This window comes from Eulemur rufifrons, chromosome 28 (assembly GCF_041146395.1).
Source record: "Eulemur rufifrons isolate Redbay chromosome 28, OSU_ERuf_1, whole genome shotgun sequence".
In the NCBI taxonomy this organism is placed as follows: Eukaryota; Metazoa; Chordata; class Mammalia; order Primates; family Lemuridae; genus Eulemur; species Eulemur rufifrons.
Window position 1 is genome coordinate 59,237,219 of NC_091010.1, and position 134,080 is coordinate 59,371,298.

The window sequence follows — 134,080 nt, forward strand, 5'->3', positions numbered from 1 at the left end:
TTAAAGAAGTACTTCAAGAGGCTTGTGGCTCATTTTTCAGAAAGAGTCCTTCTTAGAAGTGGAAATACTCCAGTTTGGAAGAGCAAACCAGATTGTCAGACGGAGAGAAGCTGAGTACCCAGTACCCGTTCTTCCCGGAATAAAGGGACTGTTTGGAGAGAGCTGTAGGGTCCAAGAAAGTGAATATGCATATTTTGTAGTCTGTGCGTTGAAGAGCCCAGTGGCTCAGACTGACACATGATCAGAGATCCAGACAGGGCACGGGTAAGGAGAGAGGAAGGGGATATAATACGAGGGGTGCAGAGGAAAAGGAAAGAGGACGTTCTGAGTTTGAAAGACTCTTTTCCTCCTATCCCAGAGAGAGAGCAGATGAATTAAAACAGTAAAACAAAGATTGAACCTCAAAATATTATTTTAAATAACTATAAAACATCTTTTTCTGGAATAATCTTTTTTTAAAAAAAAGTATTTTCATATTTGGTCATTTTCAGGAGAAAAATTCTTGCAATCAAAGTTGTTTAAGTTGAAGCTCACATACACTCACTTATTTCCCACCCACTTTTTCTGAGAGCTAATTCATGTCCCAAATACTGCTTCACTGGTTTTAATGGGAGTTCAAGAAAAAAAAAATTGAGTCTGTTTATTTCTATAGATTCTTGGTAACTGACTTCCTGGGCCTTTTTCTCTACCACCCAATAATTCCCAGTTTTTTGACCAGCACTTAACCAGAACATTTACTTTCAGAGAAACTTCAGCAGAGGCCAAATTCTTTGTAGACTAGAGGACGCTGAATTAGCAAAATGGGAGGTGGGGAGATCTAAGCAGTCAAGAGAGAAGACTTGGAATGACAGATGGAAGAGTTTCCAAATTCCTCCAGTTCTCCCCAAATGCAAAAATGAAAAGGTCACGTTGGCTGACATGCTGTAAATTAAACCATATTGTTTCTAGAAAGTATAATGCCGTATAAATTTTTAAATCCTGTGTTCTCATGGGGATGACTTGGGGAGTCTGGACAGAAGGGGTTCATAGTATATGTCAACAAATCAAAACCAAGTGTGTAGGCTTCATTTCAGCTTGTTCCAGGCTGTATCTTACAGAACCAGGAATAAAGCTGGAAATACAACTTCCTTCCACCATCCAATGCCATCTCATATATTAATCCTGGCACATCACAGGCTCTGCTAAAAAGTGAATGCTTTTTTTTTTTAATTTGGCAATTATCAATATAGGAAACTGACCATATGCAACAGCTTACTTACAGTGATTTCCAGTTTCTATAAGGACAAAACCTTTAGTTATAATCTCAGTCACCAAAACACTGTGCTCCAGAGAAAATCCACACTATGGCAGGCATCTGGTGCTTTATCCATCTCTCAACACCTGATGCATTAGGGAAGTTTCATAACTGTGGAAGGGAGGGCAATGAAACTATGTCTATTATTCTATGGGATATAATTAGGAAGCACCTTGTAATTTGTAAATCCCATGTGAAGTGACTACCTAATATAACAATTGTTAATTACTCAGCTCTTTGGATTATCCAATGTTGTCAATGACATATTGTTTTTATTGGTTTGAACCATATGAAATTGCGAACACTTGACCATTTTTGATCTCTCAGATGACAGGTGCATATGGTTCAATCTAATATTCCAATTATCATATCAGCAGTAGTAGGTTAAACCATATGATTTTGCAGATCAAGTGCTATTGACTACCAACAACTTGATACAGTTCAACTATAGTAATATCTACTTATTTAGCGATTATATAATTACTTGCCATTATATAGTAAAAACAGCTACCGCTATCTATTGAGTATGTCCTGTGTGCACACACTTTGTTAAGTAGTTTATACACGTTATTTCATTTAATCTTATGAGGCAGGTTCTAATATTATCCCTCAAATAATACAAACATTCCAAGAAATAATAAGACATTAAGGTGTTAATCACTTTCATCTCATGAGATCAGCTTCTCATTAGGCCTAGTGGCATGTTTTTAAGGACATAAGGATTGAAGGTTGAGGCTACACCTTACAAGGTAACGAGTTCAGTAAGGCAGGGGCTTGGAGCCCACGTCCCAATTCCAGGTGACCTTTTGTGGAACACACTCTGGATTTCATATATGATTCCCAATCACAGTTAGACACTAGTGTGTACATTAGCGGGGAGACAAGTCACACGCGCACACACCCCTGAAAATAGAGAGGACCTCTGCAGGCAGATGGTGCACTGAAAGCTGGGGGGACGGTATGACCCATCGTGCCCAGCAAAGGACCGATTCACACCTGCTGTCCCAGCATAATCACTGGAAGTCCCCCACATCGCCCTCAACAGCAGGGCCAGAACTAGGGGAATAAGGTAAGTAAGGTACTTGCCTTGGGTGCAAAATTTAAGGGGCACCCAAAAACTCAGTAGTCAAAATAAATCATATTTTAAGGCAATATTTTAAAAAAATCAAAATTAATGCAAAAAAAATCTATGATTTAAAAAATGGTTCATATTTAAATAAAAGCAAGGTCAGTATTAATGATTTTTCATTTTGCCTCAGGCTCCTCCCATAGAGCTCCCCATGGCACTGCCCAGAGCATCCCGGTTTGAACAATAAATTACATGGTCACCCTAATTTAGAGTACTTCATAAAATAATAGTGAGAACTTACATAGCCATTGCTAGATGCCAAGCACTATTGTAGGTGGTTTACCTATATTAACTATGACATGAGGTAAAGACTGCCATGAGCCCAATTTACACCTAAGAAAACTGAGGCTTGGAAGGTTGGAGTAGTTCGTGCAAAGTCCAAAAACTAGGAGTAGAGGGGCTGAGGTTTGAATCCAGGTGGCTTGGTTCCAAAGTCCCTAACCATGACACTATGCCACATGTCTGAGAAAGAGCTCAATGAATGTCGCTGCTTGTAATGTTATTGAAAATAAGAATAAAGAAAAAGAGGACAGATCTGGGAAAGGGAGATGGGAGGATAGGGAACAGCTTTACCTATTTCTCAATTTGGACTACGTACAGCCCAGAATCCAGCTGTTTGCCAGCTGTAGTGTAACTTTCTTGGGCCTCAGTTTCCTGTCAAATGAAAAGATTAGACCTGCTGATCTCTAAGGTCTCTTTCAACTCCAAATGATAGTCTTTTCTTCTATGAATCCTCATCACTATATAGCATTTCCTTGGCACTCGCGAGTCTTCCAGAGTACTTCTTCCCCCTCCCTTTTCCTTCCATGTTCAGCTTCCTCTGTGCTCAACCTCCCACCTCCCTCCATATGGTTTTTCCCTGATGATCTCATCCACTTTCAGGGCTTCAGCTCTCACCTCCCTGTGGCTGACTTCCAAATCTTTATCTTCACTCTGTCCTCTTTCCCAAAGTCTAGACCTGCATTTCCAGCTGTCTGCTGCACTCTTCTAAATCTCACACAGGAAACTTTAAGTCATGATGTCCAGAATCTAATTCATCCCCTCATCACCCAGGCTCAACCCCTTTCCTTGTCCCCTGTGTGCCCCACTTAGGCAGCTGCTGAGCCTGACAATGTCACCCCTGCCTTCGGCCATGCCTCCTTTATTGCTCCATTTCTTTCCATTCCAACTGCCCCTTCCCACTCAGCTCCTCACTGCCTTCCTCCTGGCGCCCTCCCTCCAAACTGTCCCAGTTCTCATTGCGGGGATGACCGTCCTAGATTCTAACTAGGATCCTGGCTCTCCTACCTGAGAACATTCAGTGCTTCCCAGTGTCGGCAGAGGAAAGTCCAAATTCTGTTTGGATCCAAACCTGCTTTTGCAGTCTCACCTTCCCCTTCTCTGCTCCACATATCTGATGTGCCATATGCATGGGACTGCTCACTGCAATGCTTTTGTGTATGTGTCTGTTTTCCTACCTGTTGCTTATGTTATTCCATTTGCTTGATATTCTTCCTTGGATCCCGTTACCCATCCTTCAAGATCCAACTCAAATGCCCCTCCACATCCCTCCCTCCAGTGTCTGTCACATCATCACATAGCAGGTGCACAATAATAATGCAAGCCCTGAATGGATCAATGTAATTTTTTAAAATTACCATGTCTACAAAATAAAGTTATTGACCTATACTTTTGAGTGAGTGAAAGGACAGAATCCAGATTACCATTCTCTCTCCCCAAGGGGAGTTATCCTCGCTGAAGAGTGTTCCTTCTTTGCAGGCAGCACTTCTTCAGGGACAAGCCAAAATCCTATATCCAGCCCAAGAACATCCATTTTAACAGCCTGAGAACATCTTATCTCTTGTAAAGCATCTAAGGTCTTTCTTCCTCTTTTCGATGAAGTTTCCAGGATTCTTGGGTGGCAACTCTTTGACCTTCTTTTTCCCTTGGGCATGCTAAACTTAGATGTTCTTTGTAAGGGTTCATTACTCAGATTACTCAGCTATTTCAAACCCAGACCTGTAGGGAAGAAGGTTTTTAAAAAATACTATCTCTGTGTGTTTGTGTGGAGGATGGTATATTTGGTGAGGGCAGAGAAAGGTTTTGAAAGTAATCATAGGCTGCTCTTACGATTACTAACTGAAAACACGGGTGATACTTAAAAATAACCAATGATAACTTTCCACACTATATTTATATTTGGGCTAAGATCAAACACAAGAAATGAGCTACAAAGACAAGTAAACATGAGCTGATTGCGAAAGGTCATTGATTCTTAATCTAACAGCTAAGAGGCAACATTTAAAAAAATGCATTTCCTGCTTGAGTTTGTCCTTGAACTAACAACTGATTATGGAATTTTAATTTAATATTACAACATATGTTGCCTTTCTGAATTTAAAAATCCATGACAACGCCAAAATCTTTTCAAGTTCTGCAGAAGGATAGTCTCACCAAAATAAGGTCATCAGAGGTAGTATTTATAATAAATTTACAATTTCTGAAAAAATAGAATCAATATATACAATTAATATTGCAAATAAACGTCAAAATGATATACTTCCCACCATATAAATGAACTCTGTTTCACACATAAATGTGCTTTGTGGCAATGGTTCAAAATTCTTTTTCTTCAACAGTAAGCAGATTGAATGAAATAAAAAATGATGTGCCAGGACTTAAAGGTACAAATGGTACAAATTTCAAATTATTGATTGCTGACTATGCTTACAGACATCAAACAATACTTTTTCAGGCAGCTATAATAGTCCATTTCAATGGAGACATGATATATTACAGGAAAATTGAAAATGTGGGGACAATTTGACTGGTCAATGGTCATTTTAAATTATTAAGGTTTTGGAATTTTTTTTTTTTAGGTTATAGAAAAAACAATGCAAACTAAATGGAATCTCATTAACTGCAAACCTTTTTTACCAAGCGCCTTTATTGTAGTTTGAAAAGTACCAAGATGTTCAGTCAGAATATAAACTCACTTTACGTTAGAAGAAGTGCACATTTGGGCAGAATCAATGGGCAGTGACATCTCTTAATGGAAATCCGAGCAGGCCAGAGGGATCACTCTTGAGGGATCTAGAATGTATTTATGTAGGCAAGAAATTTTCTCGGGGACTAACTTCTGATGTATACGTGAGACATGTGCTCTGATAGAGTGTGAATCTGAGCCCTCTCAACCTGCCCACTCCTTTAAAATCATTGTTAGGTAACATCTTCCCAAAAGTAACGGCTGAGTATAACATTGAAATTCAGTCAATGGTCCTGCATCATTGCCCTTGAAGTGCTCTTTCCGTAACCTGCAAATGAGATGCAGATTTGTGCACTAGAAAAGATCTATTGGTCAGAACTTTTCCAGTTGCAAGCAACAGAAACCAAACTCAAACTAGCTCAGGCAAAAAAGATAATTTATTGTTGCAGCTTATCAAAAAGTTCAAGTAAGGCTGGATCCAGAGGTTCAGGTGATGTTATCAGGAATGTGTCTGTTACTCTCCACCCCGCAGCTGTTCTTCCTCTGTGATGGATTAATTCCTAAACTGGCTGGAACCATGTGGAAGACCCCTGATGGTCAGGGCTGCTGGGAGCTAGTGCAGGTCTAGAGGAAATCTTTTTCAGGCATTTCCAGCAGGAGTTAACTGGTTTGGAAAAGCTTTACAACTGACTTTGTATTGATCTGTCCACACTGGGGCCCGGAGCACTCTTCTGGACCTCTTGCCCAGTGATAGGTACTCTCTTCCCGCATCCCCCGCCCCCAACACACATGCTCCCAACTCTGTCCCCTCCTTGGCCCAGCTCACAGGCTTTCATGGTTCTGCATTGATGACTTCACAAGGCAACAGTCTCCAACTGTCTCTGTCTCCCTCTTATCTCTCTGTCTGTCTCTCTCCCACTGCCCCTCCCAATTCATAGCAAATTTCGAAGCAAGGCACCCATTGTCCCTGCTTAGACCAATCACTATGCCTGGTGAGTTGGAATATTCTGATGAATCTAGGACATATTCATCCCCATGGGAAGTGGAGCCTACCTTGATAGACAGCCTCGCTAATCACGCACACAACTGGGGTGAGGGAAGCAGTCCCCAAAGGAAATGTTCTACCATATACCAACAAGAAACAGACTCCACCTCAACTACTGAAACCGTTGTCAGGATTTGTTGTTTTATGTGATTTTCCCTGAATCTAGATTTCTGACTTAGCTGAGAGGCATAAACCAGTCAAAATAAATCAAATCTAGAAACCCTAACTAGGAGCTAAATAGGGATAGAAGACTTGTTTCTTCCCCTCACTGTGGCATTAGATCCATCCTCTCCCATAATGTATTGCTCACGCTTGTATATGTGCACGTAGGTCTCAACATGTGGACACGGCGCCCAGCCGGGGAGTAGCAAAGCTGGTGGTTATGCAGGAAAAGAGGGGTGGCATCAGCGTGGGGAAATTTCTCTTCCCTTGGAATTTGGCTAACGTGGTGAATATGCCAATTCTGATGCAAACTTGCTCGGATAGGGATGTATTGAGCCCCTCTTAAGTACCATGTTTATGGGGACATATTGGTGAATTAAAAAAAAAAAAATTCCCTGCCTTCAGAAAATTCAGCTATTAGAGGAGTACAGAAAAGCAAATAGCTAACTATAACATAGTGTGATTCCTGCTATGAGAATGGTATAACAAAGTGTTAAAGAAGTAAACAGGAAGAGTGATTACTTTTGCCCGGGTTGAAGGGAATGGGCACCATCAGGAAAGGGGGGATTGAGGGATGTCAGTGTAAGTTTCCCACAGGAGGTGACATCTGACCTGAAGAACGAGAGGGAGTGTGACAACTTAGAAGGAGGAGAACAGCATTTCAAGCAGGGGAAACAGTAACAGGAGGGAGGGGGGACATCAATCCAGTGTCTCCTTTATAGTCGCTCGCCAAGTTTCCAAGACCAACACAAGGAGGAGGATTGAAGCAATTATTGAGAAAACTGTCTCAATCTTTCCTTTTCTTCTGGCTGTGGAAACTTGGCCATTGCTGCATTTTTTTTTATAAGAGAAAGAGTCTTGATTCCAGAGACCACACAATGTTAAGTGATGGAAAAATTATTTTTTAAGCAGAACAGAGAAAAACTACAGCACCTGAATTCAACTGGGAAAACTAAATTTTTATAAGAAAGGAGAATAAAAACCTTCTTCTCTTTCTCTGTCTTTGTTTCTCTCTCAATCCACTCTTCCATTTTCTTTTTTTTTTTTTATGGGAATTGGGGAGTTTCACTTTAGATAGCAAATCTATTGAGCAAGAACCATATGTACATATGCATTTGATGCCTTGTAAAAGCTTAATAAATGCTTGTAGTAGGATGATCATAATAATGCAAACAATTTTGCAAGAATATGCTAACACTGAAATCGAACCAAAGTGTAGCTCCAGGAATTGATTCCCATGCCCTCTCCTCCATTATCCTATCTAACCAAATGTCTGGGTGGCTTCTTAGCATTCAACACTTCCTTTGAAGATTAAATAGCATTAAATTTTTGCCTTGCAAGGAAAGAGATTATGAATTTATATGAAAACAAGACTTCGATAAAAAAGCATACAGAAATCTGAAGGAAGGGGAGAAATTTTGGCCCCAGGAGAGAGAAAGTGAAATGGCTGGTTGGTAGAGTAGTCAGAACACACACAACATTTACATATTAAGTTCACTGCCTTATATGGGCACAGTTAGTGGCACCGCAAAACAATTACAATAGTAACATCAAAGATCACCGATCACAGATCACCATAACACATATAATAATGAAAAAGTTTGAAATATTGTGAGAATTACTAATATGTGACACAGAGACATGAAGTAAGCACATAGACTTGTTCAATGCAGGGTTGCCACAAATTGTCAATTTGTAAAAAACACGGTATCTGTGAAGCGCAATAAAGCAAAGTACAATAAAACAAGGTATGCCTGTACAAAACAATTGCCCCAGCATTGGTACTAACCACAGAGCAGGCATTATACCAAGAATGTAATCTAATACCATCTACTTCATCTGTTTGTCCCTTCATCAAAATGTTGACATTAACATGATTCGAGGACTGTTATTGTGACATCGATCCATGTCGTATACCAGCAGAGGTCCAAGGGATTACCTTCAGTACTTTTGACCATCCCGTTAGTTGCAAAGAGGAAAAAGAAGGGCATTGGACTCCCTTCCCTGAAAACCTTGGCCATTTGGCACTACAAGAGTTTGACTGTAGAGAGAAAAGGAGGAAGTCTTAATGTGATGTTAACACTGAGCCCAAAAGGCCATGACACAAGCCTTTTCCCTACCCACTGGCAGAACTGCTTTTTGTATCTGAAAATACACTTCAGATACAACACGTCACTTTATGGGCATTAAGTCTTAGAATTTGCTAATATTTAACATTTGCCTTGTGCTGCATATTCTTTTTTTAAGAAAGAAGTAAATATAAGCTTCTCGCTGAACAGAAGAATGCCTAACAGTGGAGTTATCTGTCGTTCAAAAATGAATATGAACATTCCCTTTATGTTACACATAAGAAATAGATATATAATTCAGTGCTGCATGTCTCTAAAATATATTTGCCTATTGGTCTCTTAACTTGGAATTGATCTATTCCAAATGAGCTAAAATATGAATTTATGTGAAAAATGGAAGTCATGACAGAATTTTAGGTAAGTTATATAGTAAACAAAACTTTTTGTACCTTATTTTTGTAGTTAACTATATCCCAGTATTACTAATTTATATCATTTAATATATAAGAAATAAAGTATGACTGATTATAGATATAAAATTGAAATATATACTTGGAAGGAAGTTCTTAAGGCACATTGTGTGCAGAATTTTCCATGATTTCCTGGAGAACATTTAGGAGATTTAAAAAAAAAAAGAATTTCCCATGACATTGTTTACACACTTGCCTTGTAAATTAACTTTTAGCTGGGTATGTACACTAAAGGGATGTGTTGACCGTCTGATTTATTGAAACGGCTAACAGTTGCAAGATATAGGTCCTTGTGGTTGCCTGTCATTCCGAATGATGATTAAGTATGTAGAGAGAGACAATTTAGAAAAAGAACAACATGAAGTTGGAGTAACAGGAATGGGCCACACCATGATTTATATTCATAATGTAATTTGAGAAAAAAATATTTGACCGGAAAATCATAATAGATATGTGGATATGTTTGATTTTGGAAAAATCACATAAATATGGCTATGCACAGTGAGTAAAAACCACGATTCTTATTCATAATTAAATACTGGTTTCTTAGGTCAATTTTCACATGACATTATAATGGTCTTTGGCTATGATTACACTAAGTTCTTACCTTCCTTAAAAAGTGTGAAGTTTAGGGAATTTTTTTAGACAGTCAAAGAAGCTGTATACTTTACGGCTCCTCAGTTAAGAGAAAGTCAATTGGAAGTGGGGGCTTTTGTATCTAGAACTAGCTCTGTCATTTACACATTTGAGCAAATTAGAACCTTAGTTTCCTGATCTATAAAATAATGACATACACACATGTCCTGTCCCCATGGTGACCAACAGTTTGCTAGAATGCTGGTAACTTTTGGAGCTCCTGGTCGGAGGGGAATAGAGTGGCCTGTAACCCAGGCCTCAGTAGCTGCCTAAACACAAATCTATACCAGGGTTTGAAACACAAATTGTGTTTCAAAGAACATCACTGATCCTAGCATGGTTTAGTAAGCTTTAGGAAAAAAGGGCTTTATGGCCAAATAAATTTGGGAGCATTGTATTAAACTAAATGAATCAGGTTTCTTTATCGCAGGATGTCTCAGAACCTTTAATAAACTAATGTGCATTGTAAGTCTCCAGGGGGACTAGAAAATGTAGTTTCCCATCTTATTTTCATATGCAGTCATCGTTTTTGTTTTTTAAAGAAAGCATGTAAAATTCTTGAGGAATATTAGGAGTTCCTTAAGACACAGCTTGGAAAATATTTCTTTATGTAATTTTTCTCAAGTTCAGATATTTTAGGCTGGTACATTTTTAATAACAGGATAGTAAAGAACCAAAAGTACTCAATAAATGCTCTTTTGGGGAGGATTTCTTGGAAGTTTACATCCTCCACTAGAAGATCTTGGGGTTGTCTTTGCTGGTAATGAATTAATTATGGCTTGTCAGTAATTTTTAAAAGAACATTTCCCAATCCCTAAAGATTGCTATAGAACATAGAACAACATGCAACATGAAAATTAGACATAAGTATGATCTTTTGGGAACCCACTTGAACAATTTAGAGACAATGAGAATTTCTTTTTTATGGATTAAAACAAAATTGTTAACTGCAGAGCATAAGTAGGGTCAGACAGATATACTGCTCCTGAGAATGTGCTGATTGCGTTTTGTATTTTATGGTAGCTGAAGAGTTTGAGCTGCTTGCTAATGAGATCAAGCACCATTACATATATTACTGGCACCCTTGGAAGCTACAGATCTATTCTGAAACATCTTTAGGCTACATTTGTTCAAAGCATTGTCTTCCTGTTAAATGAATTCACCTGCACATTAATTTTTCTCTATAATAAACTACTGATAGTCTAAAGAAATATTTCTATGTCTCTCTTTGTCTGAATTTGGAAGCTATGCATTTTCTTTGAGTTCCATCTCTTCTGAAAACTAGTTGTTGACAAATATAACTGTCATGATGATTGTAGGACTGAATTATCCTATTGATTTCTTAATTTGTTGCTTGAATTGTAATGCCCCCAAATAAGAGCAGTCTCTAAATATTTTGTCATCTTACACGGTTTGAAAGACAAATTGGTCTTAAACTGAACGGTTGCTGAAATTCTTTGCTAGAATTGAAGTTTTAACATGAAGGTCTATATCTGAGAGAATGTAGGTGGCAGGGATTTCTCTTTTTGAGGAAAGTGTTTCTAACCCAGGTAGCATAATTTTAGAGTCAAATCTGAAATAAAAAATAGAAGATAAAGGAAATGAATTTCCAAGCCAAAAATAAAAAATAAAAAGAGCTGGAATATGTATTAAAAAGAGTACAAGTAGTACAAATATCTCTTCAAGATACTGATTTCATTTCCTTTGGATATTTACCCAGAAATGGGATTGATGATCATATGGTAGCTCTATTTTTAATTTTTTGAGGAACCTCCATGCTGTTTTCCATAATGGGGGTATCAATTTTCAATTGTGCATGGCAGCATTATTCACAATAGTCAAGATATGGAGACAATCTAAGTATCCATTTGACAGATGAATGGATAAAGAAATGTGATATGTATACACAATGGAATATTATTCAGTCTTTAAAAAGAGGAAATCCTATCATTTGTGTCAATATGGATGAACTGGAGGACATTATGCTAAATGAAATAAGCCAGACACAGAAAAAACAAACACTACATGATCTCACTTATATGTAGAATCTAAAAAAGTGAAACTCACAAAAGCAGAGAGTAGAAGGATGGTTGCTAGGGCTGAGAAAGTGGGAAATGGGAGATGTTGGTCAAAGGGTACAAAGTTTCAGTTATACAGGATGAATAAGTCCTGGAGATCTAATGTACAGCATGGTGACTATAGTTAACAATATTGTGTTGTACACTTGATATTTGCTTAGAGGGTAGATCTTAAGTATTCTTACCACAACAAAAAGGTAACTATGCAAAGTGACAAATACGTTAATTAGCTTGATTGTGGTAATCATTTCATAATGTATATGTATATCAAAACATCACATTGTTCACCTTACATATATACAATTTTTATTTGTCAAACATACCTCAATAAAGCTGGAGAAAAAGAGTGCAGGATTCCATTTCAGATTTGTCATGAAGCCTTGGGTAAATCAGCCAGCCATTCAGGTGTTAATTTCCGTATTTACGAAATGAAGGAAACAGACATCAGTAATCTGTAAGATAAAACATTTTTCATTAGAAATTTGATATGGAAGGAGAGGACAAAAAGGAAAAATATGGACTCTAGGAACTAACTATAGAATTCTTTCCACATGTTAAATGTGAAGAAAATGTAATACTATTAGGACCCGTATTTTCTTTATTCTTTGGTTAGCATTTCACATGTAAATTAGCAAAGGCTATTGCTTTGAGGGGAAAACAGCATCTGCAAATTTGACTCAATTTTCTGCCTAGAATTTAGCACGTCGTTGTTGTATCCCTAGAATATCGTTCCTTTTTGCGACTTCTCATTTGAAAGGCTTTCACTTACTATGCCTATAAGCTATGATATTAAGGCGCAATGCCAGTAAAGTTTCAGGGAAAAGAGTGAGAAAATTATTTAAAAGGACTACTTTTTTGATAATGGCAGTGTTTTGACAGTTTTTGACAGGCAATTTGCAATAATGCAACCTCCTGGATTACAGCCAACCTCTGAAATGGGCTGTAATTTAGAACGATGGCAGCTTCTATGACCTCTGTATTGGAGAGTCACCGGAATTAAAAAAGAAAAAAAAAATTCTCCAAACAGTTTAAGTCTATATTTGAAAACCGAGTTTAAATGCTCTGAAGTGTAGCCATTTTATTTAATGAAAGGATTTTCTTGTCCTACGTACAACTCCACATGCTTATCCTAAAGCCAGGAAGATTTTCTGCCTTTTTGTGTGTGGCTAAACTCTTCTCAGATTTCACTCCCAATATGGACATTCTAACGAGCTAGTGGTGGGTAAGTCTCTGCCTTCTCCCCACTGGATGAAATTAGACACACTCAAGCACTGTCATCCTGCAGAAGATGGAAGGTTCTGGGCTGTCACAACTTTCTCCTATCACACAAATGTGCTGTCTCTGGTTCTGGGTTTGGTCCTTAAGGCTCCTTTGAAAAATCGGTTCTATTATTCCTTTAATTCTGAGAGTTAAATGATTTTTAAAGAGTTGTGTAACTTAAATATGAGCCGGGCGTGCAGTGTAGGATTTTTAACGGAACTGCAATTCTCCAAACATACCAATATATTCCAAAATTGCCAGTTGCAGGCCATAAAATATTTACATTACAGAGTAAATAATGTATGTTTAGTAAGAAATGATAAAATATTTACAGTTTTTCTAAAGATACTGTATGGGCTTTTTTTCCTCTGCCACAGCCGTTTTTCTTAAAGTAGGCAAAATAGGCAACTTCAAGAGCTCCGAGAACAACGTGGAAGCATCTATGGAGGAAAAGAATGTTCTGAGGTGGTAAGTGGAAAAGTCTCCATAAGGAAAAGAAACACCAGCCGTTACCAGATATCAAGATACATATTTCATGTGTTTAAAGGTCTAGGAAGGCATTATTAGCCTCCATAACAGTTTTGGTATCCTTACCATTAAAGTGAAGAGTTGCTGGCCTCGGTTCACGTGATACAGTCATCTGCCAAAGCTCTCCTGTGGGAGTGTTGTGAACCTCAGAGGATGGTATGACCTCCCAAGCTTCCAAACAAATACATTTTAAAAACCTCTCTCACACCCTCATTGACCCTGAACATGATACAGAGAACACAATCAGTGTTACTAAATCCTCACTGCATGTGTTTAAGAAAGAGGCCAGAAAAGGTCTTAACAGGTTTCTCACAGAATCACCTGAGAGAGTCTTACAAAGAGAGATGTCCAGGCTCTCACTCTCAGAAATTCTGACAGGCTAAGTCTACTGCAGGGCCTGGTAATCTTTGCTTTTGAAAAGCTTTCCAAGTGATGATCATCTGAGTTAGGGAACTGTTGTAGGCTGAATAATGCCCCCCAAATATACCCATGCCCTAGTCCCTGGAACCTATAAATGGCAAAATACCTTCTATGGCAAAAGGGAGGTTGCAGACGCGATTACTTTAAGAACCTTGGGATGAGGAGATTATCCTGGATTATCTGGATGGGCCTTAAGCATAATCAAAGTGTCCTTATAAAAAGAGAGGCAGAAGCAGATTTGATGACAGCAGAAGGCAAAGTGAGGATGGAAGCAAGATCCTATGTGGTTGGCATTGAAGATGGAGGAAGAGGCCATGAGCCAATGAATGTAGGCAAGTGGGCTCTAGAAGGGGGAAAAGGCAAGGAAAGAGATTCTCTCCTCGAGCCCCCAGAAGGAAACAGCCCTGCTGACATCTTGACTTTAGCCCCATGAAACTGATTTTGGACTTCTGACCTTTACAACTGTAAGAGAACAAATATGTGTTGTCTTAAGCCACTAAGTGTGTAATAGTTTGTGGCAGTAACAACAGGAAACTAATACATGGACCGTTGCACCAAACCACTCCAATTTTAATAGCCCTTTATTGCTAAAGCCAGAGTTTTAAGACCCTAGAATTTAACTTATTCCCAACTATGGAGGGACTCAAGAGCTGCCTTGCCTCTAGAAAAATTTTCTGCCCCGTCCTCCCATCTGTGCTGAGCACTGGCCCCCACAGTCACCCTCCCTTGGGAATGCCGTAACTGCCAGCAGAGGCAAGGCAGCGGCAAGGGAGAATGGCCAGTAACTGCATCCCTCAAGTTTGAAAGTCAAGCACAAGAATTCAGCATGCCCCTCCTGCGTGCTCAGCATTCTGCCAGCCACTGTGGGGAATTCAGAGACTCGGGAGAGGTCACTCCCCACTCTCCTGCTGAGTACAGATGTTGCACAGTGATTGCAAGCACTTAGGTTGCATTTCCGGGAATGTCAATGCTGAGGCTTCCCTGGTTACAAAGGCTACTGTCTCATCTTGGGACAGGACAAATGCATCATCACAGTTTAAAGGAAGATGATGTCAAAGCATGGGCTTACCAGTTATACTCTGATCAGAACTGGAAATCGAGTCATTTTCCTGTAGTTTTTGGCTTTCAGTAAGCTGACGGATGTATTCACAGTGCTTGTATTCCAAGGTGGGTGAGTGTGTGTGTGTGGAGTGGGGGAAGGTGAGGAGGAAACTCTATATTTTATCAGTACTTGTTCCTATCAGAACTCCCCACAGTGAAAAAAAGAAGATGGCAGCTGCATAGAGCTGGGATAGCATCTCGTTTCTATGACAACAGTGTCTGCTCTGCTCCCAAACTCCATCTGGTATTTTCAAGCCTAACAGCCAGGTAGCATGTAAATGCCTAATGGAAAAAAAGGCATCAATAGAGATTCTTCGGATCAGGCTCAAATGAACATTGCAACACCATGCCCTTTCTAAGAAAAACAGTGAATTACTTTGCCGGCAATAGGGCATTATGAAGACAGACTGCAAAGTACATGGAACATGCTCAACTCTATTTTATGGACTAAACAAGCACAACATGCACTTAAAATTAAAGTAGCTGTCGGGGCTGCCATGGGGGGCTTTTTCCTAAAGGCAAGCTCACAACACTCTCATGGGATGATCCTTTCCTTTCTCCCTTGCCCCCTTTCCCATCCTGCTTTGTGGAGTTGTGTGTGTTTAAGGGAATATGGATGCAGCAGCTCTTACCTGCCTCACTGACCTTCCCTCTAGATTTTATCCTTGCTGATTACTGTTCCCTGGTAGCTCTGCAGAATTTATGAGAAGCTGAATTTCAGTTCTTCTCCTCTTTCCCCTGGCTCGCAGCAAAGCATGCTTTTAAAACAGCATAATACAACACAGCTGGTCTCCACCATCTCCTACCCTCCATTTTAAGCACAAGCTGGTGAAAGCACCTCTTTTTTCTTCCCTAACAATACCACCATTAAAAACATAATATCGTTACAAAGTTATAATTTATCTAAAATACAGTACAACATGACTTTATAGATAGGTTGCCATGCCATATTTGGGACACACTTATACTAAAAAATTATTCTTTGTTTATATGACATTCAAATTGAACTGGAGGTCAGTATTTTTATTCGCTAAACCTGGCAACCCTATTTATAGACAGGAATATAGGCCTTTAAATTCATCTGATCACTTAGGATTTGATACAGTATATCAAAATGCCAATACACTGAATTGAGTATTGGTTTTTGGAATTTTCTAATTATTAAAATGAACACTTAAATGTTTATTGTTTACACCAAAAACTGTTGTCTATTCTTACCCTTTGCATCCATTCATTTTCCTCTGTTCATTTGACACAGAGTTATTGGGCAATTGCCAATTGCCTGACACTCTTCCAGGGGCGCGCCCAGGACCAACAGCCCTCCCTCAGAGAGCTAATATTTGACTGTGTCTTCTGGATTTTATTTCAGGACATTTTCTCCCATTGTATACAAGCCACTGTTTAATATACAAAGATGCATCAGATATGGCTTCTGCCCTCCAAGAGCTGAAGAACTATACTACATTGGCTGTCCCTTCACAGCTTAAAATTTCCTCCAAACCTCATCAAACCAATCCCATGGGCATGAAATCCATGGGCATTAAATTGCTGAGGACATTCAAATTTTTATTATTTTATTTGCCCATTTTTCACATTATTTTCAGCATCCAATATTAGAAGACCGTTGACCTTGAAAGGGTAGGGAGTGCAACCTCACCATCAGTTTCTGGAGTCTCTCCTTGTCCTCACTGGGATCTGCCCATTGGAGAGTTCCTCCTCTGTCCTTGTCTCCTGAATCCTAACAGGTGATTTGGATTTACAAGTGATATTTGCATTCTTTCTCCTTCCTTTTTTCTGTATTGCTCCAACTCTTTCCTCTTTTTAACTATTTCATCTATTTGATACTGCTAACTATTAAATCGGAGAAGGGAATTAAAGATTTGCAGCGTTCCAGAAAGTTCTCAGAGCATGGACCTATTTTAAGTTTTTTCTATATGACTCAGATTCTTTCCTCTCATATCTCACCTTTAGACTGAGACATACTTCTATGAGGATTCTATGTAGCTTCTTGTATATACTCAGGTATGATATTTAAGATATCTAACCACTGTGGTAGGCAGAATAATGGTCTTCAAAGATATCTGCATCTTAATCCCTGAAATCTCCCTGAAACCTGTGGATATGTCACCTTATATGGCAAAAGGAACTTTGCAGATGTGATTAAATTAAGGCTCTGGGGATGGGGAGTTTATCGTGGGTTATCTGGGTGGGCCCAGTGGAATAGCAGGGGTTTTTATAAGAGTCAGGCAGGAGTGTCAGAGCAGGAGAGGTTTGAGGATGCTACATCGCTGGCTTGGAGAAGAAAAATGAGGCCAGGAACCAAGGGATGCAGACGACTGTTACAAGCTGGAAAGGGTAAGCAAAGGAATTGTCTTCCAGAGCCTCTGGAAGGTGCTATGGGTACTTTGATTTTAGCCCTCTAAGACCTATTTCAGACTTTGTACCTCCCGAACTATAAGATCACAAATTTCCATTATTTTAAGCCATTACATTTGTGGTGATTTGCACAGCAGCCATAAGACACAAACACACACAGGCCCAGGCAGTGAGCAATCAGAACTAACACTGAGCACAGCACGGTCCTTGAGATCTTTTGCTAAGCCAGGTGTTAACCAGTTAGATGCTGGATTGTGGGTAGATCTGCAGGGCTGTGGAAGTGGGATAGCCCAGGTGGTGGGGTTGGCACTGGAGGGCACTGATTATTTACCAAGCAATGCAGGAGTATTTCAATATATTTACAGTCAGGCTGGGTGAACCAGTGAATTTCTACTGTGTACACACTTATGTACAACTAAATCTAGAAGATGTAGAGTGAATTCTGGCATGAATCCTGAGTCTTTCTTCCCTAAGTCCTTGATATTAACCATTAGCCAAAGTGGCCAAGTCAGTGATCCTAACAAATTTCTAGATTCTTTTCTATGTGTCCTACCTGGGGCTTTTCCACAGAGTGGGCTGGGATGATTCCTTCTTGCTTAAGGGCTTTTATTACTAAATTATTAGTTGTTGTTGTCGTTGGTCTCCAATTGACTATCTGAAATTTCCATCTGTAAGTATTGGGTCTTTTTTTTTTTTTCTTTCCTCCCTACCTTTCACTCTGCCTCTCCTATCCCCATTTGAGAACAAGTGAAATATGGGAGAAAGAGGGTCAAGGACTTCTTCAAGGTCACTCAACTAATTATTAGCCAAATCGAACCCCGAACCTGGATCAACGCACTTCATCCCGCCCCCGTGTGTGTGGGGTCACTCCTCCACCAAAGCAGCAGTGCTCAGCTGCCATCTTCCTATTTTTAAAATGCAATCATTCCCCCACGGAACCCTCTTACGGCCTTCCAGTGCCTTTTAAATAAAATCCTAACTCCTTCCATTGCCTTCAAGGCCCCGCATGATTGAGCCCTGACCTCTTTGACAACCGCATCTGTGCACCGATCCCACTGGCTCCCTCTCCATTCAGCAGATGCCAAGTTCTTCCAGCTGGAGAGACTGTTGAAACATAAATGTGTTCTGCACGCTGTCTACAGCAGGTCTCTACCCCACGCTGTTATATTTACACCTACACTTATTCCGCTTGTATTGAATTAATGAATGTGTCTGCTTTGTTTCTCGTTGCCCCTGTAGGCTCTTTCAGTGCAGAGAGTTCATTGATCTTGTTCATTGTTGTGGCGCAGAGCCCGGCACACAGTAGGTCTTCAATAAACACTGAATAATGTTTGTGCTCATTCCTCACGGACTCACCCTGAAGCCATCACACCACTCTCAAAGCATAGAACTCCTAGTCCATCTTGTAAACCACCGAGACAGGCTGCCAATCAGATGCTGGAACTGAAAAAAAGGAAAGAAAAGGTGTCTGGCTAGTTAGTTATGTAAAATATCATAGCTGGCACTTAAAGGAAGTGGAAACTAGCTTTCTGACCTCTGCCGTAATCAGCTTACACGGTGAAGCAGGAGATTTGAATCCGCTTATCTACTCCTAGATGAGAATATTATGTCTCATTTACAGTTACAGCCTTACAGCCTTCTGGACTGAAATATCATATTTTATGAGTAATAGCATCTGTAAGTAAGATGAAAGACATCACAAAAGAAAATGAAAGCATTTAAAATACAACAATTACTGAAATAAAATCATCTTTAGAACATTTTTCTGACAAGTTCTCTTAGGTTTTATTAATTTCTTCTAAGAATATCAGCATGAATCTTCTTTATGCGTGTTTGGATCTTGTGTGCACAATCCTTGCATTTATTCACTTTAGGCTAAGGCACAATACAGTGTGGGATCTCAGCCTGTTTCCTGCTTTTTTTCTGTGTTAATGCCTTGAAAAAGGAAATGGTCAAGGGGAGATTATCAGATGGTTAGGAAACCTGTGCATGTACACATTTTATAAGTAGAATAATGAAATGTAGTAAGCACAGAAGTAGAACAGTGTCAAATTTCAAATGATGACATATATACAATTTCTTCAGTAATTCTAGTATTTTGCAATATTTCCTGATATGTATTCAGATATGTCACTTCCTTTCACTTTTTATTCATTCCATTCAATTCTAGTATAGAACTGCTTACTATTACTTATGAAATAATCAGCTTATTCTCTGTTTAAAATGTTTCTTAATGAGCTCCCTTGTCTAAAAGCTAACTAATTATTTCCTTTAACCACCTTAAGGGGTTTTCTATATTCTATTATCAACACACCTGCAATGTCAAATAAAAGATAAGCTTTATGAGCCATGTAAACTATGATAAAACATTTTGAACTGTCTATGACATCGTGGAGGGAAAATAATGGCAGTGTCTGGTTTTTATAATGTGATACTATGATACTAAAGCCACTAAAGCCATTTTAAACATTGACAGCATAAAGTAATTTTATCCTGATAAGTGAGCAATTTAACAAACTATTTTAAGAAGAAATAGAATTTATGGTTCACTCTATCTACACGTATATGTATATGGGTACATTAATTTTTTTTTAACTATCCAGAGTCACTGTAAATAAATCATAGAAAGTAATAGAAATACTAAAATCTATCCCAAATTTCTTAATAGTCATTATGACCAATTCACTGAAATTAATAGAAATCTTCATTCATAGAAACTGTAATAAGAGACTAGATGGAGTAGAATATGTTAATTTTGGTTTAAGTTTAGACCGACTCAACAATTAAAAGTCAATTATTTAGTGGGTAGGTAACCATGTAAATATTAGGTGGGCAAAGAATATATTAATGACTAAAACAAATAGCTGGTAAGAACAAAAAGCTGTCTTAAATTTCTCTTTTACTTCTTTCTATGTAATCCCAAACCACTTAAATTTATTGTCATGGAAACTATTAATACAACTTGATACAACCAGATTTCAAGTCCATTGTCTTAGTCATCTTTGTAATGCTCAATTCTTACTTGCTGTACACACAACATGTACCCAATAAATATTTATTGAATAAGCAAATGAATTATACACAGTGGGAAATAGTGCTTTCCAAGTTTTGGTTTTTGTTTTCTGTAACTGACAATCTACTCTCTTAGGTAAGGTACCTGCGACAGAGTTTCTGGACCCTGTGCTAGGCTCAATGTAAAAATCCAAGTTCACCATCTATACTACAGATTTTTCTTCCAAAGATTTTGATATTTCATATTTTCTAAAGTGAATGGAATTTCTTCATGCAATATTGTTTTTTGTTAATCAGTGATTAACAATTGACAGTTTATGTTCATTTTTATGGTAGAAGTATAAGACTGAAAATAAAATGGACATCTTTAGGCATTTATACTTATATATATTATTTCATCATACATGTATCTATATATGTGTGTTTTCTCAGTATGTCTATCTATCTAATCGCCTTAATGGCAAAGGGTCCCTGCAGTAGATGAGCTGCCCCAGCCCAGTGCTACACCCTGGTTGTTATACACCTTCTTCATACTCTTTACAAGAAAGTTCAATATAGTAAACAGATGAAAGAGGAATTGCTTTAACTGAAGTGGTTCAAAGCCAGAGGTGAACAAAAAAGATCTTTCATGGGAACAGAAAAAATTAGGAAGCAATTCTAGACCTAGTTCTGATATTAACTGCATGTGCAACATTGAGGACATTTATCAATCTCCCTGGCCTCAATGTTAACACCTATAAAATAAAATGTTATCTAGAGTCCCTTAAACCACTAAAAATGTTTTGATTGTGATAGAAATAAATCAATCTTACTTAAAAATTTTTAGTTTTAAAAATCATAACTATTTCCAACTTAACTTTTAATGTCTGTTTTGGGTTATGTCTCAAAAAAAGGTATGTTGAAGTCTTAACCCCCAGTACCTCAGAACATGGCAGCATTTCAAAACAGGATCATTTGCAGACATAATTAGTTAAGATGAGATCATACTGCAATAGGGTAGGCCCTTTATCCAATATGACTGGTATCCTTATAAGGAGAGGAGAAGAGAGAAAGAGACAGAGACACATAGGCAGAATTCCAAGTGAAAACAGAGGAAGAGATTGGAGTGATGTGTCTACAAGCCAAACAATTCCAGGGATTACCAGCAAGGACCAGAAGCTTGGAAGAAGCAAGCAACAGATTCTCAAGAGTGCCCAGAAGGAACCAGTTAGACTTCTGGCCTCCAGAACTGTGAGAGAATAAATTTGTGTTTATGTTTTAGAACATTCATTTGTGGCACTTTGTTATAGCAGCCCTAGGAAACTAATATAAATATTTGTAAAGAAACATAATGCTTTGCATATGAATTGCATTTTTAGCCTTACATATTACATATATGATATGGCTGGTAAAATAAGCATTTAAAACAAGGATGACCCATTCTTAATTATTTTTTCTTAAATCACATTTTATTCTAATTCACTACAGACGCATTGCATTACTAATCCAAGTTTCAGAAATCTGAAAATATCTTCAGAAAAAATATCAATATATCGATAATATGCAATTTGTATAAAATGTATCTGCCTTGAAATGAAACACAGCTGCTGAAGTAGTCCCATCGTCTCCTGCCTCCAGTCTTTAGAGGCAGTAAAGTGGTAAGGCTTTGCCTTAATAGACGATCACGGTTCAAATACTGATTCTACTACTTCCTAGCTGGGACCTTGGACAAGTTACTTAGCTCTCTCACCTCAGTCCCCCAAATAACCAAAGCATTGATCTCACAGGGTTGTTGGGTTAATTAAAAGAATTAATATATGTCAAGGTCTCAGATGGTGATTGGCCCATAAAGAATGCTATGGTCAGAATGTTGGTGTTCTCCCAAAATTCTTATGTTGAAATCCTAACTCCTAAGGTGATATTACTAAGAGTTAGAGCTTTGGGGAGGTGATTAGGTTATGAGGCCAGGATCCTCATGATTGGGATTATAAAAGAGACAGCAGAATGCCACCTAGCTCCTTCCACTATGTGAGAACTCGGTGAGAAGACCCCTTCTATGAACCAGGAAAGGGGCCCTCCCCAGATGGTCAATCTACTGGCACCCTGATTTTGGACTTTCCAGACTCCAGAACTGTGAGTAATATATTTCCACCCTATTTAAGCTATTCAATTTATGGTATTTTATTAAAGCAGCCTGAACGGACTGAGCTATTCAACATGCTACATGTTAGTTTCTTCCCTTTTAGTGCTTCTAACCCACTGGCATAAATTGATCACATAAAGAAACTATGACAATAAAATTTATCTGGCTGATAAAGCAACTTACCTGCTCTAAAACATTATGTGGTCCTCCACTGCATACATGAAAATGTTAAACACTATCCAAATGCTGGTCCCATCTGACTTTCTGCTTTTTTCTCCCCTATTTTGTAGCTATTGAAATTCCACCCTCCTTTAAAACCCAGCTCATATTTTATCCTCTACTGATAAGTTTTCCTATATCAACTACATCAGACTTATTCTCTCTCCCTCCCCAGTCTTCCCATAGCACAGGATGAAGCTCTTAAACACAGCAGGCCTAAGAATTATTTGTGCATGCTTTGTCCCATTTGATAGATCATGACCTCCAGGAGGGCAGGGCTTGTATCTTTTCAACTTTGTATCCCCCATAGTACCCAGTGGAGAGTTTTACACTTAGTAGATACTCAATAAATGGTTGTTAAACTTGGTTGAACCCACATAATTTTTTTTTTCTTTGTGGCAGATGCCCTAAGAAAAACATAAAATAAACGAATTACTTTTCTTCTTCCCATTGCAATATATATGCCCTGGGCTAGTGGGTATTTGCAAGCCTGGTTTAGAATTTAGGGAAGTCATCAATCTAAAAAAGGAGAGGAAATGCATTTTAAATCACAAGAGCAATATAGCCTTATATAAGGCCTTCTAGCAAAACAATTATCGATGGCTCAATAACCCAGGTGCTAGTGTTATTATGAACAAAAGTCTGAGGTTGAAAGACAATGAGTGATCTTAACTTTTATATTCCATAGGTATGCAATTCAATGAAACATGTACAGATGGAAAGTTTAGATCTGAGAATCATATGTGGGTATCATAATGCAAATAATTGGTTTTCTTTCTAAAGAACATCTGTTGAAACATCTGAAAGCAGTTGTTTATACTGCTGCCAAAATGCTGAAAAATATAATAATTCTCCAATGAGGTTAGAAATATCCGGAGGAAGAGAAATACTTTTTATGTAGTTCTGTTTTTATTAAATCTTGTTGTTTCTCTAATATGGCACATAGGAGATGCTCAATAATATTTGTTGAGTGAATGTTGAATGGGAATAGCAGAAACTCATTAAACAGTTGTTGAATGAATCATTTCTTATTCTTCTCAGACTTATAAGATGCATTTTCAGAAAGTAGCATGCCCGAGTTTTACCACATCGTATACTATTTTTATTTGGCAGAAATTTAAGTAATGCTACTCTTTCTCTGAACATTATGAGATATAATCAGCATGTATATCTTTAAGAAAAAATATCTTAGCACTAGAGAAAATATATCAGTAAACCTAGATATATGATTGCAATGTTTTAATATTTTGATATGTTACTTTTATTTATTATTATGAAACACTTGAAATTTCAATTGTGGGCTTGCATAATCATGTTTACTTCAACAAACAACATTTGAAAATACTGTTAATGTCTATAGTTGATAGTTGTGGTACCTCTAAGAAGATTCTAATTTGGGATTTAAAAGCACCAGAATATTCTGGGATGTGAAGATGACTGCAGAAGATGAAGAAGCCATTTCTCCCCATACCTCCTTTCTCGAATTTCCAGCAGCTCTCTCTTCTTTCTATACTCTCGGGTAAGTGAGGCAACTGGGATCCCCAAAGGCTGCCCAAATTTTACTCTGCCAAGTTTCAGTACAGAAAGAGTATGTTAAATAATAAATGTGAATTTGAGTGTAACTAATAAAATTGGAATGTTAAATAGAAGCATGCTTTTGAAAACCAGCCTCCTTGTGAGGATGCTCCCTGTGCAAGTCCATGGGAAATAATTCTAAAGGGAATGATATTAATTAGTAATATAATTTATCTTCTGGAAGCCCTTTCCTTTGATGACCGCTGTGGTACAGTTTATAAGCCTTCAAACAAGTGCTCAAAGAAAATGGTTCAAACCACAATTTCAGCTTTGTTTTCCATCCTTGAACAGATAAAAGAGTCAAACTTATTTCAATGTATCTAAATTTTACATATGCATCTGGATGATGGAGGATTGTGGAGTTATAAAAATAAACTTATGAAAATACCTGTGATGTAATAAGAGGAAAAAAAGAGCAGAATCCTAAATTAAATTCATGTCTTCTGATCTCAGGATTCCTGGTTTCAGTTCTCACTGCCATATACGAGGTATGCAATCTTGGCAGGATACTTGTTCTGTGCCTCAGTTTCCTCAATGACACTATGAAAATAATAATAAAAAAATAATCTCAAAAGCATATAAAGTGTTTAATGCCTGGCACTGGCAAATAACAAATTATTATTTATTCACAATAATTTCAAGTTTATAAAGGAACAATGAAAGGTGAGAAGGACTACCTGGAAGGCAATATCTAAAATGTTAATATTTGCTTCTAAAGGATATGCTTATGGGGAGTTCTTTTCTGTTTTATATACTTTTCAGTATGCATTCTTTTACAATAAAGTTTAAAAAGTAAGTTTTATGAATACTTGGCTCGATGGAAATTAAAGGTGGAAATCTGGAATAGGTTAAAATTTATAACTGATTATACTAAAGCATTAATGAAATACTAATTAAGCTTATTGTGCTGTGACAGAATTTACATTTACCTTATTTTGCTTAATTCTAAATCCAGTCTAACTAGAAATTACTTTTTAAAGTTTAACCAATGTCAATTTTACATTCAGAAATAAAGTCAAATTTTATTATAATGTCAACATTTCGACCTACTAAAACTAAAAATATTTTAATTTTTGATTTAAAAAATCCCACGCTAAAGTCCCAAAGGTGCCTTTCATGTTTAAGCTTTAATTAGCAACCACTTTGGTCTCTGACACATATTGCGCAGATATTGAAGTGTTAATATTACTGCAGCTTGATTACAAAAGGCAATGATTAATTTTAAAGCAGACAAAAAAGATATGCCCTGATTACAAAGGAATGATTAAGGCGGAATGTCAGACATTGCACATTTATAGCAGCCTTTGCCATCGTCAAAGGATAAGACTTTGCAAAAGTTTATATTTAGAATTTCGGGTACTTTGTACTTTACAATGCCACAGTATTTGTGCCTTGCAGACTGAGCACCCCAACTCTGATAGGGCATAAGACCTTCGAGGAGGCGGGGGGAGTCACGTGGCTCACAGGAAACCACCCTGACCACCGGATCGGCCCAACCAGCCGCCATAGTTTAACTCTGACAAGGCGAGGCCGACTTGAGGCCCTGGCCATAGCCTTAGGAAAGGTTTCTCGGGGAGGTATTGTTAGCAAATACCATTTTGCTGAGACACAGAGCACTTTGAGGACCTTCTCCCTAAAATGAGAGGGGACTGGGCTTAAAAGGCTGCTGGGAAATGGCTGCTGCCCAGACCCTCAGCCAAGATCCTGCGCCTCCATTTTTATTTGCCCTCAGAGCAAAAACAAACCCCAGAGAGGCGAGGCCTAGGCCAGCGGAGCTGTGTTCCGCGAGGGAGAAAGGCAGAGCTTGACTCTGCCTCAGGGCCTGAGGGAGAAAAGCCGGGCTTTGTAAATTGGAACGGGGAAAACAGGGGCCGAGGGCGGGAAGGGGCGGCGGGGCACGCGCGTCCCTGGCCCCGGGGCCTTGACTGGGTCCGCGTCGAGCTCCGTCCTCGCTGTGGAGAGGCGACAGGGACTTGAAGACTGGTCCATGTGGGAGGAGTCCTTCAAGAATCCTTCTTCTTTATTGTGCTTTCCAGTATCCTCAGGCTTGGTTATAAAATATTTAACGGCGAGAGAAGGATCCGCAGGAGCCCGGGTCTGCGATGAGCTTAGAGTCCTTATTTCAGCACATCATCTTCACCGAGCACCAGGCTGAGGAGAGTCGCCGTTTGATGCGAGAAGGTCCGGGCGTTTCTGCCCTTTGCATGGGGGCCTACCATCTTCTGGAACTGGGTGCTTGGAGCAGAAGGAAATCCCAGAGGCAGTGGTCAGCGCAGTTAGGGGAGGTTGCTTGCCCTATCGAGGGAAAGACACATGAAAGTTGTCTTATCAAATTCAAATGCTACCGAAATCAGGACGTTAGAAAGATTGATGTGTTTAAATATTTAATTTGTATTACAGTAAGATCTGAAATAACTAGATGTCGTGAAAAAATTAAGGAAGCAACGGAGAAGCTGAATGAAGAGAAAGTCAAGTTGGAATCTCAGGTATTGACATATAGAGCATGCTAATTATCACTTGAAAAAAAAAAGTCTGTCTTAACTTTTTGGGGATATTTCACTACTTCACCAGTTTTCCTTAGAGTAGGAAGCACACTCCTCCTATGCTGGCTAGCATAGTTCCATGTTACCTGGTAATAGTTAAAGTTCTGAATCCAGTGACACCTTCAGTTCTAATATGAATTTGCTCTAGAGAAACTAGTTAGAGTAATGAAGAATTCATCATCCGTTTTGTGAGATGATTAAGGTTTTAAAAGAGTGCAGTTGTCATTGGAGGAAGAATTATTTACTTATTCAATAAGTAGTTGATACAGTATATAAATTTTGAATAAATAATGTAAGTATGCTATGTTGATGTAACCATTGAATGTAATTTTCAGATGAATTTGTGCCTTTTGTTTTTCAGTTCTTTACCACATCTTGGACATGTCTTTCATCCAAAAGTATATCTTTTCTGCTAGCGTTTCTCTCTTTTTTGCAGCATTTGTAAAGTTCTGTTATTTCAAATAGAAGCAGGAGAGTCTGATGGCTTCTTGAAGAAGGATTTTGAAGGGTGGGTAGAATTTTGGAGAGGCAAAGAGAAGTGGTAGGAGAAAAGCATCCCAGAGAGAGGGAAGAGGCAGATATGTCCAAGGCATATTGGGAGAGAAATCTAGTCAAAATAAAGGGCTGATATCTGGGAATAGGAGGAAACCATTATGGGTTTTCGATCTGGGAGCAATGTGATAAAAGTGGTTTTAGGTAGCCATGTGTTATGACATGTGCTTTTAGTCCCAGCGACTCTGGAGGCTGAAGTGGAAGCATGACTTGAGCTCAGGAATTTGAGGCCAGCCTGAGCAACATAGGGAGACCCTGTTTCTACCAAAAAAAAAAAAAAAAAAAAAAGGAGTGGTTTGGGAAGATCATTCTGAGCTCTAATGGAGAGGATGGGAACAGACAGGAAGCTAAGAACATCATTTAAATGTGTCACAATGAAAGCCTTGCTATTATGGGTAGCATAAATGGGTAGTTTTAAAAAATATTTGTTCAACACCAAACAATGGACTAAACAAGCAATGTGCAATGAGAACTCTGTTTGAGGAAGTCTGCTTCAGATATGTCTATTTGAATTTACCACTATGAGAAATTTCAGTTTTATTGTTCGTGAATAAATTAATCATAGAACCCTTCTCCACCTGGTGAGTTTCAGCTCTTCTTTCCAAGCCTTAATCAGACATCATCCATAAAGCCCTCCCATGGATATCCTGGTAAAATCTTTTAATTAAACAACAATACATGCTTGTGTTTGTGTTTGTATCCCCCACTATTTTGTGAGCAGCATGTCTGGAATTTTTTTCTGACTATCTTTTATTCCCACTGCCTGTATCCAATACCTAGCATATAGTATACATTAGTGTATTGAATGAATTGAATACTAATAGTGTGACAGATAAAAGAGGGAGTCTTTTAAAATAGAATTTGGAACTATTATTCGGCTAGGCCCTAGCTCCTATTTTGCCTGTGAATAGCAGATAAACTAGTTGCTACCAACAATGCTAAAAGCTGGTAGGATGGGCAAAGCATTAAGAATGTCATGATGTAGCTTTCTTTTTCTTGAAAAAATTTAAGATACTTTCAGGCTTGGTAACTAGAAGCTAATAGAAGTAATCTGTAAAATATGAGCCCTTAGTATATACTGGACACAGTTCTAAATATTTCACTTACATTAACTCCTTTGGTCCTAAGAGGAATCTTGTGATGAGACACCATCATTATCCCCTCATTATAGGTGAGGAAACTGAGAGGTTAAATGACTTGTCCGTGACATATAATTGAAAAACAATCAAACTACCATAGTGAAAGTAGCAATTGAATAATGATAGCATATTTTATTAAAGCAGAGTTCTTGAGCTTATCTTAAACTTTTTTCTTTATGAAATTCACATATAATAATATATCTGAAGCTTTGCATCTAATTTAGGGCAATAGTTTTAAAAGGTCACTTATGTAAGTTTTTGCACAAAATACATTTTTCTTGGATTGGTGACAATATTGACCTGACAGATAATACATTTTTGAAAAAATGTTTACCCTTTGTAATATTTTTTTTGTTAGCAGTCTGTTTTGCCTGAAAATGGAAATGTAATTTGTTGACATATACACGTATTTAAAAAAAGAACATTGATTCAGTTGTTTGTACTATAGAGAAGACAGAGCAAGTCCCTAACATTGTTTAGAAACATTTGCTGAAATTACTAATTAATATAGGCTCATAAATGTGCATTGCTTTTTAATCAGCTCATATACATGGGTAATAATACATTTGTATCTTACTAATAAAATTAACATATGAGGTTCACAGTTCACACAATACTAATTTGTAGTTGAAGTAATTTGATTTACAATTATAGTCAAGATGTGTGTGTGTGCGTATATAAAGATTTTAAAAGTGGAACAACAATTATAATGTAAATGACTAATGGGAAGAACTAAGAAGTAATCATAAATTGATTTCTTGTTTCTTTTATTCTCAGAGTTAATTATATGTCTGCCAATAACAATGAAAATATATTTACTTGAATATTTGACTTGGCATTTATTGACTCATTTATCAAGTATAAGCAGCATCAGAAGAAAGAAGAACATAATTTGAATAGAGCAATGCTTGAGTTATTGTACAGTGATACATTCAGAAAATATTTGGGGCATTTATTTTGGTCAAAAAATGTATTTAGGAAGTACAGTATTCATTTTTCTTTTTTCTGTTCTGTAAAACCCAGGTAGCATGTAATTAGAACTTGAATGATAGCATTTGCCTTTCAGGGCTCGATGAGTCCTTTAAAATATATGGTTGCAAAAGTCTCAGATTATACAGTGTGAGTACTTTCTGACTTGGATAGCTACAGTATGCCTGGTTAGGTTTGGTAATACGAAAACAGAAAGATGAGAACATGCCCTGGATTTGCATTAATGCTTAACAATATACTGAAAGCTTCTGATAGTCACAGAAAGGTTTTATAGTATTGATGACAGAGCAAGCCAAAAGTAAGGACTCACAGAACAATTGTAGTTTCTTTTAAACATCTAAATGAGGTTCTTTTATTTTAAAAAATGGCATATAATTAAAATCTGGGCATTTAATTTTTATAAACATATTGCATAAAACCCAATATAATGCCATATTCCCTTAGGAGGGAGTAAATGAAGGAAAATTGTAAGCTATTTTGTGAATATTTTGTTTATTTTTTTTTTCAATTTTAACTTATTGCATAAACATTATAACAATAATAAAAGAATATTTCATGAATTTTTAAAGGAAAGCTATATTGAAATAAAAAAGTAACTTAAGGTGGCTCCATTTATTTCTTTACTTCAAAATCTACATGTTCCTTTTTTTAATTGGTAAAAGTTCAGAACCCTCCCAGAACAGCAGGCAAAGTCATGTCCTTTAGCACTGCATTATGTAATTAGAGAAAGGATAAAACCACAAATTATTATCATTTATAATATTGAAATGGAGTTTTGTAATCGAGGTGTATTCTTTTGTTTATGTTTAACCAAAGAAAAATTTAGATCCTGCCTAAATTTAATCTTATTGTTGATTAAAAGTGACTTAAACACAAAGATAAAAGAAGGGTATTATTTCTCCCTTCTAATTAACACTTGTTTAAATAGCACGTGAATTATTTAATCTTAATTTTAGAAAATAAAGTGGCAATTCTGTTTCCCAAAATTCAATACATACCTATATTTCCATTAATTTTGACTAAGCCAATTTTGGAGGTAGTTACACTTTGTGGCTTATAATCTGTACGTCTTTACGTGAAATTCCTTCAAGCCATTTGGTTTAAAATGTTGTAAGTCCCTGTGGAAGTAGAAGGGGGGGTGGGATCCAGAGATAAGGTAAGAATTAGCCTTAGACAAGAGGAAGGATACCTTTTCCATTGTACACTAAAAATAATAGGTAACATTTAGTAAAGAATTAACTATATATTATACCTGTGCTTGCATTTTACAAACATTATCTCTGTTAAGTCTGACAAGAACCCTATGAAGTTGGTATTATTATTACCCCCATTACGCGTTTGAGCAAAATTGAGACTCAAAGAAATTAAGTAACTTGCATGAGGCCACATAAATGATGGTAAATAATAGATCTAAGATTTGAATCTGTATCGGTAGACTAGAGAGCCCTCACTCTGATACAGGTACATTTGAAGATTTAGTAACAAGAAATTAAATGCATGATATGCTAAAAGTAGTTTCTTAGCTATATCATGTCAATGAATTTGATAAGTATGTGTTATGTATGTTTAAAAAAGAGTAAGAATGTGTCATTTCTTTGTTCCTCTGCTTTATCAGTTGAGTAACCTTATGCAAGTGAGATAATACTGTTAGTTTGGAAAGATTTCCCTATAATTGTGGCTATTCATTATTGAAGATTCATATGAGTCAGGCAGCAGGTTTGGATGAATAATATATGGTCCTTGCCCTTGAGGGACTTAAGTCAGAGATACTACCCATTCCTTAGAAAGGAGGCTCTGTCAGCTTAGGGTGCTTGCTCTTGGTTGCAAGAAATAGGAATTCAGTTCACAATGGCTTACCAGCAGTCCCCAACCTTTTTAGCACCCGGGACCATTTTCATGGAAGACAATTTTTCAATGTACCAGAGAGAGGGGCAATGATTTCCAGATGATTCAAGCACATTACATATATTGTGCACCTTATTTCCATTATTACTACATTGTAATATATAATGAAATAATTATACAACTCACCATAGGTTGGGGGACCCTGGCTTAAACGACATAGGGAAATTATTGACATAAGTAATTGAAAACCCAGCATTTGACTCTGGCAGTTTTATCAGTTTGAATTGCATCAGGTTGCTTATAACAAAAATCTGCATGGTGGCTGTTCCAAATAAGGGTTAATTTTTTTCTCATGTAATAGGAAGTCTGACAGTGGGCAATCCAGGGCCATTTATTAAAGCTGCTCTAGGAAATCCTAAAAACCCCCAGCACATTCTATCTTTCATTCCACCATCATTAACATGCATCTTTCATCCTCATAGTCACAGGTACTCTCCCATCCCCAGGCATCATATCTGAATTCCTACTGGGAAAAGAGGAAAGCCTGAAATACCAAAAGGCTTCTCTTCACGTGTCTTTAAGTTGTTTTAGGGAAAGAGAAAGTCCTCTTCAAGGATTTAGGCTTGCATCTCAAGGATTAGAATTTTGTCATGTGATGAACACTGGCAAAGGAGTGTGGGATTATGAGTATTTTTAACTGGGTACGTTATTGCTCTGATCAAAATTGGAATTCTATTAGTAAAGTAGAATGGTGGAATGGCTGATTACCCTTGTATTCCCCAAATAATTACTAACAACTCCTAGGGTCATATGCTTTCTTGTTCAAAATCAGAAAGAGAGAGAAGGATGTTTCCAGACACTTACTCTGAAAGGCAAAGAAATTTCTTTCCCAGAACCTCGTTAGGTAATTTCTCCCATCTCATTTCCAAGAATTGTGGCATGTGACTAGCTCTGAACTGATAACTGTTGTCAAGGGGTAGTGACTTTTCCCATATTCAGTGGGCTGTCTGGATATGGTTTAAGATTCTAAAAAATATTAACTAGTTACCAATGAAAAAGGAAATGCATGCTAGGCAAGCAATCACAGGGTTTACAAGAAGAGTTTTAGTGGTTAAAACCAGAATGGCCATGTAGGAAGTACCTATAGTGGGTTGAAATATTTCAGGTTAATTATTGATTATGCTTAACTTTTATTTGTAGTATGATTTATTACATATGACAATATAATGCAAGGTTTTCCTGTTTTATGTTGGAGTCATTAAAAAGCCTTTCATATTATGAAATGCATTTTTAATTCTTTTATTTCGAACAAGGACTCAACGATGGTTTGGGATGCTTAGAGAAATCTTCTGATTGAATTGATTAAAAAAAGGAAGCAAAGACATTTAATAGACTTAGTTATTATTCTTGGGAATGTGACCTCATAATTCCAAGTGCTAGATGTCATTGTAAAAAAGCCACTTAATGATAACTTACAAATAATAAATTTCTAAAACATAATATGATTTAAAAAGCAACCTATAGAAGTTACATGATGCCATTTAACAAAATGAAAAACAAAAATATGCCTTGTGAGGGGTATAGAAATATATAGAAAAGTTTAATGACATGCATAAGGATGATAAATAGCACATCAAGATAGTGATTATCTCTGATAGGGGTGGAAGATAACTGTAATCAGAGAAGGGTATACAGGGCACTTAAGCTACATGTAATGCTTTATTTCTTAAGCTGGGGGTGGGGACAGAGCTGTTAGGTTACTTTAAAAAATAAAAATACATTTAAAAAGCTACAAAGCAGTGATTTTTAGTCTTTAAAAGGTTATACAACCATCATAATCTAATTCCAGAATATTTTCATAATCTCCAAAAGAAACCCTATACCCGTTATCAGTCACCTCCCCATCTCCCCCAAACTCCACCAGCCTGGGGTCACAACTAATCCACATTTTGTCTCTGTATATTTTATATAAATAGAATAAAAAATATATGACCTTTTCAGACTGGCTTCTTCACCTGGCATGTTTTCAAGTTTCATCCATGTCGTAGCATGTATCAATACTTTATTCCTTTTTATTGCTAAACAACATTCCAGTGTGTGTGCAAGTGTGTGTATCACATGTTGTGTATCCCTTTATCAGTCAACCGTCTGGGTGGTTTCCACTTTTTAGCTGTTATGAATAATGGTACTGTGAACATTTGTGTATAAGTGTTTGGATTAGCATATGTTTTCAAGTCTCTTGGTCACCACTAGGAGTGAAATTGCTGGATCACATAACTCCACGTTTAACTTTTTGAGGAAATGCCAGTCTGTTTCTACAGTGGCTATGCCATTTTACATGTATGAGGGTTCCAATGGCTCTATGTCTTTGCTAACACTTGTTATTTTCTATTTTTTGAGTTTTGTTTTTTTTTTAAAGTCATCTTAGCGGGTGTGAAGCCATCTTATTGTGGTTTTTATGCATAGTCTGTAAAGACATTGATACTGAACATTTTTTCAGATTAATATTGGCCATTTGGCACATATATTCTTTTATTTATTTATTTATTTATTTTGGAGATAGAGTCTTGCTCTGTTGCCTGGGCTAGAGTGCCATGCCATCAGCCTAGCTCACAGCAACCTCAAACTCCTGGACTCAAGCAATACTTCTGCCTCAGCCTCCCAAGTAGCTGGGACTACAGGCATGCGCCATCATGCCTGGCTAATTTTTTCTATGTATTTTTAGTTGTCCAGCTAATTTCTTTCAATTTTTTTTTTTTTTAGTAGATACAGAGTCTCTCTCTTGCTCAGGCTGGTCTTGAACTCCTGAACTCGAGAGATCCTCCTGCTTCAGCCTCCCAGAGTGCTAGGATAAGAGGCGTGAGCCACTGTGCCTGGCCGGCGCATATATTCTTAACATGAGCTCCTTGATTAATGGTAATATTTCTGGTTACAGAATGGGGATACCTAGTCTCTGAGAAGTAGTGATCTCTCTTCATATTAATAGAACTAAAATGATTACATTTCTAAATGAAGTGAAAAATATTATTAAATATATATAGCATTTATTGGATTCTTTTTTCTCAACTTAGTTTTCATGATCTTAAGGAAGTCTGGAGAACATTTCATAGTAATAGCAGTTTAGAGCAAACTCTACAACAATATACCAGATAGCCTTTCTGTTTGCAAGTATTTATACATCACAAAAGTTGCACATTTCCTGGCTTGGATCCACAAAGTGGAAAATATTTTGCACTGGTTCTAATTTTAAAATTTACCAATGCTTCTATTCCTTTTTTTTTCTTTTAAGAGCTATTCTAAATAAATAGTTTAGCCTGAAATGTTAAGAAATGTTTTGAACAGAAAAAAAAAAAAAAATGCTTCCTTTCCAGGAACTGAGAGAACAATCCTCTAATTAAAAAACAATAAATCTGTGGTTCAGTATGCAAAAGCATGAGATTAAAATTTAGTTTTCTAGCCTTACAAAACTATACAACACAAAAGAACTCCTTTTTAAAAGTTTACTCTTTGATTTATGATTTCTCAGAAAATCAGTTAGCTGTGTTCCTCACTTCCCCTAAATATCTCCAATTGCACATTGGATAATTATTCATTCGAGAAACATTCATTGAGCAACTTCTAAATTACATCATGAATAATTGGCAAATAAATTAAATAACACCTTTCTTCCTTAATTAGAGGATTGACATCAAGCAACTTTGATTATATAAACCTAACTGTAAACTCAAAATTTTTGATGCTCTCATTTTGAAGTAGTTTGTAATTGGTTTTTTTTTTTTTGTTGTTGTTGTTTATTTCAGCTTATTATGGGGGTACAAAAGTTCAGGTTATATATATTGCCCATACCCCCCACCCCCCCGAGTCTGAGCTTCAAGCGTGTCCATTCCCCAGACAGTGCACATCGCATTCATCATGTAGGCATACACCCATCCCCTCCCCCCACCCCCACCTCTGTCCGATACCCAATTGGTGTTATTCCCAAATGTGCACTTAGGTAATGATCAGGGAAACCAATTTGCTGGTGAGTACATGTGGTGCCTATTTTTCCATTCTTGGGATACTTCACTTAATAGAATGGGTTCCAATTCTCTCCAGGAGAACAAAAGAGATGCCATATCACTGTTATTTCACCATGGTCTATATATACCACATTTTACTAATCCATTCATGAATTGATGGGCATTTGGGTTGTTTCCACATCTTTGCAATTGTGAATTGTGCTGCTATAAACATTCGGGTGCAGGTGTCTTTTTTATAGAATGACTTTTGTTCTTCTGGGTAGATGCCCAATAATGGGATTGCTGGATTGAATGGTAGGTCTACTTGTATCTGTTTAAGGTATCTGCATATTGCTTTCCACAGGGGTTGCACTAGTTTACAGTCCCACCAGCAGTGTATGAGTATTCCTATATCTCCGCATCCACGCCAACATGTATTGTTTTGGGACTTTTTGATAAAGGCCATTCTCACTGGAGTTAAGTGATATCTCATTGTGGTTTTGATTTGCATTTCTCTGATGATTAGAGATGTTGAACATTTTTTCATATGTTTGTTAGCCATTCTTGGTTTTAATTTTTTTCTGTGTAATTCTATAGAGAAAGTCTTACCACATTTGTCATGAATAATTACCAAAACTTGGAAATAGGCAAAAGGAATCACTGAGAGTCCACTGAGTATTGTGTTGGACATTCTCCAGTAGCTAACCTACCTGGGAACAATCAGATTTTCTAGAGGTGTGTACCTTTGTAATGTGTTCTTTTGTTCTGGAAAATACCAACCATTCTTTGACCTTAGGACCTTTGCACTTGCTGTTTCCTCTGCCTGAAATGCTCCTTCCCTAGGCTATTATTCTGTCATGCATGCTCACTTCATTTATGTCCCTCCCCATAGGGTGACTAATTATCCTCCTGAGATGCAGGACTTTCAGTGCTAATACCCTGACAATCTCATGCAAATCTTGATGGTTGGTTACCCTAGCTCTCTGCTCAGTTGTCACCCTAGACCATTGATTCTTTAAGTGTGATCTGTGGATTCATAGGAGTCCCTATCGGCGGTTCATGATGCCCCTGATAGAACTGGGTCCCTGGGTAGTGTGCACTGCAAAAGATGGGAGAGAAAAAGACATGGACATAAAAAGTAAGGTGAAAGAGTGTGGGGAAGTCAGGGGACCACCAGCATTCCCGTGAGCCAGGTGGTACTGAAATCTAGCACCCATTTTTATTCTCTTTTTCATGCTATAGATTACAATGATTTCAAATGAAAAACTCATGGGTTACAATGTGCAGAAGTTTCAAGTCTCCCCTAATAATCACAAGATGTCTTAGCTAATTACTCTTTTATCTATAGAAGCAGGAACGCATAGCTCATTACTAAGTACAACTACACCTTAAGGTATGTATAGATAGTATCTCTGAACTCAGCAGCTGTGGCCCATTTGATTGAGGAACAAAGAGATTAGTACTTCTTAAATTGGAAGCTTAGCTTCCCATTAGCTGAGGCGTTCTACTGAGAAAGGAGAGGGAAAGAACTCAACCTGGTGTTTAAGAGTTGGAGCCTGGCCTCCCTTCTCCCAGGCTGACATTTTGCAATCTTCCTTTGCAGCCGTGGGTGGCTTTCAAGTCAAGCCACTCCACGGCTTTTTAGGCATGAGGCCCCTCAGGCTTTAAGGTGGAAGGAAGTCTGCTCTGCTGTACTCCCAGATGGCTGGAATGTCCCCCCAACTAGGCAGTTAACTTCTGCCCTTATCTCCGGCTCCTGCTCAGGCAGCATTCCTTCACCTCCTCTCCTCTCACGGCCTCAGAAATGGGGTCCCTAAGCCCCGGTGGTCTTATTCCCATCAAGTCCCCAAGACACTTTCAAGGAGTCTGTAAGGTCATACTATTTTCATAATAATACAAAGGTACCATTTATTGTTTTCACTGTACTAACATGCACATTGATGGTACAAAAGCTATGTGAAGTAAAACTGTTAACACAAATCAAGGCAGTGGCACCAAACTGTACTCATAGTCATTGTATTCCTCCCTACCATGCACTCACAATAAGAAAACAAACACTGCTATTTTTTATGCTCTTGATTAAAGTGTAAAAAATATTATTTTTATTGAAACTGACCATTGAGTATATGCATTTTCAATATTATGTGTGATGAAATGGAAGTTCACCTAAAGTACTTTTATATTCCAAAGTATAGTGATTGCCTCCAGGGACAGCATGTGTGCGATTGTTTGAGTTGCAATGTGAACTAGCTATTCTTTTTCTAGAACACCATTTTTACTTGGATAACTGACAGTCAAAATTATAGTTATTTAGACTTGGGTATTTGGCAAAATTTTCTCAAAACTAAACGCATTGAGGCTATCACGTCAAAGCAAATATCTGACATCATTTTTTTTTATTTTGCCAATAATAAAATTCAAGCTTTCAAGCAAAAATTAGAATTTTGGAAGACTCATATCTGTCTCTGTAAGTTTGACAGCTTACCAATACTCAAGATTTTTCTGATGAGTTTGTAAATGATATTAATGAATATGAATGTAATTTTTTATATCATATTACGAAATGTGTCTACATTTGGAGGATCTGCATAATTCATTGAAGCAATATTTTCCAAATAACTAATGCATATTGTTATAAACTGTGCATGGATAAAAGATGTAAAGTGCAAGATAAACCAATGAATTTTATTATAACAGAGAATAAAAAGTTCATTGACATGGTTTCAGAATCCACATTGCAACTATCCTTTAAGGAACTACCACTTATGGAATTTTGGTATAGTATCAAAAAATAATATGCACAATCATTTGAAAACAGTATTAAAATACTCCTACCATTTCCAACTGTCATACATATCTGTGCACTCCACATACTCCAACCAAAATACATATTGGAAAAGATTGAATAGAAGCAGGTATGAGTCCAGCTATCTTCTATTAAGCCAGACATTAAAGAGATTTGTAAAAAATATATATGCAACTCTTCTTTCTAATTTTTTTTGTCTTGGAAATATTATTTTTTCATAAAAATATGGTATGTATTTTTGGCAGGTAATGAGAGTATTATTGATATTATTAAATGATTAAATGTTTTGAAAATTTCCCAGCTTTAATATTTGGTACAGAAAATACTGCTAGACATAACTCACAAAAACAATAAAATGAAAAGAAATACAAAATACTCCTAAATATTCAATGTCATAAGACAAAAAAGTTTGAGAAGAGCTTCTGTAGAGGCCCCTCTCTGCCCTTTCTATATAAAATAGCATTACCTCATCCCATATGTCTCTGTCTCTGTGCTTTATTCTATGTTATTTTTCTTTGTAGCACTTAGCACCTCTTGGTGTATTTCATATTGATCTCTGTATTATTTGTCTCCCCCAGTGGAATGTAAGCACCATGAGGGATAGAAATTTATCTATTTTGTTCACTGCTGTTATTTCTGGCATCTAGAACAGTGCCTGAATCACAATACCTGTTAAACAAATATTTATTGAGTGAATAAATTAATTTAAATTTTTTCTCATAGAATTCTCTTTTCTCTATTTTCCTCATCTATGAATTCTGCTTATTTCATTTGATGCCTTTCTTACATGGTGATAGATTTTCTTATGAACTTTAAGATGTTTTATTGTGAACTTATTTTTAGCAGAGCTTATCTTTCCTGGCAGTCCTACGCATTCCCTTGATAGAAAAAGTGTCCCCAAGAAGCAGTTTCACCCCTGCTACTAGTGCCTTGCAGGTTTCCCCTGTTCAGGATCATTTTTTATGTGAAATTTCTGAGCTCAGGATTTCTGCACTGCGTGGAATACATATTTGAATCTCACATCCATGAACAGTTTGGGGTTCAAGTTTATGGGAATATGACTCCTCTTCAACTCATGGTTCAGTGGGATGCAACTTATTTAAATGCTGCATCTCCAGGCCAATGGGTGGAGTTTTGTTACTTTTCTTTTGTAGCTGGCATAGATACTTCTCAATTCCTGGCTGTGCAGTGAGCCCAGTTCTGGCTCCTTTTGGCCTTGACCTTTGATCTTATGTGGGCATTTAAAACCCTAGCCCCGGCCGGGCGCGGTGGCTCACGCCTGTAATCCTAGCACTCTGGGAGGCCGAGGTGGGCGGATCGTTTGAGCTCAGGAGTTCGAGACCAGCCTGAGCAAGAGCGAGACCCCATCTCTACTAAAAATAGAAAGAAATTATATGGACAGCTAAAAATATATATAGAAAAAATTAGCCGGGCATGGTGGCGCATGCCTGTAGTCCCAGCTACTCGGGAGGCTGAGGCAGTAGGATCGCTTAAGCCCAGGAGTTTGAGGTTGCTGTGAGCTAAACTGACGCCACGGCACTCACTCTAGCCCGGGCAACAGAGCGAAACTCTGTCACAAAAAAAAAAAAAAAAAAAAAAAAACCCTAGCCCCTAAGGCCCATATCTGTTACTCCTGTGGACTTGAATTTTAGCACACTGTCCTTACCCTGAGTTGTTTCTGGCATGATTTCCCTCTCTTCCGTTTGACTTATCTATGTAAGTAATGTATATTTTAAATGTAGTTATATTTTATCTGGCATTTCTCTGTATTTGGAGTAGAAAGTGGGCCCTTTCCACTTTTCCTTATTCTGCCATATAACCAGAGTTCTCCACCCTAAAATTCTTGAATGCCTCAAATTCTTCATTCTTGAGTGCCTATTTTTTATTTTTTTGATGAATTTATGTAATTGTTTAAGAGTAATTGTGCAGGAAGAATATGTGAGTGATAAATTTTCTAAGCCATTAATATGTTGTCTTCATACTTGCATGACAACTTGTCTGTGTTCAGAATTCTTGACTAAAACTGTTTTTAGAAAATTTTATAAATCTGGCACTATCATCTTCTGAAATTTATCAATGCAGAAGAGGAATATTGAAACCAGCCTGGTTTAAGTAACCTGTTTTGCTGCATTTTTCTTCTCTGGTTCCTTTTAGAATTTTTTTACCTTTATAATTCCAAATTTGTACACAGATATATCTATCGATTTTGTCCAGAACAAGGGTGAGCCTTTCATTTTAACCTCAGCTATTATATTCTAGTTTCTTTTTCAATATTCCTGTTTCTTATAGTTTAAATCTTTGATCTCTGTTCTCTGACACTACTCTCCAGCAGTTTGGGAGAAATTTTTATACTTTGCATCACTGATTCCATCTTTTGCATTGTTAGTTTAGTTAGTTATTTAATGCTCTCTGCAAATTTCAATTCAGTGTTGCTTCCCTTTTTTCACATTTCTTTAATTTTCTGCCTTTCTTTTTATCTCAGCTTGTTATATTTTTAATTTATTCTCCTATGTCCTTGCTTGCTATTGTGTTTTAGTAGACATATCTTTGTTTTCATCCTCTTGAAGACATCAAGTAATTGATTAACAAATTTTTTTTTTTGCATCCTGTAGTAAAATATTATGGAGGTGTACTGTGCTCTTCTCTGTAATCTTTCAAATAATTCTTTTTCTCTTCTGTTAACTGTATTTTTCAGAGGGTTCATATTTTTATTCTGTGAGATCTGTTCACACCTGTACTTTGCCAACAGATACAACATATAATTTTTTCTTTGTCCTATTCCTGTTTTCTTGAGATCTTGAAGAATCAACTATCTTCTTAGAGCTAAAACCATTTGCCAATTGATATGAGTATACCCAACCCAATTTCTATTAGTCATAGTATAGCTTTACTTGACTGAGGTATGATCATTTCTTGCTCATGCACCAAGTTTTCTTATTATGAGGAGGAAAATGTATGTTTTAAAGAATCAGTGACATTTTATAGTTCTTCCATTAAAAGCAGTAAGTGAAAACCCACTACCTCAGCATTCCATTGTTTTATATCCTGACAGAATAGGAAGATGTGGTGATAGGTAAGGTAAAGTACTGCCACCTGAGTTGTCAAATAACACTGAAGTCTCCTTATTTCAAAATATCTCCCCAAGAACCATCTTTTAGATTAAGAAGTATCATTATAAAATGTTTTTGGCCTATCAGGTTTTGTGTTTTATTGCTCTTTCCCTAATCAGATTAATATCTCACTGAGATCAGCAGCTTTTTGAGAATGAGAATTTTATTTGAGAAAAGAGAAGAATAATTTTGTAGTGCAGGAGTTATTTTGAAAAGAGTAGAGTTGGGTTCACTATGGCCTTTGGAACAGCAGGTAAGTTCAGAAAAGGTGAATGGAAGGGATCAAAGGCAAACTGGCTGCTCACAGATATGCCTGTGCCTGTGATCCTGCTGTTGCTGGAAAGAATTCTTATATAGGCATTGGTGCTTATGTGGTCTTATGAATTGTTATCGCCTGGATTAATATTTCAAGATAAGTTGAAAGGCTGCATACCTCAGCTTCTTTGATTCAGATTAGTTCTATGTCTTCAAATATAGTCCATTTTCTCCTAGTTAAAACTCCAATCAATTCTTCCCAAGAGAAGAGAGAGAAGAGGAAGGAAAGGGAGATATGTGACTACTGCAGTGGGAAACAGATTGGATTTTTACTCTGAAATGGTCTTGTTATTATGTGCTCCTGCTCCTCTCTGTCTTTATTAGGACTGCTTGAATATGTCCCCACTGAAAGAGTGGGTGATAGTCCCAGGAAATTCTGAGGGCCTTCTACATTATATTTGGTGAACATGCTGTAGATTTTTTTAAAAAATTAAAACAGCTTTATTGTTCTAAGTATTTACAAAAGTAATACATGTTTATTGTGAATTATTCCAAAAATAGAGTTAGGCAAAAAGCAGAATGAAAATCACCCATGATCCTACCACACAGTTAATATTTTCATAGGTTTTCTTTCAAAATTGTTTAAATGCATGTATATTTTTTCTTAAATAATTTGTTTTTTTCTATTTACTATATCCTGGACACCTCAGTTAATATATATCTAAATAAGCAATTTTAATAGCTATATAGTATTCCATTAAATACTATACCATATTTTATTTAACTAATTTCTTATTGATAATTTTTACTATTACTATAAGTTAGCTATCACTAACATCGTTGTGATGACAATATTATACATATAGCTTTGTGCACTTTTTTAAGATAAGGTTTTAGAAATCAAATTGTTATGTTGATGTGTATATAATTTTTAGGACTTTTCATAATTTCTAAATTGTCCCCCAGAAAAGTTGTTCCAAGTTATATCCTCACAGTTTCACCACTCATACTCTAGAAGTTATCAATATTTTTCAACTATAAGAAAAATGGCATCTTTTATAGTTTTACTTTGAATTTTTATTAACATAACTTTTTTATGTATATATGTTTATTTTGTGGTTTACCTATTCATATAATTTGTCCTTTTTTTGTCTTTTCTTACTGTCTTCTAGCTTTTTATATTTTACAGATATTACTCTTTGTCATTTGCTACAAGCTTTATTATTTGTGTCTTGGGTTTTTATGATATGTTTTTCTAATCAAAGTTTAGAATTTTTGTGTTACTAGAATTTTTAATCCTTTCATTTGTTTTTTTCTGAATCTATTCCAGGCTTGGGAAAGCCTGCTCCACTTTAAGATTTTAAACAATGTCTTTTTTTATTACTTTTACAGTGATTTTTTTGTCTTTAATATTTTAAAGAAAACATGAATATCATTGCCTGTGTAAATGACACATATTACCCATTGATTGGAAGCACTAGCTTTATAGTAATGTGTGTGTGTTCGTGTGTGTGTGTGTGTTTGTGTATATATGTGTGTGTATATATATATATATATATATATATATTTGTGTCTGTTTTTAGATATTCTGTACTATTCTACTATTAATCTTTTTTGGCACTAGCATCATATTGGCTTAAGTATATTAGCTTTAAAAATATAATATCTTTGACTCTCTGGAAGAGTAATTTCTTTTTCAGAATTTTCCTGATTATTTCCACAGTTTTTTTTTTTAGATAAATTTAAAAATAATTTTGGAAAATTTAAGAAGCTATTAAATCATTGGTATTTTAATTATGATTATATTAATTTCATGAGGTAATTTGGGAAAAATTGATGTACTTACAATTCTGAATCATATTCAAGAATACAGGATATTTTTCAATTTATTTGGATCTTCTTTTATGGTCCCCAGTAGAGAGTTTTTAATATAAATCTCAGATATTTCTTACTAAATTTATTTGTGTATGTTGTTTGATTTTGCTGTCATAGAATATTTCCCCTACTTATTTCTATTTATTGTTGGTAACTAGAATAGATTTTGGTATTTATTTTGTTACTAGCCTCTTTACTAAACTCCTTTTTATTTCTAACAGTTTCTCAGTAGATTTTCTTGGATTTATTAGGTATGTAATGATAGCATTGGCCGCAAACAAGAAAGAGAACTGTGTGTCAACATTTTTAATGATTATATCTCTTATTCTTTTTTGTTGTTGTTTTGGCCATATTACATTAAGAAGAACTTCTAGATCAAACTTAAATAGTCGTGGTTCTCATCCTGGTAACCCATAATGAAAAGGGAACACTCGACTGAGCTGAGGAAACCAACCATGAGGAATCTGGGCAAAGAGATTTCAGGCAGAGGAAACAGAGAGGGTGCAAAGGCCTTAGAGACTGTGCCTAGTGTGTCCCAGGAACAGGCAGCAGGCCGGGTCTGTGGGGCTGGAAGGAGGTGAGTGAGTCAGAGACTGGTTGGAGATGGGAATGAGGGGGTGCGGGTCCTGGAAAACCTTAGGAGCCATTGTAATGACAAGTGTTTCCTAATATTGAAACTTCCTTGCTTACTGTATTAGGATTAATATGTCAAAGTGAGTTATTCTTTAAGCATTTCATCTGTGGTTTAGAAAAGTATTTATAAAAATAGATCTATTTTTTAAAAACCTTAACATCTGTTATCAATCAATACAATATTCACTGGTGTTTAAACACTCCAGTGTTTAAAATGTCTTTTTATCATAATTGTAACAACCACATTATTTTCCCCAATTGTTAAGATTTTAGGAAGGTGAAGTCTCCTACATAACTCTTTGTTTTTTTTATGTAAAGTTGCCTATTATGCTATTGGGCAGAGCATTTAATCAGCAAAATGTCAGTTCCTCAAGGCTGAGATTATTTTTAACAGCAGCAACCATAACAAAGAGTAGCTCTGTACTTTGCGTACTTGGACTCAAACATTAATTTAAAATCCTCAGTCATTTTCAATTTTTAAGTTCTTCTGGTAGAAAAATACCTAAAGGCACCCAGGCAGCAAGAGTAGTGAAAAGTCACAAATCATGCCTTTGCTGAAAACTGACCTAGTTGACCAGATAAGTCAGCTCACTGGGAAAAGTATAAGCTCCATTAAAAAATCAAATATCCCAGGAGGAATAAAACAGGGAAAGGAAAAAACAATCTTTATTGCTGAGAGAAGCAGAATTAACCAGGGAGTTGGCACTGCTATAAATTAAAACTTTCCAAAGCAGCAACATTTTCTGACAAAGCTTGGCTATTTGATTCTAGAATGTAACTTTTAAGGATATATGCAAATTTTTGTTGTTGTTGTTTCTAGTCAGAGGACAGGGAGAAATGAGAAAGAAAAATTTGTATTACTGCCATTAGGGACTTCCCACCCTTTTCTTTATATTGTTCATAGCCTCTTGGGATCTTTGAATAACTCAAGAGACAGAATTAATAGTTTTTAAAGTTTTTATTTATCATAAAATAAACAGTTCAAGCTACCCTGGATATAAGATAGTGCCTCAATTCAAACCTGGCTCAGAGAAAGATGTTTAGAAATACTTTTTATGTCACAATTTAATATCTCATGTAGTATCTTCCCAATTCTGATTCCAACTCATCACCTTTGTAACAGAAGAAAGGTGAGAGAGATTTCTGATAATTATTCATCTTTTGATCCCATCAGTATGTTCAGGGTTATATTTGAGAATATTTACTTAAATTTTACACAGTAGTAGGTCTGGTTTTCAAACCACAGGAACAGAAAAATCACTTAAGAAATTAGTTGGGACAACAGAAAGCACAAAAGGAACAACCCAAAGTATTCTACATACAGGTAGCTATGAAAAGCTATTCTACTTCTGAAGAGTTAATAACTTAACACTTGGCAGAGAGGAACTGGACAGATCCAAAAGTTTTTTGTCCCTTTAGCTCCATAAAACTATGACAATTCTATGTTAATAATACTAGGCCTCATTTACCTTCTGCACCCTTAATCTACTGATGTCTTCAACAATGTGAATCAGCATATTGTAGGCATCTATTCTTGTACTTCCTGACTTTAGTTTTCCCAAACTCCTGTCCCTTTCTCTATCATGCTATTTCCCCTACGTGCCAAGACTTTCTTGTATTAAATGGTTTTTTTTTAATCATAGATCCTAAGTAAATTTAAAAATTAATGTGTAACTGTAATCTTTCTGCAGTTATTGACTCTCTGGGACTCTTTAGATCTTGATTAAAAGAGGAAATTATGGACCAGATGTCATGGCTTATGCCTGCTAATCCTAGCATTTTGAGAGGCTGAGGCAGGAGAATCAATTGCTTGAGGCCAGGAATTAGAGACCAGCCTGAGCAACACAGTGAGACCCCCATCTCTATGAACAATATGAAAAAAAAATTAGCCTGGTGTAGTGGCACGCACCTGTAGTCCCTGCTATTGGGGAGGCCAAGGCAGGAGGATCACTTGATCCCAGGAGTTTGAGGTGGCTGTGAGCTATGATGACACCACTGCACTCTAGCCTGGGAAACAGAGCTAGACTTTGTCTCAAAAAAAAAAAAAAAGAAAAGAAAGAAAGAAAAGATAATGTGAAAGTATAAGATAAAGAGAAAAGGTAAGGTAGAAAGTGGGAATGAAAATGAGAGAGTCAAAATAATAAAAATAAGCAGAGAAGACCTCAAAATGGATAATTTGCATGGAATTTTAGGAAGAGGAAGATTATAGATATATTCTTTTTATAAATCTTTAAAACAGCTGTCTACTTTTAGTTTTTGGTATATAGTTTTCAATTTTTAGGTTATGGTAAAATATTCCAGTCAAGTGCCAATATGTCACATAGCTCTTTTTAATATTTGTTATTCTCCCATTTAAGTAAAAGGACATGGCTCAGTGGTAATTTTAGCTCTTAGTTGTTGTTAGCTGAGACAGAGAACATTAATTTCTGAGTCCTTAACATAAAACTTTTCTGAATTTGAATAATAAATTTGCTTAAGGCTCCTTTAAACCTTTCTTAGTTTGATAAGTAATATTTTCTTCACTTTTGGGTTTTGACTTGGGTCTTCTTACAACAGATCAGTGGTAGAAACAGAATTCAGGAATTTTGATTCTGAAGGGCATAGTACTTGAAATATCTTAGTAGATTATACCAGAATTTATCCAGCCCAATATTTGGTCTCTAAAGCATTTTTGTGAGTATTCCTGATTACTGTCCATAGTAGCAACTCTCAGAATTAGGTATATATTGCAAGCAACCTTCTCAATAAGCTGTGATGGATCCAGTATTTGATAATTTTTCCAAATGTTTTTTTAAATTTATATGCTTTCCACTTATACTATCATCAGAGACTGAAGTCCCTTTTTAGCTCCAGAATTACCTTTTCATTACTTTGAAATAGTTCTAATATTTCCAGGTTAACATCATGATTTAGAAGAAAGGAAGTCAGAAGAAATGGGTTTTAGTCTTGGAGTTGCTCCTATTATAGTAATAGTTATATAACCTTTGTTAAGGTATTTTACTTCTATGGACTTCATTTTATTCTTATTTATATAAGCAATACTGAATGGCCCTGAAGTATGTTCTTATTCTAAATAACTGTGGCACAATTCATGATCATACTCTTGTTTGCCCTTGTTATCAATTTCTATATCATTTTATAGATTTGGCCATATGTTTTCTAATTTCTGACTTCTCAGGCAGTAAAATACTAACTGTCCTATTCTCCCTTTCCCCAACTTTTAAAATATTATTTCAATTCCTTTGGTCATGTAAATTGTACCTCTCTAATCTTTCTCTATTGTTGTCTTTCTTAAAATAGGGTTGATGAGAACAGCATCAAGTACTAACTGAAGGTATCGGTAGATAGTCTATGATCTTATAAAAATGTAAGATCACATTTTCTGTTTTATTTTGGCTACATTTTTGGCTACGTTTTTTTAATGCCGATATTTCTAGGACTTTTTAGCTATAATATTTCAAACTGTCTTTTAAGCCAACCCGTTGCCTCTGGACTAGACTATATCTAAGCTCTTTACTATTCAATATCTTCTGGGACAGAGATTTCACAACCTGTCTCTCACCTTGAGGAAGTTTCTTATAACTAACATAAATCTTGCTTTCTGCAATTTAACTTGAATTTATATCCTTTTTCTTTTCTCTGCAGAGATGGGAACAGCCCCAAACTGGAAGTGATGTTTTCTTATGAGGACCAATACTAAACACAGTAGAAAGATTACAGTATTTCCAGTCCAGCATCATTTTTAGTTTGTATATATTAAAGCTTCCTGACTTTTGTTTCAATATTCATGTCTCAGGAGATGCTATTTTTTAAGGTCCAAATGAAATAACAGTTACATGTCTAATATTAATGTTTATTACATATTTTGCTATTTAGAATGAAATAAAGTACTAAAATTTAAAAAAAATGAATTCTCAAACCCCATTTGAAGACTTCAGCAGACTTATATTTTATTTGATATAAGTATAGTCATGGGACTGGGGTTTTGCCTATGCCTCGTAGATTTTATCTCATTATTTTATTAGTCACATTGTGTACACGATTTATTCATCCATATCCTCCTTATAAGTTGTGAGAATAGAAACCTATTCTTTAAAACAAGCTGTCTTGAAGCAGATTTCAGCGTGTGTACTCTATAAGCCTTAGTATCTAAGCTAAGAACTGTGCTAAGTATGGAGAGGTAGAAAAACACATTCTCTGCCCTTGAGGAAGCTGTAGTCTTACTGGGGGAGGAGCTTATAAAATTATAATTATAAAGTACTTATAAAATAATACAAGGTAATACATATAAAATAAGATGTTTAATGTGAATTTTGCATTTTAAAGATTAATACAGGAAATGTTTTATATTAATCTCTCCTATTAACTAAGGCACCCTAAAATGCCTAATTAATTGTTTCGTTCTGATTTCTGGTGGTTTTTTTACTTTGAAGGTTCAGCAGTTTTCTGAAAAATCCTTCTTCTTACACCTTTTGAAAACTCATGAAAATGCTTTAGAAAGACAATTCAGTGAAATTACAAACGAAAGGAATATGCTTCTCCAAACCTTTGTAAGTCTCCAGCCACTTAGAAAAATCTATTTTATTAACTGTGTCAAAAGTATTTAGATATACTTAGATGTACTTTTAGAAAATTATCCATTTGCATATTGGCAGATAGTACTTTTCAGATACAGAAAAGTAGTAAGTGCTATTTAAAACCAATTGGTAGAATAATATAGTTTGAAAGAATTCTACTGGCAGGGATGCAATATAGAAATTATTTGCAATTGTAATAAGCACAAAAGAAATAGTGAAACTGATTTGAATTGTTCAGGCTTTGAGACTTTGGTTTTAATGGTTTTGAAAGGCAGAGAGGTTGACACTTCAGGCATATTTGTGGATGTGGGTAAAAACATGGATTTTGTTTATCTTTTTATCTTAGAGCCAGCAGTCTGAGCAGTAGTTTTGAATGACAGGGCCAGTTTAGAAATATTAATTGACATTTTAAAGAAAATACATTTAAAGATACTGAACTACATATCAAAAGTCAGAACCAGCAGATTGGGTGGTTTTGAATGACATGGCCAGTTTCAAAATGTGGCTCAAAATTCATTGACATCTCTTAGAAAAAACAGAAACATGCAATAATGTTTAGGTTCAAGCATTGTCCATAGTTTTGGAAATTCTTATTTCCATGTCATGTTGATATTTCATAAAATGTAAACTATCATTCAGAACTGATTTTGAAATGCATACATAATTTTACCTTCATTGTCTATATTTTAAAAGGTCTCCTTAGATATCCTTGTTTGTTTGTTTGTTTGTTTGTTTCCTGTAAAGTAGTAATTCTTTTGAGTGTAGATTTTAAAAGTTTGGTCATTTAATTATTTTACCATCTAATTTTATATTACAATGATAAAATGGCAAATATGATTATGAAGTTTAATATACAAATAAACACAGATATAATGATAAATGGTAGGATTCTAGCTCAATAATTCTCCCAAAACTTTAAGGATATATCTTTCATCTGAAGATAGTTACTTGTTAATATATAATAGCTTCAGGGTTTTTTCATATTACTAGAAGAAAAAAGCATTTTTTTTTTGGCCGGGCGCGGTGGCTCACGCCTGTAATCCTAGCACTCTGGGAGGCCGAGGCGGGTGGATTGCTCAAGGTCAGGAGTTCGAGACCAGCCTGAGCGAGACCCCGTCTCTACTAAAAATAAAACGACATTATATGGACAACTAAAAATCTATATAGAAAAAATTAGCCGGGCATAGTGGCGCATGCCTGTAGTCCCAGCTACTCGGGAGGCTGAGGCAGTAGGATCGCTTAAGCCGAGGAGTCTGAGGTTGCTGTGAGCTAAGCTGACGCCACGGCACTCACTCTAGCCTGGGCAACAAAGTGAGACTCTGTCTCAACAAAAAAAAAAAAAAAAAAGAAAAAAGCAAAAATCATTTTTTTCAGTAATGCCAGGAAGTATAATTTTATACTTTCATTGATAATAATTCCAAATGATTATATTTTAAATCATTAAAGAAAAATATTATTGCAACTAACACCTATATTTCATCTTTTCTGTTTTTCAGGAGGCTACAAAGAAAAAAGTAATGGAGGAGGAGGAAAAATTTATGAAAGAAATTACAGACTTCAATAATGAGTATGAAATAACAAAGAAAAGAGAACTTTTGATGAAAGAAAATGTCAAGATTGAAATATCTAACTTAGAAAACCAGGCAAACATTTTGAAAATGGGTATGAATGCATAGTACCACCTCATTTGTCTTACATTAATGAAAATAACTTATTTTGAATGAATCAATTTTTCAGAAATTTAACTTTTTCATAAGCAAACTGGATTATTGTATAGCTATCCTTTTACTTTTATCTTAATTATCCTAATGGATATGTATCTTTTATTGTGAGCAGTCTTAAATGCTTTAGAAGCACATGTGACATGAGCATTTGGTCATTCATTCAGTAAAGAAATATCTGTTATGTGATGGGTGCTGGTCTAGGTCCTGGGGATATAAAAGTAAAAAGCAGAGGAATTAAATCTGTAAGTAGATATTTACAGTACAATGTGATGGAAACTACAATATGTGTTAGGACTAGCGCTATAATCCTCATTTTACCATCAATCCAATATATGCTAGGACATAAGGTTACACAGTGAGGTGGGGAGAGTTTTATTTCAGAAGCACTAGTAGGCAGGTTGTTGTAATCTATGATAAGATCCTGAATTAAATCAGTTGCCAAAGAGAGGAGGGGGTTAATTAAAGAGATGTTTAGGAAGAAGGAGAGGACTTTGCTACTGTTTAATGTGGACAGAAATAGGGAAAGTCAAGGATAAATCACAGTTTTCAAACTTTAGAGATTCTATTATAGCATTAGCTTAAAGTTCAATATCTTTTCACCTAAATCAGGTTCAGTTGCAGATGACACTCCTTAATTGTAGTTCCTCATGTAACTCCTTCAATAAAGTTCCTCTTGATCTGAAGACCTCAGACCAAAGAAATTAGTTATTTGCCCCTCACATGCCCAGTGTACTGTGGTGAGATAAGCATAAGATAATTGCTAGAGACACTTCTGTTCAGAAAGCAGAAACATGGGAGTCATTGTTCCATAGCAGTTCTGAAATCGAGCCAGGCAAATATTGGGAATTCCTTGATAAGACTCAGTCATCCTCCTTGCTGGGAATGATTCTCTATTGTTCTTGGTTCCACCCTCTGTGCTCTTGTTTTCCTTCTCTGAGTCATTCCTTTTTTAAAAGATAGCTTGTGTTCACAGCTGCTAGTTTTCTCAGCCTCATTTCATCCTGTAAAAGTTTAAGTATTGGGGGGCTCATTTTTTATTTTTTCCTGTTTCTGACCATTTCAGTCCAAGCTCACTGAGTTTATGCAAATATAATTCTCTTAAAAAATGTGTGGCTCTCATGTGAATCTTATTGAGGTTCATTCTGTTAGGAAAAAAGCTACAACTACAAAGCTCTTTGAGATAAATCCTTTTATTCTTTGGGCTGTTTCTAAAACTACTGAGAGACAGTATCTTTAAGATTCTTAATGACCCTATGGTTTGACTGAGTGGTTCTTTTAGGCATCATCTTGGATTTTTTTAAGGTCTTTGAAAAGGGTTTTAAATTTACATTCCAGATTTTATCTTGAGACTTTGACTTCCTAAGAATATTGGATTTTATCTTTGCCCTCACGCCATTTCTTACTGCTGAGAATCAAGGGGGAGGGCATCTTGTAGAAAACCTACCAGAGATGTTTATTTTTATTCCTAGAACAACCATTAAGGAAAAAAATGCAAAGACGAATAGCTAAAAGGACAATATAAAAATTGAAAAGGGATCCTAAAAAATATTTACATTATCTGAAAAAAAGCGGGGGTGGAGGTGGAGGGGGAGAGGAGGAACAGAGGAGCAAAAAACACAGAGAACAGACAGAAAACAAATAATAAAATGGTAGACCTAAATCCATCTACAGTCACGTGTCACTTAACAACAGGGATACGGCCTAGAAATACATTGTTAGGTGATTTCATCATTATGCAAACATCATAGGGTACATTTACACAAACCTAGACGGTACAGCCCACTACACAACTAGGCTATAAGGAAGAGCGTATTATTCCCAGGCTATAAACTGGTACAGCATGTTACTGTACTGAATACTGTAGGCAATTAGAACACAATGGTAAGTATCTGTCTCTCTAAACGTATCCAAACACAGAAAAGGTACAGTAAAAAAAAAAAAAAATTACAGTATAAAAGATACAAAATTGTACACCTGTATAAGGCACTTACCACGAATGGAGCTTGCAGGACTGGAAGTTGCTCTGGGTGAGTCAGTGAGTGAATGGTGAATGAATACAAAGGCCTAGGACATTACTGTGCACTAATGTAGACTTTATAAACACTGTACACTTATGCTACACTAAATTTATAAAAAAATATTTTTCTTTCCTCAATCATAAATTAACCTTATCTTGCGGTAACTTTTTTACTTCATAAACTTTTTAATTTTTTAAAACTTTTTGACTCTTTTGTAATAATAAAACACAAACATTGTACAGCTATACAAAGACACTTTTTCTTTGTGTCCTTATTCTGTAAGCTGAAAGGTTTTCTCTATTTTTAAATTCATTTATTTTACTTTTTAAACTTTTTTGTTAAAAACCAAGGCATAAACATATATATTAGCCTAGGCCTACCCATAGTCAGCATCAGCAATATCACTGTCATCCACCTTCACGTCTTGTCCTACTGGAAGGTCTTCAGGGGCAATAACACACATGGAGCTGTCATCTGTGATAACAATGCCTTCTTATATGGAAATACAAATGGCTTAGAATAGCCAAAACAATTTTTAAAAGAATAAAATTTAAAGGTTTATACTCCTTGATTTTCAAATTTGCTAAAAAGCTATAGTAATCAGGATAATGTGTCACTGACTTAAAAATGGGCTCACAGATCGCTGGAACAGTAAAGAGTCCAGACATAGAAATGCATGTGGTCAACTGTTTTTCAACAAAGATGGCAAAGCAATTCAGTGGGGAAAGGAATGTCTTTTCAATAAATGGTGCTGGGACAAGTGGATATTCATTGCAAAACAATGATTCTTAAGCCTTACTTCACACCATATTAAAAATAACTCAAAATAGACATACACCTAAACATGAAATCTGTAATTATAAATCTTCCAGAAGAAAATATAATAGAAAATCTTTGCCATCTTAGACTAGGCAATGATTTCTTAGACAGTACACAAGAAAAATGAACTGTGAAAGAAAAAGCACATTGGATCTAAAATAAATTGCAAAGACACTTAAGAAAATGAGAAGACAAACCACAGCTTGGAGAAAATATTTGCAATAAATATATCTGCTAATGTACTGTTATCCAGAATATAATAAACTCTTACAACTTAAAAAGAAAAAAGAAAAAAAGCCGATTAGAAAAGGGAAAAAATATTTGAACTTCACAAGAGAGTACTAATGACCAATGAACATGTGAAAAGATACTCAACATGATTAGTCATTAGAAAAATAAAAATGAAAACAACAGCGAAATATTATTGTGTATCTATTTAATTGAAGTTAAAAATACTGACCATACCAAGTGTTGCCAAGAATGCAGGGCACCTGAAACTCATATGGTAGTGATGGGAATGTAAAATGAATGGTATAATCACTTTAGAAAATTGTTTTGCAACCCTATCAAAAAGTGGGCAAAGGACATGAACAGAAACTTTTCAAAAGAAGACAGAAAATGGCCAACAAACATATGAAAAAATGCTCAACATCTCTAAACATCAGGGAAATGCAAATCAAAACCACAATGAGATATCACTTATCTCCAGCGAGAATGGCCTTTATCAAAAAGTCCCAAAACAATAAATGTTGGCGTGGATGTGGAGAGATAGGAACACTCATACACTGCTGGTGGGACTGCAAACTAGTGCACCCTCTGTGGAAAGCAATATGGAGACACCTTAAACAGATACTAGTAAACCAGCAATCTCATTATTGGGCATCTACCCAAAAGAACAAAAGACATTCTATAAAAAAGACATCTGCACTAGAATGTTTATAGCAGCACAATTCACAAGTGCAAAGATGTGGAAACAACCCAAGTGCCCATCAATACATAAGTGGATTAATAAAATGTGGTATATGTATACCATGGAGTACTACTCAGCTATAAGGAACAATGGTGATATAGCACCTCTTGTATTTTCCTGGATAGAGCTGGAACTCATTCTACTAAGTGAAGTATCCCAAGAATGGGAAAATAAGCACCACATGTACTCACCATCCAATTGGTTTCACTGATCAACACCTAAGAGCACATATAGGAATAACATTATTAGGGTGTCGGGCAGATGTTGGGGGGAGGGGATGGGTGTATACATACATAATGAGTGCAATGCGCACCATCTGGGGCATGGACACGCTTGAAGCTCTGACTCAGGCGGGGGGAGCAAGGGCAATATACGTAACCTAAATTTTGTACCCCCATAATATGCTGAAATAAAAAAAAAAGGAAATTGTTTTGCAATTTCTTGAAAAACTAAACATAAATTTACCGTATAACCCAGCCACTCCACAACTGGTTACTCCAGAGAAATGAAACGCAACCCATGCTTTAAATTTTTGGCAGCTTTATTCATAATACCAAAACCTAAACATAAATGTCCATTAGGAGGAGAATGGATAAACAAAATTGATACATCCAAGAAGTAGAATACTCAGCAATAGAAATGATAGATTTGCTGCCACAGCATGGATGCATCTCTGATATGGTGTGTGAAAGAAGCTAGACAAAATGCAAACTAATTGTGGCAACAAGAAGCAAAGCAATGGTTGCTTGGGTCAAAGTGGATGAACTGTGAAGGGTTCACAAGGAATCCCTGGGGGTTTATGGAAATATATGGATTAATGCTTGTGGTGGTGGTTTCACAGATGTAAATGACTGGCAAAACTCATAGAATTGTATGCCCCAAATGGATGTACTTTATGTAAATTTTTCCTCTATAAAATTGATAAAGGGAAAAAATTCCTGATATCACAAATACTGTAGGAACCCTCTACTTTTTGTCTCTTTTCCCAGAAATGTGGGTTTATTTTAATAGCTTTGCCAGGGAATCTAATACTGTTGTTCTTCATACTTTCAGAAAATCTGTCTCTAGGTATTTCATAATATTTCCATATAAAACTTTAATGTCCATAATGGCAGAGACTTTGTTTTGTTTAATGCTCTATCCCCAACAGTGTGAATGAGATAATAATAAGTTGATGACTGCTTCACAAGGAGAAGCACAAGATGATACGAGAACATGTAATAAGTGGACCTAACCTGGAGTAGACAGTTAAGGAAGACTTCCCTGAGCCAGTGAGATCTGAAGGATAATATTGATTAGCCAAGTGAGAGATTTGAGTATAGATGTCAATTAGGTAGTTGCATACTTAAGTCAAGAACTCAGAGAGAGGTCTGGGATGGAGCTATTAAATTTTGGGAATCACCTAGGGAGAATGTATTGAAAGAAAATGGACAGAACCCTGAGGAACACCAGGGTTTTCAAAGCAAGAAGAAAAAGAAAGCCAGCAAAGAGTCTAAGAGCTTCAAAAAAGATGGGCAGAACACATTGTGTGGAATTGGGGTCACCTAGGGGAGAGAGCATTTGAGGGAGTGATCAACCCATGTTGACTGCTGCTGAGCTGTCAACCAGGACTAAGAAGCAGCAGTTGGAGGTCACTGGCAGCCTTTAGGAAAAGCAGCAGATTGAGATAACAGAAGGGCACAATCAAAAAGTAGAAAAATTGAACTTCATCAAAATGAAAAACTCTTGTGTTTCAAAGGATACTATCAAGAAAGTGAAAAGACAACCACAAAATGGGAGAAAATATTTACAAATCATATGTCTGATAAGGGACTCATATCCAGAATGTATAAAGAACTCTTACAACTCAACAATAAAAAGTCAACCCAATTAAAAAATGGACAGAGGATTTAAGTAGACAATTTTCCCAAAAAAGACAAATGGCCACACGAAAAGACACTCAGGATCTTTAGTCATCAGGCAAATGCAAATCAAGACCATAATGAGATACCACTAACGTGGCTGTAATAAAGGTGAACAATAATAGTGTTGGCAAGGTTATGAAGCCTAGGCTAATGTGTGCATTTGTGTCTTAATTTTGAACAAAAAAGATTAAAAAGTAAAAAAATAAATGAATAATTTAAAAAATATATACATGCTTATAAAATAAGGATATCAAGAAAGAAAGTATTTTGTACAGGTGTACAATATGCTTTATGTTTTAAGCTAGGTATTATTACAAAAAAATTAAAAAGTTAAAAAAACTAGAAGTGTATAAAGTAAAAAACTTACAGTAAACTATGGTTTATTTATATTGAAGAAAGAAAAATATTTCTTATAAATTTAGTGTAGCCTAAGTGTAAAGTGTTTTATATGAAGTCTATAGTAATGGACAGTAATGTTCTAGGCCTTCACATTCACTCACCACTCACTCACTGACTCACGTAGAGCAACATCCTGTCTTACAAGCTCCATTCATAGTCCCTATATAGCTGTACCATGTTTTATCTTTTATACTGTATTTTTCTGTACCCTTTCTATGTCTAGATATGTTTAGAAATACAAATACTTATCACTGTGTTCCAACTGCCTACAGTATTCAGCACAGTAACGTGCTGTACAAGTTTGTAGCCTAGGAGCAATAGGCTCTACCATAGCTATAGGTGGTGTGGTAGGCTATACCACCTAGGTTGGTGTACTCTTTGATGTTCACACAATGACAAAATCACCTAAGGACACGTTTCTCAGAATGTATCCCTATTGTTAATTGACGCATGACTTGCATCAATATTTATAGCAGCATTATTCATAGTAGCCAAAAAGTGGAAACAACCCAAATGTCTATCAACTGATGTATATATAAAAACAAAATATAACATATCTATACAATGGCATTTTATTTAGGCATAAAAAGAATGAAATACCAATACATGCTACAACATGGGTAGTCCTTGCAATTATTATGCTAAGTGAAAGAAGCCAGACAAAAGACCACATATTGTTCAATTCAGTTTTTGTGAAATGTCCAGAATAGGCAAATCCATATATTCAGAAAGTAGATTGGTGCTTGCCTAGGGCTGGGGGAACTGGAGGAAATTGGGAGTGACTACTAATGGGTAGGGGGTTTTGTTTTGGGGTGATAAGATGTTCCAAAATTATATAGTGGTAATGGATGCACAAATCTGTGACTATACTAAACCCCACTGAATTTTATCCTTTAAAAGGGTAAATTATATGGTATGTGAATTATATTTCAGTTAAAATTGTTTTGTATTAAGAACCAAAGGAACTCTAGAGGCTAGAAAATACAATATCTGATATGAACAATTCCCTGGAAGAGATTAACAGCAGATCAGAGACTGCAGGAAAAAAGTCAGTGAACTTGAAGAGAGAGCTTTAAAAACTGAAACACAGAGGGAAATAAAGGACTTCAGAAAACCAAAAAGCTCCTCAGAGACATGTGGAACATCAAGCAGTTTAACAAATGTGTAATTGGTGTTCCAGAAGGTAGGGCAGAAGAGAAAAAATACTTGAAAATTTAGAAGATGAGTCTTAAGGGATTAATAGGAATTTGTGGTGGGAATAAAGGGAGGAAGGGTATTTTAGGTTGAAGAGCAGTATTAGCAATATTGTGAAAGCTTGTAGCCATATAGTGAGTACTATTCAATGTTATTTTAAATACGCTTTTGTTACAAAGGATAGCGTTTTCTTATTATCTCACAAGGAAGTTTATTTTACTTAGTGATAGTACATATTTTGAATTTTCTTTTGGTAGCCTAACCATCAACTAACTTATCTTTTTGTATCTTATTAATCAATTGGTAATTAATAAGTGCTGGTCAGTTTTTTAAAAACAATTCTTAGGTAGCAAAGGGAAGCCAGTTGGGGCTTTTTATTGACCATGTGCTGCTTAAATTTTTACTATAAAAAGAAAAGTTAATAATTGCTGACATATTTAAGGCATAGTCTAAATACTTAAAATGTGGTTTTTTGTTTGTCTATTTTTCTCTAGATTTTTTTAGGAGTGTTTTTTTCTGTTTATGTTATGAATACCATTGGAATTTTGAAGGAGATTACATTGAATCTGTATATTGTTTTGGGTAGTATGGACATTTTAATGATATTGATTCTTCCAATCCATAAACATGGATATCTTTCCATTTATTTGTGTTGTCTTCAATATCTTTCATCAGTGTTTTGTAGTTGTCAGTGTACATATCTTTTACATCCTTGATTAAATTTATTCCTATTAATAATTATTTTATTTTTGATGCTATTATATTTGTTTCTAGAAATGAAGTCAGTGGAACGTGACAGTGGCCCATTAAATGAACTCCAAAAACAAAAGAGTGAATTGATACAAGAATTATTTACTCTCCAGAGAAAACTTAAAGGTATTACCTTCATGAGTTAGTTTATATTGCTGATAAATATAGTTATATACACATAATAGGGTCATATCATTCTTTTAAAGTGTATTAACCTGTTGGAATATAATGCTATTGTTGGTATAAAAAAGAATAGATAAAACATATATCAGTGTTAAAGCTTGTGTTTTTAATGTCACAAATTTTGTTAAGATCTTTTGTGTTCCTTTAATTGCTATATTAAAGTAGAAAATAAAAATCATTATTATGTACATTTTACATGCAGGCACCAAAAATTTGAGTATTGTTCTTATGAGTGAATAAAAAAAATTTATGTTTGATTTTTAAAAGATTGTAAGAATTTTTTAATTGTTTAGCTTTTGAAGATGAAGAGAAGGAATCCATTTGTACTACCAAATACCTACAGGCAGAAAAAATAAGAATCAATAAAAAGCCTCAAAGTGATGCAGAATGCTTAAGGTAAGAGTTGCCTATTATATTATACTTTGGTATAAAATCTGGTAATTTTTCAAGTTAAGTAGATTTTAGCATAAAGCTTAGTGCATAGATTTTTTATTTTATTTCAGAGTGCTACAGGAGTACAAACACTTTGGTTACATAAATTGCCTTTGCACCACCCAACAAGCATGCCCATCCCTCAGACAAGCTACAAGCATGCCCATACCCCAGACAGCATGCACCGTATCCGTTAAGTGTGGATTTACCCATCCTCTCCTCCCCCCTCCCACCTGCCTGGCACCTGATGAATGTTAACTACTAAATGTGCACTTAAGTGTTGGTCAGTTAAGTCAGTTAATACCAATTTGATGGTGAGTACACATGGTGCTTGTTTTTCCATTCTTGGGATACTTCATTTAGTAGAATGGGCTCCAGCTCTATCCAGGATAATACAAGAGGTGCTAGATCACCATTGTTTTATGTGGGTGAATAGAACTCCATGGTATACATATACCATTTTTTATTAATCCATACATGTATTGATGGGCACTTGAGTGTTTCCACATCTTTGCAATTGTGAATTGTGCTGCTATAAACATTCTAGTGCAGATGTCTTTTTTATAGAATGTCTTTTGTTCCTTTGGGTAGATGCCCAGTAAGGGGATTGCTGGGTCAAATGGTAGTTCTACTTGTAGCTCTTTGAGGAATCTCCATATTACTTTCCACAGAGATTGTACTAGTTTGCAGTCCCACTAGCAGTGTATGAGTGTTCCTATCTCTCCGCATCCATGCCAACATTTATTGTTTTGGGACTTTTTGATAAAGGCCATTCTCACTGGAGATAAGTGATATCTCATTGTGATTTTGATTTGCATTTCCCTGATGATTAGAGATGTTGAGCACTTTTTCATATGTTTGTTGGCCATTAGTCTATCTTCTTTTGAAAAGTTCCCGTTCATGTCCTTTGCCCACTTTTTGGTAGGGTTGTTTGATTTTTTTCTTGCTGATTTTCCTGAGTTCTGTGTAGATTCTAGTTATCAGCACTTTATCGAATGTGCAGCATGCGAATATTTTCTCCCATTCTGTAGGTTGTCTGTTTGCTCTCGTGATAGTTTCCTTGGCTGTGCAGAAGCTTTTTAATTTGATTAGGTCCCTTTTCTTATACCTCACGGACTCAATGTTATTCACATCCCAATAGATAAGACAACTTTCCTTTCTGTTATTCCTAAATTTTATTTTGGGGGTGGCAAACAATTGAAATTATTTTTAATCTTTTAGATTTCAGGGGAAAATAAATCACAATCTTTTTTACTTGAAATTTCTTATGCTGATTTTGTTCCTGAAAAATGAAAATATAATTTCTTTATGGAATATTTAGATGCCTTTTATACATTTGGATAATGAAATAATGGCTGATGTTTGAAATGATAATAGTCACAAACACAAGGAATAGTGACCTCAAGTTTTTAAATTTGACTATTATTTATTAATAATTCAGTGTTATATTTGCTGGCTTAATTTTAAAGAAGTTTCTATACTTTCTAGGCTTCATATAAGAAAAGGAAGCTAATCACTGAATCTATGACAAAGCAAATGAATGAAGCCTTCTTTCACATAAATCATATAGGAAATATGTCCACTAGAGCTGAACAAATGCTTCATATTAGCAGTGGATTGCTTTAGGCCATAATTTTAGTAGATTGTGAGAAAATATTTGCAATTTAATTTTATGTTAAGTTTTACAAGCATAAAATATCAATCTCTTGGGTGATATGTGTGATGCAGAATGAGTTTCTGTAATGACAATCTGCTCATTGATTTTTTTTACACTTTTAAAAATGGTGATGCCCACTGGTATCATTATAGTTAATAGCGTAAGGGCTTCCAATACCAACTCCAGTTTTGTGGGTTTATCACTCAGTCATAAAAATTTGCCCTGGGTTAAAATTAAACACACAAAGTCTGTTTGTGCTTTTTGCTTCACAAATGGTGACAGAATAAGTTTGGATAGAAAGAAACATCAGTTCATGTACCTAGTTCATTCATTGCATATTAACAGTTATAAAATGATATGCCAGTATTTATCAATTCCCACTTTTAATTCATTGATATGTGTACTTAGTTCCCCCATTAGTGTGTTTCATAAGAGCTTTCCCATGTGTGAAGAACAAAATCAAAGTACTGAGTGTAAAGATTTTAGGAAAGAGGACTATATCAGTCTTACAATTAGTGCAATAACACAAAGCTAATGATGGCAAGAAATGATATGACATTTATTCAACTTCATCATGAAGACCAAAATTAAGTTGATTTTACCCTTAAATTTTGGAGAATAGTCTTTTTCACCTCTGTGTTCAAATCCATACTAAATTCTATAATAGTTGCATTTTTCTTGAACTTTCAGGTTTGATCTTTACTAGAGTGGATGTTATTTTTATAGCAGAATTTCTCAAACTTGGCATTGTTGACATTTTAAGCCAGATTATTCTTTGTGGTAGGGGGCTGTCGTCTGCATTGTAAGATGTTTAGTAGCATCCCTGGTTTCTACCCACTAGATGCCAGTAGTACCCCCACCCACTTCCTAGCTGTGACAACAAAAATGTCTCTAGACATTGCCAAATATCACCTGGGGCTGAGGTAGGGTATGACAAAATAGCCTGGTTTAATGGTCTCTGCTTTAAGTAATTCTTACTTATTTATAAATATGTTTGCTTACTTAAAAGATTCTGTTTTGAAGAGTGTAGGATTATTAACTACCACACAGTAAAGCAGCTAATATGTAAAATATTGCTATGATTAACACTTAAGCCAGAGGTTGGATTAATTCATCAGAAGCCACCTGAAGGTTTGTGTAACTATGACTGAGCTAGTTTTTTCATACAGTGTAGGAAGGACAGAAATAATTAAGATCAGAATCTTGAGAGGCAATAAGCATAGTGATTAAAATTATAAATGCTTCTGAATCCTAGCTCTGCATCTTATTATTTTAGTGGGCATGGACAAGCATTTAACTTGTCTTTGCCTCAGTCTCTACATCTATAAAATGAGGTTAATAATAGTACCTACCTCACAAGATTATGGTAAAATACAAATTATTTAATATATATGTTGTGGTTTGGATATGGTTTGTTTGTCCCCATCAAATGTTGAAATTTGCTCCCCAGTGTGGCAGTGTTGGGAGGTGGAGCCTAATGATGGTGTTTGGATCACGGAGGTGAATCCCTCTTGAATGGCTTAGCACTGTTCTTGTGGTGGTGGGTGAGTTCTCCCTCTTGTGAGACTGGATTGGTAATTGGGCAAATGAATTAATTCCTGCATGAGTGGGTTGTTATAAAGCCAGGACGCCCCTCAGGTCTGGTACTTTTTTACATCAGCCTGCACAAAAGCCCTCACTAGAAGCCGAGCAGATGCCGGCACCATACTTCTCGTACAGCCTGCAGAACCATGAGCTAAATAAACCTCTTTCCTTTGTAAATTACCCAGTATTTCTTTATAGCAAAACAAAATGGACTAAGAAAATATAAAGTCCTTAGAGCAGTGCTTCACACACAGCAAATGCCCTATAATTATTAGCTGTAACTACTTATGATTTCATTTTTATTTCATACTGTCCATGAGGATTTTGTGCCTTTTGAGCTTCTTTCTCATTTCTCCTTCTGCCTGTTCTTTAAGTGCTGAGACTGCCCAAAGGTTAACCACTGATTTGATTCTCTTCTTACTTTGTACTTTCCATGGGCTATGTCACCTGGTTCAGTGGTTTTGATCATCACCTCTAGATGATTTGTCCCTAATCCCTCTTCCTTAAGCTCCCATCCTGAATTCCCAACAGTCTAATATAAAAATAGATCTGAGTGATGATGCTCTGATTAAATAAACAAATAAAAACAAAAACGCTTATCACACGTTCAAGGGCCTTCAGAATCTGTGCCTAGCCACTGTCTCCCTGCATACCCTATACTACTAGTCCATCAAAATATGATTTGTGATATATCCAAATATGCAACAGGCCTTTATACCTGTGTCTTTCTCCATCAGCTAAAATCTAACATAGTCTTCAAGGCCCAGCTCACATGTCATTTTTTCTGGGTTCTTATTCAAGTCTGAAATGTAGCAGGCATTTTTGATATATTCACAAATCTCACCATTCTTACCCTATCCCAATCCATCACCAAGTTTTGTTGCTTTTACCTCCAAAATATTTATTGCATCTTTCTACTTCTCTATGTCCATTGCATCTACCCAAGTTCTAGCCACCACCCTCTCTCATCTGGATGTCAATAACAATTTCTTTTGTGCTCCTCCCTCACCCACTCTTATACCCTCCAATCCATGGTGAATGGAATCATATGATTCACCTTGCTAAAGTCATCCAGTGGCTTCATAATGAACATAATAGAACCTTAAGTCCTTAATGTGGCCTAAATGATTCTTCACAGTATGACCTCTGACCACCTCTGTGATGTTATCTTGAACCATGATCTCCTCTTCACTCTGCTCCTGCAAACACTGCAAGCTTTCTTCCACCTAAAGGCCTTTACACCTCCCTTTACTTCTCCTAAAATTATGTTTGCCACTCTGCCTGCCTATCTCCTACCTGGTGGGACATACCTCATCCTTAGGTCTCTTTGAAATAATTCCTCAGAGAAGTCCCCCCACCCTCCTTCCCTGTGATCTAAATTGTATAACCTCTATTGATCACACCAGTTACAGAAAAAAAATAATGAATAAATAAATAAATAATGTAACCTCTGGTATTTTCCTTAAAAGCACCCTGTATTTTTTCCTTTATAGCACATATTCCATTTTTAATTACATATTTAGGTATTTATTTTGTTAATGTCTCTCTCCACCATATGCTCAAGAGGAAGGATTTTGTCTATTTTGTTCACCATTGTATACTTATGGTCTAATAATTGGGTACAGAGCTTGTCATACAATAGGTGTTAAATAAATAAATAGAAGAATAAATGAATGTAATAAATTGTGAAAACTTTCCTCTACTGTTCAGTTTTCTATGTTCATAGAGAACTTATTTATAATACTGCTATATCATTAATCACATTCTATGAGAGCTATGTGTATCAATCTATCCCACCAGACTGGGAACCCCCTCTACTTCTTGTTCATCCTTCAGTCTCTGCATCTAGTACAGCCAAGGGTACATTGTGTTCAATAAGTATTTGTTCCAGTAATTTATCTACATATAATTGAATTTTCACTATAAAAATGATAAAAGTTCTGTATTTATTTTTAGTGTTACCTGCAAAGACATGGTATATTCTAACCACTGGGAGAGTCCCACTTTGGAATGCAATTATTTTCACTACTGATATTTTCTTCAGTGTGGAAAAAGCTTTGCTAGTTTAACCATTCTGGCCTCCGCTGAGCCCCTCACTCCCTTATCCTGAAGTGAGGAGGAATGACTCAGTCCAGTTAGGGAATGTGGAAGGGTAATCTGGGCCATATGGGGCCCAGACTCTTCCCTTTCCCCGTTTCTTGGGAACCTGGCCTGCCTCAGTTTGTTCCACTCTGCTCATCTATCCCTTAAGTTTTATAGTGGCAGGACTCCTTGAGAGAAAGCTTGCGGGCTCCAGTACTACCTTTAATGGTGTGAGTTAAGTTAGTCTAATTCTGGGGTTCAATGCTAGAAAACCTTTGCCTGCAGATATAAGCCATATTTTCCAGTATCTGCTGTATCAGTAGTAAATGAGACGTTTTTGCCTCCCTTCTGCCTTCCTTATTTTTTAATTGATCATACTTCAGGCAGGAAAGAAGAGTGTTATATATTGGGCCCCCCTTAAGCTCCCCAAACCTATTTTTTTTACTATAATTACACAACCCCAGGGTTACCAAAACATAGTTCTTGATCATGATTTTTTATTTCCTCCAGATAGTATCATAACAGAGAACTTTAAACATTTCAAGTATTTTCTTTACTCACAAAACTTTCTAGCATGGTTATACATCTTGCATAACCAATATTTGTGCTTGTATAGTGCAACAGGAAGCTTGCTTCAGAAATAAATCTGCAAAGTCAACATAATGAGATTTTCATTCTGAGCACTTAAAGATAGTTTGGTTTTGTGAAGAGCATATTTGCAATGTAAACTGCACAAAAGTTAATATACACCTGCTGCTGAGATACTTTAAATGCATTAATGTGAAGTAGTAAAGTAGTGCCGTGGCCTCTTCAGTGAAAAAGTCATTCAGTTAAGTTGGTCATAGAGGGCACATTGATAGTCCTTAGATTTATAAGAAGGCATAAATGCATTGTGGTATTAAAACACTTTCAACCTCTCTAAAAGATACACACACACACACATATTTTGAATTTTACCACATATGTATATATATTTAGAATATGACAGTAGGCTATGTTGATGGAATAAAAAATTCAAACACTACAAAGATGTAAAATGTCAAATTCTCCCTTCTCATCAGCTTGCTCTGATGCCTCAGGTGGGACCATTGTTCAGTTTGGTGTGTAACCTGTCAGGGTTTATCTGTTTCTCTGTGTCTGTATTTGTGCATGTATACACACATGTAGTGTGTGTCTGTGTGTTTAGCAAAAATGGGATCATGGGATCACACTTACTGGTCTGCAGTTTGCCTTATTGCTTAGCAAAATATAGATATTTTCCACATTAATTTTTACTGATCAACTTCATTGTTCTTAATACCATTGTATGAAGATGCCACATTTATTTAATGGTTCTCCCACTAATGGCTATATGATACAGTTTCTAAATATTCACAATTAGACACAGGTTTATAAATGTATCCTTAAATGATTTCAGAAGTGTTTCTGTAACATTATTTATTAATAGAATGAACATCATTTAGTAGAGTAATAGGAATTGTTAGACATTTAGAAAGTAGTCTATATTTACTTCACTCTTTTTGTTTTCAACAAGAATTAACTCAAAGTGGACAGGTGTAACAAAATCTCAGTTCTAAAGTTTCTGCAAAATACTAGTCAAATAATTATATATCTAGACCAAATCCATATTATCTCTCTCTTTTAACATTTATAAAATATGAAAATCCCCATTTAATTCCAAGATCATTCTTAACTATGTATTTTGTTGAATATTTCTGTTGACTCTGCATCTTTTCTGCTAAAACTTCATCATTTATTCACCAGCAGAAGTGTCTCTACAGCATTGATTATGTAGCCTTCAAGCTAATAGAGATCCCCTGTTTTGTGAATTCTTGGCACATACTATAGTTATTAAAGCTTGTAAGTAAATACAGGGGAAATTTTGATGGTAGACTCGATTATTTTAAAAGTTACATTTTGATATAAATGTACCTATTTGTCCCCTAGATTTTGAAATAATTTTGTTTATTATACAAGCCATATACAGCATTGCAGTGATCATTTTCTAAATTCATTGGTGTCATTGATGTAATAATACAAGTTAAATGACCATAGTCAAAATTGGCAAGGGTGTGGTACAGAGATGATGCATACATTGCTGGTAGCAGTATACATTGCATATACATATTTGGAATATAATTTAACATATATAAATTATTGTAAGCATCTTAAAAATGTTTATGTCATTTGACCCAATAAATCCACTCATGAGCTCTATCTCAAGGAAAACAATTATAAGTACAGAAGAAGCTTTATGCACAAAGGTATTCCTAGTAATATCATTTATGGTGAAAAAATGGGAACAACTAAAATGCTCTACCATAAATGAATGATTAAGTCAACTGTGGTTAACCACTTGGACTACTACATATTTACCTTAAATGGAAATATTGGCATGAAAAGTTAACTGGGGAAAATGTATATAGCATCAAGAAAAAGAAAAAACTAGGGAGCAAAATTGTATAATCACTATTAAATGGAAACTAAAGACTGCAATGAAATATACTTAAATTTTAATAGCATTTGAGTTTGGGTACTAGGACTTTGGGTGAAATTTGTCCTTTCAACTTAAATAGTAGCTGGGTACAGTTCTATAGCTAAAAAGAGTATGCTGTTAGTTAAGGCTTTTCTATGCCTCTGAGAGGTAACTGCAAAAATAAATTAGAATGGTGCAGGAAATCATAAAAATACATGGAACATAAGTTTTGCTTAAACTAACTAGCAATGTTGGCTCATCCTGGTCATTATTTGATAATTCAGAGAAAGGTGACAATAACCAATGCAAACTACCCTTAGTTATTGTGCAGTGGATGAGGGAAGTCCTTCTTGACTCCTGTGGGCAATCAGTCTATGCATTGAAGCGTGAGATCTGCTTACCATTATATTGCTTTGGCTAGTTGCAAATGTATTAATATTCATACCATTATCATCTAGCCTTTTAAAGCTAGCAACAGCAATCTTTTCTTTAAGTGCAGATCTAAATTCTACAGCTTGATTATACGCTGAATAGAAAAATACTTCCTATAATTTGCTCTGAATGCCCTCCTTAATTTCAGGAGTCATTCATTCTTATTATTAGGTAAATAAAAGGGAGAGTGGTCACCACCCAATTCTGATGAAATGAAAGATCTTACAGAATCTACAGTCCATCTGAACTGAAGAGGAACATGGGCAAGTGGTGGGAAGACAGATTTCTATTATTTTATTTGGAAAATATAAATATATTAAAAGGAAGGCTTATGTACTTTTTAATAGCAGCATCCACAGTACATCGCAACTCTGCACTTAACCTTCCACTTACTCTTTAAAAATATTTATTACAAGATTTTTTATGCATATGTAAACATCTAATGCTCAAAATTAAGAACTTATTCTCTTTCCTAATTAGACATTCCTTTAGAATTCCTACTTACTGTTAAATTCTTAAAAGTTCAGAACATAATGAACTTCAGATTTACAGGAATGCACTGTATGATGACATTTCAGTCAATGGTGGACCTCTTAGATGACTGTGGTACCATAAGATTATAATACTGTACCTTCTCTATGTTTAGATACACAAATACTTACCACTGTGTTATCATTGCCTATAGTATAAAGCACAGTAACATGCTGTACAGGTTTGTAGCCTGACAGCAATATGCTATACCATATAGCCTAGGTGTGTAGTAGGCTACATCATCTAGGTTTGTGTAAGTACACTTTATGATGTTTGCACAATGATGAAATCGCTTAATCATGCATTTCTCAGAATGTATCTCTGTTGTTAAGTGGCATGTGACTGTATAGGGTATTTTTGCCCCATCCATCCTTATCAATATTATATTTTTCTTCCCTAGTTGATCTTAAAATAATATATGTAAACCTTATGTACTTTCTGAAGTATAATATAATGAGCACCTGGAACTAAACTAGAATATGACCAATAGCTTACATTAGCTATAACTCCTCCTTTAACCCATGCTCTCTTCCTTACCCCAGTTGTCATTAATGTCCTTCATTGTATTTCATCTTCTTGTGCATGTGTTTTACATAACTTACATGATTCATTTTTTGGCTTATTTGTAATTTTCTTTATTGCATTATATAATTATTTTAATTTATGCCATATATTCATATATTAATATAATCTATCACATATATGTGTACTCAATCTATTGGTTATTTTTTATTGTTTTTGAATTTTGTATATGGTATCGTACTGTCTGGGACTTACTTTTTATTCAGCGTTGTTTCTAAGATTTGTCTATGTTGGTGAGCATAGATATGTGAATATATCATAATTTTTTTTTCTTTTTAATGGACATTTGCGTTGTTTCCAGGCTTTTGCTATCACAGGCAGTGTTAATGTGCACATGTTGGTGCACATGTGCAAGAGTTTCTCTAGGATATATACCTGTTGGAATTGCTGAGTGTAGGGTATGTGAATGTTGAACTTCACAAGATAACAACAGACTATTTTCCAAAATTATTAAACCAATTTATACTCCCATTAGCACATTACAAAATTTCTCATTGATCACCATCCTCCCTCAATACTTTGTTTTCAGACTTATTAATTTTTTCCAATTTTGTGGACATAAGATGGTATTTCATGGTCTTAAATCTGTATTGCCCTGACTATGTGGTTGAGCATCTTTTCATCTGTTTATGGCCCATGCATTTCCTGTTCTGTAAAATGCCTCCAAATTATTTTTTCTCCCAGTTGTTTGAGTAATTTGTCTTTTTTAAAAAACTTATTTCCAGATGTTTTTAATTTTTGGTATTTCACTAATTGTAGATTTTGTCTGTTAATGCATGAAAAATATCTTCTCCTATTTTATAGGGTTTTTGTTATTATATTTGCTTTAGACTGTTATCATTGAACAGAGTTCTTACTTTTGCTGTGGTTGAAATTGTCAATCATTTCTTATTATAGTTAGCATTTTTATTTCTTGGTTAACAATATTATATATCTCAAAATAGCTGGAAGAGAGGATTTTGAATATTATCATCACAAAAAAATGATACATAGGTGCTTACGGTATTTCAGGAAAAAAATTTTAAAAACAAAGAAGGCCAGACGCGGTGGCTCATGCCTATAATCCTAGCACTTTGGGAGACTGAGGCAGGAGGATTGCTCGAGCCCAGAAGTTTGAGGTTGCAGTGAGCTATGATGATGCCACTATTCTCTACTCAGGGAGACAGAACAAGACCCTGTCTCAAAAAAAAAAAAAAAAAAAAAAAACAACACTCCACCCCCCAAAAAAAAACTCAAATAAATGATAAATGTATGAGGTGATGGTTATACTACTCTGATTTGATTATTATACAATGTATTCATATACTGAACATCATACTGTACCCCATAAAGATGTATAATTATGTGTCAATTAGAACCAAAATAAATTAACACAATAAATTTAACATTGATACAATACTGTTATTGAATATAATCTATATTAATATATCCTCTATTATCTTATATTCCTTATCATAAATTTTTCTTTTTCTTTCTTTTTCTCTATCTCTTTCCTGTCTTCTTTTCCCCCCTTCCGTCTTCTCTTTCTTTCTTAACCTAGGAACGAAAGATTACAGATTATGTTTTCTTTTATGCTTCTTTAATCAAGAAAAAGAACAATGCCTCAGCTTTTTGTCTTTCATGACCATTGACACCTTTTTTTTTTTTGAGGTGTCAAGTCTGGTTTTTGTTTTTGTTTCTGAAACAGAGTCACACTGTGTCACCCAGGGTAGAGTGCAGTGGCGTCATCATAGCTCACTGCAGCCTCAAACTCCTGTGCTGAAGCAATACTCCTGCCTCAGCCTCCAGAGTAGCTGGAACTACAGACACACGCCACCACACCCAGCTAATTTTTCTATTTTTTGTGGAGACGGGGTATTGCTCTTGCTCAGGCTGGTGTTGAACTCCTGGCCTAAAGCAATCCTCCTGCCTCAAGTGCTGGGATTACAGGTGTGAGCCACCATGCCTGGCCAAAAATAATGAAATACTCTAAAGCACAAATACAAGAAGCTCAGAGAGCCCCAAGCAGCATTAAAAAACATTAAAAAGCAAACATGTATACATATCATATTTGAACCTCTGAAAAACAAAGATAAAAGATAAAATCATGAATGAAGGCATAGAAAGAAAAAATACAAAGACACATTACATACAAAGGATTGAAGATAAGAATTATAGTAGTTTCCAGATGAGAGTCAGAGAAGCTAAATGTTTTATTCAGCTTGTTAATGGCCAGGACTAAAACAGAGGTCTTTAGACATATTAATAGTACTATTTTTTCCCCAGTAACCCATGTTGCTCTTTTAATTTCCATAAATTATTAAGTGTCTATTATTTATTCAGTCTACCTTTTCTTTATGAAAGATTTCTTTCTCAAAATTTTATATAACACTTATTGAATTTTAGATAATTGAATTTTCCAAATTCTTTGGTTTTAACTTGAAATTCTGATTATAGAAGCTATAAACCTGCCACTCTCTATGCAATAAAAATTTATTATAAAACAATGTATTATTGAACTAATAGGGTGAATTTTTACTTTTAAAATAGACTTAAAAAAGAGTTAGAACTTTATAAGGAAGATGACTTGAAAAGTGTTTATGAAGCTCTCCAAACAGAAATAGAATTTTTGGAATTGGTAAGCCATCATTGATTAACTTCTGTTCAGTATTATTTTATCTACTGGTAAGAATGGTTTTACTGGGATACATATCAATGAAGTAGTGCTTCGTCCCTCTGCAAAAAACAAAAACTCATAATAAACAAAACCAAGGTCAGGATATAAATCCATGAAGTGTTTTCAGTTCCTAAAGAGTTGGGTGCTACATAAAGCAAATTATATTCAAAGAGAATATGTACAATTTCAAACTAAGTCAAAAAAAATCAGATCTGACCTTGTAACATTTCCTTCACTGAAACTGTTATTAGAGAATTAATGCACTGAAGGAGTTTAACTATCATAATGCTTAAAAGCTTTTTGGTTTTGATAGGCATAAATTATACTTTTATTATATTTGATCCTAAAACTTTCTTATTACATATTTTTATGATCTGAAAAACCTTGGATTCAGTTATTAGAAACTTATTTTCTAATTGTGTGGGAGCACTTTAAATGGCTTTAACCTCTTGCTTTGGTTGTTTATAAAATGAACACAGTATTTTCCATGCTCTAATTTAACAGAAGACATACATAGCTTTAAAGTATGTTAAAATATACTTTTAAGTTTTAATTTGATACATTTTATTTCATGTTTATTTTCAGTAAACATTTTTTTGCTCAAAAATGTTCTAATAGGTGATATTTGAATTTATATTTTTAATAAAAACTTTCAAAAATATAATTCAGAAATGCCCAGAGTTACTGTTCTGCTAAATTTAGGTAAATTTTACGTAATTCTTTCATTAAGAATTTAATTTTCCTTATAAATAATTATTATATGTTTTCTTTTCAGACATTAGCACAGAAAGATCTTCAGAAAAACAAATAACAGAGAATTGATTGACCACCTGAGATCTGATCAACGCATCTTAGAATCCAACCTTTGTGATAGATGCATGAATGGTACCCATTACAACAGATTCTTGTGGAGAACATGAGGTTCAGAATATTCAAAATTGTTGATATCTGGAATTAATTTATTAGCAGTTTAAAATAACATTTTTGTCTTGTTGCTCACTAGAACTTGAAGGGTTTTTGTGTGGTTTGATTTTGTTTCTAATGAGAATGGAGAAGTAGTAGATACTGTGTTCCCAGGCTTCTTGTATACTCTTGATACTTACACAGATCTATCCTTTCTGATCTATACTTTTCACTCTTTGTCATAGTTTACTATAGGTCCAATTAAACACATATAGGAAGAAATGCTCAGATTATTGACCCAATTTTGTTGGTGCCATTTCTACCAGCAGAAGCACCTACTAGCAAAGGTGTTTACTTTCATTTTAATCCTCCTCTAATCATAAGATGTCTGTTGACAGAGGTCTTCTGAGGCCTTTCACCTGCAAAAGCCAGTTTTCTCTACTTTTCGCTATGTGTCTATAGAGTTAAAGTCTGGGGCACCTGCAGCCGTTTTCCAACAGTTTGTGCCTGCCAGTTTTCTTCCTAATGCCAGTGTTGGTTAGAATGAAGTAAGTTATCCACTGGGGAGGTACATAATTTCCTTAAAGCCGTCAGGATTCATTTTCTTTGGTGACCTGAAACACTGCAACTGAAAACAGCATGTTTATGGTTGGCTCAAACTTGGTATTGCTACCAGATTTCCAACATTACTTATCCTTTTGCTATTATTACTCCTGACTAGATAGAAAGTCTGTTGTCTAAAATTTAGTGTATCGAAACAGTTTAACAAGGCCCTAGATTGGGGTAGGTCAGGGAGGGGAACAAACCTTACTTGGGGATATATTTCAAAATACTGAGTGCTAATGTTGAAACCATGTTTATTTATTTATTTTTTTTTTGTGGTTGGGGCTAAATTATTGTCAAACATGAAATGTTTACAAATGCCTTATATCTACTGATGTTAAGGTAGAGTACTTAGGTATATGTAAGTCTCAGAGCAGAGCCCGCGCAAGCCTTATTTCAGAGCAAATCTTATTTTGACATAGCTTTTTTGTATAAATTGTTTAACATTCTTATTTTTTAAAAATTAGCAAAGTTAAAACACTCCTTTGGGATATGTGGCAATTGCCGTCTGTTTAAATAATTTGCATTTTCAGAAGTAATTTCTATTTTTATTTTTTAAATATTTAAATTAATAAATTATTTTTGCTTAAGAAGAAAAAACTTAATGGTGCCAGGGAATTGCAATTTATTTTATATGCAAATACAGAGTGGGAAATGGTTATTGGGATTAGTCATGACTTCAATTCTGTCTTATTTTAGTTCATTTATCTACCCGCATTCTAAGTCTTGTGGATCTCTATTATATCTATATATTGTTAATATGCAAATTGAGTTTTCACATAAAATGTTCTTCACTTACTGATAATTTTTGTTCATTATTGGTTTTATAGCTAAAATAGTAATGTGAACTAGAGATCTGCCACCTATTTGTATAACTAACACACGATGGCATATATGCAGAATAAACTATTACTGATACAACTGTCCTTTCACATGTGTGTCATACAGATTATCTGGATTAAATACTCAGCAATAGAATCAGCATTCATATGAATTGAATTTGAAAAAAAAACTGAGGGTTCAGTATTTTCATTGTTTCAGAATCCTTAAAATGCATAGTTTAAGATTTAAACTAATTTTCATATAATCAAGTGAACGATTATTTTAGCATCGCATGTAGAGTAATACAAAGCACTACCCATGTGATACTTATCAAAATAACTGGAACTATTAGAATCAGTGTAATCAAAGGGTCAACTTCTCTGAAGCAAAGGAAATACAGCAATCAATAGAAATCAGTGTATGAAGCTAAACTGTGTCATCAATATAAAATATAAGTAGTGGATTGTCTGTTTTTATTTTTGTTAAGAATTAGTCACAAAACTCAAGTAGGAAAATTCAATAAAATTATCTAGGTAAAAATATGTCTCAGATTGAATTTAACTACTCTGGAAGACTCCAGCTATACAGAAAGAGTTTTTAAATGAGTACCCATTCATTAAGTAAATTCATTAAATTTGCCATATGCTTAGTTATAACCAAAACACAAACTAACCCAAAGTAACACTGATACTGCTCTGAGATTTGTGGCATGACACCACAGTTCTTTAATGTAACAGAAGTTCTTTCAGAAGCAACTTTCTAATTCACAGTTCTCCATTGGGAATAACATTAGAATGTATAGTTTGCTGCATATTTTTCCTGCTGATTAATGGAGCTATTCGGCTAGGGGAAAAACAGCAACAAAATGATAGGATGTGGAGCATGACCACTGGACTAGAAATTCCTTTCTTCCTCCTCTAGCCTAATTATTGAAACGGGAGGAAAAAGCAAAGAAAAGGAAAAGCTTTAAGGTATGTACAATCTGAAAGATTTCTATGCTATCATTATTTTTTAATAGTTGTGTTTTCTTCTGTAAAAAAAAAAAATAAATAAATAAAATTAAGGAGTACTTTGCCTGCCTGTCTTTTTTTTTTTTTTTCCTTGGAACTTGAAAAATCATGATGAGATTCTGAAAAGTCTAAGGTAAGGGTGAAGTCATTATATTGTAATGAATTGGAATCTAGAAATATCTTAAAACAGAGTCAATTGGGATTGGTAATTTATTGTAGAGTGGAAATTATGCTGTGAAAAATCCACTGAGTCTCTTACCAGAAGGGCAAGCAGTAATTGAGCCGGCTCGCTGCAGATGGACAGACAGCACGCACTGGACAGTCCCTGTTCTAAGCTTTTGCTGAGGACAAAGTCTCTTTCTATTTTATACCAATCAATCATACATAACTGTGTCACACTATTATGAATAAATCATTCATTTGCAGCCCAGAAAACAGTAGTAGTTCAGTGATATGATTAGAAATAAATATGAGACAATTTTAATTCTTGGTGTACGAGGATAAGGTGTTATGTCATTCAAATATTTATGTATAGTATAAAATTTGAAATTTGAAGTTGCTCAATGTACTAAAAAGTGTTTTAACATTTGAAGCTGATCTATTTTAGGCGAACTTTTATGTTTCTTTTTTGACCCCCTCCTTCTCTCTTCTCTCCTTTGTCATCCTAAAAAACTTAAGTGAAGAAAATATGTTTGCCTCTCAGAATCTAGTTCAGAACATTTTCCACCAAGGGAATTTTTTCAGGAGTGAACTAAAAATGAAAAATATTTTTTGTCATTAGCCTGAAGCAGAGATTAAGTCTTGGATTTTTGTGGCTCTTTTATCTTAAAACAACAGATTTTCTTTTTAGTGTAAGAATGGAAAGAATGAAGTTATCTTTGAAAATGTTTGAGGTAGAAATGTATAGTCAGCTGTTTGGTGCTTTCTAAACGTTATATTTCCAAGTTAAATTTTTGTTTGTTTGTTTGCTAATGCCCAAACCATCATGCCAGTGAAGAAGCTTTATGTTACTCTTTATTTTACTGACATTTGACAAAATAATAATATCGAGACAGCATTGACCACCACGTGAAGGAGATAATGTAATAACTTTCCCCTGCTCTATAAAGAGAATAGGATTTTGTTTGTTTCTTGGTCATTGTATAGAGGGTCACATTTATTATACAGGAGGAAAAATGTTGTGGGGTAACCCTTGTTGTAGAACATATACTTTGAGGGGAAAGAGAAAGCACAACAGAGAAATACATGACTGATGGTCACATGCTCTCCCAGCTGCCACTGTGGAAAGTATCAAGAGCAAAGCTGTCAGAAATGAATGCTTATTTAAACAACTGCTTTTGATACATAGCAAATTTGCCTTTAAAAGAGCTTTATGAAATCAGTAGCACTGGAATTTCAATATCTGGGAAAATAAAGAGTAGGTAAAAATGTGAAATTAATAACAATGACTAATATATAAGTAGCTGTTTCAGACAAGACCCATTGAGTGGGAGAAAATGATTGTATTGTTTTCTTACAACCAGAAGAACTACGTTACTTTAATAATTCTAAGTTAATTATTTTCATACTTGTAATAAATTTTCATTTTAATTAGTTGGTAAATAAGATCTTGTTAAAATAAGATCCTCTTAATCTACATTTAATAGATGCAAATACAATTACTAATGAATATTTCTGGATATGGCTTTGTGATTACTGAGAGAAAGTATTTGCAATTTCAAGCCAGCATTAAATGGTGTGGTTGTTGAAACAGTTTTTGTGGACTTTAGACAAAGAAGCTCCTGAATGGGAATGGGTGACATGAGGGTAGTCATAGGGTCAGTGTAGTGTCAACTCTAAAATCTGGAGCCAATTAAATTTTTGAAATACCAAGGTTATATTTATAAAAATGATTTTATCCAATAAAATCAAACCTCTATAGTTCTTTATTGAGAATCCAATTGGAGACTAAGCATATATTCCAGTTTTTACTGGAGGAACTGAGATTTTGATTGATGATCTGATTTGTGTGAAGTCACACAGAGCAGTGGGCCTCTTTATTTGCAGTTTAATTGCTTGGGTTTTGGTTCTAACATGTCTTAAAAATATATTGCTTTTGAAAATTTTCTTATAATAAAATCTTACACAACCAGTAAATATTAGAAGATAAAAGAAATGTGAGAATTATTTAAATCATTCTTTGGTACCAGAAAACATTGATTAATCAGAATCAGCAAATATGAATCTTTAATTAACTAAGAATACCTTTCCACACTCTTTGAGAAGAAAGAGGCAAATCAGTACAAAACAGATTCAAATCAAGTATTATTGAAAATTCACTTTCTGGGTATCTCTTGAAAATAACATATTCATCCCACTTTATTATACTTTCTAAACATGTATTTTTTTCATTGCTACCTCGTGGTCATTTATATTTAAGGTAATAACCTGGGGGATGTTACTTTCTTAAAATATCAAATAATAAATGTTATATTCATTCTTCAGTCCTTGCTAAGGCAGGAATGTGAACTAATAGAAAACTTCCAGAAAGATCAACATATAAGAGAATCTCTGATTAACCTGAAATTAGCACTCATGCTCATTTTTCTCTTTCTGTTCTTCCTTCTATCCATTCTTTCATCCGTCCATCCGTCCTGGCTCCTGTCCTCTGGAACTCATGCCATGTTACTCTCCCCTTTACTCTCCCCCATGTTACACTCCTCTTTAGCCACACAGGCCTTCTTTCTCTCCCTAGATAAGCCCAAGTTGTTCTGGCTGTAGCATCATTCCACGAGCTGTGCCCCTCCCCCGATCTCTGTATGGCTGCCTGCTTCTGTGCATTGAGGTATCAGGTGAAATGTCACTCAGGGGTGGGGAACCTGTGACCTCAGGACCAAATGTGGTCTTCTGGATCCTTGAGTGTTGTCTTTTTGCTGAATCCAAATTTTGTTCTGTGAAGTTTGGATTCAATTGAGGGACCACACTTGGGGATCTGGAGGGCCACACGTGGCCTTGAGGCGACAGGTTCCCCAATCAATCTAAAGTAGTCACACAGTCAAACTATCACATATTCTAGTTAAACTCTCTTCATATTTATCATTTTTGATATCTTTTTTGTTTGTTTTTCCTTTCTATTTATCACCACTAAAACATAAGTTCCATGAAAGCAGGGATGTGTTTATCTTGCACATCACTTATCCCTTAGAGCCTAGAACAGTGCCTGGCATATAGGAAGTATTCAATAAATGTGTGTTAAAATATGATTTGAATTAACATGTTCATTTAACCTATATTTATTAAGGATTTGTGTTTAAATTATTGATTCTCTAGCTAAAGAAACTGGATTTATTTATTGTTCATTATCTTTCTTTGTTGAATTACCCTATCCTCTCATATTCTTACTCTTTCTGAGCCTGTTTACTTAGCTGAACAATGGTAGTGACAATGCTTGCTAATTTCAGAACCTATCTATGTAGAACAACCAATAAAATAAACTGAAATAAAATAAAGATCCCATGTCCCATCATGGATAAAGTTTATGGGTCTCTCAATGGTCACTTACAGCTTTCTATTATCAAGCTGTTGATTGGCAGATAATGGTTATAAATGCTTACTTTCCACCAGCTGCTAGAATAGGAAGTGAAAATTGTAAGTTGCTTGCAAGCTATGAATGTGCATTAGAGTACCTTAAAAGCATTATTTCTCCATGGTAATAGAAAATTTTGAAATGTGTTTGCATCTGTGATTTATTCGGTCTTTCTGGACTGAAATACAAAGTGTAAGCAATCCTGTTAATTCAACACCATATTTAGAAAAATATATGAGTGCCATCTGGTGGATATCTCTGGTACCACATTCAACAAGAGGATTTAACAAAATTGAAGGGGTTGTTTTTTGTGCTCAAGTTTGGGAATAATGAATCCTTATAAAAGAGCCTTCCTGCCTTCCTTCCTATACTATATATAATTTTCAATTATTAAAATATATATACATGTATAATTTAAAATATGCATTTGATACTAATTTTCAAATTAGTATTACATATACCCTAGAGAAATACAGTCTAAGGGACATAAAAATGAAATTTTTCTGATATTATAGTAGTTTCCACTTTTGCTAACCTTAAAAGAGCCTAATTGCTTTAATCAATACTTTTTTTTATTTTTTAATTACAAATGTAAGTGACAGACTTTCAGTCTGTTTTTCAGTGTTGGTCTTCAGTTTCAAAGATTCATTCATGAGTTGTTGCTCCAGTAAGTGAGGGCACTCTACTTGGATCTTTGATAATTGACCTGCCAATCAGCTTTATAACCAGATATTTGTTTGCTTTAAAACTTTATTTAAAAATTCCCCTCTCTTCATCATTTAACATCTACAGAATTCATATTTTTCATGAGTTAAGCGGCTGAATTATTTTCTAGTGCAATTCTCTTGATGAAGGGAAATTGGGACTCTCTATTTATTCTAACAATATCCTAGTAGCTGAATATTTGACAGCACCTCACGTATCCAACCCATCAACAAATCCTGTTGTTCCTACCTTAAAAATATGTGCAAAATCTGAAACCTCTCCTCATCATGGCATGAGCTACCACCCTGGTGTAGGACCCCTGATACTTCCTGTCTTCCTTTTCTGCTTTGTTTTTCTTCTTAGCATTTACACATTTCATTTTACTTATTCATCAATTTTGTCATATTTTCTGTCTGTCTTTCAGACTAGAATGTAAGCTTCATGAGGGCAGGCATTTTTGTCTCTCATTCATTGCTATATCCCCAGTTCCTGGAACAGTGCCTGATACATTGTATGTACTCAGAAAGTTCATTTCTTGAATGAATAGGTTTGCTTTGAGTGATTTTCCTCTTTCTGAAATAAAATATTTTCAATTCTATCAGTAGGAACCTATTCTTGGTGTTTCTATGAACTCTAAATTATCTTGTTCAAATCAGTATAGTCTTTTCATATGTACACTCAGTTTGCCTATAGCTCAACTACATTTTTAAGTGAAAAATGAGCACCTAGTAAACAAGATATCATGATAATTGTGGTTTGAGACCAAAGGTGACTAAGGAATGGTTCTTGTGCTTATGGAACTTAACAATTCTTCTTCATGAAGACTGCTGAGGAATTGTGAGATGACAAAACAATTTAGACTCAGAGCTACTCGATTTATTCTTCAGTGACATGAGACATAGTTTTTGTTTTGTTGCATTTTGCTTTATTTTCCTACAGGGCATCAGTTAAACTTGGCAATGATTCTTGAGTTCTGTGTGTATACTGACCTGTAAACACTGTGTGTGTATTTTAAATATATATATATATATATATATTTCCTGTTAGAGAGTCCAAATTCAGAATTTCATCCTTGATCTCTCATGCTAGCTGCTTTACATTAATCAACTCTGATGTTCACCATTAACTTGAAAGATGGGAATATTGGTGACTGTTTTATAGACAAAGGAACAGAGGCTACAAAGCTAAGTAAACTGCCGTGATAATACACTATCAATTTTAAAGCAGATTTGAATCCAAGACTGTCTGAACTCAATACTCCCTAATAAATGCTATATTTCACAATTCAGAATACCTAAGGACTGGTTTCTCTGGGTTTAGAAATGCAGCAAATAGCCATTTCTTTCACAAATACAGAGAGCAGTTTGCTAGGTGATGTTTAAATTCCATTCTTCCCAAATGGAGGCAACTGCTTACTCCTTCCCATCAAATGTGGAGGTAACTGGAATGAAAATATCCATTCATTTCCTATTTTACACATGTGTTCCTTCCTCTGCTAAGTGTCTTCTGGTACCAGCAGGCAAATTGAGCATCCCCTCGGTACCTCACAAAGCTTTTTGTGAGTGTACATTATAGTATTATCCAGCAGTGGTAGAATTATCGGTTTCCTCTGAATTGTGAACTGTATGAGGGCAAGAACTTTCACTCATTAATCTTTGCATTTCCAATCCCTACCAAAATGCCTTGCACATAGCAGGTTCCCAATAAATGTGGAAAACTTCATGCATATGATTAACTTATATTTCATGTACTTAATGGGTTGAAACAGAAATATTTAAATAACCTAATATTAATTTTTGGAGACTAGGGACCTGCCTTTATGTATTTAGCAAATGCTTGTTCTGGTTATTTTTCCCAAAAAAACTCAAATTTGCACTCAATACAACAAACTGCCACTTGCCATTCACAATAGCACCTTATAGTATTGAAAGGGAAATTAGAAATACTCACTAGTAAGGAAACATTTCAAAAGGAAAGGAAGAAGTGTCTAGAAGGAATAGCTGATGCCAGATTTCCAGAATTAAAGAATTAATTTATATATGTAGGTCAGTGGAAGAATTTCTTCTTAGGAAAGGATGCTTTGATTAACTCCATTTTGCGAATGTAGAAAGAAACAGACTTGGCTAAAATAACACTGTATTTTGCAATGGTGATAATGTGTCAAATGGGTTATACCCTTGTTTAATTCAGTTCTAATTTCTGTTTTCATAAAACTTCATTAATTTGATTTAACTGAGAATATACTTATTTGAAATAGAGGAAAACTGAGTTCATTTTTGTGCTAAGAAAAAGAAATGTGATTTATTTTTACTTGAACACTTAGTTAAATGAGGATCTATTGGCTTGCCTTAAAGAGTAACATAAGACTAACAATGAGTTTACATACCTTCTTCTAAAGTCAACTGTATTAGTTTCCTATTGCTGCTGTGACAAATTACCACAAACTCAGCGGCTTAAAGCAACACACATTTGTTATCTTACATTTCTAGAGGCCAGAAGTCTGATGTGAATCTCACTGGGCTAAAAGGAAGGTGTCACCAGGGTTGCATTCCTTCTGGAAGCTCTAGGGGAGAACCTGTGTTCTTACCTTTTCCAGCTTCTGTGGGCTGCAGGCATTCCTTGACACATGGCCTCTTCCTCCACTTTCAAAACCAACCCATTAGGCTGACGTTTCTCATATTGCATCTCTTTGGTTCTTCATCTTCTGCCTCCCTTTTCTACTTACAGAGACCCTTGTGATTATTAAGCCCATATGGATAATCCAGGATAATCTCCCCATCTCAATGTTGGTGGATTAGCTACAGTAATTCCATCTACAGCCTTCGTTTTTCATTGCCATGTAACAAAACATATTTATGGGTTTAGGAGAATAGGCTGTAGACATCTTTGGAAGTGGGTATTATTCCTACCACATCAATGAAATGTTTGTGTTCTTTAAAATAGGTTAAGCTGTCTTCCTAAATTGAGTATTACTTAATATTTTACTTTTTATGATTCTGTGGCCCTTCTTCTAGCCCGCAATAAAGTAAAAACATGATGAAGTTGAGTGATTTACCCACCACCAGGAAACAGGGTCCTGTTGTTCTATTATAACAAAGTGAAGGCATTTCAAGGGGAGTTTTAGGTTAGCGTTTTTCTCTCCTGCTGCCTTCTCCTCCTCCTCTTAATTGTTAAAATTTCTCTTTTTCCTTGCTGAGCTTCCCCAAACTCACTTCCGTGGATGTTTTCCCCTTATTTTTCACCTCCACTCTTCTTACTCACACTTACCTCGTTTATCTGCTTTGCTGGATTACTTCCACTTTTGAGTAGTAAGTAAAGCCATGTTCCCTTTGTTTTGTTTGGTTTTGTTTTGTTTTGTTTTAGATTTTAAAACATTATGATTACTCCCTAGCTGAATCTCCCCTTTCTGGTGAAAATCATTATTTGGAAGTCTCCCTAAAGAACATAAACCCTCAGAGTGATCTACATAAACTAAAGCAAGAATGGGAACCCTCAAAGTATCCTTTGGGAAAACCACCTTGTTGATTCAAATGTTTAGAATCTGTTTTTATTTTAAAAGATAGAGGATATTGCAAAGTAATGTTATGTAACAAGGTCGCTATGCCTCTGAAGGGTTTTCGGTGGTGTTGATTCCCTTGGCAGAAATCCATCTAGTGACCTACCATATCTCTCTGTGATAATCTTGAATGAACTTGTTCTTGTTCAATATTCACAAAGCTATTAAATATATGATAGTCTTTAATGAATATGTGTTGAAGTTTTGTTCTGGTAGGTGCTATATGGGTAACAAAAAATAAGAAGATGTGGTCCAAATCTGTAAAAAGCTAAAATTCAAGTAGGCTGTATTGCTTACAAAATCAGCTTGGGTTTTGCATTCAAAATATATTTATTTGCTTTTACCTCACCTTATTCAAAATGGTCATGTGGTGGCTTTAGCATGAGGCAGACTTGCAGTTCCATTCTGTCTCTGCCTTTCCTGTATTGCCTTGGGCTAGTTACTTAACTCTTCTATATTTCAGTTTTCTAATTGGTAATAAAAGAATAAAATAACATCCATCTTGTTGGGCCGTTGTAAAGATTCTGTGAGACAATGTATTAGCTCTAGCATAATTCTGCTATATTTAAAATAATTAATAACAATGATTCTTCTTATTTCTTCTTTAGAGGCTACCTACCCTATAGTCCTAGCTAATGAGACATTTTCGTTTCTCTTCTAAAGAGATTTCTGACCATGTTTACAAATACAATCTTAACCATTAGCCTCTCATCCATCCATTCATTTATTCCTTCAACATTTTTACTGAGCTCCTCCTTTTCCTCATTCTCTTGCACTGTGCTAGATGCTAGAGGTAAAAAGATGAGTAAAACAAGGCCCTGCCCTTGAAGAATTCACAGTTAAATAGGAAAGTAAGACTCGTGCACAACTTGGTTCCTACCATTTAGGAGCTTATAACCGAGAGGTGAAAAGAACGCATTATATTGTTATTTAAAAAAAAATCAGCTGTGGAAATAATATTACTTTCTAGAGTAATAGAGTTGGGGAAATCTGTTCCCTGTTAGGTCCACACTTGATTTTGTAGAGCCAGAGGAAGGAAATTAGTGGAAATTATTACAGTTCAGTATTTTTTAAATGATAGAATATTAATATATTTTCATCCTGTATTTCTTTAATGATGGAATCACCTTTGCTTAGCATTTGGTATCTGGGGTTTTTTATTTGTATTTCATAAATGGACATAAATGCAAAATTGGATAGAATAACTGGATGGTATAATCTGTAAACCCAAATTTCATTTTTGAGAATTTACAGTTTGAAACATATGTAAATATTTAAATCAATTTAGATTCTAATCTCTCACATATAAATTAAAGAATTTATTTCAAACAAAAATATGTCTCTGACTTGGGAAGGGGGGGTGGGGAAGGGAGGGATAGATACCTACATGATGGTGCAACGTGCACTACCTAGGGAACAGACACGCCTGGAGCTCTGACTTGGGGGGAAAGGCGGTACATGGGCAACGTATGTAACCTGCAATTCTGTATCCCCCATAACAATAAGATGAAATAAAAAAAAATAAAAAAATATATATATATATATATATATATGTCTCTGTAGATTTTTGGTTTTATGCAGGTAGGACAGAAACTAAGGTAGGGAAAGAGGAACCAATAGATTATATGATACAATATTCCTTTTTCAGAAAAATAAAATGGAAAAAAATCTTAGCAACAGTAGCTAAGCAACATATTAAAGAGCACATTGATTCTGAGGAAAGAGATCTGTTCATCGTTGTATTCATACAACATACAAGATTTAATTGTACTCGTACAAGATTTAAAAATTTTAGAATATTATTATTTAAGATTGTGTATTATGTATTGATGATACATTAATGTTTTATTTATTTGGTACTTACTTTAACTAAAGGTCTAAGTTTATCCACTAGGTTAATGAAAGAGAAAGAAATCCCATTAGAATAAAATGTCATTTTAAGAGATGTTCAGAAATATCCATGTTTCTCTAGAGCAAAACATCCAAAAAGTATAAATTTTCATATTTTTTCAGTTTAGATTGACTAATTCTTTTGTTTTTACACAATGAAAATTTAGATGTCATTATTTTTCATTTTCATGCATTAACAGTTTGATATTAGTTGATTATGAGATTATCAATTAAGAAAAAATATCCTGGCTTTCCCCTTGAAAGACTTTGGGCTAGTTTATTTTTATTTTAAGATGAAAAATTTCATTACTGTGGTTACTTTTAAAACAAATTTGGATTATTTTGTTAAGCAGGCTAATTCCTTACATACATTGATCATTATAAAAGCTAATAAAAGCTTCATTAATAATGTTACATTTTTTTAGGAATTTAAAAACCTTATGTACCCTACATATTCACTATTTCATGTGATACTTTTAAAAAAATGTGAAGTTCGTTCAATAGGTAATATTTTCTCCATTTTATGTGTGAAAAAAACGAGCGGTTAAGTGAGTTGCCTGAGATTACCCATTGAGAATGTCAATCATAAACCTGGATGGTTGGCCACCCAATCTACAGGGTAGAACTTCCTGTGCTTTTGAATGCAGTAGTCCCCCCTTATCTGCAGGGACCCCCACCAGATGTCTGAAATCTCCAGTAGTACCGAGTCCTTTACCTATAGTGTTTTTTCCTATACATACATATCTATGATGAAGTTTAATTTATAAATTAGGCATAGTACTCTTGTGCTTTGTGACCATTATTAAGTAAAATAAAGGCTAGTTGAACAGTAACTTATCAGGACAGTAGGCCCAGATAGCGACTAAGTGACTGACAGGTGGGTAGCATTTACACTGTGGATATGCTGGACAAAGTTATGATTCACATCCTGGTTGGGACAGAGTGGAGCAGTGCTAGATTTCTTCATGCTCCTCAGAATGGCATACAATTTAAAACTTATGAATTGTTTATTTCTGGTATTTTCCACTTAATATTTTCAAACTGTGGTTGACCACAGGTAACTTACACTGCAGAAAGTGAACCCATGGATAAGTAGAGACTACTACTGTACCTTGATTGGTTTTAGTATACAAGTTTGGGAGTAGAAATTGTAGAAAGAGAGAAAAACAATCTGCGTAATAGAAGGAGAAAAAGCTGGGGTTTCCTGGACAATTCAGGAGGGAGGTTGTGAAGAGATGAGAGAGGGACAAAGAAGGAGCCAGAGAAATAGGTAGTAGCTTCACACTTCTTCAGGATCCTTAAAACTTTAACAATTTCTACTAAATTTCCAAAATGCTTCGTGTGATTGTATTTTTTGTGAAAACTGAATTTTCTATAATCTTGATTTCCTTGAGCATTCATTTATTTGTTCAATAATTAATTAGTGGTAATCTATTGTATGCAAGGCATTGTCCTTTGGTGCTGGGGAGCAATGACAAATGAGACTCATGCCTTCCCCTTATGGAGAATATAATCTACTATGGGGTCAGGAAACTACAGCCCATAGGCCAAATATGGCTCACAAGCTAAGAATGATTTTTAAATTGTTAAAAAAATCAAAAGAAGAATAATATTTCATGACATGAAAATCATAGAAAATTCAGATTTTAATGCCATTAATAAAATTTTGTTATAATATGGCCACACTTATTTGTTTACACATTGCCTATGGCTGATTTTGTGCTACAATAGCAGAGTTGAGTTAGTTGCAACAGAATCCTCTGGCCCACAAAGTCTAAAATATTTACTATCTGCCCTTTACAGAAAAAGTTTTCCAAATCTAATTGGTAAAATTGATGTTAAATAAGAAATTACAATTAAGCATAGTAAATTACAGTGGAAGAAAGTTCAGGATTATATGGGACCATATAGTTTATCAAACAAGACAGACATGATGGGTAATATTAGTTATCTATACTAGCCAAATAGAGTCAGGACACTTTGCATGTTACAGAAACCCACCAGCTCAAGCCAAAAAGAGAATATATTGGTGTATGTAACTAGGGAAACCAAGGAAAATTCTGGCCTTAGGAATGACTGGATTCTGCAGTTCAAATGATATCATGACCAATTTGTCTCTTTTCATCTGGTTTTTGACTCTGCTATCTTCCTCCATGTTGGCATCATTTTGAGGTAGATTCTTCCCGTGTGTTAGCAAAATGACCACAAACAATTCTAGACTTCATTGTACTTTCAAGTAGTGAGCCTAAAGAGAAGAGAGTATCTCTCAGTTGTTTAAACAAAAACCTGAGGAGGATTCTGACTGGCCTGGCGTGGGTCAGGTGCCCATCCATAAATTGCAGATCTGTGTCTAGGCTACATCCACATGACATTATCTCTGTAATAGTGGATGCAGGGCTATGCAACTGACATCTCTACCAGTAGAGATAAAGCTACTGGGCTAACAAAAATAAGAGACTCACACTATACCACCTATAAAATTTTTTGCAGATATTTGAGGTATCGGGAAAGATACAGCTTTCCATTCAAGGTGATTGGTATAGTTTCAGAAAAGTAAAATTCTATTAATATGAAAATATGGTACACTTTAATACAGAGATTGCTACTGATTGTCTATGAGGCTAATCTAGCTTGCTGATCTATACTGCCTGGACTATTAACTTACAGTGTTTTCATTGTTTTTTTTTTAGTTGAACCAATCATTTTTTAGCTTATCTTTTAAAAAGTCAATCTGACAATAGTGGAACTGCATTCCTACATAGAAATAATCAGTTATCTCTTTTATATGGAGCACCAGCAGCTATTCCCTTAGACAGAGCATTTGCCTTCTCATTAGCCACAAGTGCCATCACTCCCTATTGTCTCTAACACTGAGGCTGATTTCATTTGTCACTTGTACTTGTTTCTCCTATACTAGAATAGGGAATTGCTTCTGTATACCCATATTTCCACTGAATGTGGAAGAAAGAAGCTTGATTCAGGCACAGTGGAAGAGATCATTTTTCTTTGATGAAGTGAAGAATATTCCTCCATGTGTAATATGCAAATAAAAGATGACTGTATTAAAAGAACCATAATTTTAGAGGCCATTATGAAATACACCACAATAAGATCTATGACTGGTATATGAAGAAGATGAGAAATGAAGACTTTAGACTGAAAAAATGACTGAAATTTCAGCAAGCAATTGTTTTTAAATATGAATAAAATATCTAATGCTCCTCCTATAAATGAGGCTATATATTAAGTGAAAATGTTACCCAGACATCAAAGCTTTTGAAGATGGCAAGTTTATAAAAGAGCATTACAGAAGGCAGCAGAAATTGTGTGTTCTGCACTGAGACAAGCATTTGTAAATTTAAGTCTTACTGGAAATACTGTTGAGAAGTATATTGATGTTATATCTGAGCACTTGCAGAAAAGTTGTTTGAAAACAAATTGGTTGCAGCATTTCTATTGCAAATGATGAGAGCACAGACATAAATAAATATCACCTAGATAGTTGTATTTAATTGGTGATATTGACAAAAATTTTTCTATGTGAAAGATGATAGGCCTGACTGGAACTCAGCAAATGACTTATCTTCATTGGTAAGAACATATTGCAAAACGTAATGTAGTTGGTTGAAATTAGTCAGTGTGACTCATCTCCTGCAATGGACAGTGTTAATGCAAAAACTTAAATTCAAGAAGGGTACATTTTCCTGAAGACATAGAATTTAGTCCCCTAATTACATCATTTGCCAGGAATTGCTTTGTGCCAAAGAATTTAAAATGTAATATACCATGAGTATGTAGTAATGGACAATATGAACAGGGTAAAATCCCATGGCTGAAATCCAGATGCTCCAGGGCTTCTTTTTATGAATTAGATGTACGGTGGCTTGTTGGAGTACATGAACTGCTATGGCTAAGTCCTGAGAGCTATTTCTGGACACTTTATGTCATTCAAGAGAAAATCCCTACTCAATCCCTAACAATGAAGAGTGGATCAAAGACTTGGTCTTTTTAGTTGATATTACATCATCTAGACTTTGAATATTTCCCTGCAAAGGCATTTACAAACAGCTACACAAATGAATGATTCAATTGGCTCATTTTAAGTAAAATTATGCCTTTGAGAAACTAATTTGGCAAGGAATAATCTGGCCCATTAGCCTATACTGCAATTCATTTTCCTGAAATGAATGTCACAGCCTGAACCCAAAACTGTAGAGTTGAAGATGGAATTCCAAAAAGGTTCCCTGATTTTAAACTTTATGAAAACAGCTGGGCATGGTGGCTCACACCTATTGTCCCAGCATTTTGGGAGGCTGAGGTGGGAGGATCATTTGAGCCCAGGAGTTTTGAGGTTACAGTGTTACAGTGAAGTATGATTGGACCACTGCACTCCAGGCTGGGTGACAGAGCGAGGTCCTGTCTCAAAAAACAGACAAAAACACAAAACAAAAAAAAAAAATTATGAAAATACACTAACATTGCTTAAATTTACTTTTCTAGTTTGATATTGATAATATGAGCAAAGAGCTACAAATTGAAATTTTTTAACTGCAAAGCAATGAGTGACTAAAAACTAAATACAATGACACTGGAATGCCAGAACTGAACACACATCTCTGGATAACAAGTGTTGGATAAAGAGAGTCTATACAAGGTAAGTAGCACCAATGTTTGTAAACTCCATTTGGCATATGAAACTGAGTAAATCACACTGTTGCTCCAAGTTGAAGGATTTGTGGTTTAGGTTTTATGGCCTGATAGTGATATATTAGATTATAATGACAAATCAAGGAGTAACAAATTATGGAAAAAAAAAAAAAAACCCTTGGTAATGAAATATTTCTATTTTTTTCAATGTTTTTTATTTTAAAATTTCAAATATATCTAATGTTATACATGCCTGTTTGTACTATGTTACATGTTTGTATCACTGTTTAGGAAATATACAGTAATTTTGGTTGTTTTTCTGGCACTTGAGTAGACCGGCATCTAGTCTGCTGCACTTATTTATGTGACCAGCTGGCCCCTGTAGGCATCTGAATGAATGACCTCTGCCTAGACCTAAGCCTCTATATGGTGCTTTATTGTCCTTTGATAAAAGACTGTATTAAAGAGAACAGTCCATATGATGTTTATAAATAAAAAGTCTAAAGAGCAGGAATTTGTCCATGTGTCTCTAGCACTGTCTAGGGGAAAAATGCACCCAGACCAGTGGCCTCAAAGATATAGTTACTGTGGAGACAGACGCATTATCTTTTTCTAGATTGATAACAGCGGTCATAAATCTCATTTAACTAGTTGTCCTTGATCAAATGTGACACTCACCAAGTAACAGGAACAATATTGATCTGGCCTGGAGAAGAGACCATAATTATGGGCACAAGAGTATCTTTTCTCCTGAAAAGTGAATTTTTTCCTTATACGTTGATATATTTGCTTTCTGGTTTACATAGCAGCCTCTTGTCAGTTTGGGTAGCTAAATTAGTCATGAGAACCTAATCTTTGTGTGCATCCTGACAAAGTATCTTGACCTGTAAACAATGGTCCAGATCCTGCTACTTGTTTGTTTATATTGATAACTCAGTGTTCTAAAAATGGTTAGACCACACCATTATAGTTCCACTGAACTGATGTATGAGTATTTGAGAATAATACTGAGAGGCTCCCTTTCCATAATAATTTATATATAAAATTACTATTACTTTTACTTTGAAAGTCATGAGCTTAAGCATTGGTGAATACTTTTGGAGAAATTTTGGGACTATTCAAAGTGCTAATCAAAGTAGCTAGTAGTAGTTCAAGGAAAAGATGTTTCTACTGATGCATTATTAAACTTTATTTTACTCTAAACCAGTGGCATTCCATCTTGAAAAATTTACCCAGTAGGCTAGTTGAATATGAGTTTACTGTGAACAACAGTCTGCATTGCAGGAGAGTAGGCTGAGCCTGTAGTGTTCATGCTCTCAACCTCAGCCTGTAGGTGCTGGCACTTTGCTATGTAAAGCAAAGGCAAAGTGGTTAATGGCCCTGATAGGATTTTCCACAATAAATTCATTAACGTGGGTTTACATTCTTCTCAGAGGCGAATATGCATTCTCTGACATGCCCCCATTAATATAAGTTATGAGACAAATTATTTTAATTATATATCATGCCACATAAGACTTTATAACTTGTACCAAGTCCGTCAATATTGAAGTCAATAAAAGTTGAGTGACTGTGAAATAAGATTCTGAACAATTAATCTTAAAACTAAAATAGTATGAAAAGCGAATGGAAATTATAGATGTATGTAAGTTTATTATATTAGTACCATTTTTCTGATTTATATTATATAAAATAATTAAGTTTTCCTTTAAAAAAAAGTCCATCATGATTATATTGGAAAAAAATGTTTGTATTTGCCTTTTATAAGTAGTTTTAAATATGCTCTATTGGCTTTTTCTAACTGATTGAATTCTCAGACATGTTTTAAGTAAATTAATTAAGAATGTTCTAAGAACTAGAGTTTGAAAATGAGTGTATATAACAGGGGTACATTTCTGCAGAAGACAACATCTAACTGAGATGTCAGTGGAATAGAAAGTCAGCCAGTCCTTTAAAAAAAAAAAAAAAATCCTTCCTATAGTGATAGTCTTAATAAAACCACAAAGCATTTGTTAGAAAGAACAAATCTTGAAGGTCATGTCATTTTACTTCCTACCCGACGTATAAATCTCTCTTACATCACTCCAAATAGTCATGCAGCCTCTCCTTGAACATTGCCAATGACATTGGATTTATTACCTTTCTACTCAGTTCATAAATTTTACCTTCTATCTGGTTTTAAAGTTCTTTATGTATATGCCATACAACTTCTACTAGACTGTAGTCTCCTTGAAGGCAGAATCAATATTTAAATCCCTAAAGCACTGTTTATAACCAGAGTCTTCCCCGTAATAATGTTCTCAAATATATCATTGAAGTAATCAATTAGTAAGTTCCATCTTGGGAACATTCTACCTATGAGAAGATTCCTTTTTAAATTGAGCCCTTTATCTTTTGTCAGCTGATCCAATCTCTTTCTTAGGAGTCTCCCAGCCCAAGGGTGGGGCTTCATCCTTGAAGATGAAGCTGAAAGGTCTTTAACTCCTCATTATTGCTTTCGGTACCGGTACCCGCTTCCACAATGGGGAAAAAGGATGATCTCAGTTTCTGGTGTTTCAAAATAGCAGTAGTATTCATTGCACTGCAAAGTCTCAGATTTCATTGGACATAAATCAATGCCTTCACTCATCAAGACACACTGATTGTTTGGTTAATTTAGTTGCAATTCAAGTCACTCTCCATTCCTAAAATTGTTTAATAACAGGCTACTTCAAGAGAGAAGCTTCTGGGTGGTGCCAAGAGTCCCCACCTGAGTATGAGAAACACTGAGGCAGCATAGGTGGCAAGAAATAATTGCACTTTAGGATAGTTTTATGGTTACACATCAGCATCATTGTGAGATAGGAAGGAAAACTGGTTAATTTTTTTTCTCAGAAGAGCTTACTCAAGTGTCTATGAAAGTGATCCTTAAAATCCACTGTTTTAGAGCCACAAAGGACCTTAGATCACCATGTTCAACTTTCTTATTTTATGAACAAGGGAGTCAAGACTCAGCAAAAGTGTATTGGACCATGGCTAGCTGTTCAAGTACTGTAAGTAGAGACCAAGACCCTTTATTTCTATTTCTATCTGCAGAGAGCTCTTTCTTACACTACTCTCTCCAGATGTCAAATTGGGTTGGGTTGTCTTTTCTATATCAGGTCCTGTTATGTAAAATTTAAATATAAAATCTGCCAGAGGGAAATAAGTGGTTTTGTTAAAATGGGTTTTGTGATTTATCATATAGCGAGCCAAAGGGTATGTATTCAATAAACCACAACTAGTAGCACGTCATTCTGTCTATAGCAGCTGGAGTTACTGGCTCTCTTGTGAAAAGAGAAAACTCAGTCATCTTCAAGTTACCCCCAAGTCATCTTTTCTTCAGAAAATTTAAATTCATTAAAATTGAACAAGCCATTTTGGAAATATGGAAGCATAAATAATATTGAACTAGTTGATAAAATGGTCCAGTATTTGGCCTGATTAGAGGTAAATGTTCATCAATTCCAATGTTGAATTCTTGACATTATTTGTTGTGGGAATATATATTTATTACATTGGATACATATACCTATTTTACTATAGCAAAGAGAACAATACATAATAATCTTTGTACTTCAGATAGAAGGAATTAGGCGTGAAGTTAAATTTTTTTTTTTTAAAAAAGTGCCTCGATGTACTAGAAACATGAAGAATGAAATAAATAAACTCACAGGGTTGCTTCCTTTCCCCTGAATCACTAAGGGTTATAATTATGGAAATTTGGTCTCATGGACAAGAATTTTTATGTTTTGATATGTTGAGCCAAATCAAGATGAGTCTGTTTATTATTTACTTAGGTTTTCTTCTTTTTTTCTTTCTTTCTCTCATTTACTTGCTAAAATATTTGTTCAAGAAACACTGAGTGTCACCAAGTGACAGGCCCCTTACTTAGTACCAGGAAACATAAAGATGACTCAGTCATCTATGAGGCATCGATCTCCTTAATCTCAAGGAGGTGGTCTGGTATAGTCCAACATGTGACTGATTCTAATGTAAGCGCATCAGTTAGAGATATGGTCTAAAGTGTGGGGGAGCCCTGAGTAAGTGATAATTTCCAGTTTAGGGGTTGGGATGATTTTACAGAGTGAGTAATACTTGAGCTGGATATCTTACCCAGTAGAGGAGGGGGAGGGAAAAGTGCTGTAGAAATGGCACAAATGAAGGCCCAGAGGCATAGGTACAGCTAACTTGTTTGCAGTGTTCTGAGTGGTTCTGTTTAAAGGGCGCTTAAAGCGAGGGGTGGTAGGAGAAGCACAAGCATGTGGGGGCAATTTGGGAAAGGCCGTGCATGAAGGCTAATGAGTTTGGATTTTATCTCATAGAATGATCAGATCTGTGTTTTGGAAAAAACCTGTAATAAACAGGTATTATAACAAGCATACAAATATATACACTTGGCCTTTAAGCTTACAATTTAGTAACAGAGATGAAAAAATAAGTAATACAAGATTTTTTAAAGATAGATACAAAAAATTAAAACTAATACAAGATCCAGTGCGTAGTTAGAAACTGCAGAAAACTTATACTACTGACAGCAAACAGAAAAAAGTATTTATGAAAGAGATTATCACATTTGAACTGTGCCTTGAATTTATAAGGGGTGTTCAAAGACTACTTTCAGGGATTATTTCTATAGTTCATTATGAGGGGAATTCAGGTATATAGAGAAGGGTAGGGAAGGACCGTCAAAGTAGAAGAAACAGCATGCTCAAAAAACTCAGGACTTTACAGCTCAGAAAATAGACTGAGGAGAAGACAAGGAAGTACTTGATTTACGTTAAATCATTCAAGTTTCATTGAATAGAGACATTTGAGGAGAGTGTGATTAGAGCTATGATTCCAGATGGTTTATCTGTAGACAATGTCTAGGATGCATAACTGGGGACACAGAATCCGGGGACAGTTCTGAGTAGAGATTGTGACAATGAGTCTGACAGGAGGAAATGAGCAAAGGGGGACACCACTGAGGGAGAATCAGCAGTAGCACAACTCACTGAATGGGAGGTAGGGACCTTAAGAATGTTGAAGATGATGTGGACATTTGCTCATGACTCAATGAATGGCAGTTGCAATAACAGCAACAGGAAAGCCATAAGGAGCAGCTCTTTGGAGAGAAAAGAGTTTCTCAGGACTTGGATATGCTGACTTTATGATTCAGTTAAAACACCTGAAAGGCCCAGAAGACATTGGCAATGCTGGGCTGGAAGCTTTGAAAAGAGGATTGATTTTGTTATGAACTTTTGAAATCTATCATTAACTCCTCTATGTGACATTTTTCAGGTAGAACTGCCACGATTTTAGCAAGCATCTATGGATTCATTGCTATCTGATCCCCATTAGATACATTTGTTAAAGTATGAGTCTTCATCTCTTAGAGTGATATTCTCTCTAGAGGAAGAATTTCCTTGGATGATGCAAGATCAATGAAATATAATGCTATTTTTTTTTTTCTTTCAACAAATCCTGACCAAGTGTCTGCTATGATAGACCTATTGCCAGGTGTTGGGGGCCCAGAGATGAACAAAAACCAGTCCTCGTCCCAGAATGGCCCAGAGTAGGGGAGGAGATTAATAGGCAAATGCATAACAATTCTATAATATGCTAAGTGCTATAGTAAATTCCTTAAAAAATGCATAAAAAACATCCAAAACGGGGTGGTTTAAGAAAAGGTCCTGTGTTATCATTGTAGATCTTTGTACTTTTTTAATTTAAAAATGTTTATTAAGCCAAGTGAAGCAAAAACAGCAGAGATGTCCAAGATGTACACACAAAGAGTGGTTATAATTGACCATGAGATTTAAACGGAGTAAGAAGGGAATTGAGGAGAGAGCTGGCTGCCTAATAAAATGTACTTTTAACAAAATACAGTTATATGAAATTTAGATAAAACACATTTCTATCACACATGTGTATCCATTGCGTAGCTGCCATAAATTAAATAATTTAGTCTACATCACATTTGTATTATTACCTATATTTCATCTATTAGATTTATAACAGAGTCCATTTGCACTCAATCTTCTGGTACCTAACACGTATGCTAATAACTTCCAAATTCAGTATCTCCAGCTGAACTTCTCCCTTGAATTCCAGTATCATATCTGCAACTGCTTCTGTAACATCTCCACTTAGGTATCTAATTCATATGGAATCTATATATCCAAAACTTAACTCCCAATATCTACCCCCAAATCTGCTCCTCCCAAAGTTTTCCCCATCCCAATTAATGGCAACTCCAGTCTTCCAGGTGCTCTAACCAAAAACCTTGACCTCATTCTTGACTTTTCTTTCTATCACACCTCACTGTCAATTTATCAGGGAATCCTTCGGGACCCTCCTTCAAAATATATCCAGAACCTGAGCACTTGTAACCACCTCCACAGCTACCACCCTAACCTTAGCCACCATGGTCTCTTATATAGTTTGTTAGAATGGCCTCCTGGCTGGCCTCCCTGCCTCTATCCTTGCCCTGCTTCAATCTAGTCTCCACGCAGAAGCCAGCCTCAGTCAGTCCATGTCACTTGTCTGCTCATGGCTTCTCATCTCATTTCAGAGTAAAAGCCAAAGTCCTTCCAATGCTCTACCAGGCACTTTAGCCCTGTTCCCTCTCCAGCTTTGTTCCCTGCTACTTGTTCACTATCCCTTATTCAAACTCCTTTCTGCCAGATGAATTTCAAAATTAAGATTTCTTTTTGGATTTAAGAAAAATACTATGGTAAATACACTATATGATATATCACCCCCAGAAGGATCTGGGGCAGCACTCCTCTTACAACCACATGAATATTTCTGTCGTAAAATTTATAACTATTCCCATTAAGTGGGACAAAGGCTATAAATAGTCTCAGGCCAGTTTTTGCTGCCAAAGGAATTACTGAAAACTAGAAAACAAATAAACAAAGTAATCAAAAACCAACTTTTTTCCCCCAGAGATTTTGAGATTGTGAAATAAGTTATTGTGGGTCTTTCTCTTCCACCTTTCCTCATTCCCTGGCCCCCATTCAGGGTGGCCTCCTCATAATTCCTCAGACATAATAGGCTCCCTATGTCCTTTTGGAGTCTTGTGCTTTTCTTCCCTCTGCCTGGACTATTGCTCCCCCCAGATATCCACATGGTTTGTTCCTCACCCCTCAGGTCTTGATTCAAAGGCCACATTCTCAACAAGGTCTTCCCTGGTTACCCTATTTGAATTGCAGACCCCTCCTCACCTAAACGCACACACACACCTTCATCCCTTCTGTGCTTTATGTTTCTCCCAGCACCATCACTATTTAACACAAACCACATTTTTATTTATTCCTATTTTTTGTTTGTCCCTACATCCCCTGCTAGACTACACACTCCAGGAGGGCTAGAACTATTTTTTCCACTGCTGAATTCCAGTGCTAACAGTATCTGGCAAATAATAGGCGCTCAAACAAATAAATATTTCTCAAATGAATTATTGAATCTATTTTCCAGCTTTTCTGTGTCACTGGAAAAGGCTGCTCACAGTAAGATAGAGAAATGACTCCTTTAGAAAGTGGAAATTAGGAAAATATGAACTAATATGCCAATTTACATGATTTCTTAACCAATTAAAACTAGCTTCATGTTATATGCTATATATCAAATGTTTCTTTAAAGAACTCTTAGGCCAAAGAGGAAATAAAACATTTCAATTGCAGAATGTATTAAAATATGATGACCCAAAAACTGAAGAAACTAGAAAAAGAACAAGTAAGGTTGAAGGAAGAATTTAATTAATAAAAATAAAAATAGAAGTTAATGAATTAGTAAAACAGAAAAAAAAAAAACAACTGAATTGGTAAATCTATGTGGCAGTTGCTTAATAAAACTAATAAAATAGAAAACCATGATGGCAAATTTAAATAAAGTGAAATAAACTCAAATGTGCAGAAAGTTAAAATGACTATATTTTACATAAATTTATGCTATGAGAATTAACATTCTAGATGCAAATCTTATGCCTTACACCAAAATAAATCCCAGAGGGGTAAACATTTAAAAGTAAAAAATGAAACAAAAGAAGTATGAAAGAAAATAGTGAAATTATTAATAATCTTGGAATGAGAAAGACTTTTCTAAAGAAGATAAAACCACTAAGCCATTAAGAAAAAGATTGATAATTTTGATTGAATAAAATGCAAAACCTCTTTAGGGTAAAAGTGAAATAAATAAAACAAATACATAAACAACAAACTGGAGTATATTTGCCAGATATCAGACTGAAAAGGGGCAAATTTCTCTACTATTCAAAGAATTTTTACAAATAAATAAGAAGAAGCAAACTTTAGAAAAATACACACAGGACACAAAGATCTCATCCACAGAAGATGTACAAATGGCCAGAAATGTACAAAGGCATATTCAAAGTTTCTGCTAATTAAAGAAATGCAAATTGAAATAACAAAAGCATTTCATTCTGGTGGAGTATATAAGGTTTTCATTTTGGTGGTACTTATAAAAACTGAAATCTTCATACCCTTCCATAGTATATTGCATTATTTTTCCCCATTATTTACTCTCCCTCCCTTTAAGATCATTATACACACTCACCTCTGACCACACGACATGGAAGAGAATGTGCCAAGTCTGGACACCTCTAAGAGCCTTTGCATGGTTCAACTGTTGCATCCTTTTCCTCTGCCCCAAGAGTAACGTGTACAGAACAGAACCTACTCCTTTAGCTTGGATCCTGCAACAAAAAAGACTGGTAATTCATAACCAGAGCCAAACTAAAACCGCTGTAGCCAAAATATAACATAAGCAAGAAATAAACTTTAATTTTTGTAAACCTATGAGATGCGGGGGCTATTTGTTTCCACAACATAACCTACAAAAAGCTAATATAGTATACCTCTCCCAGTTCCACTTTGTAATAGAATAACCTGCATGATGGTTCACTTGTTTTTTCGGCCACTTAACAGCAATGCAACATTTCACTTAGGTCATCAGTTTTCCTAAGTTTTCATTTCTTCATGTACATGGCACATAGAGGTCAATCTTTTTTTGGTATTTTAATTATTATTAACAAGACAAAGAAACCAGACTGGGCATCATTTGGTGAAGAAGCACTCTTTCTTTCCTTTTGTGACTTTTTTATTGTTATAAAAGTAGTTTGTATTCATTATTGAAAATCTGAGAACATAGATAAGTATAAAGAAGAAAACAACAACTACTGTGATCTCACTATTGTTATTTCGGTACGCTTTCTTTGGATTTTATTTATTCCCCATTACAAATATCATTACAAATTCTCTATAAACATTTTCAATGGCTGCACAGTATGTCTCAATACCATAATTTTAAAATTATATCCTTTATTATTGGCCACTTAGGTCATTGGCCCCATTTTAATTTTATAGCAAATGTTATTTTTAGAGAACTATTAATCTTTTAATTTTTTCTTAAGTAGCTTTAATACCTTATGATGTTGCTCATTCTGCTTTATCATGTCTAGTTCCCTCAAACTTTATGCTCTTTCTGTGAGTATTTTCTTATTGAAAAGAGCACAATGGCAAATACCCCTGGTAAATTATAAACATAGAAAACAGGGAATAGTTATAAAAATACTCATTTCAAAATCAAAACTCTCTTCCATAGACTGAATAATATAGTTGATAGCCTGTAGGGGGAAAAAAGCCACAGAATGTAAAAAATAAAGGTACCTGGGTGTTCTAGGAAAAACAGAAGGCTGTATTAGGAAGCTATGATCCAAATAAGAAATCATTGGTTCAAATCAGAACAGGATCAGAATGGATTCCAGGCAGGATCAATGTTAAGAAATTGCAATATACTAGGGATATATTGAAGAAGGCACATGTTTATCCTTTCAACAAGAGAAAAAAAATGCAACTAGAGAATCCAGGAAAACACAGTATACAAAAGACATGATCCAAATATGAAGTAAACTAAAATGACACTGATCTTGAGTAATTCAAGTATTAAAAGAGAGAATTCATTTGAATAGTCTCCTTTGAAGGGAAGCGGGGGTGTCTGAACAATGGAGTTGCAGGGAAGGAAATATTTAATATAATTACAGCATGCTAGTTGGCTGAAGGGAAAAATATTTATCTATTCATAATAATGTAAGTTCTGTTTATTGATTTTCAACTTTTTAGAGCCAGCCTACAGACAAAGCATGGAAGGCTTAATTATGATTATAGAACAAAGTCTGAATATTATCCATCTTGACAGCATGAAAGTGCAGGAAAATGGAAAGTAGAAAGAGAAGGAGAGGTGGGTTCACTAAAAACTTCCTCTTGCAAAGGTGGGGAGTCAAGTTATAAGGAATATGAGGTATAGATCAAAAATAGAATATATTTAAATTTACAATTGAAGCCAATAAATGAGCTAAAAACAGAGGCATTGACTATATTGGAGGAAAAGATGAGACAAAGTGGAGAGCGGGCCATGCTGGGTTACAGAGCTGTTGTCTCTCAGCTTCAAGCCAACTTTCTGGCTGGGTTCTGCTGGGGCTGGGATACAGCCAATGCCATCCTAACAATTGTGGGTTTTTTGGTTTCTTTTTTCTTTTTCTTATACTCTGTCAAGACTCAGGAAACTCATTGTGGTTTTGATTTGCATTTCCATGATGATTAGTGATGTTGAGCACATTTTCATATACCTGTTGGCCTGAAAAATATCTAATTCAGGTTCTTTGCCTGTTTTGTAATTTGGTTATTTGCTTTTTTGCTATTAAGTTGTATGAGTTTCTTATGTGCTTTTTTCATAGATACAGAAAAAAACAATGCTAAAATTCATATAGAATCACAAAAGACCCCAAATAACCAACAAAGCAATCTTGAGAAAGAAGAACAAAGCTGGAGGCTGCATACGTCCTGACTTAAAACTATATTACAGCCGGGCACAGTGGCTCATGCCTGTAATCCTAGCACTCTGAGAGGCCAAGGCTGGCAGATCATTTGAGCTCAGGAGTTCGAGACCAGCCTGAGCAAGAGCAAGACCTCATCTCTACTGAAAAATAGAAAGAAATTAGCTGGACAACTAAAAATATATAGAAAAAATTAGCCGGGCATGGTGGTGCATGCCTGTAGTCCCAGCTACTCGGGAGGCTGAGGCAGAAGGATTACTTGAGCCCAAGAGCTTGAGATTGCTATGAGCTAGGCTGATGCCACGGTACTCTAGCCAGGGTGACAGAGCGGGACTCTGCCTCAAAAAAAAAAAAAAAATTATATTACGGAGCCATGGTCATAAAGATAGTATAGTACTGGTATAAAAACAGACACATAAACCAGAATAAGATAGAGAGCCCAGAAACACACTCATGCATATATGGTCAACTCATCTTTGACAAGGTTGCCAAGAATATACAATGGGGAAAGGCTAGTCTCTTCAATAAATGGTGTTAGGAAAACTAAATATCCACATGCAAAAGAATGGAATTGGACCCTTATGTTATACACAAAAATTAACTTGAAATGAATTAAAGACTTAAATGTAAGACCTGAAGCCATAAAAATCCTAGAAAATGACAGAGGCAAAAAGCTCCTTGACACAGGTCTTAGCAACAATTTTTTGGATATGACACCAAAAGTACAGGCAACAAAGGACTACATTAAACTAAAAAGCTTTCACAGCAAGGAAAATAATCAACAAAATGAAAAGGCAAATGACAGAATAGGAGAAAATATCTGCAAGTTGTGTATCATATTAATGTCCAAAATTAAAGACTACTTTAACTCTCATAGTGGAAAACACAGCCTCTCCCTGGGGTTGCTTCCTGTATTACTGACACTCCATCTTTTTGCTGCAGAAAAAGAAGTTTGCTATGAAAGGGTAAGGTGTTTTAAGGATGATTTACCATGGGCCAGGATTTTGTCAACAAAGTTGGGAGATTTATCCTGGTCTCCAGAGAAGATAAACACTTGCTTTCTGCTCTACAGTATATATAATCCCAAAACCTATCAGGTAAGCAAACTTGCTGCCTTCACACATATATTACCCTATCACACAAGATGTAGCTATAGATACAGAAAACAGATACAGTAACCTATTCTGGCATAAACTATTGATTTAAAGGCAAATAATTCTTTTTATCATTGTAATCCACAATTTTCCCCATATTATTTATCTTAGTATTTAAATGTGAAGATTGCTTTGACTATGTTACTTCGTATGAGATGAATTTGATATTACATTCACTTAATGTACTGATTGAAATTTCCATGGGTAAGATTGTAAATAAGCAACAGCGCCTATTGTATATTGAATTGAATAAACAAGACAATGTCTTAAATTTATTATGTTAGGGGAATGGGGCATGTAAACAAATACCTTTATTGCAACACAAATTATGATCTGTGGTATAAGATGCAAATAAAAGACTCTGGGAACAAAGTGAAGAAGAACTTGACTTCACCTTGGGGCTGGTGTTGGAACCAGGCTTTGAGGAGGACACATATTTGAGGTGTATCCTGAAAGACGGGCAGGATTCTCACAAGCAGAGACAAGCAGGGACATGGCAAAGGAAATGGTATGAACACAAAGGTGAGGAACTACAGGGCTTATGAATGTCTGTCTGATGAATGACAACAGTCTGGGTTAGGTTGGGGACAGAGAGGAGGACCTTAAAAGTAAAGTTAGAGAAGTAGTTTCTGGATAAATTGTATAATTCCTTCCTGCGGATTTTGTATTTCGTCCTGTGAGCTAATATCATAAGCAATTAATTATTTATAAGACCATATGGTAAAAATAACTTATCTATCTAATTGAGTAAGGATTAAATAAATTAATATATATAAGGGTTAGGACACAGCCTAACATATAGTAGATTCTCAATTAATACCTACTAATATTATTTCTTATTATGGAATCAAGTCTTGAGACACTTTGGTTTTCTTTAACATTTATTTCTTTAGTATTCATAATAAATCTTTGTACCAGGCACTGCTATAAGTGGAAGATATAAACTGCATTAATTTAGACTGGATTAATGGTTCACTGGAATAAATCCATGCTATAAACAATCTACGCATTGTTGATGCTGAGGTGGCTTGTTTTACTGATGTTCTCATGGTAAGAAGAGTTGATTTTTTTAAATTTTATTTAATTGGTTTTGGATTGTAACACCCAGAATTCCAGACAATTTTGTGTCCTTTTTATTCGCTTAAGCAAGTATGGAACATGTGAAATAATAAGCATTTGTACACAGTAGCCAGAAAAGGAGAGTTTCTTCTTAGGAAAGAAGAGCCTGTAGTTATATGAAGCAACGCTTGGTGGCAATGTGTCTACACAGGCTCATCACCAAAAAGTCCTCTCAAGGTCACTGCCTTGGTCAGCGTGTCGGACTATGTTCGTTAGTCCTCATCACATTGTAAATCTATCCTTAATGATTATAAACTGTTTCCATCTTATGAATGCTATTTGTTTAGAGCATAAATGCATTTTTCCACAAAAAGAGGGTTCTAGGGCAATGAATTAGTTAGGTCTATAAGCCAGTCCAGATACTATTTAACATACATATTTTCTAAAAGAATAAAACAGACCTTGCTATTTATGAGGGCTATACTTTGAGACATTTATGAATCTCCAAATGCTTTGCCATTGTAGAAAGTAATTTCCCACCCTAAAATGCAGTGAAATAAAATCTAAAGATGTATGACCCTTTCAGATTTTTAAGGAGGGTTCATTCAAGTATAGAATAAAATATTTATTGGAAAATATTTTATTCTACACTTGCTATGGGATGGACACTATTCTAGCCATTGAAGGTATGACTTGTGAGCAAGACAGTGTTTCTTCTCTGACTCTAGTAGGTAATGGAAGCAAGCAATAAATAAATGAACAAAAAAATGTCAGCTAGGGGCAAGTGCCATGAAGAAAATGCAACAGGATGGAGAGTGGCAGGAGCAGAAGCAAAGTGGGTGATCAGCCAGTGGAGCTGATATTTGAACCTTGACCACAGTTAGTAAATAGCCTGAAGAAGGAATCAGGGAGTCAAATATTCACTTGTGCCCCTGTACTTCTCTATCTTCTCTTCTCACTGTGTCAGGAAGACTAGGGTGCAAGGAGATCCTTAGAGTACAAGGAGGTTTTTTTGCATACAAAGGATGAAATCAGATTCATTTCCTCTTTGGAGAAAAACCAACTGTAAGCTTTTGGGAATTTCTTCATTGATCCTAGGGCCTGAGCTGTGGGATTGTATAAGTCCAGTAAATAAACAGTAGTGGCTTATAGGAAGCTGGCAGGAGATGTGTGCAGAAATGAAGGGCAATATTTGCTGAATTAAATATTCACTGAATTGAACAGCCCACCTTGGAGTCTCAAAGTGAAGGAGGGGAGAGGGTTTAGGGTGAAGAGGGTCTGGAATCCGCTGAGAATAATTCAGGAGCCAGGCTTAAAGAAGGAGCAGGTAAAGAAACAGATGAATCTCTTCTCTACCTCTCTGTCATCTCATCAGAGGTAACCAGGCCACCACATTTCCCCACCTGCACTAGTTCTGGGCCAAGCAGGTGCTTGGGAATAGGATATTAATTAGATTTATGGGGAAGAAGGAGAAGAATGAAGGGGAGAAGGGCTGAGAGCTGATCTCAGACACCAGCCTGTATAGGGAGACAGGAAAGAAAATAGAGATATAAAATAGTGGGAGCAGTGATGGAAGTGATGCCTTAATGACCATGTGCCACTCACTGGCACCAATTCACATATGTAAATGACAGAGAAAATACTCTTTGTAAAGGGACATATATATTATATATGGTAGAAAACATAACTGGTGGAAAAATAGAACATTTGATCAAATGACAAATGTTTGCAAGTGCAATCAATTGCTTGATTTTCACCATAATCATGAGAACCTGAAACTTAGATGAAACTATTAATAAAAATGCTTGCTCAGGAGTGATGTCATCAAGATAGCAGAATTAGAAAGCCCTGGGCCCTTTCTTTGTCCACAAACAACAATACACGGCCGGGCGCGGTGGCTCACGCCTGTAATCCTAGCACTCTGGGAGGCCGAGGTGGGCGGATCGTTTGAGCTCAGGAGTTCGAGACCAGCCTGAGCAAGAGCGAGACCCCATCTCTACTAAAAATAGAAAGAAATTATATGGACAGCTAAAAATATATATAGAAAAAATTAGCCGGGCATGGTGGTGCATGCCTGTAGTCCCAGCTACTCGGGAGGCTGAGACAGGAGGATCCCTTGAGCTCAGGAGTTTGAGGTTGCTGTGAGCTAGGCTGATGCCACGGCACTCACTCTAGCCTGGGCAACAGAGTGAGACTCTGTCTCAAAAAAAAAAAAAACAAACAACAACACACAGACAAATTCTTTTTGTGAGAAGTCCCAAAACTAGTTGAGAGGTTCCTACACCCTGGGTAAATATAAAACCAGCTTCACTGAAGCCAGTAGGAAAATCTGAGACACCTTTTTGCCATTACTTCTGCTTCTGGCATAGAGTCATATGATCTGAAGGAAACTCCTAGCTTCCAGCTTCACTTTGGAGATGGAAAAAGCTGAACTGAATGTTCAATATTCCAACTTTTCTGAGGGCTGCTTGAGGAATTCACTTCAATCTTGCATGTCTCGGATCACTGATGAGACCCAGCATACTTTTGAAATCTGAGGGCCAGTGAGAACAAAAATGGCAGTTTGAACAAGCATGCAAGCAATTGCCATAGTCCCTTCCCCTGAAGTGCAGAGTGAGTGGGCAGAAAACCCTAGATTCCAGGTTCCTCTTGGAAGGGAAAGAGTTTGACTGAAAATCAAAATTTCCAACTTTTCCATGGGCTGCCTAAGGGACTAGATTCTGTCTCATCTATCTTCAACCACTTGTATCACCCAACTTACTCTAGATGCCTGGGAGCTACTAAGAACAAAGACAGTAATTTACACTAGCACAAAGGTTCGAGAGGTCCCCTGCCCCCCAGTATCTCTGACTGGGTTGACTGGTGAGAGTATTCTCATATATAGGACAATCCATGAACACTGGGGGAGATGGTGTTTTTTCTAATATGCAGATGTTAACGTCAAGAGTCAAGGAAAACGAAGAAACAGGATATATATCCCAAATAAGGTTACAGATTCATTTTCAGAAACTGACCCTAATGAAACAGAGATATATAATTTGTCTGACAGATAATTCAAAATAACCATGATAAAGATGCTTGATGAGCTCAGGAGAATATTGCATGAAGAAAGTGAGAATTTCAACAAAGAGATAGAAAATATAAAAAGTATCAAACATAAATCTTGGAGCAGAAGAATATTTTCAGTTCAGATATGAACTGAAAAATTCACTAGAGGGTTTCAATAGCAGACTAGATCAAACAGAAGGAAGGATCAGTGAACTTGAAAATAGATCATTTGAGAGTATCCAGTCAGAGGAGCAAAAAATAAAATAGTAAAAAAAAAAAACCTAGAAACCCTAAGGGACTCATGGGATACCATCCAGGTGGACCAATAAATACACTATGGAAGTCTAAGAAGGAGAAGAGAGAGGAGAAAGGGGAAGAAAGCTTATACAAGGAAATTATGTCAAAAAAATTTCCCAAATCTGGAGACAGAGATGGACATCCAGATCCAGGAACCCTAACAGATCACAAATAAGATGGATCCAAAGAAATCCACTTTGAGACACATTATGATCAAATTATCAAAAGCCAAAGTCAAAGAAAGAACTTTAAAAACAGGAGAAAAGCAATTTGTCACATATAAAGGAAACTGCATAAAACTATCAGTGGATTTCTCAAAAAAAACCTTGCAGGTCTGAGGGGAATGAGATGATATATTCAAAGTGAAGAAAGAAAAAAACACTGCCAATCAAGAATACTGCACCTGTCAAAACTGTCCTTCAAAAATGAAGAAGAGAGAAAATTTTCCCAAACAATAGCTAAGGGAGTTCATCTCCATTAGACATGTTTATAAGAAATGCTCAAGGGAGTTCCTCAAATTAAAATGAAAGGTCACAAAACAGTATTATGAAAGCATATGAAAGTATAAAATTCTCTGGCAAAGGTAAACATACAGACAGATACAAAATGCAGTGATACTGTAACCGTTGTGGGCAAATTACTTCTAATTCTAGCATTAAAGTTAAAAGATAAAAGTATTAAAAATAACTATAACTGTACAAATATGTTAATGTTTATACACAATATAAAAAGGTATAAATTGTGACAACAATAACATGAAGAGTTGGATATGAAGAAGTAAAACTGTAGATTTTTTTGTATGTAACTGAAGTTAAGCTGTTATGAACTTAAAATATGCTATTATAACTATAAGATGTTTTATGTAAACTCCATGGTTGCCACAAAGAAAGTACCTATAGAAGATACACAAAGGGGAAAAAAGAAATAAATCAAAGCATATCAATACAAAAAAATGAACAAAACACAAAGGAAGACAGCAAGAGAGGAAAAGAGGGGCAAAAGAACAATAGAAAACAAATTTTTAAAATGAGAATAGAAAAAAATAAAATAAAATAAAATAATGATAGTATGTCCTTCCCCATCAGTAATTTCTTTAAATGTAAATGGATTAAACTCTCTAAACAAAAGATATAGAGTGGTTGAATGGATTAAAAAGTGATCCAACAATATGCTGTTTATGAAAGATTCACTTTAAATTTAGGGACACACATAAGCTTAAAGTGCAAAATGAAAGAATATAATCCATGCAAATGGTAACCATAAGAGAGCAAATGGCTATTCTTACATCAGACAAAATAGACTTTAAGTCAAAAAGTATCACAGGAGACAAAGAAGGTCATTATATAATGATAAGAGGGTCAATTCCTCAGGAAGATTCAACAATTTATATGCACTCAACATCAGAGCATCTAAATATAAAAAGCAAACATTGACAGAACTGAAGGGAAAAATAGACAGCAATGCAATCATAGTAGGAGCTTTCAATAATCTTCTTTCAATAATAGATAGATCACTGGACAGAAAATCAATAAGGAAATAGCAGAATTAAACATCACTAGAGGAGGTCAAATGGACCTAACAGACATTTACAGGATATTCCACCCAACAACCACAAAATATACATTCTTCTCAATTGCACACAGGATATTCTCCAGGATAGATCATACATTAGGTCACAAGTCTTAGCAAACTTAAGAAGATTGAAATCATATCAAGTGTATTTCCTGACCACAATTTAATAAAACTAGAAATCAGTAGCAGAAGGAATTGAAATCAGGATCTCAAAGTGATATCTCCATTCCCCTGTTCATCCACAATGGCCAAGACATGGAAACAACCTAAATGTCCATCGACAGATGAATGGATGATGAAGAAAATGTGGTACATACACACAATGGAATATCATTCAGCCTTTAAAAAGGAAATACTATCATATGCAACAATGTGGATGAACCTGTAGGACATTATGCTAAGTGAAATAAGCTAGTCACAGAAGGACAAATACTGCATGATTCTACTCACATAAGGTACGTAAAATAGTCAAACTTATAGAGAATATGATGGTGGTTTCCAGGGGCTGGAAGAGGAGAGATATGGAAAGTTGCTATTCAATGTGTATAAAGTTTAAATTATGAAATATGAGTAAGTTCTAGAGATTTTCTGTACAACATCTGCCTATAATTAACAATACTGTAGTGTACAATTAAAATTTTGTTGAGTATAGATCTCATGTAAACTATTCTTACCACTATTAAAATATATATATTTAGTGTGTTATTAGCTATTAAAAAATTCTTGCTCCTTTTTTCCTTATTACATTGGTTTTTTGTTTGTTTGCTAAACTCTAGGCATATAGTCTATTTATGAATATTTTTTTTTATTTAAATTTTTGTTTTTAATTGACAACTATATATATTTACGGTACAATGTGATATTTTGATATATGTACACATTGTGGAATGATTATATCAAGCTAATTAACATATCTATCACTTCACATACTATCAATATTTTGTAATGAGAACATTTAAAATCTACTCTTTTAGCAATTTTGAAATATATAATACATTAATATTAACTATGGTTATCATGCTATACAATAGATCTCAAAAACTTATCCCTGTCTACCTGAAATTTTGTACCCTTTGATCAGTATCTCCCCATGCTACCCCTCAGCCTCTGGTAACCACCATTATATTATCTACTTATGTAAGTTTGACTTTTTAAAATTCTACATATAAGTGGTATCATGCAGTATTTGTCTTTCTGTGCCTGGATTATTTCACTTGGCATAATGTCCTCCAGGTTCATCTGTGTTGTCACAAATGACAGGATTTCCTTCTTTTCTAAGGCTGAATAGTATTTCATTGCATATGTATACTCCATTTTCTTTATCCAATCATCTGATGATGTATACTTAGGTTGATTCAGTATCTTGGCTATTATGAATAATGTTGCAGTTAATATAAGAGTGCAGATATCCTTTATATATATTCCCAAAAGTGGATCACATAGTAGTTCTATTTTTAATTTTATTTTTTTAAGAGACAGGGTCTCACTCTGTCACCCAGGCTGGAGAGCAATGACATGATCATAGTTCACTGCAGCCTCAAACTCCTGGGCTCTAGTAATCCTCCTACCTCAGCCTCCCAAGTAGCTGGGACTACAGGAGCATATCACCACACCCAGATAAATTTTCTTTTTTTTAGAGACTGGGTCTTACTGTGTTTCCCAGGTTGGTCTTGAAATCCTGGTCTCCAGCAATCCTCCCACCTCAGCCTTCCAAAGTGCTGGGATTACAGGCATGAGCCATTGTGCCCAGCTATTTTTAATTTTTTGAGGAATATCTCCATACTGTCCTCCATAATGGCTGTACTAATTTACATTCCTTCCAACAGTATACAAGAGTTCTCTTTCTTCCACATCCTTGCCAACATATATCATCTTTTTTCTTTTGATGATATATTCTGATATATGTATACATTGTGGAATGATTATATCAAGCTAACTAACGTAACAGGTAGAAGGCGATATTTCATTGTGTTTTAATTTGCATTTCCCTGACAATTAGTGATAGTCATTGTTTTCTCATAGACCTATTGATAATTTGTATGGCTTCTTTTGAGAAATATCTGTTCAAGTCCTTTGCTCATTCTTTAATGATGTTATTTGTTTTCTTGCTATTGCGTTGTTTGAGTTTGTGAATATTCTTAAAAGCTCCTCCTAGTGTTGCCTTAGCCTGGAGGAGACAGACACAAGCAAGGTGGATAACAGTGTAGGCATGAGCTAGCTGCCTTTGACCCATGTTAGTGGTGTGCTGAAAGGGTTTGGCCTCACGAGGGATAAGCATGGATCTAGAAGCCACAAATACAGCTGCTTGGGGCTGTTCTCTCATTCCTAAAGACCAGGAGGCCAGCTCCTTAGCACAAGAAGAGCTCCAATAGAGGGCATTCTTCCAGACCATTCTCTCCTTTGATCAGATAAAGATGTAAATGCATAGAGGTGTCACTTTGTCAGTTTACCAGTCTCCATCTTACGTGCAAGAGAGAGAACCATGTTGCTTCTGGATTTTTGTTTTCTAAAGCATATTTAAGCCATCCTACCTGTTCTGTTTTCCTTTAAAACAATCCTTTCAGAAAACATGTGAATATTCCCCTTCTAGAGTACACTTGATTGGCCACAGCGTGGGAGCACATCGGGCTGGGGAAGCTGGGTCCAGGATACCAGGCCTTGGAAGAATGACCAGTACGCATGCCCTGGAGTTGGGCTTTATGTTTGTTTACACACAATATCAAGTATCTGAACACCAAATAAAGTAGCAGAAGCAAATGTAAGATACTACTAAATGTGATTCATCTAAAATAAAACATGAACTGTTTTCAAAGCGTGAGTGTGTAGATACACATTCAAGGGTGTCACTGCAGCATTGTTTGTGGTGGCAAAGTAATGGAAACTATGTGATCTCCCACTTGTAGAGGAATGGTTAAAAAAATGCAACTGGTGAATCTACAGGTACTCAAATAAGAATTAAAATCAATTTCACCTAGTAGAGATAAGCTAAATTCATACAAAAAAGGCCTATTATAAAACTTATTTCTCTCATTATTTTTCATATTGTGGCCTTAAATCCTTTCAATGAGGATAAAATATAGATCAAAAAACTTCTCAAAAGACTTCTTTATATAACTATATTAAGTGTTATACATAGATCATATGAAATTCTATAAAGGATTAATTTGAGTAAAACATACATTTATCATAAGCTATCATTTTGAAACATTATAAGATTTCCTACAACTTTATTAGATTAAAAGTACATTTATCATTCACATTAAGTCTTCAGATGAGTTTTAAGACTTCAAGATATCCTATTTTACATTATATTTATTACTACGGAACCATTACTTTTAAAATTAATAGTTCACTATATTCTAACAAACTGTCTTGTCTAAATCACAATTAATTGTGAATATAAATAGGTAGATTTACAGAAACCTAATGTAAGAGAAGTCGTTGTTTAAAAAAAAGGATGATGCCAATTATTGATCTCTGCTGACTATATTACACTTCTGAAATTATGCTGTCTCAGTTATCTATTGCATCACAAACCATAGTTTCTTATAAGAGCAATTATTTTTTTGCCCAGGGTTTAGAGGGGTCAGGATTCAGAGTTCTGGCGAGACTGCTTTGTGTGGCATCAGCTGGGTAATTCAGGGGGCTATATCCAGCTAGGGGCTGGGCTAAGCTAAGTTGGGTGGGAAAGTCCAAGATGACCTTCCATGTCTGGGGCCTTGGGACTGGTTTTCCTCTGTTAAGTGGTCTATTATCCTCCAGGGCTTCTCTCCCCAACCAGTGAGCCTGGATTTCTTAAAATGGCGGCTGGGTTCCAAGAGAGTAAGAATGGGTGCTGGAAGGCCTCTTAAGACTGAGACCTTAGAACTTGCATAATGTCAGTTCTTCCACATTCTATTAGTCAAAGCAAATTACAAGATCAGCCCATAATCCAGGAGGATGAAAAAATAGGCTCCATTTCTTGGGAGGAGGAATGATAATGTGTTATTGCAAGGGGTTGAGGGCCTAGGAAGGAGTGATTTGTTTTAGGCCATTGTTATAGAATAATGATCTGCCGCATATACTAAAACCAAAATCTAGTTTCTCAAAAATCAACTAAGCTGGGTAGGTAGTTGGAAGAATATAGTCCATGCCATTCACTAAAAATGTTGTTATGTAAGATAAAGAAAGCATTAATGACTAGAATGCTATGAAAACTTCAGACTGTGCACATGTATTTAGATTTATTATTGCAATGATCCTAACTATTGAGGGCAGTAATGTCATGCTTGACAATGAAAAAACTAATTTGTCTTTAACATTTTATATAATACCCTCCACCTACCTGTCACCCTTCTAAGTCAGTTCTGTGTAACATTGCTTGCTGTTTTGTGGTTGAATGTTAGGAAATTCAGTCCCTCCTGCAGAAAGAGAGAAACAGAGACTTGGTCTAAGGCGGAGATGCTGTGTGCACAGGGATACTATGTCAGAGATCCCAGGAAGTGTTTGGGGATATTGGTGTCAAAGGTCAACTACATTTACTTTTGTTTACTTACCCTGCTGGAATGTCCCTTTTGAGTCAGACAAAAAAATCCAAAGAAAATGAAAGAAACTGTCATTTAAAGTTACTCTTTCTAAAAAATGTTACCGGTTATCAATTAAGTGCTATCAGTTAATTGGCAATTGTTTTCACAGAAGTGGCTTCCTTCTATGAATGTAGCCATGCCCAAAGTCATTGCTTTTATGCCAAAAGCATTCTCAATCCTGATACATTCATCGCTTAGCCTTGTAGATCCTACAAATCTTCTAAAGCAGTAAGTAAGCATTTTACTTAGAATTTAATGAGAAAGTAATTTTTTGAAACATGATCAACTAACTAAACATTAGGACTTTGAACAGATAGCAAAAAATGCATCTGCCATTTTGGGAAATAATGGCTTGTTTCTCTGCCGAGTACTGCATAGTAGCTAGGATTGCTGGAGGGTTAAAGTAACTAAACTAACGATTTGTATTCTGGTTGTTTCAGGTCTTTTGAAGATTATAACCAATTTTGCTTCTTTGGCCATTTGTTATGCGTTAATTAGATGCTACTGTGTAACAGGCATAAGTCCAGGGCAATAATTTTTGTGTGTGTATATACTTAAATGTCATCTTCAAAGATGCCCTGAGAAGGCTGAACTAATCAATAGCTACAAGCAAACATATTACTATTTACTAGGAACATGAAAATTATTTTATTAAAATTTAATTATTTATACAGAGTAGAACTAAGGCATAGCCAGCACACAGGAGTTCCACACAGATCAATACATGACAAAATATCAAATCTGATTTTGCTCGCGTCATAAAGCATGCTGTGACAGATCTGAGCTAAATGTATTTTTCATTTGGTTATCACTATGAAAAGGAGAAAGAAAATCTATTTTGTAGTGGGAAGTAGAAAAGATTTTTATTCTTGTGCTTTAGAGATCTAATCCCCTGTTTTATCAGCTGGGCTTTCCAGTTTGAAGTATACTGTACGTAATAGCACTTTGGGAATATGTGTGGCATTGGGACTGGAATAAGCATTTCCCTCCCACTACACAGCGTGTGGGTGCGCTCGGGCTATCCTCTGGGTTTCATACTGTTCTCAGAAAGCTTGACAGCCAAACATTGGAGTTTCCCATATAACCTCCTTCTGCACCTCCCTTCTTCCTGCCACGGATGCTGCTCTGAGTCGCTAAGGGATCCTGGCATTTGCTTTTAGGGGAGCAGACCCTCGAGTCATTGTATATTCAGAAATAAGGGGGTTGATCTGCAGGACTGGAGAGCCTTTAGGAGCTGGCTCATGCCACTTGGATGCTAATTTTGGTTACAGACTAGTGAGTCAATTTCCTTGACATGTTTTATTGTATTTTATCCAGTCATACAATTAAATTAAATTAGAATTGGGCACAGTGGTGTGTGCCTATAGTCTCAGCTACTCAGGAGGCTGAGACAGGTGGATCTCTTGAGCCCAGGAGTTCAAGGCTATACCCTGCAGTGATCATGCCTGTGAACAGCCACCGCACTCCAGCCGGGGCAATATAATGAGACCTTGTCTGTTAAAAAAAAAATGTTTTTAATTAAATTAGGAGGGGTTCTAGTGCCAAGCCACTCATGTTCACATTCTTGCTATATCACTTACTAGATGAGCAACATTGGACAAATTGACTTCTGTGTACTGCAGTTCCCTCATCTGTAAGACAGGGAGAATAAAAGCATAATGAGGGAGTTTGTAAATACGGAGTTAAATGTACATGAAATACTTAGAACAGTGCCTGGTACATAGTAAACACTCAATGAATATCAGCTCTTACTATTTTTTCAGAATTACCCTTCATTAAAAATGAAATTTTATTTTATTTTTATTTTTTTTTTTTTGAGACAGAGTCTCGCTTTTGTTGCCCGGGCTAGAGTGAGTGCCGTGGCGTCAGTCTAGCTCACAGCAACCTCAAACTCCTGGGCTTAAGCGATCCTACTGCCTCAGCCTCCCGAGTAGCTGGGACTACAGGCATGCGCCACCATGCCCGGCTAATTTTTTGTATATATATATTTTAGTTGTCCATATAATTTCTTTCTATTTTTAGTAGAGACGGGGTCTCGCTCTTGCTCAGGCTGGTCTCGAACTCCTGACCTCGAGCGATCCACCCGCCTCGGCCTCCCAGAGTGCTAGGATTACAGGCATGAGCCACCGCGCCCGGCCAAAAAATGAAATTTTAAATGGGGTGTGTTACGATAGTCTTAGCCTAAATGTCCATGGTTTATTAAATTAAAAATTCAAAGCCTAAAATAGCAAATACTCAAGCATTGCTACCCAAATTTTTAAAAAGTTAACATTTTGTAAACCTGAACTTTTGTACCCCCATAATAAGCTGAAATAAAAAAAAAAGAAAAAAAAGGAATGATGATGTCAGAAAAAACATTTAAAAAAAAAAGTTAACATTTTGTTAGTTTTGCTTTAGATTTTAAAACATATAAATAAAATTAAATAATTGAAGTGCCTTATTTAAAATGCATTTGATGTATATCAAATAAGTGGTGTTACATTGTAAGTGTCTTTCTGGATTTGCTGTCTTCATTAAATATTAAAATTTGAGATCTACATTGATGTATATAGACCTAGTGTATTTATTTGGTAGGAATCAGCCACAATTTATTCATTCCCCTACTAATGTGGGTTTTTGTTGGTTCCAGTTTCTGTTATTAAATACAATTGTTCCATACGCATCTCTTTGCATGTCTTGTTATGTACTTGAATGGAAGTTTCTTTATGACAGATAACAGAAATAAAATTATCAAAGCTATGTGCATTTCCGTCTTTATTACACATTGCCAAATTGCTGTCTAAAAGATCAATTGTTAAAGAAAAATAAAAAAGGAGAGCCATAGTTTAGACAGAAACCAAGGCACACTACCCATAACCACATAGCCAAAAACTTAAGTCATCCTGATTTCTCTGAAACACTAGCTCTACTCATAAGCGAAACACAGAAACAAGCTTTACTTCCTTGCCAGCAGGATTCAGTGAAATTAAACTAATCAGTTATAGACAAATCATCCAGAACAGCTCTACTTGCCCTAAAAAAGAATGTTACTGCGTAATAGCCAATCACAAAAATGGTCAAAGCACTTCCTCCTCTACGCTTTATAAACTGTGCTGTAACTGCTGCAAAGGGGGCTTCTTAACTACTTTCAGTTCATGGTCTCCTGGTTCAAGAACTGCTCGTTTGTATGCACAATAAACTTTTCTAAAATTCAAAAATTTGATCCAATCAATTTATTTTTGACAGAATTTATATTTCCTTCAGAAACAAATGTGAATTCCCCAACTCCATGTACTTGGTATTGCCAATTGTTTTAATTTTTGCAAATCTGCTGAATATGAAATCACATCTTGTTTTAATTGGCATATCTCTGACAACTAGTAAGACTGAGCATCTTCTTAGAAAATTATCCAGTATTTGAGTTTCCTCTTCTGCAGATTGTCTATTCATATTGTCTACCATTTTTCTAATAGGCAGTTTTTCTTTTTCCCTCAGTTGCATTTGTTTCATTTTTGAAAACAGGCATCATGGCCTATTAGGCAATTTGGTAATTTTTTAGTGCATATACTTTATTTAGATTCCAAAGATTTATTATCATTTAATTATATAGCATGAGTTTATTGAAGGGCAACATTTCTAACTGCATAAGTAACTACCTCTTATTTTCTGTCGCCAGGGAGATTGCTTCCACTGTCCTAAAGAAGGATGCCCAACAATGGGTCATTTCACTGATAGATTTCACCTCAAAAATATGAAGACTAATAGATCATATTATTTTTTAAACACTGGGTCTCTTTCCCCATTTGCCCGTAAGTATTATAGCTAAGTTTTATTATAATGCTTTAAGGTACTTATCTTTAAAAATTCAACAGTTTTTATTGTGTCTACTAAACAACTGGGCACTGGGCCAGACTGGGGATGCAGTAAAGAACAATGCAGTGAGGTCCTTCATCGCGTGGGGGGCCAGTGGGGAAGACAGCACATAAAATCTGTTTCAATCCCGAGTAATAAACTATGTGTCGGGACACGTTCAAGGTGCATGCAGAGCAGAAAAGTCAGGGGAGGCTTTTGAGGGAAAGTGATTTCTAGGCTGAGTCCTGAAGAACGAGCAAGGGGGAGCAGAAATGGGAGGGTTCTAGGCAGGAGGAACTGCATCTGTAAATGCCTGGAAGGAAGAGAGAGCAGAAACTGAAAGAGGAGGCCCCCTGCCAGGATTGTAGAGACCAGGAGGACAGAAATAGGAGATAAGGTAGGAGAGACAAATTGGGTCAGAAAATGAAGGGAGAGCCTTGAGTTTCATGTGGAGAGTTTCGGCTTTATCTTTGGGTGAATGGAGAGCCATTGAAGGGTATCAAGGATTACTAATTGGTTTTTTTAAGAAAAATCACTGTAGTCTCTGCATGGATTAGAGGGAGCAAGATGGAGGCCAGATGCCTGTTAGACAGTTCTTGTAACAATTCAGGCAGAAAAGTAAGGAGAAGTAGAGTGATTGCAGAGGTGGTTAGAAGGTAGAAGCAAAATGGAACTGGGTGAATGGATTTGAAGGATGCAGAAAAACTGGGGGTCAAGGACAATTCTGGCTGTGGATCATGTACCATTTACTGAGCTTGGTCACAGGAAGAGGCTAGTTTGGAATAAGATGATGGACTCAGTTTCTAACGGGTTTGAGGTGCCTTTAGGGCTTGGGAGTGTGCTTGCTGCACTAGGCAGCTGGAGATATGGGTCTCAGTCTCTGGAGATGGATGTGGTCTACACATAGAGATTAGGAGTCACTCCAGCTGTAATCAAAGCTGTGAAAGCAGAGATGGAATTGCCCAAGAAGAGCCCCTGTGCCAGATCAGAAGGAAAGAGAGCCAAGAAAGTGGCCCCTGCAAAGAGTTTGAGGAATGGGCAGAGAGAGAGAGGGAAGATCGGTGTCAGGTTGTGGTTAGAAGAGGAGGAGGAAGAGAGGAGGCATTCACTGCACCAGAAACACTAAGAGGTCAAATGAGACAGGGGCCAAAGAGGCCCATGAGATGGAGAAACAGTTCAACCACTGGTACAGGTCGTGTGGGTGGTTTCAATGGAGACGTGACAGTGGGAGCCACATTCCAGTGAACTGGGCTGTGGAGGGAAAGAGAACTCTTTGGCAATGATTAACTTGTGAATTCAAAATACTCTCTGGTAGGATTTTTTCCTCCTTTCAAATTCTTTTTAAATAATTTTATGAAGAATTGCATTTTTTCAATTTATTATTAAGTATATAATAATTTTGGAATTCAGGATAAAAGATCTCTTTAGTTCCTGATTTTTTAAAAGTTATAGTTGATGATTTGCAAGGGAATTATCCCGTTGGCAGATAACATATTGGCCTATATCTATAAGGACTGGACATTCTTAGCACATATCCCTGTAGGAGAGGAAGGATGATTTACTTTGCCTGTAAGTGATTATAAAAACACACACCTTCTTGCCCAATAAGTCTTCTAGATTTTTTTCTAAACTAGTTGTCAAACTATAGCAAATAAAAATTTGGCTGTGGAAAGTATACATGCAAAGGAAATAGACAAGAGAAGACATACAACTTCCATTTTTAAAAGTCATAAAAAATGCCAGGACAATTAAAGAATTTTCTTTTAAAAATATCATTAAACTATTTGACTCTGAAAATTAAAATTTGAAACTTAATATGTATTTTTAAATGCAGTTTTCTACCAAATTCACAGAAACTAAAGTTGTATTTTTTCATAAATATGTGCAGCACTGTCCAAATACAACCCTGAAAGTTGTATTTACACCAAAGGGCCCAGGGTGTCATGCTTCTCACGTATTTTTAACCCTTTCTCTTCCTTTCTTTTCTTGTTTCCTTCATTTCCAGGTTGGAGACACAAATTGTCTGTAAAACTCAGTGGAAGTGAAATCACTCAAGGGACCATATTTCTCTACGTAGGCAGGACAATTGGGAAATAATTTCTATCTAAGTAATATCCTCAGATACAGGACATGAGTTAGAACAGTCAAAGGTCAGAATAACTAGTACAGATGTTCACTGTGTATCTTTTGCTAGAGTCTCCTTTTATCTTGAGTTTTCCTTAATCTTATATTTGATCAGCCTTAGTATTTCTGTATGACATATTTCACTTCCATTGTTTAATTCTGTAATTTATTTCAGAATTAACATTATACATACTAATTAGTTGCTACCTTCTTGCAAACAGATGAATGGATTAGGTGTTTTATCTCTATGATTTCCATTATCTTCAAATACTGGGCACAAGCACGAAAAGCAAAGATTTGTGGTTATTTTGTCAGTTAAGATGCATCAGTTGAATCATGGGCAGTTTCTGCATATCATCTTGCCTGAGTGCAGCTGCCTGTGATCATCTGGATCCTGGGGTGCCCAGGCACCTGCCCACCTTTCTAGCCACGTCTCCCATCACTTGGCTTTGTTCACCTCCAGTTCAACAAGGTTACACTGTTTGCACTCCCCAGCATTCAACAGATCCCACCCTTTCCTCTCTTCCAGACTTCTCTGAGGCTGTTCCTTTGTTCCAAACACTTTTCCCTGTCTTAGCATATTTCATTTCTACCTGTTCTTCATGGCTCCGTTAAGCATCCATCTGAGAACAGTTCAACACAACAGTGTCCCTGTGGCTCTGAGGCTCACAGGACACTGGGTAAGGCTGTGTGGTTTGTGCCCTGCACAAAGGCACCTGGCCTGGGCAGGTGGTGATGAATATGCAGTTTGTGCCCCTTTTAAGATTTGTGGGAGTGTTTCCACATCTCTGTTCTTCTTTTGGTAACATCTAAAGAAACCGTGTGTAATGTTGTCGCATAGTTGCTCAATTCTCTTTTTAGGACAATTAAGCATTTAAGGTTCACAGCAAATTTCTCATCTTGAAATGAAGTCAGCTAGATGAATCTGTATGTTAGTCTATTCCTATTTTTGTCCACCTTCACCATAGGTTATAGCTTAATTAATTGGGCTTCTGAGGACACATTCGGGAAGCGCTGCATTGTATGGGTGCTGAGTGAAGGCAGTTCATGGAATGACAGGAAGATTACCTCTAAGAACTTGGGAGAAAAGTTGCCCTCTGGTAATTAAGTGAATTAATTCTACTGGTAATAGAGTAAGACAGACCCTAGGAACAGCAACATTCATTTATTCATTCAACAAACATGTAAGTGCCTACGCCATACCAAGATCTATTCTACTTGATGGGGATAGAGATACAGGTCTTTCTCTCACAGAGCTTATATTGCAGTTAGAGGAGACAAACAGTTTATTAATACAAGAATAGTAATAATTTAGGAAGAAAATAAGGCAAGATGACATAGTAGGCAACAACAGTGGGACAAGTTTAGATTGGACTACAGCTTAATTAGTTACTAACTATAGCTTAATTTATGCTACTGACACAACCAAAAAAAGGACTGTATCATCAGAAGGTGAATGGGTATCAATGGACATAGAAAATGGGAGTCAGGTAACCCTTATGGGGGTAAGAGATGTTGGTTTGGGTGCCAGCAGCAATCTGGACCACAGAAAAGAGTTTTTGCATTGTGGGGAAGAAACATTTTATAAAGTTTCATTTTGGCATGGATGGAATATGCCTTATGCCTCAATATAATCCCCCTATCTCTGTTCTGTCGCCATGATCACCAAAACATCTTTCAATCACTAGTTTGGTTACCCAATTCCTTTTATATAGATAAAGAAGGGACCAGGGAAAGGGTAGGGGAGCATTCTGGTTAACAAAAAGGAAGCATTTCCCCATTGTGAATTGATAAACAGGATTCTGGCTCATAGATCAGGCTTGTGTAAATTTAGTCCTAAATTGACAGTTTCTTGATTTTCCAGTGTCAGTATAATAATCTTGTTTCTGAAGCTACAAAGATCTTTCACTAGGGAGAACTCATCATGGTAATGCCTCTCTAAGCATCCCCTAAAAATCAGCTAGCCACACTTTCCATTTACCTCACCCTTCTTTCAAACTTCAGAACCATGCTCTTCTGGGATACTGATCAATGTGAATGGAAAGAATAAATCTACAAGCAAATGCCAGCAAATATAAATTTCTCTTCCACGGTACTCACACAGGTGTGTTTTCTTTCATTCAGCATTGCAAATACCCTGTGCAAGCTTATTAGTCTTATTTTTGTTTACAGTGGAAAACTTGAACCAGGCATGACTTACACAAAATTAATTGATACAGACGTTAACATTGGAAACATTACAAGTATTGAATTCATTTGGAAAAAACATTTGTTTGGACATTCTCAGAACAACTTGGGAGCAGAAATGGTGATAGATATATCTGGAAAATAAGGGTATAAGTATTATTTTTTCCTTTTCATTTCCAAGCATAGTTTAAATTTTATAAATGATGTTTAAATCCATATATAATTGGAAATTTGCAACTAATATAAAAATTTACACATCTTGAAATTTTTCAATTAAAGAAAGTGAAATTATTTGAGAATCACTATTATATTTGCAAAGTGTTTAGAAAATAATAACTACTCATTAAATTGGAAGATCTACCAATGTCTTTTTCCTCCCTGGAATCACATTAAAATTCTTTTTTTTTTTTTTTTGTCCCTTTAAAATTTTCAGATCTACCTTCTGTAGCCAGGACATTATAGGACCTAATACTGTCCAAATCCTGAAACCATGCTAATCCCATACAGAGTCCTGATGGGTTTATTTAGTGGGAGCAGTGAGGAATAGAGTTGCCTCCCACCCAGTATTCAGACCAAACTTGGCCCTTAAATGAGACAGAAAAGTACAGGTTTTGGGGGAGGTTTTTTCTGTATAGGATGTTCATCTCATTGATAAATGTGCGTGTGTGCCCTAACAACAGACTGAGCCCTGGGACTGAAAATAATCCCATGATCTATAGGAATCTGGATATCAGTGACAAAATAGAGCTACACAGGAATTTCCTGAATAAAAGGAGGTGATGCAGAAGTATGGTGGTGTAAACTCACTATGCAAAAGTGAGCCTCTGGCTGGCTGAGTTTTTGAAGTACATTTAGAGTATTTCCAGGTGGAATAATCATTGCTCTAAAATGATGTAAAGAAAATTTAGTATGTTGTTAAAATCTTGCTGAGATAAATTATGACTATCGCACATGATACATAGTAGATTATAACCTTGTGGTTTAATGCATCTTTCTATTAGTAACGAAAACTAATGAGAGTACACTAGTATTAGTATTTCCAAGGTGTTCTTTGGTCTTCAGGGGTGTGTGTGGTAAGAGCAATTTGGGAGCTTATCTACTTTGTGTACATCAGTTAGCAAAGGGCCCCCACAGTGTGGCCCTTCCTCTTAAAATCCTGGCCACAGGGGAATTACTCCTCTTCCTGGGTCTTGAAGGCTCTGCTGAGAATGCGTATTTAGCCTAAAGGCAGCATTTCATTTGTAAAGCACTTGAATAACCCTTTTGTGTTTGCAATAACAATATTATATTATTTAAATGTGTCAATTGTATTTTTTCTTTCTTTTGCCTCATTTCTTCTAATTCAGTTGTCCTTGTCCATTGAAAGGGAAAGATTTATGTTTTTATTTGCTGTTTTTTTATCACTAGGCTCAGTGTTTAGCCTATAGTACTGTTATAAATATTATTGAAAATAAATGATGACAAATACTCTGCAGAAGGTTTCTTGATTCTCCTTGGTGCCTCCCTGCCAACTGAACCTTCAGAAGAGATCCATGGATGTACATAAATAAACCTGAGTTGTGGCAGAAAGCAGAGAATCAAGTGGAGAGACTCTCTCCCATTGTGCAAGTAGGGGATAGAAGATTGATTGGAACACAAGGCAGAGTGGAGGAGAAAAGGGGATGCAGGCACATTTGGCATGACTGTGGCTGAGTATATTTAGACTTAGGACTAGGCCTGCCCCGAATGGGGTGGCTGTGAGCAGGCTGGGTAAGAGGGACTGAGCCATACTGTAACTGTGTCACAGTCCCAGCTTCATTAGCAACTTGCTGGTGGAGTCAGCCCATGACTCCAGGGGAGGGAAGGCATCCTGGGACAGCAGGTGTCCTGAGCCTGCGCCTACCAGTGGGAGGAAGAGTTATGGAGCAGGTCATGGCATTAGGCTCTGTGAGTCCTAGCCTGACTCCTTGCCCCAGAGGTCTCCAGGTTGGCTCCTTCTAGGCTTGAAAAAACAAATGGGAGTCAATTAACTTCTGAGAACCCTATTTTAATAAAGTATAGACTTTCCGTCCCATAGTTCTTCATATCTGTCCCTTTTTTGCATTGTAAGAATGTTGTGAAGATGAAAAATAGTGCATGAGCTATCTGGGCAAAGGAATTCCAAAAGTTCAAGGTGACACCATTATTTCTGGGTGTGTTGTTCCCTAGGAAAGCTCTAAAAAATGATTCTCTTTCCCTCTGAGTGTCCAGCATTATTATAGCATAGTAATTTTGGCCCACGACTGGTGGGCAAAGACTTCGGCTTCTTCATGGAATGCTGAAAATGACTTCCAATCCAATTATCCATTTGCTTCCTCCACTCTGCTGCCGTTGACTCATACTCATACCTTATCATCACATCACCCACAAATGCCCACTCCAAACTTGCTAATTGTAGCGTCCCCTTCTCTGACTGCAGCTGCCTCCCCTTCAGGCTTACTGCGGGACATTCCCAGGCCTTACAACTTCTGACCCATTACCCTTTTACATTCTTGAAACCTCCCAAGGTACCAACGCATTTCCTTTCTTAGCCAGCTTAGGTGGCATGATAATTTAGTTCAGTAATACTCCTATCAATATCCTAAACTCCCTGTCTTTTTTTTTTTTTTTCTACTCTGTTAGGTGAAACTTCAACCTAAAACGCTCCCAGATTTCCTCTTTCTCTGGGCCAGCACCTGAGCAGCTCAGTGCTGCTGGAGCAGTCACACCACAGACGGGGCTGATATCACTATAAATTGTGATTAACACTGTCCTGAAATTCTACCTTTTTTTTTTTTTTTTACACCACCTGCAAGAACTCTGCTCCTACTTTATACAGAACACAGAAGCCATCGTCAGGTTGCAACTCTCTCCTCTTTTTGATCCAAACATATCAACTACCTATGTCTGCATCCACTCTATCCTTTCTCTTTCTAAGAGGGAAGCTGCCTTTTCTCATCTCCCAGGCCAATCCCTGCCTCTGTGCACTGGATCTCAGTCTTCCCTGCTTTCCTGGGAACTCTACCCTATTGGTTACTTTTTCTTTCTTTTGTATATTCAACTTCTCATTGCATCAGCTTTGTTTGTTTGTTTCTTTGTTTGTTTGAGACAGGGTCTGGCTCTGTAGGCTAGAGTGCAGTGGCATCATCATAGCTCACTGTAACCTCAAACGCCTGAGTGCAAGTGATCCTTCTGCCTCAGCCTCCCAAAGTGCTAGGATAACAAGTGTGAGCCAACACACCCAGCCACATCAGATTTTTAAAATTTGAAGTTTCTCCCATTAGGAAAAAAACTCCACTTCAATTCTAAATTCCCCTCTACTCCCACCTGACCTCAGAACCGCTCTCCAAGATTTTCAGTGACCACCATCACTACATCAAGTGGGAAATCTCACTGATTTACTGTTTTACCCTCAGCTGTTGTCAGCTCCCTCCCACTCTCTCTTGTTTCAAAATTAAAAACATTTTTCTTTTTATTTTTTATTTGTAGGAATTTTCAAGTGTTCACAACAGCAGAGAAAGTAGTAAAATAGCACCCCCAGGTGCCTGTCAGCCAGTTTAACAATTTTCAAATGTTGCCAATCCTATGTTACGAGTGTGCACACAAGCACCAACTCCCTGTTTTAGTTTTGTTTGTTTTTGCTGGAATATTTTAAACCAAATCCTAGATATAATACTATTTCTCCCATTTATACTTCACTATATATCTGTAAACAATAAACCTGCTTAACGTGACTACAAAATCAATTTTATAAAAGTTAAAAATTATCTTTAACATTAATTTAAAAATTAACAGTTTAATTAACAGTTAAATTTAACAATTTAATGATATTAATTTAAAAATTAATATCATTTTATACTCAGGTTATACTTAAATTTCCCAGATTGTCTCAAAATGTCTTTTGGCAGTTAGTTTGTTTAAACTGGGACTGGAGCAAGGTCCACACACCGCATTTGACTGACATGTCCATATGTCTCTTTTAATGTGTGACAGTTCCCCCCCTCCCTTCTTCCACACCAGTTTGTTATTATTAATAATAAATAAAGCAGGTCACTTGTCCTATGAAAGTGCTCACATTCAACTGATAGAATCCCCATGGTGTCATTTAGCATATTTCTCTACCTTGCATATTTACTGTCACTAGTATTTAGGTTAGAGACTTGATGAGATTCAGGTTCCTCCTCACTAGGCAGCAGGAGGACTGGCCACATCCATGGTAGCCTACAGAGGGGCAATTTCCACACCTTGCTTACAGCTCTCAAGTTAACTGCTGATCTTTTTTTTTCTTAAAATATTATGTATGTAATAATAGCATTGTATAAATTTGAGAGGGCTATACCAATTAGAGTTGTAGGTAAAATAGAATATCGGATGACTCGGAATCCAGTTGTTCAATGGCAAGCTGAGAGCAGAAAGGTGCCAGGGAGAAAGTTTCCCAGGGTTTGTGGTTGGGAGGACTGGAGGAAAGGGGCAAATAGTTGTATAAAGATTCAATTATGGGAGAAGCATTGGCCTCTGCCTGTGCCTAGGGCTGCAGTTAGTAAAGAATAATCTCTCCCAAGAAGCTAAAGGAAAATTCCGACACCTGGTAGAGTTGCCCAACTCCTTCTCCAGGCTTCTCAGATGAGAGTGGATAATAGAAATTCCCCTCAGGTTTTGTTGACTCTGCACCTCTCCAGAACAAGCAGGGAGCCACAGGAACAGAAGAATAATTTATGCCAAATTATTGTTTCCCAGCCTTTTAAAACCTAAGCTCATGTTAGGTAAACATAAAAATCTCATGTCCCTGCTGGGGTCTTTACTCTTCCATTTGGAAAAATCGATCGTTTTTTCATAGATCCTTTTGGCCAAGAAGATTTTGTAAATCTTTACTTTCTGCAAATGGTGTAATAAAAATGATAGCTGTGGTTTGCATTATGTTGTGTTGTGTTTCTCCCCGCAAAATACATACTTCTAAACCCAGATGGGCTTCTTTATTTTAAGCAGGCTTTTCTAGGAGTTCTGCTTTTAATCACTTAAGTGTTATACTCAGGAGAGTGGAGTCTTTCTACTAGATTTTATTCCAATAAGGGAGGCTGAATGTCTGTATAGGCTGTGCCAAAGATTATTGGCAAATGTTTTCTTCCTTATACAACCTATTTTCTTTGTGTGAATTTTGCAAACATTTAGCCTTCATCTAGTCATATATTTTTCTTTTCTTTTATAGGCTTATTTTTCCATTCATTTACTTAGCAAACATTTATTGAGTTATCCTTTTGTGCCAAGCATTGTGCTAAGTAATGAAGTCATATGTAAAACAAGATAAAGTCCCTGCTTTCAAAATATGCACAGCATTGAAGAGGACACAGGAAAGGAAATCGTTGATTATAACACAGCATGACAAGAATCGTAACAGAAGCAGGCTCAGGGCTGAGAGGAGCATAGAAAGAACCAGCTCACTGGACTACTTCTAAGACCTCCACCCTCCACTCATTGATCTCCTATGGAAGCAATCACTACAGAGAGAGCAACCAGTAGGTTTTCATTTCTGAATTCTGTGGTTACCACAAATATATTTTCATAAGCAATCCATTTTGGAATTCAGTGTACTTTATTTTTCCAGTAGCTATGATCCTGGAGAATAGAACTGACATTTCACTCACCCATACGCACATACATCTATCCATCAAGGATGTATTGACTGTCAGCTGTGGCTAGAGGAGCAATAATTTCCTCAAGGGTCTTAGACCAAGGGATCAAAGGCCATGCCCAATAGATTTAGGACAATGTCAACTACAGCATGACTAATCCACTCATCTTGGGCTCCTCTCTGACACAGTCCACTGGCCCTAACTGGTCAATTGCAGCACAGTACCCATTGATCATGAAGACAGATGCAATTACCAAACTTCAATCCATCCTTATTAAGAATAACCACAGCAAACCTAACATTTAAAATAATTTAAGGCTAAAGATGTGTGTGGAGAGAAAAAATGTCACTTAAGAACAGAAAAAACACTATCATTTCCTCTCTCTTAACTCAAAGAGCTTGTGGACAGTGGGCAATGTTTCTGGACACTGTTCATTTATGTGAGACAAGACTCTCAAGCTTTTTAAGTAAGAACTCCATCCAAGTCACTATACTGCATATAAGTATGAGAACAGGGAAGCATTAGTGATTCCCTTCTTGCTTAAAAATGAAAATGTATGCATATCTATTGCTTCTGGAGAGCAGAAAGGAATTTAAATTTTATTTTCAAAACAAAACATTAAGTCAAACAATTAGAATTAGACCTTTTACAGGATGAGGGCTACTTTCATAGAATATAACATCAATATCTAAAGTCCAGGTGTTTTACCAAACTGCTTTTAGCATTTAGAAATAGCATTTACAGCAACATTTTTATAATACATGATGCCATTTGCTTTTTCTCTGAAGCTGCAGGGAAAATATGCAACATTTTCTTCATCTTATTTACAGAAGTTTCTTTCACCAACACTTATAAAGGTCCATGGATTTTCAAGGCCAAAAACTATAATTCCATTAGTTATCAGAGAGAAAGATAGGTCCAAGGTGTCCAAACGACAAACCTTGGAAAAAGAAAAATACAGAATACGAATGGAACATGGAGCACATACTATTTTGTACCAACAATGCAGGTGGTACTTCTGAAATCTCTGAAACAGAAGTTTATTTCTTTTTAAACTTCCACAATATCTTAAAATTGAATGTAGTAAATAGAGCATGGAATTGTGAATTAGAGAATCTGGGGTCTAGTTATCAATTAATGAAATGGAGTTGGACAAATCTATTCTTCCCTTTGAGCCTCCATGTGTTCATCTGTAAAAGGAAGATGGTATTCACGATTTCTTGTGTTACTATCTCATTCTGAAATCCTCTGGGGGAATTAGATGCGGGTGTGTGTACATGAATGAGTGGACAGATGGATGAACGGATGAATGAATGAATGAATGAATCAACACAAAATTTACTTTGGATTTTCTTGTGTGATCATAATTCTCCCCATCCACTTACAGCTCAAGTTAGGTATTTTTGTGTCTTTATGACATTTACCAAACAAATTCACATTTTCCAAAAGTTTGATTTGTCTTTTTTTATTGTGGAAAGCTTGGCTTTCTTGAATTGAGTACATTTATTAAGGTGCCCTCTAGTGGAAGAATGAGCACGTTGTGACATCCAGTGACTGTTTTAATAATCAACAAACTACTGCACGATATTCATGTACTTTTAAAGAATCAAACCTCTATGCTTTGTGCAGAAAAATTTTCAGTTCTCAATATCTCACTCTGGTTAAAATTCTGGTTTGAAACCAATTTTGAAATTTAACAATAACAACATGTATAAAGGTAGAATATCATTTAAGAAAAAAAAAAAAACAAAACCTCCCCTGATTACTGATTGTTGCTCTTGGCATAACAGTGTATACTGGGCTATATAAAACATGAAGGACATCTCATCAAGTTCTCCAAAACCATGATTACAACCAGTAAGGAAAGAAGATTCTGAGATCCTGAACTCTTTACTGTTTCACTGTGTATTTCCCTAGCACATGTGTCAGCTGGGGCAGGGACAATACCTGTGGAATGGAGAAAGGAGCAGTTACTATGATAGAAATGTGCCACCTTTACAGAGTGTCTAGCATGCGGGCACATGAATGGCCCGTGTTGGGGTGTCCTTCAGATGTCTGTCATCAGGTTATATAAGAACTTACCATCTCACTCACTGGCCTCTGTTTCAGTGTAATTGCTGTTGGCATAGTAATCAATAAAGACATTTCTCTCCAGAAATCGAACTTTCCCCTTGGTTGACCAGCAACTGAAAGCATGTGAGAGCAACATTTAAGCCATGTCTACAAACCAATTTAACACAATTAACTGGTCGGTTTTGTTGTAAAAGAGTGACAAAGGCATTTTGGTCAAGAAACAAAGTCAATTTTTTTTTTGGAACAGAATTTCTCCAGTTATTGATTTCTATTTTAATATATCAATACACCAATTCATCCAAACTGTCACATTGGTTGTGTGTACAGAGAGTGTCATGAAGTAAATAGAAAGCTAGAAAGAGATGTGGCAACTTGAATGTCATGGGGTTAAATAGTTACTTTGATTAGTACTTTATAGGACAACATTTGATGTGGTAAGTTTCTATAACAACTCTTTATATTAAGTTTAGATCACTCCTCATAGCAAAAGAACAAAAAAAGTTCTATGAAACTAATTTAAAAGTTAGACACATTTCTATTTTTTTATATAACTATGGAAAAATTCCATGAGTAATGAATCTTTGGGGTACTGATACTTCTTGCAATGAATGGGGAAATATCCTAGCATCTCTCTGTAGCTTTTGTCATCTGAATAACTAATGTTTCCAGAGGTTCTCTACATCTTTAATCCTGACACTTCATGTCCTCTCTTTCTGTTCACACCATTGACAACAGGCCGGGCCCCCACACCACTGGGGAGGTTAGAAGGAGGATAAATGAGGCCAGTGGGTAAATCACAGGTCAGTGAAAACAATAAGAGGTGGAAAATGTACTGTACCAATGTACACAGTGTAACCCAGGCCACTTTATAGGAAGAAAGCCCCTAGAAGGGGGCCTGGCACAGTTTTGTTTAATTTAAACTTATTTTTATTAAACTGTAATATACATAGGAGAAAGTGCACAAATCATAAGTGTACAGCTCAATGAATTTTTTAAAAATGAACTCACTTGTGTAAATTTTAAAAAAGAAGAAGGGCATTAATGGCATCCTAGAAGTCTCCTTTGTGCCCCTTCTCAATCTTTACGCATCCAAGGGTAACCACTATTCTGATTTCTAGCACCACAGGTTAGTTTTGCTTGTTTTTTAACTTGATGTAAATGGAATCACATAGTATTCATTCATTCTTAGTTTATTCAACATTAAGTCTATAAGGTTGTTTCAAATAATAATAATTTGATCTTTTCCATTGCTGTATAGAATTCTTTTGCAGGACAATTTCTTTATCCATTCTACACTTCATGGACACTTAAGTTATTTCTAGTTGGGGGCTACAACACATAATTCTTCTAAGAACATCTTTGTATATATGAACATTTTTGAACATATATTTTGTATGCATTTATTTTGAGCATAAACCTAGGGATAGAATTGCAGATTCATGGAATATGCATACTAGCTTTAACAGGTACTACCAAGAAGCTGTATAGGTGGGTGTATGATTTATAATCCATCAGCAGTGCTGAGAGTTCTTTTTGCACCCACATCCTCACCACACTTGCTATTGTTAATTTTAATTTTAGCCATTCTCATCTGTTTGTGATGATATCTCATTTTGGTTTTAATCTTAACTTCTTTGATGACAAATGATGTAGACAGCATCTTTTCATATCCTTAATGGACATTTATATACCCTTCTTGGTAAAGTAATTTTTTTTATTTCAAAGTCTTATGGGCGTACAAATGTTTTTGATTACAAGGATCACTGTTGTAATGCTTGAGTCAGGGTTATACGTATGCCCGTCACCCAGATAGTGTTTGTTGTACCCATCCCCTCCTATCCCTTCCCCTCGATTGATTTCCATTAAGGTATACTTCCCTATATGTACATGTGTGCTCATCATTTAGTTCCAATTTAATAGCAAGTACATGTGGTGTTTGTTTTTCCATTCTTTAGATAATTCACTTAGGCTAATGGTCTCCGGTTCTATCCATATTGTTGGAAAAGGCATTAAGTCATCCTTCTTCATGACTAAGTAATAGTCCATGGTATACATATAGCACATTTTGTTAATCCACTCATGAATTGGCGGGCATTTGGGTTAATTCCACATCTTTGCAATTGTGAATTGTGCTGCAGTTAACATTTGTGTACAGGTGTCTTTTTGATAAGATGATTTCTTTTCCTATGCATGAATACCCAGGAGTGGGATTGCTAGATCAACTGGTAGGTCTACTTTTAGTTCTTTGGGGAATCTCCATACTGTTTTCCATACAGGTTGTACTAATTTGAAGTCCCACTAATAGTATATAAGTGTTCCTTTCTTTCTTCATCCACATCAGCATCTACTGTTTTTGGACTTTTTAATAAAAGCCATAGTAACTGGGGTAAGATGATGTCTCATTGTGGTTTTAATTTGCATTTTCCTGGTGGTTAGTGACATTGAGCATTTTTTATGTTTATTGGCCATTTGTGTATCTTCCTTTGAAAAGCATCTGTTCATGTTTTTGCCCACTTTTTAATGGAGTTGTTTGATTTTTTTCTTGCTGATTTGCTTGAGTTCTTTGCAGATTGTGGTTATTAGCCCTTTATCATATGTACAGCTTGTGAATATTTTCTCCCATTCTGTAGGCTGTCTATTTGCTCTGTTGATTATTTCCTTGGCTGTGCAGAAGCTTTTTAATTTAATCAAATGCCATTTATGTACTTTCGTTGTTGTTGTGATTGCCATTGGGATCTTCTTCATAAATTCTTTGCCTAAGCCGATATCTAGAAGAGTTTTTCCAACAGTTTCTTCTAGAGTTCTTATCGTTTCATACCTTACATATAAGTCTTTTATCCACTTTTATTCATGCAGATATTTTCTCATGTTATCTTATAAAAGCTTTAGTGTTTTATTTTTAGAACCAGGGAATTGACGTTTGTGTATAGTGTGAGGTAGGGTGAAGACTCATTTCAATATGGGTATCTAGTGGATCCACTTATTAAAAAGATCATCCTTTCCCCTGCTAAATTGCATTGGTACCTTTATCATAAATAAAATGATTTGTATATTTGTGGATCTGTCTCTGGACTCTTATGTTTCGTTGATCTTTCAGTCTATCTTTGTGCCAAACCCATACTATTTTAATTACTGTATCTTTATAATTTATACTGAGATCTGGCAGTATAAGTCCTTCTAATTTTTAAAAAAAATTTCAAGGTTATCATTACTCTTCTTTCTCTTTCCCATTTTCATATATTAATAGCTTGTTTGGGACAAATTGACATGTTCACAGTATCAATCCTTCCAGTCCATTATCATGGTATATCCCTTTACTTCGTCGTCTTTAATTCCTTTCATGATGTCCATATAGCTTCTTTATCTGTGCCTTAATGTTTTTCATTAGTTTTGAAAAATTCTCAGCTAGTACCTTTTAAAGTATTGTTTTTGCTTCATTCTTTCTATTTTCTCCTTCTGAGACATCAAACACACATATATTAGACTTTGTCTTTATGTTCCATATGTTGTTTATGCTCTTTTCTATATTTGCCAGCTTTGAGTATCTCTGCTCTTTTAATCTGGATACTTTTTATTGAATCATCTTCCAGTGTACTAATCTTCTCTTCTACTCTCTCTGACCTGCTATTAAATCCATATATTGAACTCTTAATTTCAGTTATTCAATTTTTTGTTCTAGATTTTTCTGCTTGGTTCGTCTTTATAAATTCCAGTTTTCTGATGAAATACTTTATCTCTTCATCTACTTTCTTAAATATTCTAATCATAATTACACTAAAGTACTTATCTAATCACTCAATGCACTCAAAATATGTTTTTACTAGAATTAGGCAAACTTCTCTTTTAAATGGAATTAACTTGAAAATTGCTTTGTCTGAAATTCTGTGTATAAATCTGCATGATTTGAGACAGAATCATGGTATCTGTACAGATGATAAATATAATTGGCTTATATTTGGTATAGAATCTGTAAATATAATATTGAAAATGAAATATTAATGATATGTTGCTTATTTTTAAATGTTTATTAAACTCAAGTTTGGCAATATATTCACTTAGCAAATAAACCAATAGGTTATTTGTTGAGTAGGTAATATTGATCAGATTAGTTGCATTGGAGGAGGGAAAATTATTAGGCTTGGGTTAGTAAAAGTAAAATAAATCCCTTTAGGAAATTTAAGAAAGATTACACAGGTTTATATGACCTCATATAGAAAAAATTTAAATCCGGGAAAAGACAATATAAAATTAAAAAACCCTGAAATCCACTGGACATACACAGTATGCCAGCTACAATTTTAAGAGATCTGTACATTTTATGATTCAGTTTTCACAGCAACGTTATGAGGTATATACTGATAATGCACCTGAGACAAAGAGGGGTTAAGTAACTAGCCAAAGATCACACAGCTGGTCAATGGCAGAAACAGAGCATAGACCCAGGCAGTTTGGCTCCAGAGTCAGAGGTACTGAAAAAGCGTTAATGCTTTACACATTTTGGACCACAAGAGTGGTGGGAACCAAGAAGACATTTGGAATTTGACCAAATAGAGAGCACAGGGTCCTCCTTTACCTAAAATGAGGTTCACCATTTCCAGTTGCCGTGGCAATGAACTGCTTTAATGAAAACACAGGCAAAATGAGGAGCTAAAATGATGTGCAAATGAAGTAAGTAGTAGTGAGGCAAAGAAATGGGGGAGTAGAAAACTCCACTTGGCAGGAAAGTGTGTAGAGGCATTTGGGAAAGAATATGCAACAAGCATAGCATGGCAGCATTATAGAGAAGCATCTGGATCCTAAATAATAGAGCTAAAATGAACTGTGAGTCTCCAAAGCATGTATTTATTGTTTCTCTCACTGATTTGGTCAACACAGAGTCAATAAATCAAAGAGCAAAAATCCACAGTGTTTCATGTTTTTTACCTCACATCTCTTATATCTGGAAGGGATGACTGCAGAATTCATTCTCCAGGTGCCCTATGCAAATTGGCCTTTTTTTTTTTTTTTTTTTGAGACAGGGTCCAGCTCTGTTGCCCAGGCTAGAGTGCAGTGGCATCATCATAGCTCATTGTTACTTTAAACTCCTGGGCTCAAGTGATCCTCCTACCTCAGCCTCCTGAGTAGCCAGGACCACAGGCGCATACGACCATGCATGGCTAATTTGCTTATTTTTTGCAGAGATGAGGTCTTGCTATGTTGTTTAGGTTGGTCTTGAACTCTTAGCCTTAAGCAATCCTCTTGTCTCAGCCTCCCAAAGTGCTGGGATTACAGACATGAGCCACCACACTCAGCCCAAATTGGCTTTTGTATGGCTCTCCCTGCAATGGCACTGTGTGCCCTTGCTATCAAATGGCAATAGTTGCTGAAAAAAAATTATATAGACATATATATATTTAAAATATAGCCAAAAGAATATACATTTTATATTTTCAATTTGTGGGTTAATTTTTCCAAAACATAATAATAAAAGGGCATAAAATATATACATCTATTTAACTGTATTTAAAAAATGAAAGGATAGATTTTTAAATTTTTTTTTTTAATGATTACCAATGGCAAGGAGGGAAATAGGGTGGAAAGGACAGAGACAAAGCTTGATTTTTCTAAATGTACTTTGTTTGGTAGATTTGACATGTAGACATTTTACATGATTATATAACAAAAGAAACTAATATAAAAACAATCCCTGAGTACTGAACTCCAAATTAAATAAATGAACTTCAGTGTGTTACAGCCAATTTGTCTCACCATATAAACTACTATAAGTAATTTGATAACAGTTATTTGACTTATATCCCCAGTGGGATAACCCTAAGGATAAATAGAACTGGTCAGGGTGGGAGGAACACATAAAGTGCTTTCAGTATTCATATTGTGTTGCTAGTGTTGATGTTGCTATTCTGAGACTGATTGTGTATTGTTATTTTTGAGACTGTTGTGGGATAAAACAAATGAAAAAGTAAGTTGATGTCATTGAGAACTAGTACTTTTGGCATGAGAGAAAGGATATCCAGATGGAGGATTAATGAGGTTAAGTAAAATCCTTTAGTACTGAATTTGAATTGGAAGCTCCAGTGCAAACTCATAATCTATTTTATCTTTTTAAAAGCCATATTATTTACTTACTTATTTATTTATTCATTTATTTATTGTAGAGATGGAGTCTTGCTATGTTGTTCAGGTTGGTCTTGAACTACTGACCTCAGCCTCCCAAAGAGCTAGGATTATAGGTGTGAGTCAATGTTCCTGGCCTTTTAAGCCATTTTTTAAAAGTCCTAGAAACAATAACCAGTCTAGTAGTAATGAACACCATAGCGCTCAAGACTGCAACCTCTAAATGCCATTTACCACTAAAAATAACCAAAGCTCCTTGGAGAAATGGCTGATTCCAGGTAAAAGATGAGGCACATCTTGTCAAACCTGAACGCAAAGAAATTATCAAGGATTACTAGGGTCATGCCAAAATGCTAAGGCACTCATTTAAAGAGGCTCCTATTGATTGTAGGTAGGACACTAACAGGATCAATAGGCAGTAGTTATGTGGCAATGGATTGAAACATTTTGAATGTTTTTTATTCATGAATTCAAAGTGATATCAAAAAACAAAACAAAAACCTCATGATCACCTTTGAAGGATGTTAAACTCATTACTTTGAAAATTGACAAATAAATGGTAAGTCAATGATTGATCCTGCCTTTCCTGTATGAATTGTAACTCAAGGTAATTAGTTATTAAAGGGGGAAGCAATAGTAATTACAGAGGAAAATTTCTCTTTATAGAAATATTCTAGCTAGTATATGAAAAAG

At 35.8% G+C, this 134,080-nt stretch overlaps 2 protein-coding genes across 2 annotated transcripts; both read left to right on the plus strand.

The window, feature by feature from the left end:
- The first annotated feature begins 26,563 nt into the window (after positions 1-26,563).
- Positions 26,564-71,988, plus strand: CCDC172 (coiled-coil domain containing 172). The gene is made up of 8 exons (XM_069461072.1): positions 26,564-26,642; positions 26,862-26,947; positions 48,641-48,757; positions 50,281-50,446; positions 58,587-58,688; positions 59,039-59,141; positions 71,051-71,138; positions 71,953-71,988. The coding sequence occupies exons 1-8, from the start codon at positions 26,564-26,566 to the stop codon at positions 71,986-71,988; spliced, it is 777 nt and encodes a 258-aa protein (XP_069317173.1).
- Positions 71,989-107,110: 35,122 nt separating this feature from the next.
- LOC138376155 (pancreatic lipase-related protein 3-like) lies at positions 107,111-120,070 on the plus strand. The gene is given in 7 exon segments (XM_069460181.1): positions 107,111-107,175; positions 109,842-109,870; positions 111,541-111,659; positions 115,087-115,219; positions 117,268-117,370; positions 119,541-119,726; positions 120,007-120,070. Coding segments are annotated over 7 exon segments (699 nt in total).
- Positions 120,071-134,080: the final 14,010 nt, after the last annotated feature.

Bases quoted from the DNA above. Each gene is read 5' to 3' on its own strand.
- CCDC172 (XM_069461072.1), top strand. From the start codon at position 26,564: ATGAGCTTAGAGTCCTTATTTCAGCACATCATCTTCACCGAGCACCAG. The intron at 26,643-26,861 runs GTCCGGGCGTTT...TTTGTATTACAG, and splicing joins TCGCCGTTTGATGCGAGAAG to TAAGATCTGAAATAACTAGA. The intron at 50,447-58,586 runs GTATGAATGCAT...ATTTGTTTCTAG, and splicing joins GGCAAACATTTTGAAAATGG to AAATGAAGTCAGTGGAACGT.